The sequence below is a fragment of the Sander vitreus genome, chromosome 10 (assembly GCF_031162955.1).
Source record: "Sander vitreus isolate 19-12246 chromosome 10, sanVit1, whole genome shotgun sequence".
NCBI lineage: Eukaryota > Metazoa > Chordata > Actinopteri > Perciformes > Percidae > Sander > Sander vitreus.
In genome coordinates, this window is record NC_135864.1 from 22,042,229 (window position 1) to 22,184,383 (window position 142,155).

General features: G+C 41.8%; 9 protein-coding genes across 19 annotated transcripts; 4 read left to right on the forward strand and 5 right to left on the reverse strand.

Moving 5' to 3' along the window:
• Positions 1–12,591: 12,591 nt before the first annotated feature.
• On the reverse strand, positions 12,592–20,823 carry LOC144524646 (uncharacterized). The gene has a single exon (XM_078261043.1). It carries the CDS (start codon positions 20,821–20,823, stop codon positions 12,592–12,594), a length of 8,232 nt encoding a protein of 2,743 aa, XP_078117169.1.
• A 4,284-nt stretch (positions 20,824–25,107) lies between these two features.
• Positions 25,108–30,863, forward strand: rmnd5b (required for meiotic nuclear division 5 homolog B). Of its 2 annotated transcripts, none has more exons than XM_078260936.1 (10): positions 25,108–25,213; positions 26,785–26,961; positions 27,183–27,325; positions 27,405–27,542; positions 27,734–27,834; positions 28,276–28,442; positions 28,676–28,841; positions 29,088–29,190; positions 29,281–29,435; positions 29,902–30,863. In XM_078260936.1, exons 2-10 carry the CDS (start codon positions 26,823–26,825, stop codon positions 29,963–29,965), a joined length of 1,176 nt encoding a protein of 391 aa, XP_078117062.1. In that variant the 5' UTR covers positions 25,108–25,213; positions 26,785–26,822; the 3' UTR covers positions 29,966–30,863. The 2 variants fall into 2 exon arrangements, with proteins under 2 accessions (XP_078117062.1, XP_078117063.1); XM_078260937.1 differs by having other exon boundaries at positions 25,109–25,169.
• A 2,629-nt stretch (positions 30,864–33,492) lies between these two features.
• Positions 33,493–59,768, reverse strand: n4bp3 (NEDD4 binding protein 3). 3 transcript variants are annotated; one of them, XM_078260932.1, is made up of 10 exons: positions 59,556–59,768; positions 38,267–38,538; positions 37,959–38,130; positions 37,143–37,352; positions 36,681–36,802; positions 36,348–36,543; positions 36,156–36,248; positions 35,809–36,060; positions 35,362–35,620; positions 33,493–34,782 (listed from the first exon to the last, which is right to left on the reverse strand). In XM_078260932.1, the coding sequence occupies exons 2-10, from the start codon at positions 38,503–38,505 to the stop codon at positions 34,397–34,399; spliced, it is 1,929 nt and encodes a 642-aa protein (XP_078117058.1). In that variant the 5' UTR covers positions 38,506–38,538; positions 59,556–59,768; the 3' UTR covers positions 33,493–34,396. The 3 variants fall into 3 exon arrangements, with proteins under 3 accessions (XP_078117058.1, XP_078117060.1, XP_078117061.1); XM_078260934.1 differs by lacking the exon at positions 59,556–59,768 and adding an exon at positions 51,656–51,765; XM_078260935.1 differs by lacking the exon at positions 59,556–59,768 and adding an exon at positions 41,900–41,978.
• Positions 59,769–60,903: 1,135 nt separating this feature from the next.
• On the reverse strand, positions 60,904–64,471 carry LOC144525001 (platelet-derived growth factor receptor-like protein). Its single transcript, XM_078261502.1, has 7 exons — positions 64,109–64,471; positions 63,763–63,920; positions 63,514–63,656; positions 63,233–63,384; positions 62,828–63,121; positions 61,784–61,923; positions 60,904–61,515 (listed from the first exon to the last, which is right to left on the reverse strand). The coding sequence occupies exons 1-7, from the start codon at positions 64,188–64,190 to the stop codon at positions 61,309–61,311; spliced, it is 1,176 nt and encodes a 391-aa protein (XP_078117628.1). The 5' UTR covers positions 64,191–64,471; the 3' UTR covers positions 60,904–61,308.
• A 654-nt stretch (positions 64,472–65,125) lies between these two features.
• Positions 65,126–73,014, reverse strand: LOC144525002 (cationic amino acid transporter 2). Its single transcript, XM_078261503.1, has 11 exons — positions 72,600–73,014; positions 71,958–72,113; positions 71,709–71,874; positions 71,443–71,579; positions 69,924–70,146; positions 67,026–67,162; positions 66,830–66,932; positions 66,604–66,737; positions 66,299–66,465; positions 66,080–66,188; positions 65,126–65,988 (listed from the first exon to the last, which is right to left on the reverse strand). The coding sequence occupies exons 1-11, from the start codon at positions 72,967–72,969 to the stop codon at positions 65,858–65,860; spliced, it is 1,833 nt and encodes a 610-aa protein (XP_078117629.1). The 5' UTR covers positions 72,970–73,014; the 3' UTR covers positions 65,126–65,857.
• Positions 73,015–77,152: 4,138 nt separating this feature from the next.
• Positions 77,153–88,496, forward strand: anxa6 (annexin A6). 4 transcript variants are annotated; one of them, XM_078260945.1, is made up of 26 exons: positions 77,153–77,262; positions 78,233–78,287; positions 79,669–79,752; positions 79,886–79,970; positions 80,125–80,219; positions 80,355–80,468; positions 80,572–80,662; positions 80,754–80,833; positions 80,952–81,008; positions 81,837–81,930; positions 82,398–82,493; positions 82,591–82,649; positions 82,842–82,964; positions 83,064–83,122; positions 83,436–83,514; positions 84,130–84,211; positions 84,298–84,392; positions 84,617–84,730; positions 85,283–85,373; positions 85,455–85,534; positions 85,751–85,804; positions 85,897–85,990; positions 86,108–86,203; positions 86,328–86,386; positions 86,659–86,796; positions 88,003–88,493. In XM_078260945.1, the coding sequence occupies exons 4-26, from the start codon at positions 79,958–79,960 to the stop codon at positions 88,060–88,062; spliced, it is 1,923 nt and encodes a 640-aa protein (XP_078117071.1). In that variant the 5' UTR covers positions 77,153–77,262; positions 78,233–78,287; positions 79,669–79,752; positions 79,886–79,957; the 3' UTR covers positions 88,063–88,493. The 4 variants fall into 4 exon arrangements, with proteins under 4 accessions (XP_078117071.1, XP_078117070.1, XP_078117069.1 ...); XM_078260944.1 differs by lacking the exon at positions 79,669–79,752 and having other exon boundaries at positions 86,659–86,781; positions 88,003–88,496; XM_078260943.1 differs by lacking the exon at positions 79,669–79,752.
• A 1,290-nt stretch (positions 88,497–89,786) lies between these two features.
• Positions 89,787–110,771, forward strand: tnip1 (TNFAIP3 interacting protein 1). Of its 5 annotated transcripts, none has more exons than XM_078260939.1 (18): positions 89,787–89,895; positions 97,812–97,994; positions 98,628–98,771; positions 98,929–99,014; positions 99,231–99,290; positions 99,991–100,200; positions 101,551–101,645; positions 102,101–102,260; positions 102,520–102,612; positions 102,741–102,806; positions 104,235–104,366; positions 107,609–107,737; positions 107,825–107,959; positions 108,056–108,181; positions 108,323–108,406; positions 108,882–109,094; positions 109,349–109,433; positions 109,822–110,771. In XM_078260939.1, exons 2-18 carry the CDS (start codon positions 97,847–97,849, stop codon positions 109,920–109,922), a joined length of 2,067 nt encoding a protein of 688 aa, XP_078117065.1. In that variant the 5' UTR covers positions 89,787–89,895; positions 97,812–97,846; the 3' UTR covers positions 109,923–110,771. The 5 variants fall into 5 exon arrangements, with proteins under 5 accessions (XP_078117065.1, XP_078117064.1, XP_078117067.1 ...); XM_078260938.1 differs by lacking the exon at positions 89,787–89,895 and adding an exon at positions 96,515–96,622; XM_078260941.1 differs by lacking the exon at positions 89,787–89,895 and adding an exon at positions 96,515–96,622 and having other exon boundaries at positions 108,972–109,094.
• Positions 110,772–111,677: 906 nt separating this feature from the next.
• Positions 111,678–116,901, reverse strand: gpx3 (glutathione peroxidase 3). The gene is made up of 5 exons (XM_078260948.1): positions 116,697–116,901; positions 114,076–114,223; positions 113,862–113,979; positions 113,182–113,281; positions 111,678–112,218 (listed from the first exon to the last, which is right to left on the reverse strand). Exons 1-5 carry the CDS (start codon positions 116,769–116,771, stop codon positions 112,000–112,002), a joined length of 660 nt encoding a protein of 219 aa, XP_078117074.1. The 5' UTR covers positions 116,772–116,901; the 3' UTR covers positions 111,678–111,999.
• A 1,980-nt stretch (positions 116,902–118,881) lies between these two features.
• dctn4 (dynactin 4) lies at positions 118,882–132,805 on the forward strand. The gene is made up of 13 exons (XM_078260949.1): positions 118,882–119,073; positions 119,791–119,861; positions 120,011–120,189; positions 120,428–120,471; positions 121,168–121,275; positions 122,614–122,687; positions 125,146–125,258; positions 125,354–125,463; positions 125,566–125,639; positions 126,129–126,183; positions 129,126–129,233; positions 130,606–130,703; positions 131,354–132,805. The coding sequence occupies exons 1-13, from the start codon at positions 118,939–118,941 to the stop codon at positions 131,571–131,573; spliced, it is 1,389 nt and encodes a 462-aa protein (XP_078117075.1). The 5' UTR covers positions 118,882–118,938; the 3' UTR covers positions 131,574–132,805.
• The last annotated feature ends 9,350 nt before the right edge of the window (positions 132,806–142,155 follow it).

Here is a 142,155-nt window from a genome sequence, read left to right on the forward strand (position 1 = left end):
GTTGAGGTTGAATTCTGTTGAATTTGAAATATATTGTTCTCCTTTCTCTGTGTTGTAGTTATTTTTTATATTGATTAATTTCTTGGTATTTTTCTTATTCAACTATTATGCTCTGTAATTGGCGCAAAATGTATTAAAAAATCATGCAAAAAAGCCAACGTATGTATTAAATACATTTATATATGAGATCCATCATGCATCCTTGGAATTCTCCACACAATTACACTCATGCTTTGGGTCAAACACATAATGTGGGAATGCCAGTCTGTCTCAAAAAGTGATACAGCATGTTTGTACTCTGTCTGTCAGTCATTCCCTGACCTTGTGCCTGTCCGTCCGTCTGTCTGTCTGCTCTAATACTATCTGTCATTGCAGGCTGTCTGTCTGGCCATCTATTTGCAGTATCAGACAGTCTATCCCCGTTTGTTTTTGACAGTCGATGTGTTATTTTGTCTGTGCCACTGAGTGATGTCATTCAGGTGCAGTGTGCCAAGGCAGAAAGCCCAGGTGTCACCATCAGCTTTTTTTCCCCCTCTTGCCCTTTCTTCTGTCACATGATACCTTCCAGTCTGGGTTTCCTGGGGATGCATGCACATGTGCATGCCAAAAAAACATGCAATATGAGCATGACTACAAGTATGCACATGTGCATATTAGATGGGATGGTGTAAGGATACAGATGTTTAGTGCTGCTCTGTAAGTCCAGTAGTACAGCGTGACCTGTGGCACTGTCGTGGTCAAATTGTGAGGTGTTTTAAATAGGCAAGCCCTGGTATTGGACTGTGGTGACTGATGGGCCACACTTTCCCTTCCTCGCTCTCTGCCTGTCTGTGCTTTTGCGTTGCGATGATGGATGCCCAGCCCTCTGTAAATATAGCCCTGCCCCAGCTAGTTAGCATGGTTGGCATGATCTGGGCTAGTGGTCACAAGCTAAATATATATCCAAAATAAATACTTCCAGATTCAATTCTCAACTGTTGTTTAGACAGGCTGTAGCATATATCTCACATAGAATAAGAGTTAAAAAAACGTTTTGTAATAAAGCAATGACCATGGTGTAAACATTGCAGAATCAAAAAGACTAGAAACGATAGAGTGATACCTTTTTTAGAGACCAGTAGAGGAAAACACTGTGGTTCTGCAACTGTCTACAGAAGCTTTGCCCAGAGCTGTGGTGACTGTGGTGGCAAGTCACTGCTGTGGTAACAAGTCATTGCCATGGTTTCCATCCAAACTCTGATTTTGTGTTCAAATGCACTGATACTGTGGAATGGATGCTGTGGGTGGAGAAATGGAGTCAGCCAGCCAGTTAGTGACGCAAGTGGAGAGGCTATGGTGGGGAACTAAAAATTAATTCAGGTGTGATTATACCAAACAGCGGTGAACAACCACACCTGCTTCATGCAGTTGATACAGACAGAAGAACAATGTCACTTCCTACAGGTGAAATGTCAATACAGACGCTTTATCAGATCAAACAGGCATCAATGTACGCATTCACAAGTCCAGGACACTGTGCCAACCATCAAATCTGTGAGCTGTTGTCTGAAAACAGGCCACAGAGGTATTCAAAAGGGGGAAATAATTTTGATCTGGCAGAACAGGACAACAGAGTCTTTGAGAATGGTTCAGAAGAAGCTTATCAGAGTACTGCCACTGTGACCGCACTGGTAGGATGGAATCTGGCTGTGTGAGAGTTTCCATTCTGTCCACAACAATAGAAGGCCTTTTCCGCCCCTGCTGACTCGCTGCGCTACACCCAAAAATGTCTCTGGTTGTTCCCCTCCACTGCTGTTTAGACTTGCATCCTACATCATCACCTATTAAGGCCTATGCATGAGAAAGTATAGACGTGCCAACATTTAACTAAACTTTTAAGGTTTTCCTAAAAATTGATTGTACACACACGATATCACCTGGCTGCAATCATTCCCTGCAATAATGCATTACTATGTAGTATTTCTATCTATGCTTTGAGCATGACACTCTGAAAAATTGACATTTTAAAGGGGCACTGTGGAATTTTCTTGGAAATATTCTAAAACATTCAGTGTTACTAACCAAAAAGCATTGTATGTATCCTTGAGGTCTAATAAACACGCTATGAAACAATGCACAAAACATTTACCAAGCCGATTTAAAAAATAATAATACATTGTCTACATCCATGTTTACTAGCTAGTAGTCTCCTACTTAACTTCTTTTCTTCGTACATTGCCACTCTTTTTTTTGTGTGACTGCTGCCAACTGTCGATCAATAGCATGAAACAGACGTCAGGAATATGTATCGCGTCACTTTCAAGCTCCCGTGCATGCATGTGCGTCCTGGTACGCATGCATGATACAAAAGGGGAATCCGCTCATAAAAACATAGCTCCATAACGCCACTAGTGGTAGAAAACTCTACAGGGTATGGTAAAGTATTTGTACAATTTTCAAAATGCAGACTGCATACAGTCACCAAACGTTTTGGTGTGCTGTTGATGGTTTAATGAGGAACAGACACAGAAGAGCTCTTCACGTCTTAGATAAAATGAACCCATAGTGTTCATGGTGACAACGATGCAATGAATCTGTTGACAGCTCAAAACAAAAACAAAAAAACCTAATGTATCATGATATGGAGCTATATTGACATCCATTAGTGCAGGCTTTGCACTAAGATTATGTCATAGTATCTATTCAATGTATAGAGGCATTAGTGCACCATGAACATTTTCTAGGGGAATAACTTCTTGTAGTGCTGTGAAAATACAAACTCCACAAAGAATGTGCTGGGAACTGAACTTAGACATTTTGACTTGTTTAAGTACAGGTGTTTTCAATAACATTAACAATGGCTCCATTTATTCAAGTATCACAGTAAACCACGGCAGTGTGACAGAGAGACTACGGGCACAATACCAGGACCAAATTCAGCTATCATTAAAGCAGCACTGCTTAACATTTGATTTATTTTCGCAATTTGGCACCCCTACAGTTTCAAAGTTCTATTCACTTCTACACTGTGGTCGTAAATATAGACAGCTGAACACATGCATTTATTATGATACCCTTACTTATCGAAAACTAGCGAATCCACAGCTTTGCTAACACAGCCAAACATCAAGCAAGTGCAACCACACAAGACACAGCAAGCCAGCTAATATTACTTACTAATCCAACAGCAAGATGGCCAGCTCTCCGTCAGTCTTGCTATTTCGCTCCCTGCCAGTATTCCCTCCTGCACCGGGCCCTAAAAAACTACTCCTTCCAGTGGCCCAAAGCTCCTGTGCTAGCGGTGTAGCTAAACATCAACACTCCCCCAGTGCTCTGCGCTCCCAGTCTGCACGACTAACTGAGCTAATTAGCTAGCTGACGCCGGTAGCTACAGTTAGCAACAGTTAGCGGTTAGCCTTAGCACTAACCGCCAACCGCTTTAGCAACAAGTACACTCTCTCTCCATTAGGAAACTCCTTAATCACAGAGAGTCAAGGCAGAGCAGCCAGACATTAGAGGGAAAACCAGAAAAGAAATGTGATCCAGGTTCACCAAAATCAGTGATTGTGCCATAAAGTCCGGGAAGTTCAGGAATGACAAAGGCACCCCCATTCTCCTTATTACAAGTCAGTGTGGCATAAAATTATTTAAAGGACAATTCTGGCTTAAAATGAACCTGGGGTTAATAACATATGTGTACCGAGTCGACCGTTCTCTGGGACATGTTTTCATGCTAATCAAATGCGTCTCTAGCTTTTAACAAGCTACCGCAAAACCGGTGGTTACCTGCTAACGCTAGCTGTGTCACGAACGCTGTGTTTGAGCTATATACTGGTAACTGGTTGCACGGCATTCGTGGTTCAACTGCTCATGACGTTTTCCAAGATGGCGGCCGAATGTAAACACAAATAGCTACTGTCTTTATAATCTATCTTTTTAATAAACTTTCTGTACACTTACAAAGTTCTCAATGATTCGGTTTGCATGTTTGCTACCGTTTAAGTGTGGTGCTATTTTGAGCCTTGTTAGTGGTAGAAAATAGTGATTTACCAAGTTCCCCCAAAAGCTGGGGTTAGCAGATAACCACCGGTTTTACGGTAGCTTGTTAAAAGCCCGAGACGCATTCAATTAGCATGAAAACATGTCCCAGAGAACGGTAGACTCATGTCTACATATGTTATTAACCCCTAGGTTCATTTTGCGCTGGAATTGTCCTTTAAGGTAAAATAGTTACATAATGTTGCTTTCATTTTATTATCTAGACCTGGGCTTTTCCTGCTGTGACATGTCAATATGTTTTCAAGAAGGGCCCATTGTTAGTTGCTTATTTTTTCTGCAGGCAGTACATACCAACCTGCATAACATTTTCCAAAACAGCTTTTTGACTGATGTTTATTTTCTCTTGGTTGGCACTGCATGTCCTGTCAATGTAATATCAAAAATAAATGTTAAGCCATAGCAGTGACACTTAGTGCTGAAGGGAAAGTATGACAGAGAGCTCATTAACCTGTTATCACACTGTACCTCCACCCATCAACGCAATAACAAACTTGACACAAGGCTGACTTCAAGACCTGAAATGAGATGTTTTCCATTCTACCTTGTGGTTTCTGGGGAAAATCACAGTCACGTCTCAAATGGGAGATTATGGGGAACTTCTTAAGATTAAAAACAATAACAAACTGTGTTTTTGCTTTTCTTAACACTTTGCTAATATGTTGCATGTTGCCTGAAAAAACATTACTTTGGCTCAGGGGTGGACGAAAACACGCACAACACAGATCCAATACTGACCTCAAACAATCCCGGGGCGAAAATCTGCATGACAAATTATTCAGTCAGCAAAACTATTAAGTTGAGTTTCCTGCGCGTATTGTTCGTTGCCACACTGGCGGCTTGTCTTGGTAATGTGTTTCTGTGACCACTGGGATATCATTGGTTAGATCCCATCTAAAGGGTTCACCCCTGTAATTTATGTTCACTAGTCACTTAAAATTGGAATATGTCAGTGTGTCAGACCCCCCTCAGTTCTTTTTTTTTTTAAGATTATTTTTTGGGCATTTTAGGCCTTTATCCGTATAGGGCAGCTGAAGACATAAAGGGGGAGAGAAGGAACGACATGCAGCAAAGGGCCGCAGGACAGAGTCGAATCCGCAGCCACCTCGTCAAGGAGGACACCTCTACATATGGGCGCGCGCTCTACAAGGTTAGCTTCCCAGGTACCCAGACCCCCTCAGTTCTACAGAGCTTTTCAGTGTCCTTCAGCTCTTTTATAGTGGTTTTACTGTCCACAAGGTTCAGGCTCACTGCTGTCATCAGCCTCATTTGCAGCTGTTTCTAGCGAAAAAGATCTGATGAACACTATACACACTGCAAACAGCAGACAGACAAAGTTAGCAACTAGCTAGTGGACATATCATTCACCACGACCACACCATTTACAAAATACATTTAACAATGTATTAAAGTGAACGTATCATTAATAGTTGAGATTTGAGCTTGAAGAAGCGTGTTCGCTTTGCTTAATGCATTGGGGGAAGCTTTGATGGGAATCTACCCTAGCACTCGGGCACAACGAAATCCTCAGGATTCTATAAGAGGAAGAATTAGAAAAAAAGGGTTGGAAGGGGGTGATGCAGAATACAATGGCGGAACAGGACGGGTTGGTTAAACTGGTATTTATGGAAATGCGGGGAGTGACTAGGTTGAGGCATGGTCCTGCTCCTCAAGTTCTGCTAGGTATCTTAAATTAAGCTTAAGCTGAATATAGTTTCCCAGGAGTTGGTGGAGACCAAAACAGAGCTAAAAGAAAAGTGAATATTGAACTTAAATGCCATTTTGACACAAACACAACTCCAAATGAAGGCTAATGTTGTTGTTTTTTATCTGCTAGATACCTCCAAGTAACCAAAAGAATCTGTCAAAGCACGTTGAAGAATTTCTTATGGGTGTGACAAAGTGTATTTGACCATTTTATGCCCCTGTTACAGTTCTGAGTTGTATCACCATTTGCTGAGAAGGAGCATGACAAGTTCACACTCAAGCAGGCTTGACTACTGTATTTTCAACTAAATGTTCTCTACAACAGGGCAGTTAATGTCTAATATTAAAGGTCCCATGGCATGAAAATTTCACTTTATGAGGTTTTTTAACATTAATATGTGTTCCCCCAGCCTGCCTATGGTCCCCCAGTGGCTAGAAATGGTGATATGTGTAAACTGAGCCCTGGGTATCCTGCTCTCCTTTGAGAAAATGAAAGCTCAGATGGGCCGATGAGAGACATCATGGCTTTCAAACGAGCAAAGTGGCAGTTGGTCAAGGTCACACCCCCACTCTCCACCTTGCCCCCCCCCCCTTCTCTCCTCCTCAACAGCTACAGACACAGAAATGGCACATCCTAAGGAAAGCTCATTGTGGGATTGGCTCTAGTGGCTGTAATTCTGCACCAAGGCTGAATTTCGGGAAAGAGACTTCAGATACAGTATTAGGGGACCACTAAGGCCTATATAAAAGAGACTTCAGATACAGTATTAGGGGACCACTAAGATCTATATAAAAGCATCCAAAGAGCACCATGTCATGGGACCTTTAATAACACCAGATAACACTGATGGGGAACTGTTTCAGGAATGATTTATTCTTTCCAAAATGTCTCCAATCCATTATTTCTACTATTCTAGTAAAACTGTGGGATCATAAATTAGTTGCTGACTTCTTCTGTGCTGGTTTCCCTGTTTATTTTTGGACTGAACTTAGATATTTCACAAAATTAGATTCATGAAGAACTTCTACTTGTCAATTTTTACCCACTTAATAAATGAATATTAGACTTGATGAACAGTGCAAGCGTGCCACCTCTTTGCCTGGTCACCTCTATGACTGATCATTTGGCACCCTCTATCTAGCTTGCACCCACCTCTCTACCAACTGTTTGGCACCGTGGTGTTAACTTGTGGTAAAACTGCATAGTTTCATGCATATTGTTCTTAAGTCCTCTAAAGCATTCCATGGAGATTCTTAAGTGAGAGAAGGAACACACACACACACACACACACACACACACACATATATATATATATATATATACATTACTGTTATTGGTTTCTGCTCTAATGTCTAATAGTTGCATTATTATATGTCTATGGCCGGGGCCACCCTTGAATGACTCATTACTTTTACCTCATGCTCGAGGAATCCAGTGACCCACACACACCAGCCAATAACGGACCTGACCACTGAACGAGACCAAAGGCTGATTCCCAGGAGATTCCCTCACGTTAATAACAAGCCAGACCTCTCTGCAGTTGGCTGCAGCCCATGTGGGCTGACATCGCTGTCCAACTCAATATGCAGAGCTTTAAGAAACAGTGTAGCAAATAGCTGACATGTCATAAGCTCTGAGTGATACAGGAAGGAGGCAGCAAACAGCTTGTTTCTGTCAATAACTCACCTCTCTCTCTCACCAGCCACTTACACACACATGCCCCCAGTCTCTCTCTTCTCATTCCTTCCATTCCTTATTGATCTGCCATCCAGGTCCTGGGAGGAAGAGGAGGAGGAGGACGGGTAAAGTGATCAGGCTATTACATCATTTTTTGGCTACCTCATCCTCAACAAGTGTGATCACGCGTATGGTGTGTGAATGTGTGAGTGTGCCCCAGTCTCGGAGACGAGGCTAGACTCATACTATAAGCAACAATTTCCTCCCTAGACATGAAGGGTCCTGGGACACCAAAGAGACTAGACTAGTCTAGACTAATGAATTCCACTATAAAGGAAAACATTCTTACAGAGTCCGTTATTAGTTATCTGTTGCAGATCATATAACAGTAATCTCAGGCTAGAGCTTCTCTGTGTATGTTAGCACTTGGCCAAAATCAATAATTAGAAACAAATGTTGTAGTTATCGTACAGGTGAGTCATGTAAAGCTTAAGAATTTCTGGCTGATTAATATTATTACAGGAGTTTGAGCTGAAGCAATCACAGGACATGACGTGAAATCAGACAGGTAGGCACCCCACCTGGTGGAGAGAGAGGGACGTCTTTATGACACACAACACAGAGTCATCATTATTATGCTCTGTGGTTGTTAGGCAACAAGGTGAATGCCGGAAGGCATGGTTTCAGGTGTTCTCACATAATGGCCCTCCTTTCTCTTATCTCCGGTCTTCTTGCTTCACTCACCTTCTGTCACAATCAGCACATGCTCATGCATGAACACGCTGCCCGTAACCCCTCCCACTTCCTACTAGAAAAAGCCTTTCATGGGCATTGACCCGGGCGTAGCCTGCAGGTAAGGCAACCTTTGAGATAAAGAGTAGTGAATTGTCTTTGCTCTTTCTTGTTAAATGGCATTTCTCAAAGAGTTCTACTTTTTATGGACTGTCATAATCAATTAGTTTGCCTTTGTGACACAGCAGTGCCAGGCAATGAAAGGTTCCCAATATAGAGCTGACGTTAAACTGGTATTGCTGGTAGACATCAAACAAGGAGAGGAAAGCTGTACACTCATAACTCAGATGCAGTCTTTTTATTTAAACTTCTCAGATCAACATTTCAGCACATTTTAGCTTCTTCAGGATAAAAGTCAGTCATTCTGACTTTTCTTTTTTCTTGTTTTATCTTGTGAAATAGTTTTAGTATAGTTATAGTTTTTGTTTTACAAGTATTCAAATGAAACAATGTGAGACGCTGAAAGGGGAAAATTGCTCTCAGGTGGAATGCTTACAACTCATAGACGCATACAACCTGTGACACAAGTGGACTGCTTCATTTTGACAGGTTACAAATTAAGAAGACTGTACAGGACTGGTGTTTCAAATCAGGTGTTTAAAACCAAAAAGTGCAAATACTAATATTGGGCTTTTTTTTTTTTTTTAGCTAGGATTGACCTCTCTATGTTCACACTAAAGGTTTCCAGCCAGACACAGGTTACTAATATCAACGTCTGACAGAGACCAGACATTCACATCATCATCTGGTTTCCTCCCTTTGATCAATACATCACACATACAGACAGTCATCAACAGACTGACTGACACACAAAACGCCCCTTTATTGCTCTCTGACTTTTTATAAACTATTGACATCTTATCTCTGGCCACACAAGCAGAGGGCACCTGCTGGAAAATGTCAGGAAGCACTTTGCAGATTTTATTCCAAACAACTTACTTATCATCACTTAAAACTCTACTTGTTATCTAGCTGCCTGCCCATGCCACCCACTCTTTTCTACATTCCTGATACCAGAAAGACAATGTAGAGAAGACTTTTCCAATGACCAATCAGCCCCCCAGTCAGGCCACATCAATCGGGCTCCGGAGTCAAACCCACCCACCCACCCACTCACTCCTGGGTGCGGCATGGATGATGGGACTCTTAGACAGTTTGTGTGTGTGTGTGTGTCCTCACATTGTGGGGTAGGAAAGTGGTCACAGAACCATAACAATAACAGACGCACTGGAAAGAGCCCAGAGCCCTCCAAATTATGTCATGGTGTCTGTTTAGTGTGTATGTATGATTGGAATTCACTGTAGTCACACACACACACACACACACACACACACACACACACACACACACACACACACACACACACACACACACACACACACACACACACACACACACACACACACACACACACACACACACACACACCCACACACACACACACACACACACACACACACACACACACACACAAGATGGGGAGGATGTGTCTGGAAAAATGTTGATTATTGTTAAATGATTATTAGGATGAAGCTACATTATTCAAATAATTTGTTTTTTTCCCAATTTAAAGCAAAAACCCTTGTTATAGCCACTTGTTATAGCCTTGTTATAGTGGTTATAGCACAACTAAGTTAAAGCAATGCTGTCATCATTGTCCTGAGGGTCTCACGTAGTCTCTCTTTATTGACGGAGACTGCCTTTACAGTACATAAAATAAAGCCACACTGTGCTGGGATCTGTTTTAAGAAGCAGGTTTGCTGAATTATCTAAAAAATGTTGCAGAACAGGTCTTTTTACATCAGATTTGTGCGGGTTCTGGGTTTTACTCAGAAAAGCTGCCTGCCTCTTGGAACAGGCCCAAGGTGTGTGAAAGTGTGTGTATTTGTCTGGAAGTGATTTAGAGTAGGTGTGCCAGTACTATAGGTTTATACAGATAAGTGTGTGTTCATAAGGTGTGTCTCTAATTGTTTTCCAGGTTGTGACAATAGAGGATCAAGGCAATAAATGTGACTAGCTAAACATTGCATTCCATTGACCAGGAGGAAGTTAAAGGGAGATGGATTGACGTTTATTTTCTACAAACTTTTAATAAACATGGGGCAATTTTGATTTTGAGATTATGTTTAACCTGTGCGCTATTGCTAGTGTTTGTATTTTGTGTTTGTTTTGTATTTACATGCTGTTGCTGTGCAATGATTACTTTTTAACTGATTAACTTGGTGGCCACCTCTCTTCTCAGTAATATGACCTTCCATAAATAATTACACGGGTCCAGTATCCTCCTTAGTAACACGTTGGCTGTTGTGGGGATTCAGTCTCTTTCTAATCAGTAGGACGTCAATCTGTATTCTGATTCAGTAGGCATTCCTAATGATAAAGAGTTGTGGATAGGTCTCCAGGACTGAAAATTACCCACATACAGACACCACACATTTTGCCAGGTGCTGTCAGTGTTATATCCCCATTCAGATGTGTTCCTGTGGGGCTTTGAGTTGCTTCTTTCAGATGAAACTGTTTTGCTCAATCATACACACAGTCACACAACCACACACATAAGGCCCTCTCAGCTTCTGGTCAGGCCTCTCATTAATTTTACTGCCATCCACATCAAAGAAAGGGGATACCCATTTTGTCCCTCTGGACTAACAAATTGGGCTCTGGTTTCAGTTAACAAGGCCAGGTTTTAATTAGGAAATCATTAAACTGTGTTTTACAGTGACTGGGTCTTCTCACGAGAGGTTGGTAGATTTAGACGTACCTTTAGGATGGGACTGCCCTGTGCTGCTCTGGTGGTCTGTGGCACCCTCCAGTGGTCACGGTAGTACAATGTGCTGCTACAAATTAACAACAGCATGTAGGGGACACCTCACTATACTAAATATGAATGCTTTCTCTGTCTTACAAAAGTCCTGGGGAGTTATAATTGTTTTTTCAATAACATCCATGTCCTATGACCTAGTGATTCCAAATCAGGACCAAAACCACTGGTTGATAAATTAATATTATAAACAGAGGTTCATTTCTGCTTTTGGTTTGTTGCTGTAATAGTGACAGTGCCCTAAAGGCAAAACAAGAAAGAGCTCAGAGGCACTTTCTTCTTCTTCTTCTTCTTCTTCTTCTTCTTCTTCTTCTTCTTCTTCTTCTTCTTCTTCTTCTTCTTCTTCTTCTTCTTTCGTTCTGCTTCTTTTTGCAGAGCTGGTTTCAAAGCAGCAGCCAGGCAACATTTGATGCATTATAGTGGACATGTCTGGCAATAACTTCCTTTTACACACTTTATCAGCAAAGTCTCTGTATATTTTGTTGTAATTGGATGTCAGACTGTTTAATGGATTATTAAAACTAATATTTGGTTTAATATACCCCACATTGTAGCCTTTTTTATATTGTATTTATGTATACATTTGGTGCATTAATTTAGTTTGCCAATACCAGTGTCTATTATGCACACGCTCCATGTGAAACCTGCTTAAAAACAGTCACTTAAAATGAAGTCTTTACATTCACTCCCTGTTTTTATTGTCCATTCTAGACAGATCTCCGACTGCTTGGTTTAACATTTGATTAATAAAACCACTGACTTTATAATATTTGACAAAGCATTACACTATTTTCCTGAAAACATGCATTAGACTGTGCATAGTTTATTTCTGAAATCAATGCATCTCTAATGAAGTTACTGATTAAACTAACATTTTATAGGAGGGTCTTGCAAGATATTAGCTTGAAAGCTGCAGTATGTATCACCTTACATGACCTGGCTAGTAAATAAATGCAGAGATAGTGAACTATTGAAATAATATGTAGAAAAATAAATGAAGGCCTGACAGAGCAGAGCAACCCAATATATGACATATTTTATTGGCATTGTAGTTGCAGACATCATGTGCACAAAATCACTCATCCAATAATAGAGAAACACAATCATAAAATAAATATGAGGTTCTTTCAAAACAGAATTTTCAAGTCTTTTTGGAGATATTTGTTGTTGAAGTACACACATCAGTACATCAGTAAACCTATTGATTTGTAGTGCCTGTGCATTACTGGTGATCTTACAGTATGATGTAAAGTGACAAAAGTTGTAATAGATCATGTTAGATTTAAGTAATAATCTTAAGAACACCTCATAAAAAAGCCTTACTGTCTTGTGTTTTCAAAACTATTAACTCAAGAATCATATACTGTATATATTGTGCTTTTAAAGCAACCTATAGCACAGAACAAGCAGCAGCAAATAAACAACAACCAAAGAATTGCTCTCTTCAGTTGCAATGTGAAAACTCAAATAACATTACAGGCTAACATTAGACACCCCCTTCAGACACTGTGTATTTAAAACCCAACAGGCTCCAGGAAGGCGGACTCTGTCCTCTATTTCAGGACCTTTTCCCTCCTGTTGGGGGTAGGTTGGGGAGATGTTTGTGGTAATAGTCTGGTGGGGTGGGATTGGGGCTCGCATTCATCCCTGTAGGGACATAATACATACTCTCCAGGTAGCTCTGGTCCAGTGGTGGATGGTTCTGGGGCTCTGGCTTGGACCCCTGACCAGAGGTATTCCTGTAGCTGACCCCAGGCCCACCTGGGTGCATTGTTGCTGCAGCAGAGGCCTCGGGATATCGGGGTGGCTGAGCCTGGGGGTGGGCTTGTGGAGGAGGAGCTGCATAGGGCATGTACTGTGGAGCAGGAGCGTACATGTTGGGATTGTGGAGAGATGTGTAGGGGGCTGCTGAAGGAGGATACAGGCCTGAATGTGACATTGCTTGCTGTGGGATGAGCACTTCCACATATTGCCCAGTCTCTGGGTCAAACAACATTTTCCTCAGTGGCTGTACAGGCACCTCAATGTAAAAATACTTCCCTGTCTCAGGATCCAGGAGCACTCTGCGAGGTGTCTGTCCATAGCTACTCTCTGAGTACAAACTGGAGCTGTCACCCCCATATTCAGAGCCATAGGATGGCCCCAGGCTTTGAGGGCCACACAGGTACTGGGGATCCATAGGAGGAAGGCCAGGAGAGTGGCCGTGGCCAGGATCGCTGTAAGGAGCCCCAGCCATGCCTAGCGGCTGATGCTGAGGAGATCTGTGGGCAGGGGGTCGTCGAGGGTCAATATGCTGAGGTAGCTGCAATTGGCGGTCAGCAGGGCAGACCTGCATTAGTGAGGGGTGGGGAGGGCAGGGAGGAGGCTGGTGGAGAGGCTGGTACATGGCCGGTGGCTGGCTTGGACCAAGAGGACTTGATTTGGGTGAGCCAGGCTGGTAGCTCATTGGCTGAGGGTCAGGTCTGCACTGGTGGGGACGGAGAGGGGGGGGCTGGGCCACTGGGTAAGGTAGTGCCTGGCCTGGAGAGTGTGGAGGGACAGGAGGGGTGATGTTATGGGGGCTGTGGTGATGGTGAGGAGGGGTGAGACCAGGGTGGGAAGGGCAGCTAGCTGTGCAGGAGCAGGGAGGAGGGCGGGAGGAGGGTTGATAACGATTTGACCTCCTGGAAGTCAGATCTGGGAGCATGAGGGGACTGAAGCTCTCTCTTTCATCGTAGCTCGGAGGGTCATCTGAGGCATAAAAACGCAGGTCCTCTGTCCTTTGGGCGCGCTCGCTGGAGAGTGATCTGCAATATGGTTGGTGTGTGTATCCTGGCACTTGTGTTGTGGAAACAGCTGCAGGTTGTTTTGCATTGTTTGACGTTACCGGCATTGCTTGTTCATGATGGTGTGCCGTCCTGGGATACTGTGGTTGGCTGTCTGGATCCATAACAGCTGGCAGGCTTGGCTGGTTGGCTCCAGCTGATTTAGGTCCAGGGACAGGCTTTGCTTTTGGGTCAGACACTGGACCTGGAGCTGAGGTTGAACCTGGCCCAGTAGCTGATATTGGAGCTGTAGCTAAGGTTCTGGGTCTTTGTGTATATCTAGAGCTCTGAGGCGAGGCCCCTGGCCTTTGCTGCTGACCTCTGTCATGAGATGCCTCTATCTCTGATGGCGCTGTTGACTGGTTTGACAGATTGGAGATGGTGGTTGCTGTTGTTTTACAAGGTGGAGGTTTGAGACTGGATACTGCAGACACAGCTAGTTTTCTTGTATAGTTTGATGTTGATGTGGACTCATTGGAGATCTTTCTATAGATTGTCGGTGAGGACACTACAATTGTTTGAGGCCTTTCCTCACCTTGTGGGTTTACAGTCGATGTTATTGCTGATGGTCTCTGCGCTTCATTTGGCATTGCTCCTAAATCTGCAGGTTTAAATTTGCAGCTTGGTTTTGGAGGCACCACTGGTTTTTGAGAATTTTTAGCTATAGATTTGACTTCAATGGTTTGGGGCCTGCTGTTTCCTGTAGAGTTTGTGGGCGTCTCTTGTTTTTGTGTTTCTTTAGACAGTGACTTAACCTCAATTGGCTGTGGTCTGAATCTCCTTACTGCGGGGGACTTTGGGGGGAAAGTTGGATCCTGTCTTTTCATTGCTTCGAAATCTCCAAGTTCTTTCTGTTTGGTGAGAGGTGGTGTTTGCTCCTGCGTATTCCTTAGCGGAGAGTCACTTTTTTGCTTTGCTGTGTCCTTTACTGTAGGCTTACTGCTAAGTCCATCATCTTCTCTGGTCTTTGTAAGAGTGTCTGTGTTGTCAGATGCCGCTGAGGGGCCAGACGTGGTGGATGAGGAGGAGAATGTCCTCTCTCTATGAGACTCAATCCGAACTCCATCTGAAGGAGTGGTTGTCTGCAGTGGGATCTCTAGGCAGTTCACATGCTTCCGGGGTACACCTTTACCTCCAGCTGCATTCTGGTTGGCCCCCACCACTGCTCCAATGTCAGCTTGGTAACCCTTTTCCTTTAATAACATGGAAACTGAGTGGCCACTGCTACCACAGGTACCGCCAGGGATAGTGGGCCCAGGTGAAGGTGAAGCCGCTGGGTCTTGGAGTGGGGTGGGAATCTCTTCCTGGGCTGGAGATGCAGATGTCTTGGTCTTGCTTGATCCATCCCTTATTAACACTACAGCAGTGGACACCTCTCTTTCCTTATTGGGCAGTTTGGGGAAGCTCCCGAGCATCGGAGGTTTTCGGTCTGTTCTCACCACCTCAGGTTTGTCCTCATTGTCTGACACTTTATGCGTTTCTGTCATAGTCTCTTGTGTTTCTGCTGCCATGTTTAGATCATGTTTACATGGCTTTGCAATTGCATTGTCTCCTGTTGTGTAATTCAGTGTGTTTGCATTCAGTGGTGATTCTCTGCCTACCTGTTTGAAGAGCTTTGGAGAGGCCTGGTGTTTGTCACCTGGGTTTTCTAAGTCTTTCTTGCTGCATGACATTTTATTTTTGTCTTCTTTCCAGCAAACAGCCTTGTATTCTATTTGCATTGGCTGTGGACGAGATAGAGGACTTCCTTTGCTCTGAAGACGTGGAGAAAAATGTAGCAGCTTTGAGTCTTTTACCTCCTCTTTCCCCTCCCCCCTTCGCTCCTCTCTCCTCTCCCCCCTCCTTATCTCTTGCCTTGCCTCCCTCTCCTCCTGTGCTATGACCTCTTCCCTCCTTTCCTCTTTTATTTCTTCCCTCCTTCCCTTATTAATAATGTCCATCCTTTCTTCATCCACATGTGATGGCATTACAGCACTAGTTGCCTTGAAGGACAGATTATATGTATTTTTCACAAGCCGCCTCACATCTCTAACTTTGTGAATGGGGACCTTCATTTTATTATTCCAATTTCCTTCTTCTTCCTCTGTTTTCTCATCTACACCGGCCTCTAGCCTTTCCTCCTTTGTATCTGGCGAAGAAGCCTCAGGTTTGTTTTCTGCTTCAGGTGTGAGGCAGACATTTAGAGAGGCTTTCTTTTTCTCCACGGCTTTAAGTGTAATCTCCTGTGTTTGTAACATGAAGGCGCCCTTGGCACCCTGTTGCAATTGGTTATGGTCCTTTGTGTTTTCACATTCCTGGTCTCTGTTTGTCACCCAGGCCTGCGTGCTGCTGGCTTTAGGGGCAGAAGAAGCTCCAGTGTTCCCTGCAGTGGCATTTGCTGAGTCACCACCTTCCCCTCCGTCCCATGTTTCACTGTCATCTGGTCGTCGTACTCCAGTTCTTGACTGTTTACTATCAAATGGCACTTTCAATTCTGATCTCATTTCAGATCTTGATGAGGTTGCATTCCTGCTCTGAGAATCAGCCTCTTCACTCTCAGTCTGTGAAAAGTTAACACTTCGGCTGCTGCTGGATGAACTTGGCCTGTTACTGGATCTCACTCCAAAGCTTTTTGGTGGTTTGGCTTCATCCTTTGTGCTTGGTTCTGCTCTCACAGGGAGACCCTCAGATGAAACACTATAATCTGACTGTAGACTGGAACTGAGGTTATATGGGTCAGGTTTTGGGGACTCTTTCAGTGGTGCCGCTGCACTCATTGTTGGTGGGCTGTTTTCCTCCAAAGTGGCACTTTCTTCTTCTCCTGCATGCTCAACAGGTTGTTTATCAACACTCTGCATCTTCTTGGACAACACACTCTTGATGAGACAAGTGGCCATCTTGGTTTTAGTGCTTGTTTCATCCAGAGAAGCAGATTTCTGGAGTTTAGATTTTCTTTCATTTTGTTGACTGGGCTCAGGGCTGCGCTCAGAAGGGTAGCATTCTTGCATTGCTGCTGGTGTACTGTGTTGTCTAATGAATGTCTCTCTGGAGTGACTCTCTAGAGACGGGCTTTCCACCATCCCAGGACTACTATTTTCACTGCTTTCATCCTGCTTCCTTTCAGCATCACTCTTTCTTTTCAGCTGGATCTGTCTCTTTGGCACTCCTCTTCTCACTCTCCTGGAGTCCTCTCTTTCCACGGCTACATCTACACACTCAAAGCTGCCCATCTCATGGCGCCTTGATGGATCTAGGCCATCTGAGTAGTATGCAGATGGTTGCTGGAAGGAGAGTTCATCATTGTCCAGCTTTGGAGCAGAACCCCTGAAGTCAGCATAGGCCGGCCAGGCGGCACTGACCCCAGCTGGGCTCTCCTGGGTAGATGGTTGAGAAATGTTGGTGGATGAACGGTGGCTGGAGTTGTACATGTCAAGGTAATCTACCTCAGGGCTTGACAGGCTGCGGAAAGCAAAGTCTGTAAACCACTTCACCTCATCGTCTGCTTCATCAAGCTCACTTCCCATGCTGGAGCTGGAACTCCGGCAGGGCCTGTTTGCAGCCACACGTCCAGGAACACTGTTCTTGTTGTGGGGTGCAGGAGGTTGAAGCCGTCTGCCAGGACCACCACCCCTGGTGTCTTGTTGGGAAGCAAGTCTAAGCAGACTATGTTGTTGATGTCTGGTCGCAAGCAAGCTCTCTGAATAGGAATGCACTGTTGGCAGTCCCTGACGGGTCTCTCTGCTTGTGGGAGCTGTACTGCGACTCGCAGGCCCTTTTCTATTCCTGGCATTGAATGACAGCTCAACCTGTTCCCCTCTGTAACTGACATCCCCCTGCCAACCCTTCCCCTTTTCAGAAACCCGCTCCTCCCTCTTTCTCTCTCTCTCCATCTCCCTTTGCCTCTCCCTTCCTGCCTCCCTATCCTCCTCCAGCTGTATTTCTCTGTCCATCTCGAATTGCCTTCCTTGCTTGACCCAGTGGTCCTGGCTATTATTGTCAACATAAGCAACATTGGGACTTTCCCTATTTGTCACCGCTTTCTTAAAATGACCACTCGGTGGGGCCGCTACAACCTGAGAGGGACTACGGCTTCTGTTCTGCCACTGTCTGTATGGTTTCTCAGGGGCTATGATGTGGACAGGTGTAAACCTGGTGAGTGGCGGAGAGGGAGTCCGCCTCCTGTTTACATGGTGGGCCATGTCCTCTGTTATATTCTCTCTGTTTCCACGTTTAACTTTGGTAGACAGCTGTCTTCTCGCAGGCTCAGGTGTACAAGCTGAGCTTTTAGATTTTAACGAGCTGCTGCTTTCAGAAGTAAGGGGATAAATAGTGAACTGAGGCTGTGGGTTTTCCAGTCTCTGCACAGGTGAGTTAGATGTAGCCCTGTGGACAGGTGAAATGTTTGAACTCCTGTCTTTAGAGACAAGGAGATTAGGGGAGGGAGACTTGGTTTCAATGGGGGGATTATTATAAGTGTCTTCTTTCTGAACAAAAGTGGGCCTAATGGTTTGTTTTTCCTCTGGGAGGGAGTCTAAACTCAAGTTATCTTGAAGGTTAGCTTCCTTTGGTGTTGCGTCTCTCTCTGTGCGTTGTTGTTTTAGTGAGCTCGCTACCTTTTCCTCAGCTAAGAAAGGTGAAGTAGATACAGGTGACTGAACTGCCACCACTGGTGAACTGCTTTTGATTTCAGCTACAACAGATTTTTCTGCCCTGTCTAATTCAAATGAGGGTGACACACTCTCTTCTGCCAAATGTGTGGGGTATTGTGTTTCTGTAATATCAACTGAAGTGGAATCCTGCTCAACCTCAGGTGTATTTCTTAAAGAAGGAGTGGGCTGTTTATACTGAGGGTTGTACTCAGTGGAGAGGGTTGCTGGTGAATGCTGCTGATACCTCTGCTCAGGAGATGGGGCCAATGGTGATGGCTCTCTACTTCTTTGCTGAGGTGATGGACTTTGATATTTGTCCGATGAAGGGGTTTGATACCTTGGCTCAGGTGAGGGAGTGTGATGCTTTGGCTGAGGTGAAGGTGTTTGATATATATCTTGGTGCGACAGAGTTATTTCAGGCTGCAGGACAGAGCTTGTGAAGCCTGATATATAAGGTGAGTCTCTTGGTGAACCAGTGGACTCCGCTATACTGCTCTGTATACTGTCCCTGCTTGGGGTAGGGCTCCTTGCTTCAGGGGACACACGTGTCCTATCAGTCTCAGGGGTGGAGAGACGAGAGAGCTCAGGAAATGGGGGAGTGTCCCTGTCCTCGGGCTGAACAATGGAGTAAGAAATCCCTGTGATGTGAGGGGACGAAGTGAGGCTTCTTGATGAGACAGGGTCAGAGTCAGGGTGAAGCTCTAGGAAAGGAGACACTGATGTTGTCTCCACTTCAGAAGACCACTCTCGCCTACTGACCACAGGTGAGGATGCTGTAATCCGGATTTCAGGTGAGGGAGCAGTATGTCTGTGCTCTATGGGAGAGCTGTTGTTCGTAACTTCAGGCGATGGAGATAAACTGTAACTTACCACAGGTGAAGACACCTGGGTCCTGCTTTCAGAAGGTGTTGAAATGTGTCTTATTTTATGTGAGGGGCTGGGAGAGGGAGTTCTTGTCCCAGTCTTAGCCGGAGAAGAAGCGCTGAGCAGGCCAGGTGAAGGAGCTGTGTGTCTTAATTCAGGGGAGGCACTACTCTCCACAAGCTTAGGAGATGATGCTATTGAAATGACAGGTGAGGGGGGGGTGTATCGTGGGGCAGGTGTAGACCCAGTACTGACAGGTTCAGCTGATAACCTTGTATCTTGGCTCTCAGGAGTAGTCGTGGTGTCTTTTCCTGCAGTGGAAGGATCAGAAATCAGCTCAGAGGTGTGGGTACAATCTTTGATATCAGGTGTGGAGCCTCTGCTGAGGAGATCAGGCATGGAAACCCTCTCTCTTTGCTCAGAAAAAGGAGATGATGCTTGAGAATTAGGAGAGTAGGGCCTATTCTTCAGCTCAGGGAAGGCCAGCGTTTCTCTCGACTGGGATGATGACTCTCTACTACTGTGTGAAGGTAAAGGAGATGAAAGGGTGGATCTGGATTCAAAGCTGGATTCTGTTAAATCGAGAGAAAAATCTTTGGATGTGGCCTTAGGTGAGGGACTGCTGTGTGGATTTAAGTAGCTACTCTCTGGCTTAGGCGAGCTGAACTCAGGTAACGATTGGGTGTTCACTAATTCAGAGGAGGAGGAGCAGAAACAGTTCCTAGGCTCAGGGGAGGGACTTGGAGATAAAGACTGATGCGACGGGCTGTAATGTCTAACTTTGAAAGTGGGAGTGCTTCTCCTTGGTTCAGTGTCTGAATGAGCTTGTCTAGGACTAGTTGAGGATGGAGAACATCTTTTTTCAACTGAGGAAGAAGACAAGGATGACGCCCTTCCCTCTGTGCTGAGGGTATAGGGGCTGTTATATCCAGGAGAGGGGGTGCTCTCACCAGTGTTAAGGACTTCAGATGATGGGCTAGCTGTACAAAGCTGAGGTACTGGTGATTTGCTTTTTGTCTCTAAATTTGGGCTACTGTCCTCAGAAACCTCTGGATGTCCTGAGCTCAGTCCCTTGCCCTCTGTCTGCCTCCTCTCTGAAGACTCACTCTGCAACAGGGGGCTGTGAAGCCTTTCTCTTGAATCTTCAAAGCCCTCCTCTCCTTCACTGGAGCCTGGTGCAGTGTGGTAAGAGCCCGAGTCGTTCAGATCATCCACCAGAGGTGATGCAGCAGCTGTCCCGTCCACCTCCCTCTGGGAAGGGAGAAAAGCCACTACAGCAGGGCTGCTTGAGAGCGAGGGCGACTCGCAATCGTCTCCAAAAATGTCACACAGGCAGGTGGTCTCGGAAATGGCACTGCGCTGACTAGGGACGTTGATGATGTCGAAGATTTCAACGTGGTTGGGGGTGCCGTCACGATGGCACAGGGAATAGGTGTGGCGGGGTGCACTGCGCAGGAAGGAGTAGCTGTCCCCCTGGAGAGTCCAGCTGTCCATCGCTCGTCCACAAGCTCCAAATGTTCACTGCGGCCAGTCCAGTCTCCCCCTCTACTCTGCTCTGGGCTCTGTTCCTGGACTGGAAATCAGATATGGTCATCTGGAAGATGTGTAGCTTATTCATTTATATCACCAGTAACACCAATGAATATCATTGAGAGGCAAAAGCTTATTAATAGCAAATATAGATTCTAAACTGTGCATTGTTTCTGTTTTGTTAGCTTGCCAACAGCAAATTTAGCCCTCAAATGTTCTGAAAATACCAGCAGTAGGCTACACAGAGATATTGTAAACTTCCAAAAGGGGTTTAGAATGTAAATATAACTGTCACTATGCCCTTAAGAGCAAGAAAAAAGCGGTAGCAAGCAACATGAAATTAACACAACACAATACAAAAGTTGAAACCATAAATTAAAGCTCACAATATTTCATGTAGACATTATAACATTTTTTGAATTACAAAGACTCAGATTTATTCATCTTACATATGGAAACTGACAATGGTTAAATTAGCTCTGCCAAATACATGCCCTTTATCTAAACCTTCCACATTGCCTTGGTGTAGGACTGACTATAGAGAGCCTGCTCCTCGTGCAAGCAGAGAAAGACAGATTGATTGATACTGTACCTTTGGCCAATGATGAGGCTTTCCCAAGTGCATGGAGTTCCTCTGTGTTGCAATATCTGCCCCTCATTCACCAAACTGTCTCTCAAAATCCACAGCACATTCCTCGTTTACAAGACCTCTGCGAATTTGTCGATCCAGGACTGAGCAGATCTGCACAGTCTGGCAGAGCCACACTGGCTAGACAACTTCAGGATGTAAAAGGCACTGCAATGTTAGACTTGAATAGAAAAAGCAATGAGGGGCATCTCACTCAGACCCATTACATCCTCCAATGCTTCCATCTCTATTTCTGCCCCTCCCGTCCATGCTGGCCTGAGGGAAACTGCTTACAGAGTAACCTAGATCTTCTTTCTTCTCCAGACTGGGGTTTGGTTGGACATTGGCTTTCCTGTGTGAGCTGGGCTAGGGGGCGGCGCTGGGCGTGAGTGGGTTTATAGTTAGCAGCAGGTGCTGATTCGGCCAGGGCAGATGAGTGTGCCTGGAATCTGACACTTAGAGCCAGATCAGTCACAGGGCCCCTCTATATATAGACCAATACTGTCAGGGCCAGATAGCCATAGCTTTAGCTGTTTGCCTGGGAATGCTTGTGTGGAAAGAAAGGGGAAATACAAAGCTTGAAGTACAGCCCACATTGTCCACTTAACCTCTACATATGAGGTTATACTTAACATGAAGGATGTGGTTAATGCTTATATGTGTGTGTGTGTGTGTGTGTGTGTGTGTGTGTGTGTGTGTGTGTGTATGTACGCGTGTATATGTGTGTGTGTGTGTGTGTGTGTGTGTGTGTGTGTGTGTGTGTGTGTGTGTGTGTGTGTGTGTGTGTGTGTGTGTGTGTGTGTGTGAATGCTACTGTAAAGTGTATCTGTGGTACAACAGGTCAAAGGTTAACATAGACAACCCAACTTTGACAGCTCACATGCAGAACTCCTGCACTGCATGGTAACTGACTTACCAACACTTGGTAAGTTTCTCTCACATCTTTTAGGTCAAGTTTTTCCTTTTCTTGTCTGGATATTTTACGTTTCAGGATCACCACAGCCAATTATTATTTTTTGTTTCAAATTCACATTTGAGCTTTCCTGTCAACACATGCCAGACGTTTGATCAAAAGGGATTATGGTATTTTACTGTACTTATTATTGTTGCTACAATAGCAGTACCCTTTGAGCCACATTGTTGCTGTCTGAGCATGTTTAATGGTAGGGAGCTTGTATAAGCCCTCTGTCCCTAACCTAATACCTCATGAGATTACCATTCATTCTCAGTCATTAAGTCACTCAGGTCAAGCCAATGGAAAATCTTTGATTGCAGCCCGACTGACGGTTGCATAAAGCTGAGGGTATATTATATCTGTTATATCAAGCTCTTAACACTGAAAAGTCAACTATCCATTATATGTATGGCATCATACATATGTAATTTGGCCCCCCTTTTCTGTCTGAAGTATCATTGCCTCAAGTGCACACATTATAGGTGTGGCTAGCCAAAATGGGAACTGATGCAATGACCTTGGTGGATGGCTCTATTCACAGAGCTATAACATTAATAGCATTATTTTTACATAATGAACTCTGTTTAATCACATTATTGTTTATAGACCTTTCAGATATATCTTGTAAATGGTTTCATATTTCACTAGTGGCTCTAACGGCATGACAAACATACATTATCATCCCTCTGAACTCTTATGAGGCAATAAAGAGAGGATGGATGATATGATTATAACTCATACAGTAAACTGGCATACAGTATTTCATTATGTGTTATAAATAAACACAGAGATCACTTGAAAAACAGAGTGAAAGTGTAAAACATAAAGTTTTAAAGGTTGGAAAAGACAACATGCATGTGTGTGCTGGATATAAGATAGTGTGAACTAAAGTGCATTGACATGCTGATAAATTTGAACCTATGTGGCTATGGCAGCACAGTAGACTGGAGGAGGAGTCATAGGGAAATAATGATGAGCAGCTCAGCAATGGGGAGCTTTAGTCTACATCACTGATAGATTAGTCACCCCAGCTTGCTCAAGTCCAAAGACCTCACCCACCCTCAGCAATGCAACACATACCATTAAGCTGTGCATAAACAATATGCTGTGTGGGCATCTATAAGCGGTCAAACAACCTTCTAAATCAAGGGGCTTGGCAGAGAGGATGATACTCAGCATCCACATGTGGAGCAAATGCACTGTTATCCCAAATTAGTTGACTTTACTAGAAATGTGCGTGGAAGTTTTTACAAAAGGGGAAACTTATCAGGTCAAGTTGTATTAACCCAGAGTGGTAAATTGATGCAGTAGACAAATCAAGTTTACATTAGTAGTCATTACTAAAAATCATTAGTAAACATAAATATTTTTTTCTGGAGTCATGTTGTCTAAAATAAGCATGTTAAGTTAAAGCTTTAGTGCATAACTTTTTAATGTCACAAAAAGTTACATTACATTCAAGTCATTGGCGAATGAGTTGATACAAAGCTAATTAAGCTAACAGCTCCACAAAACTCTCTCTGTATTTCTCAGTATGGCTATGTTCAGAAACTGGTGTCGTCCGGCAAATCGCGGGCAGAAAATCAAGTGAAGATAATGACCTCTTCTGAAGAGTTCATCATGTTTTATCGATCCTCCATGTCCTCCTTGGCTACTAGCAACTGCGTGGAGGAGGGGTGTGGATGGTGCGCGGTCACGGAAGGCTTGTATCAGGTGGATGCGCCGACAGTTTTGTTGTCATTACTAGAATTCCTCATGGTGGGGAGCACTACAGCTTTAAACAAATATAAAACATTAGGATACTTATCACTACTAACAAATTCATTCGTTTATATTAATATTGTTCACTTTCCTTTATGACAGTATGACTTCAAGAACAATGTATTCAATACATGTATTCTTTATTCATATTGAAAATAACCATTATTGTTAGCCCTATTAAAAAAATATCAGCTCCATCTCAACCAACTACAAGAATAAAATGCTGCTTAAACATGAATGCATGAGTAATAATAATCTAATGCTATATAATAGTACTTATTATTATACTATTATTATCTATACATATTTTATTTAATATATTATATTATGGTATGACATTAATACTATATACACTCACAGAGGCAATTTAATCCTTTTGATCCTTTAAGCACATTTTCCTGAGAATATGTTTTCTTGAGTGACATTTTCAATGCAGGCTTTTTACTTTATGGAGTATTTCTACTTAAGTAAATGATCTGAATACTTCCTCCACCACTGCTAATATTAGCAATATTTATATATTTATGCTATATTTTCAGTCCACTACATTTCATAATCAAACATGTATCGTTTACTACACTAAATAGAGTTGACTGCTATTACTATGACTTTACATACATTTATATGATTGGCTTAAAAAATATAATGCATTTAGAGATGGAACTACCCAATACCATATAAAATAGTTACAATTGGCTCTACATTGACCATAACATTAAAATGTTGTTTACATGGTGACGCAAGTATCCTTTCTCTGCCAACCTTAAACGTATACGTTGTGACAGCTTCAAAACGCCTGTGTGCAAGAGAGAAATCTGATTCAAGTGAAAATCATAATGTATGCTAAGAGGTGTAATTGTTTGATGTCGCAGAGAAAATTACTTTTATTATGAAATGTCCAGTTAAGGCAGAATGCGACACAGGAAGATCCGCATTACGACTGCTGGTGAAGTGTTGCCATAACAGGCAAGTGGCTAACGCTAATGTTTGCTAACTAATTAGCAGGATAGGTGAGTGGCGTTTATTCAAACATATCTTATAATTCAGTTAAGGGGCGATAGATGTTATAAGTGTTGGGGTAATGCAAAAATAATGTAGACAAGCGGGTTGTCATTCTCTCCTGAAATTATTCCGGCCATGTCAGTCAGCAGCTGGCTAACATCAACTAGCTAGCTAAGTAGCTGCTAGCAATAGCGAGCTTCTGTAGCTAGCCAGCCACTGTGATACCGTTTGTTTATGTTAGCTGTGCGACACCTTGATTTTCTAAATTACCGCATCGAATCAAAATAGTAGTTAGTAGTTTTAGACACTTCGTATTTATCATTGTTCGTAAGTGATAAAAATACGAAATGTGGTATTTCACTATTGGAATATAAATGTAGCTTGCGTTTATGTTAGTTAACGTTAGCTGTACTGCGGTAACGTTAACTGCTAGGTGGACATTTTCTATATCCAGCTTATAAGCAGTGAGTTACAGCAAAGCTATGCCTATCAATAATTTGATGTTGTTCTAACAAGAAAGTAATACTATCTGAATGCAGACCAGCTGCTCAAACATAATCCCAGATCCACATTTTCTTTCGTTGCCTGATTCTTAAATTATACCTTCGTATTGTTGAGACTCTAGTCGCGATTAACGTTAGCTAGTAAACACCAGGCCGCAGAGTGCACTGTGCGCCTACGTTTAACGTTGTTAAGGCCTTGCTAGTTGTTGGCAGTGTTAACACCAGGCCAAACTTTTAATCAGGGCAGTACAGTGACGGTTTGCCTTTTTCTTCTCTTGATTTAAAAAAAAAAAATGACTGTCTTGTCTACCAGCTGTCAAAGGTCCTTTTAAAACACAGCGCTTGTGCTGTCAGCTGTGTGACAATCATGGGGCTGTCAGTATGATATCAGTTTTGTCAAATGCTGCAGGTATGTGATCCTACATCTTACTATAGCTAGGTTCACAATCCAAATTTGTAGGATTTTTTCCACTACAGCAAACTACAAAGAAAACAAAAACATGAATTGTGTGAGACTCACTAATACATCACCTGGGCTAATATATCACTATTGGCATGCCCGTTGGCCGGTTGCTAGTTTAGAAACAGTCTTGCCATTACATTGCACTGACAAGTTTATTTTTCAACATTTAAGGGGGTCCCGTCTAGTACATTTCAAAACTAATTTAAAGGGATTGTTATAAAAAAGTATATGCTTTTGTATTTAGGTAAAAAAGAACTTAATCGATTAGTTGATTGACATAACCTAGTTACAGCTTCTCAGATGTGAGGACTTGCTGTTTTGTCTGTGTTTTTTTGTAATCGTAAACTGCATATCTTTGGGTTTTGAGCTGCTGGTCGGACAAGAAATGCAAAAAAAAGCCATAACCTTGGGCTTTAGGAAATTGAGATTTTTTCAACATTCTTTGATCTTTGATGAAACGACTAATTAAGAAAATAATTGGCACATTAATCTGCAGTGAAAATATGTTAGCTTCAGCCCTACATTTTTTTTTCAAAATAACGTGTTTTATTGTTATATTACTCGTTCACTGACTTTGACTTGTATCTTTCTCTGTTTTTATTCTTAAATCTAGGTGTTGTTGTTTTGTGTGTGAGTGTTCCAGTCCGAACCATGGAACAGTGCGCGTGTGTTGAACGGGAGCTGGAGAAAGTGCTTCATCGCTTTGTAATGTACGGCCACCAGTCTGAGGAGAGGCTAGACGAGCTCCTGCACAGTGTCTGTGAGATACGAGGACAGCTAGTTGCTTTTGGTAAGAAAAAACACAAAGACTGAACACTATGAAGACAGAATATGCATTATAATATTAAGTGAATTGGATTTCATGTTCATAGCCATTTTTTAATTTCTTTGTATTTTAATTAAAATGATGCTTTGTTAGTTTGCTTTATCCATGCTGTATCATAATTGATCATCAGGCACATATTATTGTAGACATGCAGAGTGAAGGCTTTTTCTTTTTGCCTCTTGCAGGAGTACAAGATGCAGACTTATCAGTCCTATCCCAGACTATGGCACAGTGTTGTAAGAATATCAAAGAAACAGTTCAGATGCTAGCCTCCCGACATAAGGACATCCACGGCAGTGTGTCAAAAGTGGGCAAAGCCATTGACAGGGTGAGGACAGGTGGCAATGTTCTTCAACATTTTGTCATTTGGCCTACATATACTTAACCTCCGATATGCTTCTCTGCAGAATTTTGATGCAGAGATCAGTGCCGTGGTGGCAGAGACGGTGTGGGACACCCCAGAGAGACAGAAATACCTGAGTGAGACCATTGTGGAACACCTGTACAGACAAGGGATGCTCAGTGTAGCAGAGGATCTTTGTCAGGTAAGTAACCGTGAAGCCTTCAAAATGTTTTTGGTGTGAACACAACCTAACCTTAACCTAGAGATCCCTTTCTGAAATGTAGCAATGCTACATTATGGGACTTTACATCTAGCGTAATCCTTGTTTTTTTTTGTCAGGACAATTAATGTAAGACCTCTTGATAACTTAAACCACCTGTGTCTGTTTTCTAGGAGTCTGGTGTAGTCATAGATATGAGTATGAAGCAGCCTTTCCTGGAGCTGAACAGAATCCTTGAAGCTCTGAGGATGCAGGACCTCAGGCCGGCACTAGAGTATGTAGACCATCTTTGTAAAGAGAAGGAAATGACTATTTTCACACACAGAGATTGACATTTTAGCTTTACATTAAAATTCACTACAAGAAGTACAAAAACCTTTATCAATACAACGTAGCACGGGAAACATGAGCATACACGAGAAAGTTGTTTCGTAGTTGCAAAAATACTTTAGCTACTTTACTTTTCCCATCTGGCTGACTCCTCAAACTTTGGGGAACTCTCTGGACACTTAGTAGAAGTTACCACTTTTTATGAAGCCCAAATATGCTGAAAAATGTCTATTTCTATCGGGATTAGGTTTACTTTGGTTTAACATGTCACTTTTGAAAACATAATGATGATTGAAAAAAAAAAAAACTCCCTCTAGGGTGTTGTTTGCTATATTATAAGCGTCAACATAGGTGTCTGTACTTATTCATGTCTGTGCCTTCTTAGGTGGGCTGTGACGAATCGGCAGCGCCTTTTGGACCTGAACAGCAGTCTAGAGTTCAAGTTGCACCGCTTGTACTTCATCAGCCTGCTCAGTGGGGGAATCGGCAACCAAATGGAGGCCCTGCAGTATGCCAGGCACTTCCAGCCCTTCGCCTCTCAGCACCAGAGAGGTAGACACTACACAGTAGCATCCTTGTGACATTCCTGACACAAATACACAAAGATGCTAAACTTGGGCTGTGTTTCACTGTTTTTCTTTAAATTTGGAAGAATTTGAGGCTCTCGCAACAATTTGGGAATTGTATAATAGCAACCAAGAAGGAATGAAAGTGTTCTTAAGGCAAATACTACGTGGTTATTCTGAGGCTTACCTGTTCCACACCTGTACTTTTTGTCCCTGCAGATATTCAGATTCTGATGGGTAGTCTGGTGTACCTGCGTCATGGCATTGATAACTCTCCGTACCGCAGTCTGCTGGAGACAAATCAGTGGGCCGAGATCTGTAACATCTTCACCAGGGACGCCTGCGCTTTACTGGGTCTCTCTGTAGAGTCTCCACTCAGTGTTAGGTTAGAAAACCACGGACAACACACAAAACATCTTCTCGGAGTTCCTTTTAAAATTCTTTACATTTATAGCACAGTTAAGACTAAAGTTAAAACAATGTATCAGTATATTTGTTTTTCAGTTCAGGATAAAGTTTAAACTGTGCCATTGCATTGTCATCACCTTGTTGTCTTATTTAGGCCTGTATGCTTAAAAGATTTCAACTACAGTCAAACTCGATCAATGCTGCCATGTCTATTTCTCTGTAGTTTTGCATCAGGCTGTATGGCCTTGCCAGTGCTGATGAACATCAAGCAGGTGATTGAGCAGAGACAGTGCAGCGGAGTCTGGACGCACAAAGATGAGCTGCCTGTAAGTCCCTCTGAATTTCCAGACGACGTCTATCGCTCCTTTCCATTCTTATTCTCCATGTCATGATTTCCATCATGTCTGTTCCTGTAGATTGAAATCGACCTCGGGAAAAAGTGCTGGTACCACTCTGTGTTCGCCTGCCCGATCCTCAGGCAGCAGACCTCAGAGAGCAATCCTCCCATGAAGCTCATCTGTGGCCACGTCATCTCCAGAGATGCCCTCAACAAACTGACTAATGCTGGGAAGTAAGTCAGCAATACAGGCCAGTTGACTGCTAGAGATGTGCAGGATAAGGTTGTGCATATTGTTAGAAAATCACACTTATAGGAGGGCTAGCAAAACATGGACGACGTGAAACGATTACTGGTGGTTTCTTGCATTAAAAAAATGTAATTCAGCAGAGCGACTTCACAGTTTCTAGGAAGGGACACTTTTCAAAATAGTCCCACAGCGATAATACAATTTTCGGCGGAAAAGGCAAGCACGTTTTTAAGCCTGCATTAATGTGGTGAAATGAATGGAAACCAGTGGCTTTCTATACATTAGGAAGTCAATCCAAAAATTAATCGTTCTTTTTAGAAAATGGGCAGCTGTATAAAGCGTGCAAGATTTATCAGCCAAAATAACTGATATGGTCTATTAATACTAACAAACCACACAGTGTAACATCCTGTTCCTGCTCTCCTCTCCTCCCCTCTGTCTCGTCCTCAGGTTGAAATGTCCGTACTGCCCCATGGAGCAGAATCCGTCACATGCCAAGCAGATCTACTTTTGATACCGCACACTTTCTTCACGAGTAAGGATGAAGTTCCCTGGAGCTCTTTGCATTTCCAGGACCATTTGCTCTGGCCCTTTTCCTCTGTCCCTGGCCTCTTGGCCTGTTATTGTAAGCATTAAGGTTTTATCCCAGTGCTCCTTTGGACAGCCTTGGCCATCCCGTAACCCACCTCGGACCCTCCAACTTTGCGTAGTATACAGAGTCCAGCGAGGATGGTCCAACTACAGCCTGTAGTAGAGTGAGGAGTCTGTCAGTAATGAGAACATCCTCACGAAGAAGCACCTCTTAAAAAGGTTCATTCATTGAAACTCATTTGCAAATGCCTGCAGAGTTATAGGCGTATCTTTTTAAAGTAAGTAATACTTTATAGTGTTTGTTTTTCTCTGCTTTATCGACTGTTTGAGTTGGATGACTGCTTCTTTTTTTTTTTTTCCTCCTTTTTTTTTTTTGTGACTGAAGCAGTTGAACAATTATGGATGGGTGACTGTGGGTAAATGGTATAGATAGGCAGTTTCTGATTTCAGAATGGTAATAAACTTCTATTATACATGAGAAAAACCACAGAAAAACAAACTGTGTTGAAGGTTTATTATTTGCTGGTGAAGGGAACTGTGGAGGTCTCTCTTGATTGTGACCCATTGCTCCTCCATAATGTAATAAAGGCCTCACGTAGCTTGAAAGTCACTGTTGGCTGATGTATCTGTTTGATCAGTAAAACAATTAACTCACAATGGTGGAACAGCATTTTTATTTCCTTTTTTTATTTTATTCTTTTTGTGACTGACTGCACCAGCAAGATTTTCCTCATTGTAGAAGCCATTTGTCTTGTTCTATGTATGTATTTAACAAACAGTGACAAAAAGGAAACAAAAAATATATACTACTGTGAAATGTGCTTTGTTTCTATTTTTTATTGCAACTGCCACAACGGCTCATGTAAAATAGTAAATTTAACTGAACAGCAACATGCATAATCAACACTACTGCGTAACTAACAGAACTATCGACTCAACAGTTCACATCACATCACGGTGGTGCCATTGCCACACTCTGCCCTGCATTGTGTATCCTAAGCTTGCAAGCCATGTGATTTGGAGATGTAAAGTGGTGTGATGGTAGCCGTATGGTCTGACTTGCAGTGACTAGGCTTGTGATTCAGCTTTAATCGTCGTGGGTGGGGACGTCCTCTCTGATCATTGTGGCTGTTGTTTAATATATACTGAAGAAAAATGCCTCCGCTGCATAGCTTTTATTTGAGATGGAGTCAGAACAGAAACATTAAAAACCATACATTTCCTCAGGGCTCATTGTAACAGTTCATACCACACTTTGCAGTTAGTATTAAAGTTGTACATTTATATAAGGAGTCTTGAACAGAGATATTTCACTGGTGAGGCTGATAGTTTGGGTGTGATTAAAGTTTGTATGTATTGTTAAGCTGGTGATGTGTAAGCATCCTCCAGAGGGAAAGCGTGTCACGATGTCCAAGGCGTTTGGATGTACAGTACAGTATGTTTAGATGATTAATACTATTAGTGCAAGATCCCGATGTCCTCTTGAAAATGGTGATGTCACCTCACACTCTAGTGAGGCTAATTTGTTCAGCAAGCACCGCACCAGCAGAGCTCACACTGACAATGCAACATTACACATAGTTTTAAGTCGGAGTTTAAGATGCACATTTTTTTTCAAATCTTGGTTTTATTTTGGAAATGGGTTAAAGCACTTTTTGTGTGGACTTTCACTGAATTTCCTCTGTTTTTCTTTCTTTGACAATCATTCATTGCTTCTTTGAGTGATCCTTCAGATAGACTGCTAGCGCTCTGTACTCCTGTCGTAATGTTTCTGTTGAATGTTTGCATTTCCTGCTTTCTGTGTTATGCAACTTTTATTGTAAATATTTATCCTCTAACATGTTTCATATACTTGCATCTGAAATGAAAATAAAAATTTATACTCCAAGTCAGTTTTGGAGGCGTGTGATGGCGTTCGGTGGTGGCCTGCTCCTACCATAACTCACTGACCATTTTTCTTCATGGTTTTACAGCTGCTCGACTCTCCTTTCATCACCACTTGGTGGCGCTATTGCTGTAATAGCCACACTCTGGACTAAATAGCCTTCAAATCTATTAGATCTCAGGCTACAGGTTTTAATTTGAAATGAGTTTCACACAAGGATCCAGTTGTCCCCTACGTGAATTATACACTGTTTAATAATCATGGGAACTCATCAGATAAACAGTACTGATGGTATTCAGCACTGCAATCCTCCTACAGAGTGGTAACGTGAGGTAAGAATCCTTTCTCATCCCACTACAGTACACCACTCCTGACCCATGCAGTTATATTCAGCCCCAGTTTATATAATGTTTAAATGCCAAGGTAAGGGCTTTGTGAGTCAGCCACAGCTCATAGCTATTCAGATTATGATCGTGTGTACAAAATAAACCTACGTTATGGACTTGCATGTGCTATCCCTCACTTTTCACACTCTTTTATAGATATGCTTTTACTCATGCATAGCCATTAACATAACGCAGGTAATTTTAAAAAGAGCCAAGTGTTAAGCTCTCATCTCGGCCATGATATCCTTGGCACCCCGTTCTAGTTTGGTGGTTTCCATATTAAGTGCTTATTTTCTTGGGCAAACGGGGATCGTCCTGTGTTTCCATCAACAGCTGACCTTCCAGCTCCCCACTGTCTGTATTGCAGGAAATGGTATGTGAGGACTGGCTGGGGTAGAGCAGGAGGGCCTAAGGGAGAGGCTGAGATAAGGATTCAAGGCTCAACCTCTAAAAGCCACATTAGTCCCAAAAGCCTCTACCGCTCGGTTGTTCATTCTGTCATAAATATCCTGTCCTTGGGTTTTATTGGCACGCTCTGTGGAGATTTTAAGCCCCTTCAGAGCAGACAGGCGTCTGAGCCCTCGGGTGAATGTCATCAGTTACACCACTAAAATTTCGACAAGTGATTTCTGGGGAGTTTAATTCAGACAACTGTGGACAGAATAGCCTATTATAAAGCATTTTGCAGCCTTGATTTACACCAGAAAATGGCATCAGGGTAAGCACCAACAGCTTTTAAACCGCTTCATAAGGTTTATTATGAATCCAAAACAAACATATATATTTATACTGTACAGTTTTAATTCCAGTAAATAGACAAGAGTCACAGTATGTTGAAATGTTGGTTGAGAGCTGGCTTCTGAATGTTCATATATTACTAATAAACAATACAAGAGAACAACTTCACCTATGTCATGCATTGAATTGCTGTTGGCTGGGTATGTGCACCAATAAGCAGGGAAGTTATGTTCACTATCCTAATCTGCTGATTGCTTCCACTGCAATCAAAAGATGTGGAAATATGCCCATTTAAGACAACAGTGTGCTTGAAATACAATGACAAAAGGCCAATCAAATCAAAATGACATTATGTACAAAATATATTGATATCACCTGACAGGAGCTGGAAGAAAGTCCAACATTTCCAGTTTCTTAAGTATGGTACACAGTTTTCAAGAAATAGCATTTGTACCTTGGCACCAGATCGCTTTAATCCCCGATAACTGTACTTAACCCAGAGATGCAGCTTTCCTCACAGAACCCAGGTGAACCCTGAATCCACAGAACCACAGACTGAACAGGTGCTGAGATGTTACTGGGCCACACTAAATCCCTTTGAATCCTTTGGTTACTGTCAAGCAGTCCAAACCATAAAGTAACTACCAAATGAACACAAAATAGTAACAACCAGGATATCAATTGTCTCGGTGTTTGGCTGTATTTTTTACAGAGTTGACTCGATTCTTCTGCCAAGGACAGATGAGGCTCAGACAGTATTTCTTAGTGTGTTCTGTAGGGGTTGTTGGTCCTGTATTTGCAGGATCAGGGCATTAAACAATCAACAAGGGTGCAAGGGCAGAGAATGGCAAACGGACAGGAAACTATGGAAGCCCATGTTTTTGCCGGCAGAAGAAGAAAAATAGATGAAAAGTTATGCATGATTAAAATACGAATACTCATCAAAGTCGAAATGATGAGATAATTATTAGTCAAACTTTTGAGATGATGATCTCAATCTTGACTTAATGTCTCATCATTTTGACTGAGTATGTCATCATTTTCACATAGCAGATCAAAATTTTGACTCAGGACTTCATCATTTTGTTTAAGAAATGTGTTCAATAAAGCATTTTGACTTAGTAACTGAAAATGTAAATGATTTAGTCATAATAACTAACGTGGTATCTTTAACCATTTCTGACTTAGGTCAAAACTTAGTTCTTAAAATGTTTAGCAAGTCTTAGTTAGTAAAAATGTTTACTTATCTCATCATTTTAACTTAGTCTATTTTTGGACTTCCATAGAAAACATGTTTCCTGGATAAAACCGTTTGCCTTGCAAATGCCGGTTAAGTCTGTCACATTCAAATTTCAGATGATTCTATTCTCTCTATCCACGGCAAACCAGAAGAAGGTCTGTCCTGTTGTTTTTCACCCGCTCTCTCACTCCTCAGCTCTGGTACTTCTCCTTCCAATGTCCCATTTCTGCTGCCGCTGCCTCCACCTCCTCCTCCTCCTCCTCTCTCTCTGCCTGCCCTCAGCTGGTGCAGTTCCCTCTCCAGCGCTTCATTGCGGTGATACATCTCTAAGTAGCTGGCCTGCAGCTCCTTCTGGTAGCGAATAACCTTGTCCTTTTCTGCCTGCCATGTCTGCCTCTCTTCCTCGAAAGCCGTGGCCTGGGCCTCGCTCTGGCGTCGCTCCAGCAGGAGCTCTGCGCGCAGGCGCTCCTCCGTAGTGCCCCCGCACCCTCCTGCAACACAAAGGTTCACATGGCTTCAACTACAGTCCAGCAGAGCCGCAGGGGACACATAATGAAAGACATTGGCTGCTTTGAAATGTGCACAGCACTCTGCTCTTGACCTGGTTAGTCAAATAACCTGATTTTGGGTCCAAGCATATCGTAACTCAAAATAACCCAGACAAGATCCAGCTGCGTTGATAAGAAAAACAGTTTGGATGCCTCACTTGCTGGAATAGTAAACAGACATCTGTGGCGTATAATTATCTTGCTTTTTAAAAACTTTTCCCCCTCATGTACAGTATGTCAGCTTGGCATTTGCAGGCTTAAATATGTTTGAAATACTTATGTTATTTTTTTTTGGTGGTTGAATGTTGATCAGTTAGATCTAGTTACTTTTATGTAGAGTCCTTTGAGACTTGTTTTTGGTAAAGTGCTGCGTCAACAAATGAGCTTCAACTCTTATCTGCATTTGTGTCGCCTCAGCATGACTTAAGTAAGGCGTATTCCTTTTAACCATCAAAGCACGTAGTTTAAACACCGCCAGTGGCAATATGTACACACAGGTAAGAGACAGAGACATAAATCTACCTGTTGCCCCAGCTGAAGGACTCTCTTCTGCTCCTTTTCCATCCTCATGTGCAGTCTGAGAGGGGCACCTGCGACGCTGTGTCCCCTGCACGACTAGCTTCAGTGCATCTATCTGGCCTTCCCTGTTGCGCAGATCTGTGCGGGTCTCCCTGAGCTGCGTCTTCAGCTGGAAGATCTCACTTAGCTTCTGGGTCACCTCCGCCTGGGAGTCCCTCAGCTGCTGCTTCAACAAGGAGATCTCCCCTGACTTCTGGCAAACCTGAGAGGAAAATAAGGGATAGGAGCAGAAGAAACATTTTTACTGACTCTACGGACCTTGTTGTGATCATTTTAACAGGACAAATGAGAAAGGAATTCAGTTATCTCCACTGTCCCCCTGTAATTACTACTTTCTACGTGCTTCTCCCTGCCATACAGTGCCCCCCCCACATCTTCCCAAGGCCATACCTCCCACTGCGTCTCCTCCAGAGTGGGACTGGTTCGCTTTGCCATGGCTTCAGCCTCCTGACTCCTTTCCCTACTCAGGCTGTTGAGCTCCTCTTGCAGTCGGTTCTTCTCCTGCTGGGACTTGAACAGCTGCAACTGCAGGCTGCGCTGGGAGCGCTGGGCATGCTGGGAAACCTGACGCAGCTTGGCGGCATACAGGAGTTTCAGCTCCTCCACCTCCTTCTCCCACAGACGCTGTTTCCCTTCAAACACCTACGTGTGGCGAGCAGATGGGGGGTCAAACTTCAAAAGAAAGGCAGTTAGGTGGATGCATAGATTGATGGTGAAGAACAGACAATGAGATTCACCTGAGCGATGGCGCCCTCACTCTCATCCAGGTTTCTTTTCATCTGTTTCAGCTCATGTTCTTTCTCCACCAGGCGCTCCTCCAGATCCCTGACCTGGAAAAGACAACATGAATGACTTACCAGTCTGAAAATCATTCTGACCGGCTCATTCATTCATTCATTCATTCATCCATCCATCCATCTAGTGCTCACCACTTCCTCAACAGACAGGGAGAGTGTCCATTCATAAGGAGGTGGAGCCTCCCCTCCACATGGAGCCAGACGGCTCAGGGTTGCCATGCTCCGACACGCCATCTCCCCTATGGCCCCGCCCCCTGGCCCTACAGCCTTCGGGCCCAGAGCGGTGCGGTCAAGGGAGCCGATGGTGTTGATGTGGCCCATAGATGCACTAGGGTAAAAAAAAGAAACCCCCATGGCCATTAAAGTCTCTTCTATTATCAACACCCACACAGTCATTATGTCTAAAAAAAAAAAAAAAAAATCAATTATAGCAACACTCTTGAATAAAAAGTAGACAATAATGACCTGATGTGAGACAGGTGTGGGCGGAAGGGAGGCCGGTATGGCGGCAGGCTGCTCATGGAGTTATGGCCCGAGTCTGACAGGTTATCATCCTCCTGGCTCATCCCACGCACCGAGGAGAGGGCCTACACAGTCATAATTATACAGTTATTCATCACTGTAACATTAATAGGTTGAGAAAAGATTAATTTTAGTCCCAAATAATGGCTGAATAAAGTGACAAATCATGGGAAGTTAATTGTTTTTGCTTCTGTAATCAATGCACAAAAACTGGATCCTCGCTATAAACCTAATTCACTTGTTCACTGGCCCACAGCTCAATTTAAGTCTATAAAAAAGCTTTTGATAAGTAAACAGCCAGATAAATAGACTAGCCACCTCCTTTGCAGAGGCAATAACTGGGCATGGACAGCGATTCACGGGAACTGGATCAAGGCTTAAAGTTACGATCGTGTGTTAAGATACCTTGTTACCACTGGATGTCGGTACTCCATGACGGGAGGGTGTGGAAGAGGAGGAAGAGGTGGAGACAGCTTTGGGAACGTGGGCGTAGGCTCTGTGCAGCCCGTTGGAAAGGCCATGTTCCACATCCTCCGACTTGGAAGATGGATAGAGGTTTTGCATGGAGCTGAAATTTTTGGGGGTGACTGGCTTGAAGGCAGACCTTAAACGAGCCTGGGGAAAAAGAACCAAGAGTTGGCAAAGTTCAGGGCACTTTTAGAGGATGAGAGATGAGAGAGAGACCTTACAGCAACCGGGGCTGAGCTAAGGAACAATAAATCACAATGTTTCTATTAAATCAATGCTGTCCCACCCTCTGTGTTCTGAGAGTTGATCAATTTTAGCAAAAAACGGTGAGATTTGATTGCTGCAATAAATTCAGCAACACAGCAAGTGGCAGATTCTCAATCTATGCTGGTGAGCACGAAGTGATTTAAGGTTGATTTATGCTGGTATCAGGCTATGTTGCACCACGCTGCCAGAGATGTATAAATGTGATACTTATCAATCTAACACAGCCCCAGCAGCCACTCGCTGGCTCTATATCATTCATAAAAAGAACACAATGGATGCAGCATTCAGCTGTGCCTGAATTGGTGAATAATACTCAGCCCTTCTCATACATACTGCTTTAGAGGATGCTTTGTAGTACCTTTAAAATGTAATACTTTCAAGATTGCCCAGATTCATTTAAGTTATCTATTTTACTCAAATGATAATATAATTTGATAATCTAACAAAATCATGTTTCTTTGACAAAACATCAGATTTAATCATCACCTTTTCATACTTGCCCCCACTTGGCAGTGAGTTCTTTGTCAAATCTACTTCAGTGCCGTCTTTATGGTAGACCTTGGCGTATAGGTTTTCCTCCTCGCGGCCACTGGCAGAGCTGAGGCCAGGGATAACGTCCTTCTTACCGTCCCTGCTTGCGTTTGCTTTAGGCTCTTTTCTGTTTGGAAGCACAGTAGGTCAACTGGGGTCAAGTCCTGTCACGTTTTATAGTACCTTGCAGAATACTTTGCCTTCAAAGTTGCAGTATGTGAAATGTTGTACGAAAGCATCTGCTTCTTTAGAGCAGCACTCACCTGGTGATGTTGAGGTAGTTGAGTAGCTCTCTTTGGGTGAAGCCTTTCTTCAGGAGGCCGTTGGTCTGTTTGGGTCTCACCTGGGGCACTGCACGGCTGCCTTTAGTCGGAGACACATCTGGCCTCTCCACCAGACTGCCTACACTTCCCATGCCGCAACGGGACGAGAGGGGCAACGGGTTACGGAAGTTTTTGTTGGGGCCACGGGTCAGAGGAAGAGTCTGGACTGAGGTTGCCATTAGTTACAGGGCTCTGTGTGGGGGTAAGGTGCTCTGTGAAAAAAGAGAAAAAGTCATGTAGACCTGTTTAGTAAATAATAAGCTAATGACCAAGATGACCATGCTCTGGTCAACGTATCATTATAGGCTTACTGTTTAAGATATTCCCTGTCTAGCATATTTAACATTTTAAATGTCAGCTAACTGTTCATTCTGGGCTTTTTAGGGCTGCAAATTATGTTCATTATGGATTAATCTGGTAATTATTTTCTCAATTAATTGATTAGTTGTTTGTCTCTTAAATGTCAGGAAATGGTAAATAAAATGCCCATCACAAATTCTCAACACCCAAGGTGACATCTTCAAATGGCCTGTTTTGTCCGACCAACAGTCCAAAACCCAAAGACCTTCAGTCTACTGTCATAACGTGCAGTATAGTAGCCGCAGCCGATCTGTCGACCGTCAGTGTGACTTCATGGGAGCGCTGTAACTGTTTATACTCCCGCGTGGTGGTCGCGACACTAGTTGCAGTTTTCTCCTGAACAGAGGTGGCGCTAATGAGGAAAGGCTATTTCTACGGACTAGAAGAAGAAGAAAAAGGTAAACAACGGCAGAACTGGCAGCAGCATTAACTTCAATGCTTCGATTTGATTCGATGACCTACTTCGTCGGATCAAGCCTTTCATTCACCATAAAAGAACTCATCTTAACCCAGTAAGTTTACAAGAGAGACTTGCAGTCACTCTGAGAGTCTTGGCATCCGGTTACCCTTGAGCTCGTTCAGGCTTCCTGTTTCCGCTTTGTCGCGTGCTGCTGAAAAAATAGAGTGGACGCACACTCAAAATCCTGGCATGTCAGCGAGATCTACGTCATTTTGACGTCACATTGGCGCGTGCAAGCTCTGATGCGGTGACTGTAAAACAGCCTTAAGGAAGCCAGAAAATATACACATTTGAGAGAACCCAGATCATTTTGGCATTCTTTCTTTAAAAAATGACTCAAAACCATGAATCGATTATCAAAATAGTTGCCGATTAATTTTCTGTGGATCAACTGATCGACTAATCGTTGCAGCTCTAGGGCTTTAAACACAATCCCTTTAACTTTAACAAGACTAAGAGTCTACAGCCATGCTAGCTGCTCTGTGAGGTTGTTCTTAGGCACAGTGGTGCTTTGAGCTAAATGCTAATATCATATCATAACATTTTAGCACATATATTGTTTAACATGTTACTATGTTATTTTAGTGTGTTAGCATGCATTTACATAGCAGGAGTTGTTAATTAGGACTAAACAGAACAAAAGCCACAATCTGTAGGATGCTTCTGAAATACCTGCACTTCACTTTATGGATATTCTGGGTCTTTGTCTTTGTAAATTATAGAGTGTCTTTGTAAATGATAGTGTGGTCTAGACCTACTCTATCTGTAAAGTGTCTTGATTATGATTTGATACTATAAATAAAATTGAATTTAATTCACTAAAAACACAAAATGTCAACCACACAGTGGCGCTAGATGAAAAGTCAAGGGATCAACAAAGTCGTTATACTTTAACCTCTAGGGACCATGGATATTTGTACAATCCATCGTAGTTGGAATAGTTGTTGAGCTATTTCGGTCTGGACCTAAGTGAAGCTCTGTGTCTTTCCTCCTTTACTGAAATAAACTCCACCTCTTGCCCCATTACGACCCTGGGTTGATGTTGATCTCTGGAGGAAGAGCATGAAGTGACGGACGTTTCATCAGCTGTGTTTCTCTGTACAGACAGCTGTCTCAGAGCACAGCTAGAACAATCTCAGCTTCTCACAACATCACAGCGTAGCATTTCACTATGAAACAAACACACAACCTGACCTGCACCAAAACCCTATTATATGAGAACAATGAATGTAAAAGGATGTCTTTACAAAGAGGATAACTCCCAAATGAAAATGTCTATTTCATAATGCAGTTACTTACAGCATATGTTGTGTCTCTCAGAAGCTCATGTTACCTTGTAACAGGCAGGCACATCAAAAGACTACAGTGTCATGTGAATCAGGGAGGTGTTTTTTCTGCGGTAGGGCAGCATCACATCACAATCCTGCTACGAAACTTATTTGGTTTGCAAATGTTCTTGTCTCTCATGAAAAGCATGTATGTACCAATCATACAATGTGTCTTCATATGTCTAGCATGGCCTGATTATGTTTCCCAGAGATATGATGGCTGTCTGTGTGAGATTTAGTTTCCTGTCAGTCACCGCAGTCAACATATTGTAGAGAAAAGAAACAATACAATGACATTTCTCAACATTTCTCTTGACTTTGACAGAGCTAAACCAGTTGCCAAGCTACCTCAACACCTACCTTAGAGACACTACTGTTTTGTCAATTTGAGTTTGAGCCTCTTCAGCTCTACACCACAAATCTTTTCTCAACATTGTCTGTCAAATCACCCACATATCCCCTTCCTTCCTTGTTTTCAGACAACTTCATTAAGACTCACTATTGATTTCACCCTTTGACCCTCTCTCTTTTCCGTGCATAAACACCCCCAGCCATAAAACATTCTCCAGACCATAAAACACACAAACATGCCACAGTCCCTCTGACTATAAACAGGACCAGAGGGAGGCAATCTAATCGTTTGTGCTCAGCCAGCTCATGTAGTATTGGACATTTACTTGTTTCTTGCCCATTAACTACCAATCTTGAATACTTAAAGCACCCATATTATGCTCATTTTCAGGTTCATAATTGTATTTTAAGGTTGTACCAGAATAGGTTTACATGGTTTAATTTTCAAAAAACACCATATTTTTGTTGTACTGCACAGCTCTCTCTCACTGCTGCAGATCCTCTTTTCAGCTGGTCTCTGTTTTAGCTACAGAGTGAGACCTCTTTTCTTCTTCTGTACTAGCTTTGATTGCACTCGCACATGCGCAGTAGCTCAGATGTAGATCATGTCAGCTAGCTAGCTCCATAGACAGTAAAAGAAAGGCTGTTTCTCCAACTTCGGTCAGTTACAAGGCAGGATTAGCTGGGAGACTTCTAAATGAGGGCGCACATGTAAGTAGTTCTTTTGTAGATTATGGTGAACTTGTGTGTGTTGTAGCAGTGCTTTGCTATTGAGAACGAGGTAGCAAGCTAGCGTTAGCATGCTACCTAGCTACGAGCTAACGGTTGCAGTTAGCCAGCCGATTTTGAACAGCTCACCCGGAGACTGAAGGCAGGACACATTCAGAAACCGTATCTCACTCAAAACAGCATGGATGGATTTTTTTCAAAGTTTAGATGTGTGTGGAAGCACCAGAGACACAAAAGAACACCCCAAATCCCAGAAAAAGTGTTTTTTTCATAATATGGGCACTTTAACATTACTGCTAACCATTTTTCAAACCACACAACAAATATTAGGATTCATTTCCTTACTTGTAGCTCCTAACTTTCCTTCCTTTGTCCATTCAAAGACATCTGATATTTGAGATATGGCTGCCAAAAGCTACTCTACTGTAAAGGTATGTTGTCACAAGATCCAACCTGAAGGATCACCAATAAGCAAAATGAATGCTGTTTTTGTTCTTGCATAAGAAAGGGTGCTGTTTGACAGGTGACTCTTAAGCCTCAGATATCAGAGCTGGCATCTGCATTTAATATGAAGCAATAACAGAACTTAACAGAAAAATAAAGCAGGACATGGTGGATTGGTGATGGATTGATCACATATCTCAAGCAAGTTTCAGGTCGCTGCAAATTAGTTTTAAAAAATATATAAAATAGTGAAAGTAGTTGATCCAAGTGCCTATAAATTAAGAAATCAAGCTTTGGAAACTTGTTTTACGTAAAATGTTTATTATCAACAGGATTTTTTTTAATGAAACATGCACATACAGTATGGTGGTTGCTCTACAGTGCTTTGGCAGGGGGCATGGCTGCTTGGGGGATCAAACCTAGGCTCATCCAGATTAATGACTGGGCTATCATGCTGCCTGACCATCAGTTCTCACTCAGTACACAGTCATGACACACTCATATATCTTAAAGCAATTTTTCTTTCTCGCTGTCACACAGAAATATACTATGTATGAGCACATAGACCGGCGGTGACACTCTGGGATCTCCTCTTGCTTCTAATACAATCCACATTCATCAAGTGCTTTGCATAGTTCTAACAATTATGCAAATGGTTAAAATAGGCAGAGAAAGCTGTGCAACGGCAGCTCCAGCCCACTCCACTCAGGGCTCTCAGCCAGTCCCAGATCAAAGCAGCCCAAGCTGCTCATGTTTATATTCATGAGGTACAATTTTTCCCAATGTAAAACTTTCCACTAAAGCATCCAGCTGCTAATTAGCCAATATAATAATACATGCTGAACTCAAGCTGAGGAAAGGAACCTGATAATCAATTATGATGAATATAATCAAGTATAATGTGACAACTAGGTACTTCTCTGGTGCTGTCCAACCAGGAAGTCTTTCTGTGTCTCGGGTCAGAGTAAGACATGATGGATTTGAGTCGTTGCAGGTCATGCTGAGTGTGTATGTGTCTGACACCATTATGAATAAATCATGAGTGTGCCAAACCTAATGGCCACTAGCCAAGGTCTGACACAGTATTTTTAGGTATGGTATTTTACTCTGTTTGTGTCTTGTATCTGCCAAAGACATGAGAGGCCAATCGATGCTTGACGGGAAGCTGGGGGATGAGGTGAGGAAAAGCAATTCCTTTAGGATAGATAGGAAGGTAAAAATCCTTTTAGGCTGCAACCACAAATCTGGCAGGACTGAAGATATCTTGCATCCAGTTGTTTTTCATAATTGCCTTCTAGTTTATGGGCCCGAGTAAGAGACACAGCAAGATTTACAGCCCAGGCCCAACTAACCATGGGGCCCAGAAATGCAACACACATCTTTAAATTACACACACACACACACACACACACACACACACACACACACACACACACACACACACACACACACACACACACACACACACACACACACACACACACACACACACACACACACACACACACACACACACACAGGTCAAAGCAGTGCTTCCTGACAGCCTTGAACAGTTATGGTCTAATTGAAAAGTACTCTGTTCTTGATTCAAAGCAGTGACAGGCTTTTTCAAAAGCTGCAAACTTTGATCAAAAGCTATATCAATGTATCAAAGTGCTGTGTAGGTAACAGATGAGGCTCTTTATTCCTCTGATGCTGCTCACCTTTACCTGCTGCTGCTGCTGCGCTTGTTTCTAGTGGCCTCCTTCAAAAAATTAAATGCTGTAAACTGGAGCTCTAAAGTAAAATTAGTACATGAATGAAACTCATTTACTGACTATATCTGGTCAGCACACATTGTCAGCCTGCTGAATGTAGCTGAGCATTAGTATAATTACTATGTGGGACTGCACAGTTTATCTTGAAACAGGGAAAGGGTGATACTGAATACTGCAATTCGCTGAGGTATACAATCACATTATTTTTGTCGATACTGGACAGTCCTTGTGATATAGAGCAGTGCATACTAAAGAGGAAAGATGTGAGCATGCTGCTGAGAGGTGTGAGTCTCTAATGCCTTTCAGTGAGGTTTTGGCTTAAGTTTTCTCAGGGTGATACCCTAACTCTTTAAGAAAACCATACAACTGCCACTTCACTATAATCACAAAGAAAACAAAACATGCAGCCTTCAAGAGCAGGGTTTCAAGGACACTCTCCTAAAATATTGTAATCAGGTGTCCTGAGGGGAAAACAAAGCTTGCATTGAAATGCTTGAGCGTGAAGAGGGGACATTTCAAACCCTGAGAGACACAGCAGCCGGGAGGGTCAGCACCGGGACTGAGACAGAGAAGAGAAGGACGAGGAAGCCAAATTCCAAAAATGCTTTACACAACACAAGCTCGGGCTCGTCAGCTTTTGATGCACAAAGTGCTCACTCCCACGGACGCTCACTCACACATTTGTGTGTGTGCAGGTCACTCAACACAGCCCCGAAAAAAGCATATGCACGGCTCGCAGCTCCAGATCCTCTGCCCTCTTCCCTCAGCAATCTCTCTCCCCTGATCTATGATCAAAGTTTGTTTACCTTTGTGGGGTAACTTTGCAGGTTACATGTAAAACTCCCACACAGCGCACACTGTTACATTATATAAGCTCTATTAAAGCTGTGCTTGTTAGTTTTCACAGCTGTTGGTTGTGTAAAACACAATAGAGTGATTACCAAATCAGCCACTGGCCTTATTTCAGTGTTATATTTAACTCCTACTCTGCCATGAGGATATCATGGTGGTTTATTGCAGTGTTAAAGGTTTGATGTATCATGCTAAGAGAGATGCTTCTGCCACATTTGAAGATATATTTTGCCGTTTAAAATCTAGCTCTGTGTCATCTTTGTGTGGGCAGTGTGTTTAGATAAACGGTGTTTGGCTTTACGCGTGTTGCGTCATCTGGCAGATCTCGGCAGACCGCCACTGTTCTGCTCTGCTGGGATCTCTGTGCACTGGCGCCAAGTAGGGAAGCAAAACACCATTCATCTAAACACACTGCCCACACAAAGATGACACAGAGCTGGTTTAAAATTGGCAAAGTATGCCTTTCACAACCAAGACAGGCTAATTATGCACATTACCTGCCGAGTGATCTCTGGGCATCTGTGGGAACAGTGGCACAAAGAAGCCAGAGGAGTAACTTTTTCATACTAAACATGTTGCCAAAATCAAACAAGTTAACACAAGTTCTTACAATCAAAGCCAACCAGTGCAACTTTTCTACATGTTTGGAGAAAAACAAGGATCTCATCAATTACCCCCCAAAAAATGGATATTCTGGATGACCCGTTTCTACCACTGAGAGCACAAAATGAAATTCATGTAAATTCTAGTGTGACTTATATCTGTTTCAACTTTCTAAATCTGTCAGCCAGCAGCAGCAGGGTGAACTATCCTACACGTGAAGCAAAGGAGTGCTTCACACTCTGATTGACTATAACATGTAGGGCTGCACAATTGATCGAATTTTAATCACGATCACAATTTTGGCTTCCCACGATCACGATCAAATTCACGTGATCGAGCGATATTTAAAATGCTTCATTCCGTTCATAGAACGCTCTGTATCAAAGTTTTTTTTTTTCCAAAGCTCCACTCTCTGATCACGTGCCTCCATGAGCCAATCAGAGTTGTTCCCTGCACCGCGCAGCTTAGTTTAGATGTAGACAGTCACAGAGGACAGAGTAACGTGAGGAAAATTCCACAACAGATAGCAGTTTATCAGTAAACGCAACATTTTGTCCCGTCTGTGTTGTTTTTCAGACAACAGCAGTGACCAGTGCTAGTTTGAGTCTTTTAGGTCATAGCTTTAGCGGCAGACTGTTGTACATCCCGTTGTTGGAATCCTCTACAGTGAAATACAGTCACACCACCGTTTAACTGTCAGCATTTTAGCCGTGTTTAATCCAGTTAATACTGTAGCTAATGGTAGGTTAACGTTAGCTGCTGTGTAACGTGTTATTAGTGTTAACTAGCGTGACATGCAGCATCAGAGTGCAACGCAGACATTTAAGTGGCACCGTAATCCGCGTTGCTATTTCACCCGGTAGATACCGGGCACCGCTGCCATATTGGCACCGGATTTTAACATGCGCCGTTACAGAAAATGCGTTGCTTGTATCTTTTCACGGTAAATGCGCATGTTTGGAAAGCGGTCGCACAACAGCTGAAATGGCATACTCCTTCATAGTATCCTTCAACAAAGGAGGAATGTAGCACAATATGGATGTATTGGCAGGAATGTAGCACAATATGGATGTGAAAGCAGTAATGATTAGCCTATGTGACAATAAAATTAGTTTTGGTTAAAATAAACAAATAATCATGATAATTAATCGTGATCAATATATTGATCAAAAATAATTGTGATTATCATTTTGGCCATAATCGTGCAGCCCTAATTACATGCTAGCGTGTAATGAGTGAGTGTGAGAGTGTCTCTGGCTCTGGGGCATGACAGCAGAGGAGTGCTCAGCAGTAGCCTCTAATTGTTAGCAGGTTATTCATTATCGATGGGAGACAATCATGCAGACAGAGCTCGTTCCTGTCCCCAGACCCTCAGGCCTTTTAGGGGAGCCAAGATGTTGAAAAGCAGGGTCGTGCAATGTTCCTTCTTCTGTGCGTCTGAAGGCAGTTTGTATGTCATGTAGTGTCATACATCTGTAAAATCTGGCAAGCTACACACATTCATAGAAATGGAGTCAAATACCTCAAACTAAACTGCCTTGAGGTGATTCTTGTCTTCGGTTTTCTGAATGAGAGGGCAGACAGAACTTTGAGTAAAATGTCGACTTTCATTTCATGACACTCATGATGATGAGCAGTCTCTGTGAAACATGGGACATAATTCACTGGTGGTTAGACGTGGTGGTGCTTAAGCTGAAGGCCCAGTGTTCAGTCTCACACTGTCTCTATTGATGAGCCACACTTGAGTCTTTACATAGGTCAACGGGTCGTATTTGGTCATGGCTGTAGATACAAGGCGCTATTGAGCACACAGACAGTTCAGAGCAGACGTTTTATTCTGAGTTCTGACAGGGGAGAACTGACACATTTAAGGGAACACTGGAGCAGCTTGTATACCATACTACACCACCAAACTATTTTTCTGGCAGCGTGTGTTGCACTGATATGTTTTTTTAAGCAATATTATAATCACACAATTTAATAAGAGTCTTAGTACAAACGCAGTTGCTAAACAACCTTACATACATGTGCATATAATCTTAAATTTAACACAGTGTCTACAAAACAACAACAAAAAACGGAAAAAAGACTTGAAGTGTAAAAATAAACTGTGGGTCATAGTTATGAGTGAAAAGTGAGGCATAGACAGCTGGATTGATTAAAACACTGTTCTTGTCCAATATTGACAGTTGCGGACATTTTGATACTTTTTCTAAATGCTTTATGATCAATACTGTAATAGTAATCCATTTTAGAACACCTTTTTTATGGTTTTGGCATTTTAAACACCATTTCCGAAATCACATAAGGCCGTGCTCATGTGATTTCGGAGCAACCTCTGAGTTTCATGTTGCACATTTTCATTGTGCCTTAGTCTCTAGTTCACTTTAATTTTGTGGACAAATCTTAACATTTATCCCTAAATATGACTGAAAATGTAAAGGTAGTCTGTCCAATAAGTATATTGGACCAATTGAAAGATACATCCTTTCTCATCCGTCTTATTATTTCAACATACTATCTATATTTAACATTTTAGTGGTTTAATGGATCTGAGCTGGCTCCCTCTTCAAATCACCCTCTGTGCCGAGTAGATAGATGAAACAAAATGCTATCAAACTCTCATTAATAATTTCCCCAGCAGCCTCTATTATTACTGATCCAGAAGAGAAAACCCTGAACACTTAAAATTTGGGACAAATTGGGAAAACAATGGCTTCCTGAGAGGATTTGCAGTTACACTATTTATATGAGCTCCACAACTCTGTTTAAAAGTCTCACCATCCTGATCATGACTGGCTGGCTTTGACCTGGACTCACTCGATGAAACCAGCTGTCAGGACCTCCTCTGAGGCGGACCAGCTGAGGTGGGTAGCTTGCTTTGCATCTATAAGCGTAGTGATGGCGGTCTGCCATGCGTTGGCCTTTACTGCCTCTGCTGACTTTACAGTATTGTTGTTTCTGCCCAGAATTCAAATACTGGCTCTGACTACTCTATCATTGTTAGGGTTATCTAGGGTGACTGGTTGGACTGGTGTTTCATGGAACCTTTTTGATCTGGATCTGACAGATATTACATAATGCTGCTTCAGTGTGAGGAGATGGCACCTGAGGGAGTGTGCTCACACAGGACCACCTTTTACCTCCAAATGCATTATTAGTGTAATGTATGGGGACTTTATTTATTCAACAACAACAACAATTTTCTGGTTCTCTTCCAACAGTACAAAGAGTCTCTTTTGTTAAAATATCAAAGAGTCTTCAATAGTAGTGTGAAAAAGGCTTGGTTGCATAATCCCTTATTTTGTTTAGATGAATGCCTGTGTTGATCTCCCCAGTGAGGTTACAAGTTCAACCTCTATTGATGAGTGTGTGTGTGTGTGTGTGTGTGTGTGTGTGTGTGTGTGTGTTAAAGAGAGATTAGTACTAGAAGCATAAGGATAAGTACCTGACCTCAGTGTAGTTTTAAGTGACATCCACTTGCCCTTCACTCACACACACACACACACACACACACACACACACACACACACACACACACACACAACTAATCTATCAATCACCTTGAGTGGTAAAAACAACATGCTGACCAAATCAATACATACATAATACAACACATACAATACATCTGATACTAGAGGTAAATCTGATAAAGGCAAATATCATACTGTGTTCCTTCACTAAAATAGAGTTTCTAATTTTATATGTATCCAGCAGCAGCTGCATGTCTCACATTATCCACCTGCTCCACCATCACAAGAAATAGTGAGTCATGCATTAGTTACTGTTGTTGCTAGCCCGAACTTATCTAGACATTCCAGCTTCCTAGTACAAAGTCTGTGTAATGTCCGTTTGAGCCCATGTGTGAATAGAGCAGGTCATTATCCGGAGAATTCACAGCGAGCGAGTGAGCATGTTGATGTTTCTATCATGCCGGTCACAGGAAACCAGGTGAAAACAAACATCTGACGGTAAAGAGGAAAGGTTCATTTACACAAAGACGCCAGAAACAGCAAGAGACTCAGTTGTTTTTGATCAAATTAAGCATATGTGACAGCGAGAAATCTGCGTCATGTCCTGGGTATCGTTAAAACATTTGCGATACCAATGCTGTGACTGACATGATACCTGTTCTTGAACGATACTTTTTTTCAATACCAATTTCATAAATTCATTTTAACAAAAAGAAGTAACATTACATTACGGCACAAATCTTTTTATTTATTTTTAAGTTCCTACTAAGTGAGCCCCGCCTATATGGAGTTTTTCCTGCATGCATACGATGTGTGACGTTAGACAGCTTATCACAGCATTTGTAGATCTTGGTAGAAACACGCTGCATGCTCACTGGCTCAGTGACGCTGCTGAGATTTACTCCTTAGGTATTGAAATTTGGTATTGAATGACAAGGCTTTTTTTCGATACTAGCCTTATAGCTAACTAACTGGACTAAACACAGATTTCCAGTCTTTCCATGATGTCATCAAGGAGGTCAACAACTATATATATATATATATATAAAAAACAGCACCATACAGAAATATTTCCTCACTAACTTCATTGGAATTTGTGAGAAAGCAAACAACAGAGGCATGCTATTTATTTCCCCTTATCTTCAATCCAGTACAAGTTCTCTGGTTTCTGTTCAGCTTGTTAACAAGCAAAGCCTGTACAGTGTTTGCCAACTGCTGCTATCAGCAGTGTGTTCACCACATAGCTCAAGTTCAGAGTGAAGAATGTAAAGGGAGAGAGCCATGTGAGGAAACAAACATTCCTTACATTTCTCACCAGGTAATTATTAATGTGCCCTCACATCAGCACTGAAATGGGGTATGTAGACAGAGGCCTGTTTCTCTGCTTGGGGCACTCAAGTGTTAATAAAATGTCTATTATCCAAAGCACCTTAGTTCCCATGAGAGTTAAGTTGGTAATATCAGACATTTAATGACTGATAATTCTACCACATAATCAGAGCGGGGGAGCTATACAGTGTTAAATTGAGCTGATAGAGACAAAAGCATGAGAGATAGCTTCTTATTAAATTCATTAGAGTGAGGATTGGGGGGGGGGGACATGAGCAGAGACTCTCTTTCTCTTTTCTCTCTGTGGCTTCTTTGTTTCCTGGAGCGGTTCATGTAGGAGTCACCGTTCTGTGATTACAGAGATAGATATCGAGTGGTTCCCACATCGACCCACACCTGAACCAGTTCCACTTAACAGCCGTAGCGACCGTGTGTGCATCCATCCACACACACACCCTCAATGTTAGACCACACACTCAGCACAAACACAAACAGGGAGATGTGTAGACTGCACCTGAAAATTCGATTCAGAGGAATACACAGATATGGATTTACCCATAGTATGACTGCTTTAATGTTAATGCTTTGCAATCCAAGCCTAAATAAACCACAAACATAAAAAGCTGATAATGTCCCTGCAAACTTTTTCTTTGATCCATCTGCATTTAACACCAGAGGACGAGCCGAGCAGGCTGCGTGTCAGTTAGTAAACACTGATGCTGACGCATGCTGATGCAGAGTCAGAGGATCAGCACTTTTTCCTCCTCTGTCGTTTGTTAGTGGTGAGAAGCAGCACAATGGGAACTACTAAAAATCCACTTGTTAAGCCAACGCGGGACACAACTTTACTGTTAACAATGACAACAAAGCAACAGGAAACATGAGGAGAATTTTACCTTTGACATAATAATAATAATACAAGTCAGCCCGATGCAATCTTGTTACACAGCTTGGGTACACCATTGAGACATGAATATTCCTCAGGGGGAATTCCAGGGACACAAATAGACCATCACACCGACAATCATCAAAAACACACACAGAAAAAGTACGTAATGGAAAGAGGTTTTACTGAAGTAATCAAGGTGCACAGCTCAGCGGAGCAGATAATCCTATATATTGTTCTTTCAGCACCATGTTGCTCCATTTTGGGACGTTCAATAATTAACAGTTAATTAGCATATTTGTTCTGTGCTGGAAGTGAATGGGGAGGCTGAGGCTGCTGCTCAGTGTGACGTCATTCACCCAGGAGAAAAGATTTAGTTAAAAAGTTAGCTAATTCCAATTCAACTCTGCTGCAAACAAGCATGCCTCGAGGGATGACTAATTAACAATCAGGCTGCTTTCCTCTTTTCTCTGCAGCTTACTCTGTTCTTCTGTCAATGCAGCCTTAAATCACAGTGAATTCAGAGCATGTTGAGCCTGCTGGCATGTAAATATGTCCAACTTTCCCAGAAGGAAGCTCAGGATTGTATAAATATATATACACACAGGTTAGGCGAGTTCTTGCTGTTATCTGAAACTTAGTATGACACAGTTTGGAGTTACGATACTTTCAGTATTAGAAGACTGACTTTTGTAAGCATACAAAAACCCATAGTAGAGATAAAAAGAAAAGGTAGGAAAAAAAGTCACCTATTTACCTTGTCTGTTTGTCCACCTGAAACTTCACTTCTCTGCTCCTGATAAAATGCTCACTCTATTTCTGTCTCTTTCTGTCTCATGCTCGCGCTACTGATTATCTCGCCACATGACTTCCTGTTTCTAGTCAGTGATGGCATTTGGGAGGTGTGCGGATGGGAGGGAGCTGCCTGGACCTAACCACTGACCTGCAGGCCACGACAAGATGACTTTGCTCTAATCTAAATAAAAGACTAAGCTGATCTTAGGCTGTACGTGAGGGTAGGTTCAATATAGATAGCAGCATCACTGGAGATATACCTGTGTATGTGTAGGGTTGGGCATCGAGAACCGATTCCTACTTGGAATCGTTTCAAAAATTACGATTCCAGTAGAATCGTTTCTTTATTGGAATCGTTTAGAGGATTTGGTTTCAAATCTGATCATTGCTTCCCAATTTAACATGCGCAAGTTTTGGTTTCCGAAGCGGCCAGGCGCTTGTTGTGTTGCAGCCTTGGAGCGCAGTAAGCAGCGCTCTAGTGTGGCTTTATTTTACATTGAAAAAGCCCTGTAAAAGTGCAAACCATCATTGACTCAAAATCAAACTTTCCTCTTATTTGTGAAAATAGGCACGTGACCCGTTTCAACTCCACCCCTAAAAGAATCGGAATCGAGAATCGATAAGAACCGGAATCGAAAGGAAGAATCGGAATTGGAATCAGAATCGTTAAAATCCAAACGATGCCCAACCCTATGTATGTGTGTGTTTTATATAGGAAACTGGGAGTAATCACTAGGTCGACCTCTACAGCAGCTATAAGTCAGTTTCGACTCACCTGAGAGAACCTGGTACTTTTCTGCTCACCCTACACCCTCTCCCTTTTCCCTCCTCTTACCCTCCTCACCTGCTCATCTCTTTGTGCTCTTACAGCCCTCTCAGATGCCGGTGGGGTTGGACTTGTTCTCCCAGTTTCACAAACAAAACCCTGTATTGACATTCAAGAGCCAGCTTCACCAGACAAATACCAACAGTACAATGTTTCTTGTTTGCTCACAGATAACAAGACAATATTGAGGGATTGGACTTGCGTTAAGAGACACAAGACAGCAGGAACATAGAGAAAGAAGGATGAGGGTCGGAAAAAAAATAAGACTGTGTAGATGAGGAAGGAATGGAAAATGAGAGCATGCAGGGGTTGTCTCAGCGTGGACTGTCTGAACAATAGTCTGAGTGTAAGTCCCCCTTACTAATGCTGGGTTGCTGGACGGTTTCTGCATCATATCAAGTTACATAACTCAAACTGGAGACGCTCACATCTGAGGGAGGGGGAAAAAGAGGACATTGTTCACTGCTCCTTTACCAGGAGAGATCCACTCCTTTCTTCGCCATGTGATGCAGGCCGCAAAGCTGAGGGGAGTGAAGGAGGTATCTGGACTTCCTAAAGCTGGCACCAATAGGTGGGCACACAGGAATCCCAGCTAATAAAGCACCTTGCCAACCAGAGATGCACAATATAGCGATTGGCGCGCTATTAAGGGCATTCCAAAGCAAGAATGTGATGTTTTGTGGTGTCCGTTGGCCTGCTAAAAGCAATTTGAAGAAAATCTGCTGGAAAATGAAAGGAGGGGATAACCCCATCAAAGCTAGTCAGCCCAGTCTAACACTTGAGCAGGTGCCGCTGGCTTTAGCCCTGTCATTACCTCTGTGCCCCACAGGCATATCCAGTCTCAGATTCCACAGATTCTCAGTTTTAAGTCTCTGAGCTGGCCAGCAGAGCAGGGCCAACAAGAATGATCTGGGAACCTGGAGGAGGTGTAAAGGTGGTGCATGCGTGTGTGTGTGTGTGTGTGTGTGTGTGTGTGTGTGTGTGTGTGTGTGTGTGTGTGTGTGTGTGTGTGTGTGTGTGTGTGTGTGTGTGTGTGTGTGTATGGATGGATGGATGGATGGAAAAATGGCTGCAGCAGCAAAAGGGGAGGACAGGGCAAAAACGAGAATAGGAATGTGGAGGTCCATAGATGGAAACACAAGCAGAAACAACAAAGAGGGACGAGTCAGGGCCTGCTTGCTATACTGTACCTGTCTGACCAGTCAACTAGACGAGACAACAACCCAAGCTAGACTCATTTCCTATGCCTAAGCTCTCTGGACAATAACATTACAGGAATCAGCTATGGGAGGCATGCGGGATGTCTGGCTCTTGAGAAATAACATAATCCTTGGTAAGACACGCCCGTGAGCTTGGTGTGTCCATCAATTCTTTTAGAAAGACATGACATGACATTTTCAAATTCTGTCAGTTGGGATTTCAAGAAGATAGCAGGACTATCTTTATTCACAGAGACATATTTTACATAAAATAAACAAAAATTAATAATTTAAGAATAGTTCTTCATTCTTAAAGGAACAGTTTTACATTTGGAGTAAGTTAGATGAGAACACTGATGCCACTCTCAGGTCTGTATGGTAAATCTAAAGCTAGAACCAGCATATGTTTAGCTTAGCGCAAATACTGGAAACATAATGAAACAGCTGACCTGGCTCTAAGCTGTAAGTAAAAAAAATCCACCTACCAGCACCTCTAAAGCTCATTAACAACAAAAACGTTGTTTTTGTAGTAAAAACCAAAGTTAAAAAAGACAAGGCATATTTTGTTGCCGTTGGACACAGCCAGGCTACCTGTTTCCCCCTGTTTCCAGTCTTTGTGATAAGCTAAGCTAACCAGCTGCTGGCTGTATATTCATACTTACGGAACAAATATTACAAAGCGATATATCAGTGTTGTCATCTAACTCTCAGCAAGAAAACAAATACATGTATTTTTACAAAATGTCAAACTATTTCTTTAAAATAAACCGAAAACAAGACAGGTAAAATTACAATGCCAGTGAGTCCACTGTTGCACTTTACTCCCTGTGTGACCTGAGTGCGGTGCAGGTCACGGTAACCGAATGTAACCTTTAAATCCACCGTATTGATTTCATGTAAAAGAACAGGATGTGACAGCAAACTGAAATGCTGTCGAAGAGAACAGAGCTGTGGCTGCCTTGACGACTGCTACATGTACACGCAGCTATAAATAAACAACAATGCCCACTTGCAGAGGAGGGCTTCGACTTTATGGCCTTTTGTTCTGCAACGCTACAACTCTTCAGACTAAATAAAAGAGACAAGGGCCAAGTATTCTGCATGCACACAATTCATCCCAACACACACACACACACACACACACACACACACACACACACACGGTAACCATTGCTGCCGATCTCTGTAGAAGGCAGGTGAGCACGGGCACTTCTCCTCACTGGGAGATAAGCCCGATCAATAAAAACGCAAGGAAATGATAAGGCTGGCCTGACTCACAGGGAATAGAGGCTACATTTGTTAACAAGACAATAGCCCCATGATGAGATGCTGCCACAGTTAGCGGCTATTTCCGTGTGCCCTCGGAGTTGGTGACATTTATAGACAAAGGCCACAGCATGGGGTCTGTCCACCCTCCTACACTCTCAGACCTCTCACCTCTGTAGGTCAGGGGGTCCCGCTTGTCCCATGAGAATTAAACTATTGTTCAGCAGTCAGGTGGCGGGTCAACCAACCACGCAGTCAGTAATAACCCAGGAAATACAGGACACAGAGTACTTTGCCATGCTTACATTTTAAAATTTATGCCAGGTTCATCTGGCAGCAGAATAGATTTTGATTGACAGAAATAAGCATGTGGGCCACCAAGCAAGCTCCTCATTATGCCAAATCCACCCATGCATACTCACACTTACACTTATATCTCATCAATCTGTGATGTTCTGTGCTTTCTTTAAGTGTTGTGAAAAGTTTTTTTGGCAGATAATGTGGCTTCATCTAAAAATGAATGTAGAAATCAAAGGTATGGCTACACAATCACAATGCTTATCTAATTGATATAGACAGCAGGTATGATGGTTGCAGAAAGTGGACAGAGGCTTTATATTTAACCTGCCTTATCTACTGCTTATTTAGACATTGACACCCATAGAACTTGACAATATCTATATTTACCCACAGGTATTAAAAATTCCCCACCAAATGTATGCTTACTTGTTTAGAAATAGAATTTATTTTGGCCACTTGGGGCCATCGGAACAAGCTGCAAACACAAACACTAACATATTATCACCAGATAAAGTTGTTATGGCTAAGGTGTTAGCAAACATTTCAGTATCCACTCTCACTTTGGCTCTGGTTTGGTCTCCTTCAACTTCTGAGGGAAAGAAATGCTAAATGCTGCACTAATGTGCTAGTCGCTAACTTTGTGTCTGGCATTGGCTGGGCAGGTATAGAGTACAGTGGCTGTTTTGATGAAAACGCTGCCTGCCAAAACCAAAGCTGTAAAGTTGCAGACTGTAAAACCAAAACAGTGAGCTGAAAGATGCTTAAAAGCTCTGTAGAGCTGAAGAGAACTGCAGAGCTGGGTGATAATTCTCAGTCGGTAGTTTTTCGGTGTCTTTTTGGTGTCTCTAGGACAAGTAGTTGTAGTTTTATTATATTTTAGTTTTAAATCTGTCAAGAGGAAATGTCAGGAATGGCAACATACGTATCAATCTTCAGCTGAAAGGAAACACCTGCCACTTGGGTATAATGATTAGCTTGGGTGTGTGCTCTGTATTTGCACTTGAAAAATAATCATTTAGTGCAGGATTACATAAGAAGTATATTTTCTGACAGTCCCTAACACAGACAAACACTTTCTTTTGATTATACTGAAATGAATGCTATGCAAACTATTACAATTTACTGTGATAGCTTTGAGCTAAACAGCCTTATATCCAACAGTGGCAGAATCTAGACAGGCAGCTTTTCACACCCTGGCCAAGCTCCACAGTGATTTTCTTAACCCGGCTAGGCTTTAATCGCAGCGACAGACGGCCCAGAGAGCGGATCAGGCTAGCCACAGGCAGTGGGATGACCAAGGAGTGAAAGCTCTAAGTGTAAGAGCATAACACTTTCTCTTCAGAGCGATCAGGCATGGCCTTGTCTATAAAGAGTCTATGAGATGTGGGCAGACAGGAGGGACAGAATAGGGTAATAGGATGAGCCCAAGATTAAGAGCAAACAATAAGAAAATGGGGAGCAAGGGGGAGGAGAATCTGAGAAAAACTGAGTTGAGGAGGGGAGACAGACCGAACACAGTGTGTAGAAGAAGGGCTGATTAGTGTTTGATTAGCAGGCTGGCCTGAGGGGAAATCTCTGTCAACCAACATAGTGCCATTATGGCTAAGCTCTCCCTGCTACACCATCTGCTAGACTGTAGTATGCATGACTGACCTTCTATGCACTTACACGCTACACAACGAGTAAAAGCCTAGCAGTGTATTGTACTGTAGTTCACAGTGTGGATGTTGGGTTTATTGGGCTCTGACTTGACAAGTATTTAGCTCCACCCTTTATTTAAGCTTTATATCAGGACTAACATCATACTGTGGGAAGACAGAGTTTATTCAAACTTCATGTGCTTGATGGAGAGGAGTTTGTATCCTCCTCTCTTTGGGTTAGGCAACAAGAAGCAAATGGTCAGCAGGCATCTGACCGTTCAGCAGAATTAGTGCTTCATCAGCTGCCAGTACTTTAAGGAGACACATGCACACGCACGCACACACACACACGCACGCACGCACGCACGCATGCGCACACACACACACACACACACACACACACACACACACACACACACACACACACACACACACACACACACACACACACACACACACACACACACAGGGGAGTGTCGGCCCCCTGGGAGCTCAAACAGCTGAACGAAGACATCACATCAGCTGTCTGGCTGATTCTACTGAGAGAAGAGCAGCAGAGAGACAGACTGTGCTAATAGGTTGTCATCAAAAATCTCCAGATGAGCTTTTAGCTAACAGATGGGCTTTGCAATATTGATCAAATCAAGCATCATGCTACTTTTGATCGAATATCCCAATGTTACTAATGTGGCAATAATCATTGTCACCTCTTTTTTTTTTTTTAAAGATTAAAAAAATATTTAGATTTTTTTTTTAAAGCTACAGTTGGTAACTTTCATAAAAAATAATATTTGCTAAAATGGTCACTATAGTCTGACAGACAGTAGTTCATGAATCAGATCATCTGTGAAAAAAATCACGTTCCTCAGCCTCCTCTTGGTGCTCCTAATGGCATAAGGAAAACAACCAATCAGAGCCGAGGAGTCTCTATCGCAGTGTCGATGACTGCTCGTGAACTCCGATCAAATTGTCAAACTATGCTGCGCTGATCAAATATGAATCAAGATTCTGTTACTGCATTGCCTATTTTGTGTTTTCAGAAGCATATTTTAGTGTTCTGTTTAGCTGTAAAATGACACGTTTTGCTTACGGCCAGTTGGCCAGTGGGCGTTGCATGGTTTTGGCTTGACTTATCGCTGTATTTGCTTGATAAATTACCTAAACAATCAACTGATGATCAAAATGATCAGAAATTAGTTTTCTGTAGATTCACTGATTGAGTTAAGCAGGTAGATGCCAAAACTGCTACAACACTTTATTTTAATGCAGCCTTTAAGGGCCAGTTCACCCAAATCACAGAAACAACTACATTCAGTCACATAACTGTAGTGTTATCTAGCCATGAGTAGTTTTTGCTGTTGAGTCAAATGTCAATTTCTTTAGCAGCACAAATTGAATTCTACTTATCTCTATTTTCTTGGGTTAGTGGCAGAAGTTCCAGACACTAGTAACTCAAAACTTCTGCTCAAAAAAACCTAAAGCTATCTGCGTGGATAGATACCACTGAGGTAAAAACAAACTGTGTGGGATTTGGGAGAACTGACCCTCAAAACTGTAATCTCGCAGTTAATCCTGACCTCACACAACTCTAGCTAACACTGCACTGTTTTTGCAGTTGATGATAATGGAGAACTGATTGCAAAATCTCATCCCTCAGTCAGCTCTGTGTCATAAAGAAGGGGGCTGGTTGAGATGGAGAAATGCATTTTTGGGCGATGACTTGAACCCTAAACAATACTTAAGCTGTCTCAGTGATTGTCATGCAGGGATCAGTCATTCACACCAGTAGAGACAGCAGTTTATCACCCACTATCACCTCTTTGAATTATCCTATAATCCATTCCTTAATGACAGGAATGGTTTCCACGTAGTCTCCAACAACAGATCACACATCTATTGTCTCTCTATTGTCAGACCTGCTCCTTCACTTACGTCAGGACGCACCCACAGCCACCACACTCAAAGGACTCTTCCTGCAACGCTCCATGAGTCCTCAGGTCAGAGGTCACCTGTGGCCTCTGGTCTCCACGACAACAGCCTGGCAGTCCCTTAGACTGGGCCGGTGTCTCCCCCTCCACCCACACACGCTCACTCAGTCACTCACTCAGGCTCTCTCACACACAGAAACAGCTTTTGTCCCCAAACTCCTGTGCATCAAAGGAGACTCTGGGACTGTGAGCTTCAACCCAAACATTTATAGCGTGCAGGCCAAACACTATTCAATTGCATTGCAGTGGAGACCACCATAGCTGCAAAGTGACAGGAAATAAAAAAAAAAATCATTGTTCATACATCAGTCTCCTTCTCCTCTTTTGTCTCTCACACACGGACACAAATACACTGCCAGTTGCCAGTCAACAGTGAAAACAAACTGTACGGATTAACCCTGATTTAGGGACTAAAACTCTATGAGAGCAGCACTGTGTCTATACTTTACAGGCTTTAATGTACAGTCAAGCATATCTTCAAGTTGATTTATTCAAGTATGGGCAGGAGAAAGTTGTACACATGCCATCACAATGGACCACAACAAACCATGCCCTAATACTGACAAAGATTCGGGCTGCAGTGCTGCATGTGCTGGGGGGCGAGGGGGCTGATAACGAAAAGATTAGAAAAATTGGCGCTCACCATATTCTGCTTGCAGGACATCTCCTGGACCAGCACTGGAACTCTGCTGCAGTTTTGTCTCTCGCTGGTTATATAATGAAAGAAACGGCGTTTACGTGGCTCCGCAGGATATTTTCCAGGACTTAATGCGGAGCAGCAGACAGCGATCAGCCTGCTGGAGAGAGGAGCGCAGACTGGGACTGTCTCTGTTTCCCTCTCGGAGGTTTGAACAGAGTGAGAGGAAACATGAGAGGCAGAGAAACATGTGCCTGATGGCTGGACACAGACACACTTCGAGCTGTGAAAGGAGGGCGACGCCCTCTAGCGACCAGGCAAGTAGGTACATGTGCCACATAAACAAACAAAAAGAACAGGAGCACCTAAAGAGAAACACCCAGCTCATTTGTCGATTGGTTTTGGTTATTTTATTGACCACGTACAATAATTTACGGAAAGGGCAACGTGAAAATGTTATTTGAGTTTTAAATTTAATCTCAGAATTCTGAGATTATTTCTTAAAAAAATTATTAAAAAATCCCCCAAAAAAATCTCAGAATTCTAACTTTAAACTCAGAACTCAAGTACATTTTTCACATGTGGCCCTAATCCTCCTCCCGTAAATATCAACTAAGGCAGGTCCTGCATTATTAGCTAATGTTGTCAGCCTGTCTTCGAGAGGGGCCCTGTGTCAAAATGTTTTAAGACTAGTTCATATTCTGCTCATATGGGGCAAATTGCTAAATAATGCCACAAACTAATTGAGATAATAATGAAGCTGCCTGTAGTGTAGACTACTACCCTACTAACCCTAACAGACTAATACAGCCATTTACCAGGAAAACATCATTATCTTGTGTAACTAACTAACTAACTAACTAAATATTATTTTCAATCTTGATTCATTTTTTTCATTTTAGTCACAAAATAGTGAAAAATGTACACCACAATTTCCTAAAGCTCAACGTGACATCAAATGTCTTGTTTTGTTTGACCAACAGTGAGAACCCCAAAGATATTCAAATTACAAAAATGGAAAGAGGAAATGTTTTACATTTTTGCTTAAAAATTACAAAGGATTAGTTAATATTTAAAATAATTAATATTGTTTCAGGTAATTTTTTGTTGTTGATTTAGGCCACTAGCTGACCTGCATTTTTGTAAAGATCAAAACTATTGTTGCTTTGTTTCTTTGTATAACATCATTTCTCTTTTATTGTAATTGTCAAAAGTCTGAATTTTCTGAATTCTTTAGATTAATAATGATGGTTATTATGGAAAAGAATTATATATATATATATATATATTATAAAAAGAATTATCAATATAATCATTACTTAATATATCACAATATTGAGACATTACATTTCAAGCTATGCATTTATTGATACAATACCTCACTCAAAGAAAAATAAAACAATTTTCTTTTATTATAATAATAATAGCATCACAACAGTTTATTTTATTTTCTATGCCCTCATGTTAGGGGGGGGCATGCACAATAAGAAATAAGTAGAAAAAGGCAGGCAACAACAAAGCTTTGAATACACAAATCTAATGCACAACAATTATTACACATACATTCATCTAAACAACATCATCTCTGTTATCATTGTGCTGCTGCAGTGTGTTTCCACTACTCATAGCTACAGAAGAAGATCTGTTGTTATTTTTATATATTCATATGTGACTGATAAAATACTGTTTAATACTGTGACGGAGCAGAGTGTTGCACCTGATCTCCACCACTCCAGTGATATCATCCAGTTTTGATGATTCATGGTTTCTTAGGTTTGGCTTTGGGGACCACTGTAACAGTGGTGGACACAGATTTTTCTCCTAGCAGGTTGTGGGCGGTGCAGGTGTATGTTCCCTGGTCCACATCCCTCACCTCTTCCACCAGGAGGACAGACTGAGACTGCTGTCGAGCCGCTCCTCCACCGACTGGAGTGATACTCTCCTGTGTGTTCAGAGGCCTCCCAATCTGCAACCAGTACAGGCGCTCAGTTCAGTTTGCATTAAACACATACAGCACGGGAGAAAGGGACCCCTTTATAATAAGTTAATATGTTAATAAATCATTAATATATGGTTATAGGTCTGGATGCTCTGCAGTCCATAGGTTAGATGCCTCGTAACTAATAGCAAGCTAAAAAGACATATCCTTCACTTTTTTTGTCTCACAACCAACCTCAAATGTGTAGTTTAGTAGTACTTTAGTAAGTATGCCATATTGTCCTTGAGTGTCTCACCCGCTGTCCTGGGTATTCCCAGTTGAACTCTACGAGCACGTCCTGTTCCCCCACCACAGAGCAGCTGACACGCAGATCCCCCCCCACAGTCAACGAGCCTGACGAGGCCTGGATCACTGGAGCAGGAGGAGCCATGGGGTCTGATGGCAAATGTTTCAGAATTTCAGTGACTGTTTAAGTGATAAGTAAGCAAAAAAATAATTTAACAGTGACTTGCATTAGTCAGCATAATGAAACTTTGTCTGTGACCAGCAATTTTTTGCGTGGAGTTTGCATGTTATGCCTGTTTAGTCTGGTTTTGTCCTGCAATCTTAAAAATGCACATAGATATGGAGGTCTACAATGCCCTCCTCGAGCAGTAACAAGAGTACTAATACATATATTCACTTCTAGTGCTGCAATTAAGGATTTCTGAGGAACATTTGCTGCTGAAAGTTTGCTACTGAAAAGTTAAAATACTGAAACAGCAAAGTTGATGAAGTTGAATTATCCGTTTTGAAATCTAAGTGCTTAATGAAATTCAAGTTTCAATTGGAGTTGAATGCTGAAATGAAAATGCAGAAAAGAGTTGAAATGTCAGTGGAAGTGTAAAAAAATTGGCCTGGAAGTGTCAGTTGAAGTGAAACTGATGTCGGCGTGAAGTGAAGGGAAAGCACTGAAAGTAGTTGAAGTAAATTGAGAATGGGCAGTGGACGGTGTGGGAGTCAGAGGATCTGGAGAAAATACTTTTTTTTTGTAGTTGTTCAAAATGTGAAGATCTGAGACCTGAAAGAGTTTGTCAGTCGATGTGGAAGGTTTTGAAAGGATTTGAAATGTCGGTGTTGGTTGTTTTGACCAGTCAACAGTCAAAACCCCAAAGTACATAAAGTATACAAAACAAAAAAAAAGAACATTTGTCAGCCCTGTGCTGATTTGTCTACTTGTACATAGTATTTATCTGTCCTCCTGTTTGATGCATGCTGGGAGACACTTTGTCCCTGATCAGTAATAGGCAACAGATTCATTTGCGATTAAAGGAAAGGATGACTTAGTGGCAGCACTCACAGTTAACATAGATGAGCATGTACTTGGTGGAGCTCTGCCTCAGGTTGCCCAGGCTGGCGACACAGTACCAAGCTCCAGCATGATAAGGCCGGGGTCGATGAATGGTGAAGCCCCTCTCGACGTTAAAGGAGATCTCAGTCCCGTCCACCGCCACCTCCGCTGGTGGAAACTCGCGGTGCAGAGTCACTTTAGCCTCAGGCGACGTCACCTGGCAGGGGAGGAGCGTCGGCCAGTTGGTTCTCAGCTGAATCGCCTCGTAGTAGTCAGACGACGGAACAAATAGCTCCTGTGGGTCTGATTGGTACAGTGAGAAGATATGGCAAGACTGACTATAAGATAACGTGAGTATGAAAAAGGCTTCTGAGAAGTGCACATGTAAGCATCAATAAAGTTGATTCACTGCACCGGGAAAGAAGACGAAGACTTTTACAGCTTTGTCATACTCCTTCCTGCAGTCTGTGTCTTCACAGTACATAGGATAACAGCTGTATTCCCCTGTGTCCGCACCAGTAGTGTTGACTAATGTCAGAACGCCATAGCGCTCATGTTGCACAGTCCTGCAGAGCCAAAACAGGAAACAGCCAAAGAACACACTGACTCTTCAACAGATTGTATGATTCTATATTTAGAAGAATAAATTGTACATCATGCATAATAAAGATGTATCGACAGCTTATAGAGCTTACCTGAGCCTTCCATCATCATCCTCCTCCAGGTACGTGGGGACGCTCCACTGCACAGGTTTGCCCCTGCACCTCAGCTCCAGAGTGTCTCCTGTCTGCACACTTATAGTTTCTCCCACCTTCTTAAACTTCCCTTTGTTAAACACCTGTATGTGTCAGATATAAAATCACACAGTTATTCACTGATGCAGTCATTGTTCTGTGCTTAATGAATGTTCCTTGAACAAACTTCTTGTGTCCTAGATGAAATACCTGTGTGAGGAAGGTCCGTGCAGATGTAGCTTTGATTTTGGGTTTGGCTGTTACAGCTCTGGGCCCTTTATTTGTTGATTTCCCAAGTTTGGGTTTGCTTGGCTTGGGCTTCCTCCCTGGAGTAGTCCTCTGTTCTTGGGCGTCTTTTTGACAATGAGCTACACAGCATAAAGAGCACATGATGCATTAATAGTTAATAGTTGACTAATAAGTAGTTAATAACTAAGACAAAGTTGGTCATGGTTTCATGGTAAGCAGCATCCTGCTTTAAGCGAACAGAAATCTCCCCTCTTTAGTGATTCACATATTCACAGAACTGCTCAGTAAGTGAATAAAAGTCACTTACCTAACTCGAAGATTACAGCACAAAAAAGGAGAGTGCTAAGCACAAGCCTCCCCTTTGATCCAAACAAGTTCACCAAAGGCATGATTGATCAGTGGAATAAAATTAAAGTCTGTGCATTGTTAGTTCATGCAGTTGAACACAGAGAAGGTACTGCAGGAACTAGAGAGAAGAGGAGGAGGGCAGAGCCTGCAAAGTGAGCGGTCAGCTGTTTACCAGAATCACACAAATTCCTCCTCCTGAGAGTGGCATTAGTACCCCAAATTCCTTCTGACTGACTCAATGGAGGCTTTCAAGCCTGTCCGGACCAATGAGGGTCCAGAGACAGAGGCCCCTCCGTGTGGAATCACACAGCCTGTTTGCTTAGCTGCTGGACTGGAAGTGTCTGGCCCTCCGAAACACACCACACAGCCCAGACGAACACTGTTTGGCAAGGGTATTAAAAAGCATTTGGCACCCAATAAACCTTTTGCACAACATTCACTGATTGTCTTTGCAGTGGTAAAACAAATCACAGGCTTGGCCAGCTTTAGACCCATATAAAATGCACAAAATCTAATTTTTTCTTATTTTATAAGTTGAGATTTATCATTTTTACATCTATTTATCTGTTGCTTTTAATGTGATAGTATGTTGGTGTAATGCATACTGTTTTTATTGTATAAATATTTTATTGTGAAAATCCATCAACTTAAATCAATAACCTGCAGCGCAGATTGTAATGCCCTCTGAGAAGAACTTGAGATTTTAGGCTTTAAAAATAAAAATTGAAATATTGATACTATTTATATACTCAATCATTCTCATCTGTGAAAGTACGTTTCTAAACAGGAAAATAAATTCAGGTTTTGTACATTTGATTAAATCCATAGCATGCTGAACCCAGTGAGAACAATGTAAACCCTTCCTTTTCAGTGACTAGCTAAGCCACCATCTTGACCGTGACACACAGGTAAGCTTCTGTGAAAGGTTCTTTTGTTCTCAGTGAACTCTGGTTAGTGAGCCGGCTCTGGTGCTCTATTAAAGATTACGAGTGGAACTGGACTTTTTATTAACATACCCTGCAGAAAATGAACTCCAGATTGTAGTCGTCTTAAAAACTGGATTCTTTCTTTTTAATTTAGGAATACATTTTCAATATATAATTATAAAACATGTACAGTTTCTGTATTTACAACAACAAACAATTAATAAAGTGAAACTTTAAACAGGCTAAGAGCAAAACATGATTTTCTGTATCTACATTGTACTTACTTTTGTACAGTCTTACTCCATATTTTAATATGTAAAAAACAATTCTCTTGTTATTCATAATCATAATTAGAATTGTATAAAATTAAAATACATTTCTACATTTCACAATTGATATGAAACGTGTAAAGTTGTTATTTAAGTGTAATAAAATAGAAATTAACAACAGAAAATAGCTTGAGGCCTTTTTTCTTTATAAACACAGGTGTCCAGGACACAGCTCTGACATTAATACAGGCAACATATACAGGTCCAAAAATACGTCAGTTTGAGGTTGGCATCGAGAATATTTAGATATACTACAAACTCCATCATAATGTGGAATAAAGTTAACAAGTCTGCCCACTTGTCTGCATTTTAACACTAAACACCTGTTCCACTCTCAGATGTTAGACGTCGCAGGAACAGATCAGCAACGGTCAGTGCATGTAAAACAGTAGTTACACACTTGCAGTTCCTCAGTGTAACATCTCAATCTATGTCGCTCCGCTCAAGCAGAGCTCAGAACCTTTCTTCTTTAACGATGTCCTTGTCTATTTTGTTGCTGACGGTTTCAATCTGTATCTGGTTGGCCATGAGACGCTTCCTCTGAACACTGTGACGGACACCGTAGATAAAGTAGATGGATAACCCTGAAGAGAGAAGAGGGGGGGGGTCATTACAGTTCAGCAACTAACTCGATAAAAGCCCTGCAAACCTTTCAAGTAGAAAAAAAGTTCTTACCCACTAGCATCCAAATAGCATATCGCACCCATGTTTCCCCACCTAACTGGACCATTAGGTAGATGTTGATGAATGTACTCAGTAACGGTAGAGCAGGGAGTAAGGGCACCTGTGAATAAACAATAGAAGATGTGAAAAGATTTTCTTGTTGATGTTTATGAGAACATACACACAAAATGTGGCTCTACTTTCTCAGAAACACCATTGAAACATTCTCACCATGAAAGATGCCTTGGTGCTGTTTTGTGGGTGCCTCCAGATGAGGAACGTGTTGAGCAGCACAATGAAGGCGAGGATGGAGACAACTGCCAGACTCCATGCTTCCATACGGGACAGAGCATCTATGGCTTGACTCAGGGTGACACACAGTGCGACTACAAATGCAACTGCAGAAAAAGAAAAGATGTATGAGAGAGGTCAGTTTGTGGACCAGAGAGACAAAGAAATGTGTGGTCAACAAATGGTACTAGAGTGCTTGAGAAATAAAAAGCCACAAGTGCTTCAGTTATGTTTGCCTTGCGTACCAGTGATTATAGTCAAGGTTGTGACTCTTCTTGAGGTGGATGAATTGGGAGATGATGGAGGCTTCAGGAAGCCAAACTTGGTGTTTGGTTCTCTGATCTGTAGGTCTGTGTCTTTAGATGGACTTTCTTGGTACCTTGATTGAAAAAAAAGTGTGTCACATACATTGAGTTTTGCACAGCATTCTAGGTAAAGCACACTGGGAGAGGAAACATGAAATAAATATACCTCAGTATTAAGATGCATATGGCCACAAGTGTGTAAGCAAACAGAGTGCCGATGGACATCATTTCCACCAAGGCTTCCAGGTCAAACAGTAGAGCCATGATGGCTAAAGATACAACAAGGGAATACAGAGTTACTTTAAGTCCATAAACCTCACCACATGTACATAGAAGCTGATGAACAGCTGGAACATCTTTACCTGACACAGTTCCAGACGATATGGTAGCTATAGCAGGACTGCCCTTTGAGGTGACTTTGGTCAGGGGTTTGAAAAGCAGGCCGTCTCTTGCCATGGCGAAGAGCACACGGGGCATTGGGAACATTGAACCCAGCAGGCTGGAGAAACAAAACGCAAACAGGGTCAGTCAACAACCAGTATACCTTCTCTTTAATGTAGAATAACAGATTTTTCCCTTCAACATTTCTATGCAGATTTGTTAATCCTACCCCGAAATTTCTTTGTTGGCATTCTGTCTCAATGACATGACGACGTTTAGGAAAGTGTTTGCTAATGTAAGGTTATATAAGGCCCTACCCGTTCCTGATTAATGAATCTGTGCGTCTGTGCCGCTACGCACGGTTGCTTCTCCCTATGTCTTTTCCGCACACCATGTGAGTTATGATTGATTACTTTTGATTCTTTGTTGCAGCATATGAGCTGGGTTGCGATCCCTTGACAGACGAGGAAACAAAACTTCTGGCAGCCATGCTGGTGCTACACGCTCCAATTGTTAGAAACAAATGCTACAGTCGTTGCCAACAGAAACTTTCGTTGGTATCAGTCTAATCTGAGAAAACAGTAAAAACTCTGACCATGACAGAGTTAGTTTTAAATAAGCTGGGTGACAGCATATGTATAGTTTATCAGTTCTTAGTTAACAATAAACATTTTTCATTGAACTCACAAACTTTCTTTTACATTCTGTCAGACACGTTTTATAAGAATCATAGCTGACCATATTAGTCTTGGGCTACGCTAAGTTAGCAATCAAGTGACCTGGTGGCTCTGCACACCATGTAGCAGCCTTGAATGCTTTTCAGACTATGTGTGAAGTTGATTTTCTGGGTAAATTGTGCTGCAGAGCACACTTTGTTATTTCAGTAGAGTACATTGTAGTAGAGTATTACAGAAAGATTTTTTTTTTTAATGGAGTCAGATTTTCCACTGAAATGCATGGAATAAACAGCATTGGCTTTGTATTAGTTTCATTAAGCAAAATCAGTGGCAGGTTTTTGCATTCTTTATATGTATGAGTAAAGGCTCTGACACACCAACCCGACGGCTGACCGTCGGCAAAAAAGGCAGTCAGACTTATCATTTGGCTCCCGTCGGTCCAAAAAGGGCCTCGGAACACACCGAAGTGACGCCGACTTGAGCGTACGTTCTGCGCATGCACGAGACATAATATCTCCATAACAGCAGGCGGCGCTAATCTGTATTGTCGCTCAAAAAATGAAAACCGAAAATGACGAATGCGTCACGTGGGTCTGGCTTCTCCCAAATTTCAAAGCCAGACCATAATGGCGGCTTGTTCGGAAGGCGATCTCGTATTTTACGAAAATAGTTCACCGAAACGTGTTTCTGAAAACATTTTAAGCGAGAAATAGGCCATACAGTTGCTGAATCTGTCTGTTTTTTTGATCGACAAAGGTCAGTAATCCCAGTCTCCTGGGTGAAATTCCTGTGTTTTTCCCATCCACCAACCTAACCTTAGCCTGGTCCTACCAGACTCTCGTACATTTCATTTGTACAGAATCGGGCCTCTCTCTATTGACAAGTGTTAACTTCCTTGAAGGCGGGTACTTTGTTGAAGTTTAAAACTATTGGATATGCCCAGAGCCACTCTGGATTTGCAATAACCAATCGCTAACATTTGGTCGTGACGTATGTCATGTGCAACAAGAGGGGAGACCGTCAAGGCTATTAGCATTAGCACCGCTAGAGTTAGCCTTAGCCTTCTTCCTCCTTCACCACTAACAGAGCGAGCTGGAAAATCAAACTTTTCCCAAACCCCGTGGGGAGGAGGGCCACAACATCATGGCCACCAACAAAACTCAGCAAAGATTGTTCTTGCTCAGGCTTTGTGGGTCGGAGCCCCGAGGGCAGAAGGAGCCTCGAGGAGATGCTACTTTCAAATCTTGCTAGCTTGTTACCAACCCTGGCTTTAAGTCTTAAACTGAACTGAATTGAAATTTTGATCTGATGACATGACATCATTCATCCTGAATGGAAAAGAATGTTTATCACATTTTATGGCAATCTATTCTATCTATAGTTCTGGAGACATTTCACTCAAAACCACAAATGTCCAAAAGAGTCGATTAACAAAGTCATTACGATATGTCCTCTGCTGACCATGAATGTCTGTACTAAAGTTAATGGCAATCCATCCAATAGTTGTTGAGATATTTCACTCTGGACCAAGGTGTTGAAACGACCAAATGACCCTGCTGCTATGCAAAGACTTTGAAAGAGTCATACATGCAGTTATTACGTCTCGATTAGACTACTGTAACTCTTTATATGTTGGACTGGATCAGTCATCCCTTCGTCAGTTACAGTTAGTCCAGAACGCAGCAGCTCGACTTTTAACAAAAAAGCCTGACCTGTCAAGGCACTGAGGTCTTCCAATCAGATGCTCCTCGATGTGCCCAGATCCAGGTTAAAAAATAAAGGTGACCGAGCCGTTGCAGTGGCTGCTCCAAACCTCTGGAATAGTTTACCTATTCATATAGAACATCTTGGACCGTTGAAACATTCAAGTCCTTTCTTAAGACCCACTACTATTCATTGACTTTCAATTCAAGTTGAGCTTTGACACCTTTGCCATTTTCTTTTTCTTTTCTTTTTGTTCTACTGTTGGTTATTTTGCATTGTATATTGTGTGTATATATTATCATTATTTTTTTTATTTTTTTTGAGCTTGTTAAGCACTTTGGTCAATTTGGTTTTTAAACGTGCTATATAAATAGAATTGAACTGAACGGAACTGAACTGCTGCTAGCGTGGCTAAAAGTTAAATATCTATAGCCCACATGTTTTCTCCAATGACAGTCACATCCCATGACCACAACTGTACTACCAGTGGTTTCTTACCTGGTGGACAGGGCACACAGTGATCCCACAGCCACAACATATTTGGCAGGACCCCAGCCGATGTAATCAAAGGCTACTGGCAGGGGGCTTTTTTTATTGAGCAAGTAGTAGGGCATCATCAGGGTGAGAGCAGCAGAAACCGCAAAGTAGGCCAGGAAACAGATAAGTAGTGAAGCCACAATGCCCAAAGGGATGGCCTTCTGGGGGTTCTTCACCTCCTCACCTAATGAAGAAACAAAACAAAAGTCAGAGACACTTTTAATGATATTCTTCTTTCAGCTGTTTGGGGTTACATGAAATGAAAGAGGAATATCACACAAATATGACAAAACCTGTAATAATTTGATAACCAGCTTCGAGACTGTCGTGTACATAGCAGTTTGACAAACAAAATTCAAAGGTCCACTTATTGGAAAATGTCCAGTACCCGGTTGCATAAAACCACTTTGAATACGGCTGCCCTTAAATTTCCATCTATGGATCCCTTAGAAAGAAATGAGTTGCGTAAAATCACCATAAGGATTTCCTTAGGATGTTGTAAGGGAAAAAAATAACCTTTTGATCTTAAGTGTTTGCCCCAATACTTACAGTAAGTATTCCTATATGCGTTGCTAGAAGGTCCTTAGTAACTATTTTCCTGAGAATTTTTTTAAGGGACCCATACCAGTCTCTTAAAAGTGAAAAAAATTGTGAAACATAAGACAATTGCTGAATTTATGGTTATTGAAGAGGAGGAGGAGGTCAACACGCATTTTACATTCTACAGGAAAAACCCACTGGACACTGAGCGATGCACAACTTTTTCTAGAGAATAGATTTGACCATCAGTCTATCTTCAAAATCTCTACAACATTTGAATCAGCCCTTAAGTTAAATTTACTTTGGATTATGTGCTTGTGCCTACCATATTTTTGGAGTAGACCAACATTCTCATATCCAGTTCAGTTGTAGCTAGCCAACACTGACAGTAATGCTGTCAAGTAACATAAAAGGATGATGATGTAATTGAAGCTAAACCATGGTAACTGAAGTGCAGACAGTAACGCCTTTATGCAATGCTACTAAATTAACCCCTGAGTTTAGGTAAATATTTAGCATAAGGGACAAATTCAGGTTTGGAATTTAAGGCAATTGATGCAACTGGCACTTTTAGCCATATCTCATTCAAAAAGCTGATTGGGTAACATTTTACTGCGTTACTGTCAAATAAGAATTGATTGATTGATAACCGTCATCAGATGGAATTTGTCACATAGATGCTTCAGTTGTTATCAGGTCACATAATAACAGCTGAACCATCTCCGAGATAAGTGAGCAAACTCCATCAGATGAAGGCCACAAGATATGGATCAAAGCTCTAGAAAAGGAATCATAAAATCTTTACAATTGTAGCATATTTTAGCAATAATACAGCAAACCTATTGAAATCTGTTGCTACACTGCAACGTTTGGCACATATTTCTGCTTTGTCACTGTACATGCAGTATTACAATGTGACATTTGTATTTGACCCTCTTGCCTGTTGTAGCGATGCAGTCAAATCCAACAAAAGCGTAGAAACATGTTGCAGCTCCGGCCACCGTCCCACTTAAGCCATAAGGGAAAAATCCACCCACTCCATACACACTCGTCACATTGGCAGTAGAGCTCAAGTTTCTGCAGTGGGGAGAGAGCATTATTTTGTGTTTATTTACAGTGAGATAACCAGGAGAACAATGCTACTGTATTTACAGGATCCTGCACACACCCAAACACAGACAGGCTTATATTGCTCTTTAACATTACTGGAATTCTGCTGTGGCGTTTATCAGAGCCTCTTCACTGATTTTCCAGTTGGAAATGTCCCCCATGATAAATCCAGAGATGGCCACAAACAGCAGCACCACGATATTGACTGCTGTGAAGATCTTGTTGATTGTTGTTGACTCTTTCACTCCAAATGCCAGCACACCTTAATGGGAAACATGGTGAATGTTATTTTTGTTTGTATGCATTACTGCCGCCAGCAAAACAACACCAGTTTCATCATTTTACCTGACAGTATCATGACGAGAGCAGCAGCAAAGACATCTGGGTAAGGTGCCAGGCCAGGGAGGCCTATGGCTGCGTGTTTTTCTAAGTATTTAGATATGTGGCCCCCTATAAGGTCATCAAATGTCCCACTCCATGCCAGTGCAACACTAGATGTCCCTGAGCAGATAATGGGAGAAAGATGCAATAAATTAATTTAGCCACAATCTAACTGTAGTCATAAACAGAAAAGTTCCCCTCTGCGTCTTTTACACTTCATGACTCAGTTATTTCAAGCCATAATGCTGGTTTATGGCCATATTGAAAAGCAAGCAATGAATTTCACAAGTGGTGTAAAAAAGTAAGAAAAGCCAGTGGAGCATGTGAAAGGTCACAGAATGTTTAAGAGTCTCATGTTGATGGTTGATCATTTATGGGTTCCCAGTGAGCCAAACATGTTTCATAAGAGGGAAATATCTGTTTAGGAGAGGAAAAATCACAAATTTGACCCAGAGATTAATAGAAAGGCAGAGATTAAATTATAATTCTGGTATTTTCTGTACATGGTTGGCAACCTTTTCAAAAAAACCTACATCACTGAATAATATACATGATCATATATTGTAATTGATAATGTATGAAACAAATCCTGTGTATCACACTTGCCTATGATGTAGGAGAGTAATAGATTCCAGCCAGTGATAAAAGCCAGCAGCTCTCCAACAGTGACATAGCTGTAGAGGTATGCTGAGCCTGTTTTGGGAACTCGCGACCCAAACTCTGCATAGCACAGCCCGGCGAATATGGATGCCATGGCGGCGATGAAGAAGGAGATGATGATGCTGGGTCCAGCAGTGTCTCTGGCCACTTCTCCGGAGAGGACGTAGACCCCTGCCCCCAGGGTGCTGCCCACACCAAGGGCCACCAGGTCCAGAGTGGTCAGGCATCGGTTAAACGTGGACTGCTCCCCCTCTGGCTCCAGGGGCTTCCTCTGAGATAGGCTCACCAGAAAGGACTTCACCACACCGCACGGCATGCTTCTATGGGTTTGGATCAGGATGGAAAGATGTGGGAATGATAAAGGAACAGACAGGTGGGAGTGCAGTTTGATGTGGTGGAGAAAGAGGGAGGAGAGAGGAGAGGGGGAGAAAAGAGTGAACTTTTCAGTAAATAATTGTCAGGTCAGCCTCACAGTAGAACATTTCCTTTTCAAAGAAACATTATTATCTTATCTATTGTTAATGTAACAGTGTCAAAAGGAACTATTTATTAAGGCATCAAAGAAGACCAATAGCTACAGACACTTCGACATATTCCAATTTTTATTAAAGCTTAATTGTGATTACATGATAAAATGTAACTCAAATGCTCAATTAATATTTTACTGAATTCATATTAAGGACAAAAAAAGACTGAATTCACTCACCTCTCCTGTGTAATCCCTTGCCTCACAGGTGTGCTTAGGAGAGTCAATTACATTAATAGGATCTGTCATTCCTCTAAATCACATTATTCTTTTATACATGCCCTTCTTTATCACTGCCCTGATAATGATAGTGCTGATGCCTGGAGTTTTCATTGCCGCCCACACTACAAAAGCACCTCCCTTTTACTCAACCTTCAATTACTTACACAATTACTTCCTTGAACTTTTCATGTTCTTCCCCTGGCAATAAAAAAAAAATGATTTTCTAATTTGCAAAGTGTGTTCTCACCTCACCAGAGTAGTATCATAGATACTCAGAGATAATCCCTCCTCTCCGTGTTTACATTACCTGTGTTGTCATGCTTGTTTTGCATGAAAAAAAGCCTTTTTTAAATTTTCTTTACTTATTATATATGATTACACCTGCTGGACAGTTTGTAAAGTAATAAAAAACTGTTTTTATAACTGCTTTTAAGCATCTAAACCAGAAGTAATTTGATTATTTAACCCATATTTACAATATCTGACGCAAAAATAAATGAAAAGAAGGAAAAGAACAACCTCTAAGAAAATGAAACAGGGACAGTGTTACGTTTGTCTGTTTTGTTTCTTGCGTGTTCTTTTTGCTTCTTGTGCTTGTAATGTAAGAGAGAGAGCTGTGGCTTTGTTAATCTTTTCATGATTATGCTTTCAAGATAATGCAAGGCATTAGGGTACACATTCGTCTATGACTTTGGATTTTGTCCTTCGCAAACAAGAACCAATAAAAAAAAAAAGAAACAGCTGAATGTGGCCACAGTAAAAACTGAGTAAAACTTGATCTAAATTTCCAGTTTCTGGCACTCATCAATAAAACACGGTTATTTATTATAGATGTATGCAGTGTTGTTGCTTTTCAGATGGTAGGCCACGTCATCGCCTATAAAACTACACTGTATGTTCTCAAAGTGTGTTTACATGCACGTGTTGCGTAGAAACAGCCTGTGACCGTATCACTGTAGCTATGTTGGACATTTACTGCTTATATGAGCCGTGTTCCCATCTGTACCTGGAGGTGTGAGCTGGCCAGACTAACGGCCCTGAGAGTTAATGAAACAGAGGAGGACAAAGCAGCTTTCATGGCTTATGCATGCAGCAGGCAGGCTACACACTTACTCTTTGAAAGGTAGCTTTCGCCTTCTCATCTCCCATCAGGGGATTTCAGATCACCTAATCCCTCCTGGCATCCACTTCAGCAGGCAGGAAGTGAGTAGGAAAGCAGCCTGTGTGGACGGTCAAAGTACCTTATGACCAAACTTAAAGCTCAGGCTTCCTATCTGCAGATCTCACAGGTTGAGATACGGTTTCCAGAAGGACAATGTGGTAATGCTTAACTAAATAACTGCTACTATGCACGTGATGTGCAGCTTTATGTTGATGTGGACCTCAGTGAAGCTCAATTAATGATCATCAAAATGTTATTTATGGCTGTCTACTGTGCATTTAAAAAAAAACATATTGAGATACAGTGTTACAGACAAATATTGCAGTCCAGCATTCAAATTCACAGAAGTTAAAGCAGAGGTCAGGGATTAAAATCGGAATGGTCACTTTATTCAGTAGATACACAAGTTGTTTACCTTGTCTTCAGTCCCACGAGGAGTGACTGGTGACTGTGTGGTGAAAACAGCGCAGTGAAGCAAAAATATCCGTGCTGTTGACTTGGATGAAGGAAGCATGATTTTTTACTGCGATATATACAAGACTGGCCTGCGTGACCCTCCCACTCAATGGAATTACTTACAAAGTAGCCTTTCTCACTCCCGTCCAGTTTGGATCATAATGTGCTCATTATTGCATGGAAGGCACAGGGTGAGAATTGTGAACAGCAAATCCCATTCAGAATGTCAAAAATGCTTTTGTGCTCACTTCATTTGTTGTTTTGTTTTCACAAGTGTTTATTCCATTTTTTTATTTTTTTATTTGTGAATTTGGGGTGATGGATAAATAGATTTTTGTTATTGACACAATTAACAACTGTTACTTTGGGTAAACATATCTAAAAGGGAAGAAAAGACTACATAGATTGTGAAATCATGGGTGTGCAATGAATCATAAAATATTTCAAAAGTTTAAATACATAAAACACACATTTTCTGTACATTATAACAACCTTATGAACCTTAGTTAGTGTCCCGATGTTATTGAGTCCAATTGTTGTCTGTACTAGATTGCATTTGGGCTGGCAAGTTCTTCTAGCTCTGTCTGAGTTACGGTCAGGTTCTCATGTAATACATTTTCAAAGCAGAAGAGGTCAGTATACAACAATTACATTTCATCACTGGTGCCTTCCACCTCCATCTGTGTTTACCTTATATGGGCCCCTCTCCCTCTGAACACCGGGAGAGAGAAATTTAAAGAAGCTCCAGGATAATATGATATGATAAAATAAAGGAAAGCAAGTCAGAAACAACCATATGTTTTCCTGATAGGCTGTGTACAACAGGACCTGTTCAAGTAAAGGCATGAATGAAAAAGTGTCCTTCATGTTTATACAGTAAGCTGAGGTCAGGTGGTGTCAGGAAAAAATAAAATAGTAACCACAAAGCCAATGACACTGATATTGACTTCCAGTCAGCCACTGGACTGTCTGTAAGCCTGTGGGCTTCCTGGGAGTCACCTCTCCTCCCTCATCTCTTTTGCCAAACTCCATACAATTCTTACCAATAATTAAAGCAGTAGATACAAAACTTTGCATAAAACATAACATAAGTTACACACACACACACACACACACACACACACACACACACACACACACACACACACACACACACACACACACACACACACACACACATAGGACATACACTGCTTGGGTATCTTACATATCTTTTTAACGACAGATAATTTTTACTGCACCAGGTCCTACAACTATTTGGTCCTTAAAAATCATTATGTTTATACTGAGATTGGGAAATTGGCTCATATTATAAATAATATAAAAAATAAACACTACACTATTCTGCAGATTGTTCAACTTGTGTGTGTGCTATTATTGTTTCGTAGGCTACTGTAATCAGGTCCCACAGCTTGCTCAAAATGGCCTTTTCTGTTTAAATACATGTTTCAATTAAATATGGTGGCTATAAATATATCAACGTCTGTGCCCCATAACCCATAACCACTGAGACTGACACTGAAACTGTGCTATTTGTTTCAAGTTATCATTTTCTGTACTCCACAGTGCTGACATGGCCTCTCTCCCTTGATTCCCCCCGGTGTATCTCTACCCCTTTTACTGGAACAGACGCCTGACAGGACAGAAATAGAGCAGGCAAGCTCTCCACTCCCCTCTGTTAAAATCACATTTGAACTCTGCAGTCATGAGACAAAGTTCAGAAATTATGACAAACGCGTTTAAAGTGAAAACTGTCTTGTTCCAAGCACAACAGGAATGTTTGCGTGTTACCGACGCTTGAAGTATTTAAATAGCTTTTACGTGTTTTTAAAAAGAGGTACACGTTTTTGCAGCAAAATAAATAGGAGAATGCGGAAAAAAGATGTGCGGAAAATTGCGTAGCCTTCGTGCGTTAGGTTCCAGTTAGGTCTGGATGTAACCCCTTCACGTGTGTTTTAAATAGTATTCTTTACTGTAAGACATTGCCCCGCTACATTCAGACTCTCTCTCTCTCTCTCTCTCTCTCTCTCTCTCTCTCTCTCTCTCTCTCTCACACACACACACACACACACACACACACACACACACACACACACACACACACACACTTCTAATATAAGAAGCTGCGCGAAAAAGCGACGCAGTCGTTGCGTCACATAGGACACGTAACTGGACTGCTTGACCGGAGGCACAGAGCAGAAACTGCAGGACCAGGACCACTGCATACTTCATGCACACAGAAGGTAAGCCATTATTATTGTTATTTGGAAACCTCTTAAGTCTTAAGCCAAACTGTTTTCTCGAAAGATTTGCTCTCGTTATTTAATATGTCCGAATTGCAGTAGACAGCAAGATTTCCCTGAAAGAATTTCATTTAGTGAATTAGTGGATATAAAAGCGATATCATATACAACTACAACGTCTTTGTATTGTTGCAGAGAAAAGTCTTAAGTTAGAGAGACCCATATTAATAAAAAAGCCTCCAACGTTTATTTAATAGTGGGGTACAGAGAAGGGTGTGGCTCTGTATAGAGGCCCACTCTCATACTCCACAGACCTTCATTCTGACATTAAGTTAAACTGTGCATGCTATTTTGGGAGAGCTTCACTTCTGTCTTAAACAAACAGCAGCATTTAAATCCCTCTTTCTCAGTAGAAAAGCTAAACAGGTATTAGTTTACATTTGTCCTTTCTTTAGTTTGATCTTAGCTGTAGAAATGTATTGTAATTTAGCACTGTGATTCTAAATATAGTCAGTCAAGAAAAGTTAGCAGTAGTTTTTCTATAGCAGCTGCCTCCATATGCTATACTGAATGGCTGCATTATTTGTTGGAGTATGGCAGCACGGAAAATGTGACTAAATAATTTCCCTGCCAATTGACTTAATGCAAATTCCATCCGCCAATGTGTCATTTAAGTGAATGTGAGGTCTTATAGAAACATGATAGAAACTCGTCTTCCTGTTCTGTTCCTTGTGCTGTTCAGCTGTGCTCTTGCTCACAATGACTGCATGTGGTGATCACTTGTAACCAGGCAGACCACCTCATTAGATGTACTCAGGAAAAAGAGGAATCATCATCATGCATAACATGTCTTTGCAACACAATTTCTTGCACATTAGAGGGTAATGACACAGTTTCTTTTGCAATGCTGCTATCCAGCCCTACATCAGCATTTCTCTCTCTCTCTCTCTCTCTCTCTCTCTCCCTCTAGCCTGAAACAATTGATTACTGCACAGTGTTGACACAGAAGACCAAATATAGAGATGGTAAGTGGACCGGACCTTTCTCATCTTGCATTATTTACGTATAATGTGGAATTTATCATACTGCTGAGCAGATCTTGTGTCAGTGGAACACAGATGGTTTTGTCTACCATTGAATGAGGTGTGGGCAGAGTGAGGTCATTTTTCTGCCATCATGCAAGTCCTCCCCATCAGAAAGGCAGCAGTGTAGGGTCGGGTGTCAGTGCTACCTGTGGCGCCTGCACATCTGAGTTGTCAGCATCTTTTCAAAGGCTTTGTCATTCAACTTTATTGTCCGAGCTGTAAGTCAGTGTCCTGTCATTCTGACCTTGAAACACACACTTCCTCTTAATTATACTCTGCACAGTTGGGGTCTTGGCAACCCAGCACCCAGTGAGGATGGAAGGGGAAGACTTTTAGCTTTTAATCACATTAGGACTATTTCCACATAAGATCCATCATAAGAAATGTGATTAGTTTAGTTAAAGGCCTGTTGCTAGGGGCTGATATTTGTGGACCTGTTGCTATGTGGGTGAAGCTCTCCAGCTGTCGTGAAGAGTGATGGTCGCCGTAGTGAAGCAGACGATCAGAGCATGTGCAGTGGCCCCTTACCAGTGTGGATAGCATATTTTGGCTGACTGCCTCAATGCAGCAGTAATCTCTATTGCAGCAGCTGCAGTTTGAGCTTTCAAAATGCAGGCCCAGCTTTCTTATTTCCCACAGTGAATAAACATCACAACTTCACATGGCCAAAATGATAGAGAAATGATTATTTTCAAGTGTGCGCTGTAGCTTTCATTTTAAAAACAATGTCCCAGATCTTTATATTTTCCTTGCATGCCCAGTGGAGTTTGTATGCATACTCTGACATTTTGAGCTGCTGTATGATAGACCCCTTCAAAGAGAGCTACTTTGCATGCAACCTGACTCCCTGCTGGTGCTACAAGGCCACTGTCCCACCCCCACACGCATGCACCGGCCACACACACACACACACACACACACACACACACACACACACACACACACACACACACTTATATACAGTCCACTACTCACACCCTGCAAGTATGTGTTGGTCAAGCCAGTGCACTGTTAAAAGAGATGTGTAAAAGAGATATGCAGAGCAAACCATTTATACAGATTTATACCTTTAAGCGGACAATGTTGTTTCCCCGGCTGTACTGTTTTTGGTTTCTCCTCCCATCAGGGCTCAAAATTACCTTTACCAGCCAAATGGCTAATGAATGTTCACATTTTACCAGCCACTCAATAGACTGCCATCGCTATTTTGGCTAGTGAGTGAAGCAAATCTACCAGCCACTTGCATATTTTACCACCATTTGGCTGCTAAATTGTGCTAATTTTAAACCCTGCCTGCCATTATTGTTGCTATGAATTTTAGACTTTCCTAAGCAGTGGCTAGTAGCCTCGACTCAATAGCCACAACCCAGCTGGTCGCTGTCAACTCCAATATGACACACCCACAGTTAAGACTCATTCCCAAACATCATTACATATCCTCCTGTTACACATACACAGTAGTATTTACACTTTGTTTTTGAATCATCACAAATAAAAATATCTCACTTCTGAAATCAAGTTGAACTTTTTTTCCCCAGGTGTTCAGAGGCACAATAACAGATGCTCCGGACTTTGATCCCACCACTGACGCCGAGGCCCTTTACAATGCTATGAAAGGCATCGGTGAGTGCCTCACTCCTCTGTGTTTTTTGGTCGCGGAGGAGGAAAGGTCATCTTTCATCTTCTCCACTTGTTAGAAATGATCTCCCAAAGAATTTCACACAGCAGTCATGACAATGATGCAGTCAAAAAGAAAATGTTTCCTTGTGTTCCTCAGGCAGTGATAAAGAGGCCATATTGGAACTGGTCACCTCAAGAAGCAATGCACAGAGGCAGGAAGTCGTTGCAGCATATAAATGCAGCTTTGGACAGGTCATCTCATCTCTGATTTTTCTTTGCTAAAATAGAAGAAAAAAAATTCAGAGATAAAAAAAAAGTACATACTGTACATATACAGTACATTTAGACAGTAGTTAAAACTTCATTATGTTTTTGTTGTTTCGACAGGATCTGATTGCGGATCTGAAGTATGAGCTGACGGGCAAATTTGAGCGTCTTATTGTCAGTCTGATGAAAACCTCAGCCTACCATGATGCCAAAGAAATCCATGATGCACTCAAAGTAAGACATTTACCTCATAGTTAGATTCTTTATAATACTTCAGTCACATCTAATATAGCAGAAGCTACTTCATATTTAACTTAACTTAATGCTCTTTTTCAAGGGAGTAGGAACAAACGAGAGATGCCTCATTGAAATCCTGGCATCTAGAAACAACAGACAGATTCTTGAGATGGTTGCAGCATACAAGGACGGTAAGGCCTGTTAAAAAAATATGTCATTTTAAATCAACATATTATTTGCTTAGCATCTCTCAACATTTGACATTTATGTCTGTGTCTCCAGCCTATGGCAGAGACATGGAAGAGGATGTAATCGCAGACACATCAGGTCACTTTAAGAAAATGCTGGTTGTTTTACTTCAGGTCAGTTCACTGAGGAGTTGATGTAATCACCAGGGAAGTATCCAGTCAACCATACACTTACTGTCTTAGCCAAAGTAGCTTTAACCGCTGACAGATTGTTTTGGTGTGATGGTTCCAGGGGACCAGAGATGAGTCAGGAGTGGTGGACGCAGACCTGGTGGAGCAGGATGCGCAAGTGAGAATTTGAACACTTTATGATTAGTAGAGAAATGCAGCATGTTTGGTTTATTTACTTTATTCAAAAAGTAATTGCATTTTTTTTTTTTTACCTTTGCGTGTATAATTGTCTTAAAAATCTTTTAAAGTAGCATGACAGTTGAATGGCCTCATTATAACACATTGTCACTTTGTACCAAACGATTGTGCCTATTATTCAACAAATTGTTTAAACATAATGTATATATCAACAAGACTAAGAGTCTACAGACTACTGGATGCCAATTGTAGCATTTGACTAAGACCCTGCAGCCATGCTACTGTAGCATCTCTGTAAGGCTGTTCTTCGATACTGGTGCTGGGTGCTTTGAGCTAAATGCTAACAGCAGCATGCTAACATGCTGACAATGACAATGCTAGCAGTTGTTATGTTGACCCATCTTAGTTTAGCATGTTAACATGCTAACATTTGTTAATTAGCACGAAACCCAAAAGTACGGTTGGGGAATTGCATTGATTTTGAGACATTTTGACCTGATGATGATGCTAAATGAAAAGTCAGGGGATTGTGAAAGTCAGTAGATTGCATCCTCTAGGGACCATGACTGTCTGCATCCATCTAACAGTGGGTGAGATATTTTAGTTAAATCCAGGTTGTGGGCCGACCAACCAACCAACTGACCAACATTCCAATGCCTAAAGCCTATGTTGTAGCTAAAAAACCACCAAATGAACCAAATTAGTACCCATTTATGATGTTAATTTGCAATGTACGATTAGGTAACTATTTTGTTTCTTTCTTTTTTTCTTTTACATTATCATTCTTTGCTTTCTTACCTCTGCGTAGGATCTGTATGCAGCTGGAGAAGAGCAGTGGGGAACTGACGAGGCCAAATTCATCATGATCCTGGGAAGCCGCAGTGTGACCCACCTCCGCATGGGTAAGCACAGCTCTCAGGAGAACTAACACCACAGTGAGGCATCCACACATTCCCACTGTGACCACAAATCTCTTTAAGAGTTAATGGCACTTTAAACATTGTTGTCCTTTACCACTGTCTAATGCCAAGACAGCTGTCTGAGGCCTGCTGTTCAGAACTGAAATTAAAACACGTGCATCACAGAGATGAGGTCATGAAAGATAAAGAAGAAATATGGCAGAAGTGGAAGCCAATTGTAGCATCTGTTCATAGTAAAGAGGCTGAACTAGGCACAGTGGTGCTTTAAGCTAACATCAGCATGCTAATATGCTCACAATGATAATGCTATCATGCTGATGTTTAGAAAATAATATTAACCAGGCTCACCATCTTAGTGGAACCATGGTATCATTATTCTCAGAACATTAAGATAACTCAATTAGCATGAGATAAATAACATTATAAAATGTTGTCTTCTGTTTGTTTAGTTTTCGATGCATACGAGAAGATTGCAGAGATGTCCATAGAGGACAGCATAAAGAATGAGTTGTCTGGGGACTTTGAGAGGCTGATGCTGGCTGTTGGTAAGAAATACTGAAAGTTACACTTTTTGACATGCGGGGTGTCAAGTTGTCAATTTAACACAGTGTTCTCTCTCTCTCTTCTTGGTTTTTCTCACAGTCCAGTGCATAAGGAATGTCCCCATGTTCTTTGCCAAGCGCCTTTACAAGTCAATGAAGGTAAACAAAAAGTAAAGTAGCCATTCAGTCTAGTTCCAAACTATTTGTAGACAGATATGCCTTGGTAACACAGTCACACACATTTGTCTTCTCAGTGGCAGATATTTTGATATGATATTAACGTTGATCAGGACTGCTTATAGTTGCCTTAGTGTCCTGACCCTGAACACTTGTCCTTTCCTTCATTCCCAGGGTCTCGGTACAGCTGACAACACCCTGATCAGGATCATGATTTCTCGCTCTGAAATAGACATGTTGGACATTCGAGAGTGTTTCCGTTTAGCATATGAGAAGTCACTTTATAACATGATAAAGGTTGGTTAAACATTAAAACTGTATTTTTTAAATTGAATGAAATAGCATCAGAAGATCGTACACCTATATCCTGATTCTGTGTATGTTTAAACCTCTCAGGATGACACATCGGGGGATTACAAGAGGACTCTCCTTAATCTGTGTGGAGGAGATGACGAGTAAGTTACAGTATGGCTGCAGGCAACAGCAGCAACCAGATGGGGGTGATAGAGCATCACTTTTCAGGAATTATTGTTTTCTGAGGGGAGTATAACTACGTTTATTGACATGTGGGAGAAGATTGGAACAGTGAAGACACGTGAGAACTACATGCTGAAGTTGATATCCAAAGATTGTCTGAAAGTAAAGCAGCAGTGAAGCAGCAGTGTATTTAATAATAGATCCCTGTCCCCAGAAAATGCACCCACTCTGTACCACTTGAAGTTTTGGCTTTGCTGACCGTGTTGTCTTGTGTCAAACTGATCATTGCAGTTTAGCTGGAGAGTTCTTCCCTGAAGCTGCTCAGATAGCCTACAAGATGTGGGAAACAAGTGCCATGACCAAAGTCCAGGTTTGGGCCCCATCTGCACCCACTTTAGATGTGTCATTGCATGTTTAGCTTGGCAGTGGCATGCATCCTAATTACCTGCTGGCTCTGCAATGACCTGCTTCTTGCAGTGCAGTGCAGTGCAGTGTAGTGTTGAGAGTTGTGTTGTTCTGCACGAACTTTCTGCCATGTCGACACAGCGAAGGCTTTGTGTAACTGTGGATAAGATCAGAATGCTGTTTACTCAAATACAAATCGATTTTGTTATAATGCGCTCTCCAAACCACTGTTTGCATCGCTTTGTCCTTGGAGTGAATGTCAAATAGATCTCAGCATTTTGCAACAAAAGCTCGTCTCACTAACACTCTATAAAACGTAGATGTTTTTCAGCCTACCCACCTTTTCATTGTCGGTGGTGTCATGGCTTCTAACCTCGAGAGGGCACACTCCCCCTCAACAAACTCTTTTTTCTTTTGCACATGTTTTGCAAGTGCTTTAAACTTACACAGCTGGGGTATTTGCCATATTTAATTGAATATGAATGTATCAAGTGAAACTGTCTCACTTTGCAACTCCACATTATGTATGGATGTAATGATTGAATCTCACACTTCTAATCGTGTCATCCCACTACCTTAGCTGAGGCCAACAGTCCGCCCTGCACCCAGTTTTGACCCTGCTGCTGACGCACAAGCTCTGAGGAAAGCTATGAAGGGATTCGGTATGCAATCCTGAAAGGCACATTTACACCGCTACAACTTCTACAAAACAAGTTTTACAATTGTTACTGCCTATTACTTCCTACAGGAACAGACGAAGATGCGATCATTGACATTGTTGCACAGAGAAGCAATGCCCAGAGGCAAGAGATCAGACAGGCCTTCAAATCCCTACTGGGAAGGGTGAGAGAAATGAACTGTTGAAAATCAAAACTTGATGAAACAAAAAAATTGATGTAATCAAGCTGGAACATATGTCTTACCTCTTCATTTTACATGGACCACTGGATGTTTTAAACTCAACATCTCAAATTCAACCCAATCTCATTGGTTATTTGCTTTAAGCTGTTTCCTGCACATTAGTGCAGGAAACAGTACCTTAGTGTGTTTTGATGTTTTGTCCTCAGGATCTGATGAAGGATCTGAAGTCTGAGCTCTCAAAGAACTTAGAGAGGCTGATCATTGGACTCATGTTGACACCTGCAGAGTTTGATGCCAAAATGATGAGGAAGGCAATGGAGGTACAGTTGATCCAAGTCACCTAATGATTTTTTTTATTGTTGATTTACAGTACAGTAAAAAGAGAAGCTTGTGGGTGGAATTTACACCTTCATAAATATACTGTTAATTATTTTCCAAGTCTGTGATGGTTGATGTCAGGCCCAGAGAGGTATAGTTGATGCTTGGATGGCATGACATTTACACAGAATGTATTTGGAAGTCAAATAACTTTGCTTTTTAGGCATTTATAACTTCAAACACTGACTGAATTGCCTTGTTTAGAAACCTGGCTCATCATTTACTCTGAACATATAGGAAAATATGAAGCAATATGAGGACTAAATATATATCAACAGTTTCAGGAAGATCTGGATGAAATGGAACAAAAATAGCTAAACATGGATTTTGTCATTAGATACGAAGAGGCACAGTTCACACGCACTCTCTTCCTTAGCAGTGTGGTGTGGTTCTTGTTTATGTGGTTAGGGTTAGGATACGTTTTTTTTGTTTTGTTGCATTTGTGAAACTCCCCTGCCTTTTTATGTTCTTAATACTCTTAATATTTTGAACAGGGGGCTGGGACAGATGAACATTCTCTGATTGAGATCCTGGTCACCAGGAGCAATGAGGAAATACTTGCCATGAATGCTGCTTATAAGAATGGTGAGTTTGATACCAAAAAAAGACATTCACATCAGTTTCTTGTTCTGGAAACTTTTTACATGCAAACCTCTTACATCACAGCCTACAAGAAGTCTATGGAAGAAGCCCTTCATTCAGACACATCAGGCTTCTTCTGCCGTATCCTTATTTCTCTCGTGCAGGTATGCTCATCATCATGAGAACTCAGACTGTGTTTTGTTTCCACGCCCACTCACTGGTTGCAGTCTGTCTGCTGACTATAGCAAACGAACAATTTAAACACAGTTTTCTTTCACACGGTCTTCTGTTACATATTAAAGGAAAACCATATGTTCTCAGTGAACCACTGATATGTATTAGATCAAAGTTGAGCATTTAACTGTCTTTACTCTATTCAGGGTGCAAGGGAGGAGGGCCCTGCAGATGAGGAAAGAGCTAGTGCAGATGCTCAGGTGATTTACTGTATGAATTTATAACATTTTACTGTGCTAAAATATGAAATTAAAGAATGGGATTACATTTTTGTTCTTCCTGAACTCATCAGGAACTTGCTGATGCATGCAATGCCGAATCTGATGAAATGGAGCTGAAGTTCATGAGTATTCTGTGCACCAGAAGCTTCCCCCATCTTAGGAAAGGTAAAGGTCAAGACAGATAGATCACAGATCACAAATCTAAATGTGTGTGTTTCTCTAAACAAAAAAATATAATCGATCCAGGTCATGATAACTGATCATACTCCTTGCTATTCACAGTATTCCAGGAGTTTGTGAGATGCTCCAACAAGGACATTGAACAGGTTATCAGGAATGAGATGTCAGGAGATGTAAAAAATGCCTTTTGTGCCATAGGTAATCTTTGACTTTATTTTACTTTTGTGTGTGTCACAGTGTATGTACTGCTGACAACTGTCACTACTGACAACAATTCTGTGACTCCTCCTCAGCCCTTTTTTGCTCTCTCTTTTCTTTACAGTTCGCAGTGTAAAGAACCAGCCCTCTTACTTTGCAGACCGTCTGTACAAAGCTATGAAGGTATTTATTCACAATAATATGGCAGATTAATATGCAGTTGTATAATTCTAACTGCAGGTCTGCAACTCACCATAAGGGCCTTGGATGCCAGATAGTGATAAGGTCATATTTGTTAATGAATGTAATATATTTAGGTTTTGGGTCTTTTTCTTCATACTTTCTTGGTAATAATGCTGCTGAGTGCACCCAGACTGTAGCACTTACTGTAACTGAATCAGAATAAACAGTACATAGAACATAGATACATAAGTATTTATTGATCTCCGCTGCAGGGCCTTGGTACAGACGACAGAGCGCTTATCCGCATCATGGTATCCCGTAGCGAGGTCGACCTTTTCAACATTCGCAAAGAATTCAAGGATACACATGATGTCTCCCTCCATGAATTCATCCAGGTAGAAACTATGATCGTAAGTCGGAGTCCTTGTCAACTAACACTCCTGTTTGGTGTGTTGTTGTGTTCTCATCCCATCTTTGTGTGAGTGTGTGTGTTGCACATCCTTCTTCTGCTGCTGAGTGTGTGTGTGTGTGTGTGTGTGTGTGTGTGTGTGTGTGTGTGTGTGTGTGTGTGTGGGGGGGGGGTTAATCTATAGCTTCCTGTGGTGGACTATGGGTCTGTGGCTATTGCACAGCTGTTTAGGAATTTCCCTTGTATGCTTAACTTCCTCTATATCCGCTGTATGATTGGCTGACAGACGCAGAGACAGGAAGTACCCAGATGCAGTTCTATAATAACATACAGATGAAATCTGCGTGACACCAATAAGCAAATAGGGTGCCCTGGATTGGCTTTGTCAGAAATATTATCAGATTATGCAACAGCAAGGGTTGCTATATATTGTTTATTCTAAAGTGTGTATTTAGTGAACAAAAATTACAATCTTTTGTAAATGATTTTTTTTTTTTGAGATGTGCAGAACAGAAAGGGTTGTGTCACTGACATCCCAGTGCAAGCAGGTGCATTTGAAAAAAATGGGATATTTTATGCTTATTCGCTTTCTTGCTGAGACCGAGATGAGGAGATCCATACAAATCGATCTAGTAAAGCTATCTACCAGCAGCTCTAAAGCTACCAGCTCCAACTTTAGAAGTGCTGGTAGGTGGATTGTGTTGATATAGAGCCAGGCTAGCAGTTTATCCTTGTTTCCAATCTCTGTGCTAAGCTAAGCTAACTGGCTGCTGACTGTAGCTTAACATTCGCCATACAGACGTGAGAGTGGTATCAAACTTTTCATTGAACTCTTTGCAAGAAATCCAATGACCTTAGTTCCCAAAATGAGGAGCTAGTCCTTTAAAAAGATGTAGTCTTAATAATTGTGAGGATGAGTATAAAGATATAAATCTGTATACATGAGTGTCAACTGATATAAAGGGTAATTCCACTTTTAACTCCCTTGTTGATTTGAGTTGATTTCATGACTTGTGGCTTGTGAGTTCTCTTTGTCCCCATGACTCACATTCATTCAACATTAGTGAAAGATAAACAGTGTGTTGCTTTCTTTTTGTTAGACCCTGCTTTCCATTTTCAGCTCTGTGATGACCAAATGGCAGCAAACAAAAACAGTATTCCCCATTCAATCAAGCTCCTTTTGTGTGTGTTCTCCACCATTGTTCAGGGTGATACCTCAGGAGACTACCGTAAAACCCTGCTGGTGCTCTGTGGAGGGGAAGATTAAACTTGTCAAGTCTCTGCAGCTCCGTTCACAGACAAACAACCATGAAAAACCACGAGACTCAGCCTGATCACACGGTGAAACTGCGGTGGTTAATGTCAGTATCTGTTGTCACTGTCCCTAAACTGCTGCCACTCCTCAGCCAAACCAAGTGACCTATGACCTCCCAGGCTTCCAAGCCAGTTCTCTGCTCTCATGTCTGATTGTCCTGTCCGTCAGGATGATGTCTTTCTTTTCTTTTTTTACACAGTCATATGTAACATGAAGATGTTCACGTCCGTGTAGTAAGGTGCTTCACATGAACATCAGATTGGAAATTAGCCAGTTGAATAGTGCCTTCAGATTGCAGGCCGTCCAATGATTACTGTGATTTTAAGGTATCATGTAGAATAAAATGATTAAAAATACAAAGAAATGTGTGTTTATCGCTCTTCTTCTTGGAAAACATTTGAATACATTTTATTGTATGAATAAGATTCATAAATGTAAATCATGCTAACTCAAACTCATTGCCCTTTTTTACAGTATGTTTTCAGGGTGGGGTGCCCTGGTTTGTGTTTGGCAGGGCAGTTTGATGATTAGCTGTGTTGATACTGGCAACAGCAATGGGCTGAGCAGAATGAGAACTAGAATATTTAACATCAGGATACTCCCACTCTAATTCAATGCCTCTTCTGCTTAACAAACTCAAAAATACCCATATGTTATTGTTGTTCATAAAGGTTAACTATGTGAAATAAAGGGTGGTATTTACAGAATAATAATTCATTCAAACTGATATTCTGATAGCAGCTAAAGTTGATAGGCCTAATTCTGAACAAATCAGGCTCTTGTTAGCCCTTTCAAACACACTGTAGAAGTATAGCGTGACTTCCTTGGCTACCTGACTACACATTTAAATGAGCAAAAGAAAAAAAGTAGTTTACACTCAACACTTCATTTCATGTGTCTCAGTTGGACTTGTTTACTTGAAAGTGCAGTAAACTAAAAGTACAAGACAGTTGTCTCTGTTCTTGTCAATGTCTCAGTTCATTGCGTATGTGTGAGTGCAGCTGCTGTCAGGCCATCTTTGAGTTAAAAGAGGAAAGAAGAAAAAAGACGTATGTGGCGAGGAAATCCCCTGCAGTACGCCAAAAAAACCAAGGCAACAAATAGAGTCTGCAGCAGTAATTCACACTCTGGTTTTAATGGCACACCCAACCTGAAATTGCTCTATTTGATGATAATTAGTGAGATTAAAAGATCACTTCAATAGCACATTGTTAAATGCAGCCAATGTCAAAATATACAATTTTGAATTTCCCTTTTGACAGCTGGGGGAAGTTTGTACTGTGGTGTTGTTCAGAACAGCTTGCACAGCAGGTAGATTGAAATTTACATATTTCAAAGCTGTTACATCTTCTAAGAGAGTTTTGGTTTGTTGCTTTGGGCTTGGACTTTTTTTTATCTACAGTCTCCAAGATTATAGTGGCATCATGATGTGATGTGTTTGTGGCCTTGTCTATTCATTCAGTTTTGTTGACATGCATTAATGAATGTATGCAGCATGGCGTACGTGCAGCAAGCACCTGTACAAAGATTCATTAAATGCATTCAGTTTGTGTGTGTGTGTGTGTGTGTGTGTGTGTGTGTGTGTGTGTGTGTGTGTGTGTGTGTTACTGAATAAAGGCGGGCCACACAGTTGGACAAACACCAGGTTGTGTTCAGGCTTTTAGCTACAGCATCAGGCCATTTTACTGGGTTATGGGAATTCCCCAAGTCTCACTGAAATTGCTTCCCCCCCATTCACCAGTTTCCTTAAAAAGTGCCTCTCTCTGACACAAGCTGAATGTGTGGGTGAGTTGTTGTTTATTTGTTTTAACATTTTAGGTGCAGTAACGGAGCATATTAGATATATAATCATTTTTTGTCATTTGTCATCATTGTTTATTCAGGGCAGGTTGAATAACTTTATGTTGTCACTGAAACAAGTGGTGTTGTTCTGTGTTAGAACATTACATGGGAGTAAAACGTTATATAATGAAAAGATTGATTTCTGCCCTACATGCCAGAAAAAAATGCCATAAGCTATATTTGTATGGTATTTTCTGTCTTAGGGGGTACTGTATTGCTTGCCTAAGCAAATACTCTAAAATGTGGTAAATGTGATTTTGAAAATGAACTACAACATAAATATGGACATGTTGCTAAATCCATGTTAAGAATAAAGTAAAATAAAAAATCTAGCTTAAAAATAATAATGATAATGAATACATTTTATTTTTATTTATACATAAGCCTGAGAGAAATGTATTTGGCAATCTGTCACACTGTTTTTTTTGTTAAAGTCTAGAGTTACTGTAAAATAGAAAGTGATATGAAGAGCCTGTTAGAGTTAACATTGAGGCATATCTAAATGTTGTCCACATTTTTGGCATAGTGATAGAGACTCTTCAGCGAGGATGTCCCTGGTTCAAGGCCTCGAGAGGACAGCGTTAGTCACTAGTCGGCTAACAAAAGGACATTTTGTATTAAGCAGCACAGAGCTAATGACTATCAGCTGCTGATTTCTGCTGTAAGGAGATGGGAGACTGGACTGTCCTTGTGTCTCAGCAGGGTGGGGTGCATACTCTGTACTTGTGACACTGTGGACTTCAATCTGATGATTACCCCTTCTCACATGTCATCTGTGCACTCTTCTGTCTTTGTGCAATAAAGAAAATGCTTTAAAATAGTTTGGAAAAAGTAGATGGGAGGAGGAAACAAAGTCTGTTACCCAGGAGGACTAAATGATATGGGACATTGATTTCCTATATCCTCTGGCTTTTGTTTTTGTGCTGGCAGGCCTGTTTATTATTTCAGCAGCCTGAGATTGGAACATTGTGCACCTATAAACAAGGATAAGGTGTTTGGTTTGTTGGCACGCTGTGTGAACCGAATGTTTTGTTTTTTCCTGTTGCGAGCTGATAACTCTTTTGGGAACACATTATCACATGATAGCAGTGTTGTCACTGCTGTTCTACATACTATATGGTCTACAATGTGGTTTTAATTGCACGCAGGGGAATCTTCAATTGAATCTAAAGCAGTTTAAGCTGCATTGTTATTTATGAAAAGGAATTCATAAATGTTATTAAAGCACACACATTACAGCATACACACATTACAGGCTGTCGACCCACTTTCTTGTATTCTCACTAATTCACTTATACTCTTTATTTACAATTTTAGTGAGCACAGTAGTAGTATATTAAATCCTATTTTAAATGATTAACTGTGGAAGGTAACATAAGCTATTTCATTTAATTATATAAGCTATTTCTCTATCACAGGAGTTTTAACATTAGCTGTACCTCAGTTTTAGTACTTTTTTGCCCTACAGAAAGTAATAAGGGTGGGCAAATAAAGAGAAAAACAAGGGTGTGATTCAGATTAGTTTAGATTAATTCATCATAAATCATGTCATGTTTAGTGTAACATAATTTGGAAACTGGGTGTTTCCTGTCTACACAGCATTCTTCCCGATAAGACCTTCAATGCTGATGCTTTGAAATCCTTATGGAGGGTGTTTATCCTAATTGTCTTTGTGGACACGTAGCAGTATGTTTTTACTTGTGATTCATTCATTCAAGACTTTTTGGTAGTTAAATTAATAAATTTGACCCATTAGAGAGCTTTAAAAACATGCACTACTGAGTTGGAATTACTAAGTACCCTTGTATGGATTAGTCTAATTGTGTGCAGTCATTAGATTAATCGCATCAGAAATAGTTTGTGCATCCAGTTAAGAATAATGATCTTTGTAAATATGACCGCAGATTACCTGTTTGTTTATTCCCACAAGATGTCACCATTGCTCTAAATCATTCATGTTTGGTCAGTCAGGAGCCTGAAACTAAGTTCTGACAACTGTGGCACTGTGGCACAGGGCCCCTCAACAAACGTGTCCTAACCTGAGACTAACCTGTGACTGACAAAAAATATTACATTTGACTTCAAGACCAGGAAAATGAGACATTTGAACTTAATTGTGTTTTTAAGATTTTTTGGGGGGCATTGTAGGCCTTTATTTATATAGGACAGCTGAAGACATGAAAGGGGAGAGAGAGGAGGTATGAGATGCAGCAAAGGGTGGAGTCAAACCCGCGGTCACTGTGTCGAGGAGTAAATCTCTATTTATGGGCACCTGCTCTACCAGGTGAGCTAGCCAGGCACCCATTGTGGTTTATTTTAAAGTAACCAAAATCCCATGTAATATTAACGTATCACAGTCAATATGGGAACCATCACCTTATCGTGGTGGAGAGGTTTGTGTGTCCCTATGAACCTGAGGGCTGTGTTGTCTGGAGCTTTGTGCTCCTGGTAGGGTCTCCCAAGGCAAAGTGGTCTCAGGTGAGGGGCCAGACAAAGAATGGTTCAAAAATCCTATGAAAAATCGAAGAAGGGATGAAGTGACCCTGCCCGGAGGAAGCCCGGGGCCCCCGTCTGGAGCCAGGCCCAGATGGAGGGCTCATCAGCGAGCATCTGGTGGCCGGGTTTGCCACGGAGCCCGGTCGGGCACAGCCTGAAAAAGCTACGTGGCGGACATCCCTCCATCCCATGGGCCCACCACCTGTGGGAGGAACCGCTGGGGTCGGGTGCGCTGCCACATGGGTGGCAGTGAAGGTCAGGGGCCTCGGGCCTTGTGCGGGGAGGTGGAGCGCTACCGGTTAGATCTGGTGGGGCTTTCCTCTACGCACAGTCTTGGTTCTGGAACCATACTCCTGGATAGGGGTTGGACTCTTTTCTTCTCCGGAGTTGCCCAGGGTGTGAGGCGCCGGGCGGGTGTGGGGATACTCACAAGCCCCCGGCTGAGCTCCGCTACGTTGGAGTTTAACCCGGTGGGACGAGAGGGTCGCCTCCCTACGCCTGCGGGTTGTGGGGGGGAAAACTCTGACTGTTGTTTGTGCATATGCGCCAAACAAGAGTTCCGAGTATTCGGCCTTCTTGGAGGCCTTGAGTGGAGTCCTGCATGGGGCTGCAGTCGGGGACTCCATAGTTCTGCTGGGGGGGACTTCAACGCGCACGTGGGTAATGATGGAGACACATGGAGAGCGTGATTGGGAGGAACGGCCTCCCTGATCTAAACCAGAGTGGTTGTTTGTTGTTGGACTTCTGTGCTAGTCATGGATTGTCTATAACTGAACACCATGTTCGAACATAGGGATGCTCATAAGTGTACTTGGTACCAGAGCACCCTAGGCCAAAGGTCAATGATCGATTTTATAATCGTTTCATCTGATCTGAGGCCATATGTTTTGGACACTCGGGTGAAGAGAGGGCGGAGCTGTCAACCGATCACCATCTGGTGGTGAGTTGGGTCAGGGGGTGGGGGAAGACTCTGGACAGACCTGGTAAGCCCAAACGGGTAGTGCGGGGTAAATTGGGAACGTCTGGAGGAGGCCCCTGTCCGACAGACTTTCAACTCACACCTCCGGCGGAGCTTTTTCATGCATCCCTGTGGAGGCTGGGGGCATTGAACCCGAGTGGACAATGTTCAAAGTTTCCATTGCTGAAGCTGCGGTGAGGAGCTGTGGTCTTAGGGTCTTGGGTGCCTCAAGGGGCGGTAACCCACAAACACCGTGGTGGACACTGGTGGTCAGGGAAGCCGTCCGACTGAAGAAGGAGTCTTTCCGGGATATGTTATCCCAGACGACTCTGGAGGCAGTTGTAAGGTACCGAAGGTCCCGAAGGGCTGCAGCCTCTGCCGTGAAAGAGGCAAAGCAGCGTGTGTGGGAGAAGTTAGGAGAAGACATGGAGAAGGACTTTCGGTCGGCACCAAGGTACTTCTGGAAAACCGTTCGCCACCTCAGGAGGGGGGAAGCGGGGAACCATCCAAGCTGTGTACAGTAAGGATGGGACGCTGTTGACCTCAACTGAGGAGGTAATAGGGAGCGGTGGAAGGAGCACTTTGAGGAACTCCTAAATCCGACTAATACGCCCTCTATGGTAGAGGCAGAGCTGGAGGATGAGGGGGGATTGGCATCAATTTCCCTGGTGGAGGCTGCTGAGGTAGTTAAACAACTCCACAGTGGCAAAGCCCCAGGAATTGATGAGATCCGTCCAGAAATGCTTAAAGCTCTGGGTGTGGAGGGGTTGTCTTGGTTGACACGCCTCTTCAACATTGCGTGGAAGTCTGGGGACGGTGCCTAAGGAGTGGCAGACCGGGGTGGTGGTTCCCCTTTTTAAAAAGGGGGACCAGAGGGTGTGTGCCAATTACAGGGGTATCACACTTCTCAGCCTCCCGGTAAAGTCTACTCCAAGGTGCTGGAAAGGAGGGTTCGGTCGATAGTCGAATCTCAGGTTGAAGAGGAACAATGTGGATTCCGTCCTGGTCGTGGAACAACGGACCAGATCTTTACTCTCGCAAGGATCCTGGAGGGAGCCTGGGAGTATGCCCAACCAGTCTACATGTGTTTTGTGGATCTGGAGAAGGCGTATGACCGGGTGCCCCGGGGAGATACTGTGGGAGGTGCTGCGGGAGTACGGGGTGAGGGTCCCTTCTCAGGGCCATCCAATCTCTGTACGACCAAAGCGAGAGCTGTGTCCGGGTTCTCGGCAGTAAGTCGGACTCGTTTCAGGTGAGAGTTGGCCTCCGCCAGGGCTGCCGCTTTGTCACCAATCCTGTTTGTAGTATTTATGGACAGGATATCGAGGCGTAGTCGGGGTGGAGAGGGGTTGCAGTTCGGTGGTCTGGGGATCTCATTGCTGCTTTTTGCAGATGATGTGGTCCTGATGGCATCATCGGCCTGTGACCTTCAGCACTCACTGGATCGGTTCGCAGCCGAGTGTGAAGCGGCTGGGATGAGGATCAGCACCTCTAAATCGGAGGCCATGGTTCTCAGCAGGAAACCGATGGAGTGCCTTCTCCAGGTAGGGAATGAGTCCTTACCCCAAGTGAAGGAGTTCAAGTACCTTGGGGTCTTGTTCGCGAGTGAGGGGACAATGGAGCGGGAGATTGGTCGGAGAATCGGCACAGCAGGTGCGGTATTACATTCAATTTATCGCACCGTTGTGACGAAAAGAGAGCTGAGCCAGAAGGCAAAGCTCTCAATCTACCGGTCAGTTTTTGTTCCTACCCTCACCTATGGTCATGAAGGCTGGTCATGACCGAAAGAACAAGATCCAGGGTACAAGCGGCCGAAATGGGTTTCCTCAGGAGGGTAGCTGGCGTCTCCCTTAGAGATAGGGTGAGAAGCTCAGTTATCCGTGAGGAGCTCGGAGTAGAGCCGCTGCTCCTTTGCGTCGAAAGGAGCCAGTTGAGGTGGTTCGGGCATCTGGTAAGGATGCCCCCTGGGCGCCTCCCTAGGGAGGTGTTCCAGGCACGTCCAGCTGGGAGGAAGCCTTGGGGGAGACCCAGGACTAGGTGGAGGGATTATATCTCTAACCTGGCCTGGGAACGCCTCGGGATCCCCCAGTCGGAGCTGGTTAATGTGGCCCGGGAAAGGGAAGTTTGGGGTCCCCTGCTGGAGCTGCTACCCCCGCGACCCGACCCCAGATAAGCGGATGAAGATGGATGGATGGATGGATGGAGTCAAAGCTGAAATGATTAGTTAATTAATCAATTAGTCGATTGACGGAAAACTAATAAGTAACTATTTTGATAATGGATTAATTGTTTAGCATCATTTTTTAATCCTTAAATATGAATATTTAGTGTATTGCTGTGTATAGTGTATTATTGTTTTGATAGTAATCGGAGTGCCTTTAGGTTTCAGACTTTTTTGGACAAAGCATTCAGTTTAAAAACGTCAATTTTAGCTTCATGGTCATTTTTTTTAAATTTAAATTTTTTTTTTTACTGTTTTTGTTTTATATGTTATAGACTGAACAATTAATTGATCAAGAAAAATAATCATCAGATTAATCAATAATGAAAATAATAATGTGTTGCCCAAATCACAATATGGACATTACTGTATAAATCTCACAGCATCTTTCATACCAAATATTTCTTGTGTGGACTTAAACTAAGTGTAACTTGAAGTAGGCCTACTAGTTCAGAGGAAATGTGTGATGCAATCACAGAAACCCCCACCAGCCCCTTCTCTAAATTTATCAATGAAGAAAAAAGTTATTCTGTGAAAATGGTCGGGTTTGTCCCTGCACCATGGGGGTGTAGGGGTGAGTTTCCAGAAGTAAAAAGAAGAGTAAGAAGTTGTTTTATTAAAATCATTACGACTCAAGAGAAACATCAGGCTTGTTTTGATGATCAGTTTTACTCACGCTCGTGCCATATGAACCGTTCTTGCTATATATGAATAGTCATTTACATATTTAAAAGTGCATTCTGTGTTATTCTAGTAAAATCTCTACCGTGAAATATGATTATGTGAAGCATTTTGCTCCATTGTTTACATTACGGTCAATGGTTCCTGTTGGTGCCCCGCTGACAGAGAACTGTGCCCTGATTGGTCTGCCGGGCTGTCAATCAATCGCTGTTTACATCAAACGAGGTGGAAATTCCCGGGTTACAGCATAGACCAGTAGACCACTTCCGCAATAGATGTCTGGGCAGAGAGACGAGGCCACTGCGAGCTGAAAGGTATCCAGACAAAAGACACCTCTTTGTTCTTTTGTTTGTCATTAAACTCCGCTTTCCGACTGACTTACTGCATCGATAAAATCTGTAGTGGGTAAAAAAAAGAAGAGCTAGCGGCTTCCTGTCCCGCACTGTCATCTAGTGTTAGCTAGCCGAGAGCTAACGAAGATGTTGCTAGCAATTTGCATGACAACAGCGAAAACTAATATTAGCCTTCTTCAGCCAATCAAGGTAGCTATCATTTGCTAGATTGTGCTGTAGTTCACTCTCGTCTATTGTGTATATGTTTGTTAGCGGAATTTACGTAACATTTAGTATATTTTTCTCTGCTTTTGTCCTTTTTACTTTCGGATATGAAGGTTGTAGTTGTCATATTTAGCTATTACTAACATTAGCACATTCTTGCCATATGTTTCACTCTGGCAGGGTTAGATCTAACGTCACGGGTGTATTGTTGCTGCTTTTGTCCTCTCTGCTGTCGGTTGGTCTTTTATTTCTTCACCAGGCTTCCCCGATAGTTTATTCGTCCTGCTATAACATTAAATTATAAACTGACACAAGGGCAGCAAAGATTTTTTATTTTCTAGCTGGGTAACTCACAGTAACGTTACGTTACATACAGTAGCATGTCTGAGTGGGTGGTATTTATTTAATTTGCGATCAAAAGTAAAGGGCACATAATTTGTTATGGTGTAATTTGTTATTGTTGGTTGTAATATTGCTACACCATAAATTGTGGTTTAAGGGGATTTTTTATTGTAACGTTAGGACTATGAGAACCAAGAGGTAACTTAATGTTTAGGTTATTTTCTCTCCTACTGTAACGTTACAGCTTATGTTTCAGTTCAACTGGTTCCTTCCTCAGCATAAACAGTTGGGTGTCGACATTTGCTGTTTGCTCTCATGCTGTACCTACTATACTTTCAAATGGCCTCTATAAGCAGTACACGTTTAACTTAGGATTCAAATGTGATTTGTTTTCAATGCTAAAGTTGCTTCTCTTATTACAAAGGGTGGAGGACCACAAGTCCTCAGTCCTCTATATTTAAAGGTGTTACTATCAGCACTTTTCCCCACTTTTTTTGTCAGCTACCCTTGCATTTAAAAAAAATCTGTTATCTTCCGCTGAGTAGTTTCTGGCGCTTTGTTTTTAATTAAGCTCAAAATAACAGTTTTTCTCTTCTTTCCACAGTTCAGAGGACCATGTCTAGGAAGTGAGCGACGGCAATGGAAGGGAAAGGCCCATATCGCATTTATGATCCAGGTGGGAGTGAGGTCAGGGCCAGGGAGGAGGCCGGAGGGGGAAGCAGCTATCGACAGTTACTGGAGGAGAACAGTATACTGCGGGAGCGAATGAAGGGACTTAAGAGTTTAGGTAGGTTCCTAAAGCTGTGGATGGAGGGCTGCATGGGGCACTATCCATGGGCAGCCCCCTAGCTCTGACATCTCTTCATTTAATGCATGTGTATAGAGTGAAATAATTGAATTTCCCCTCAGGGATCAATAAAGTAGTATAATATAAAGTGTGTGTGTATATGTGGCATTCAATTTTTGATTGTAACTTAAGTATATAACAGAAACAGTGTCTAGCTTGCATTTTGTAGCAGCACTAAATTAATCGTGATTTTGAATTTAACTTGATACACCCACAAAGACGCCTTCCATAACAGATTACATGACTGAATTTCCAGTCAAAATTTGCAAATGCAGGAGGGAAACTGCCGTGCCCCAAATGATGTGGAATGTAGTTCAACCTGATGATCTTCATTGGTAGTTTGTTGAAAAGCTTGCATGCGAGGTGAACGGCCTGATAGCTCCTTTTGTGACTCACCAAAGGAGTGCTGTTGCACGTAATTTCTCACTATACTTCTACCATATCACATTTGATGACTGCTCATGCTGATAGATCTAGTCTTGGCTAGTGTTTGTTGAAAGAATTAAGTTTAGATCAAGTGGAATTCAAAGAGAGAGCTGCTGGACAGAGACAAGATCTCTCTGAAACTTGCAGGTGATTTGCTGGAAGAGTCTCAATCAGAGGCATCAAGGCTTCGGCAGCGAGTGGAGGAACTTGTGAGAGACAACGAGGCCCTTAAGTCCTCCAGCTTTGCCGCCAGTCTGTGTATGGGAGGACACATTCATGCTGAAACACAAAGTAGGTCTCACATACTCAATGGTAATTGTGAATTAAACTTGTAGACATATTTTCATATTTGTGGATTATTGCTCTGGACAGTGTTGCAATCAAACGGCATGCTGTTGTTCTTTACTGAAACTTGCATTAACCTTGGTTTTGGTATGGCTTATTTCAGGTAGACCCTGTTTACACCCCACTGCAGAGCAGAAGGAGGAGCAAACAAGCTGTTTAGGGAAGACCCTCCAGCCTGAGAAGCCCAATGTAAGTCATTTGTACTTCAAGTGAGAGCTTTTGGTACAGGCAGGAACAACTTTATGATGATTGCAGAATTGTAAATAACATTAGATGCAGACGTTATAAGAGACTATGACACCTGGCAGCTCTCAACTGGAGGATGTTTACGTTATTTATATACAAGTTCATTGATGCCATTACAGTCACTGTGTGTACTATGATGCTACTTTTTGGTCTTAACAGGAGGCGTCAGCAGAGTTTGAGGTCGTGAATGTAGATGGGAAGACTTCAGAAGCCTTGACTGTACGTACAAGACTTTTTGTGACGCAAATGATGATTTTTTTTGTAGTTCCAAAGAATCTTTAATTTGACCAAACATTTTGATATGTTATCTGTTATGTTGAGATATCGCAATGCTCTTGATGCTGACTCCAAACAGGAATTATTTTTGCGTTATTCATTTAGGATAAATTCAACCTTGCTTTTTATAATATATATCCATTTCCTTAATATTAGGAACATATCCTTGGGGTGGTGACTCACAAACGAAGTCAATACTGGTAGCTCCAGACTGAGTCAGCCAGGGGAAAGTCCAGGATTATTACTGACTAGAATTACACTGCTGATTCATTCACACACTACATCCTAGAGGATGTGTTAATGGGACACTATGCCAGTATATTTGAAGCACACGTTGCCAAAACTGTTATTGGCTAGCGTGTCGTGTGGTAAAATTCTATAGCTTTACTTCGGCACAGTATCACACCGGAACAGAATATCTTTGGTCAAAGTGTTACCACAGGCAACCATATTCTATGAGATCTAAATTTAGATCCAACAGGATAAACTGGTTTGACTTTAGATAAATTAGCTGTTGCATTTCATAGAAATAGTATCACGATGACTCTTGCAGGGGTTTTGATCTTTCAGTCTTGTGCTGGTTGAAATACTTCTTAACTGAGTTGGCTTGAGCGGGAGGACTGACCTGTGTGGTTATCTCCAGGCCGCGTCGGTGGCAGCCGTAATCCCTGTCCTGCCTCAGGAGAACATCGAGCTAGCCAGCCAGCTGAAGAGACTAGAGAGCTCCTTCAGCATATTCGCAGAGGAGTCCAACCCGAACCAGCTGTTGGCTCACCTCGGTCGCATGGCTGTGGAGTTTCACCATCTTTCCTCTAAGGTCCAAAAGAATGAGCAGAGGACTTCCCTCCTACAGGTACACAGCGCCACACGACGACTGTATGACAGAAATAAATCACGCTCCTTAGATTTAAGCTAGTTCTCCAACATGGCTTTATAGGCACTTAAGAGTTGTTGTTTAATTAGCATTATACAGTGGGGAAACATGTATACAGAATGATTTATCATGTTTAATTGAATTTAATGTATTAACTGCAAACCATTTCCAGGCTGATTTACATGAAATGCTACACATTGACTTTAATGACATTACGGATTCATAGATATGTATATGTGTATGATTATATGATCATTTTAAGGGCTACTTTTTATAGTAAAATGTACTTAATCTCTGCAAACTGTAACAGATGTGAGCTGTGTTTCAGGAAAGGAGTCTTTTGCTGGTAGATTTTATTTGTAGCTAGAGGACAAAAGTATTTTGTTTTTAATGTAATGACATATACAAAATTATATTCTTTTCTGACAAATGTTATTTTCCCACTGCAAACGTAGTTTTGGTGTCTTACACAGTCCGTGTGGGCTTGGCATTTAATAATCGACTACAACTACTACTGGCACACAACACAAGCTTTCTTTAGTTGAACAAATTGTCGTTTTAACTGTAATAACTTAATTGCTATAGCACATTTCTAAACAATTTTACAAAGTGCTTTACAACATAAGCAGAGTAACAGTATGACATGAAGAAAAACACTTTCAATATCCATCTTGTTACATAGATGTTTGCATAAAGAGGAGATTGTGGATTCGTAGCCAGTACCAGTGGAAGTGCATCACCACTTGGTGCTTCTGAAACGCATTACGGCCTAATTTTAATATACAAAAAGTAAAGCAGTATTTGTAGGGATTTGGTCTATATAGAAAAGTCATGGTTTTCACTGAAATATAGGACCATATTAAGGCTGGGCAATATATTGATATTATATTGATATCATGATACGAGACTGGATATCGTTTTAGATTTTGGATATCGTGATATGACACAAGTGTTATCTGTCCCTGGTTTTAATGGCTGGTAAATTAAAAAATGACATCACTTTACTGTAATCCAGACTGTTCTAGCTTTTCTATTAACTGCCTTTACCCACTTAGTTATTATATACACATTGATGATTATTTATCAAAAATCAAATTCTGTAAATATTTTTTTGTAAGCACCAGTTGTCAACCCTACAATATTGCCGCAATATTGATATTGAGGTATTTGGTCAACAATATCGTGATATTACATTTTTTCCATATTGCCCCGCTCTAGACCATATGTCTAAAAAGAATATCTTGTGCCTTTAGAGGTGGGAGGTATTTCCTTACGAATCTGCTTCTGTGTGGGCATACAGATGTAAAATAATTTTTTTTGGTTTTATAGACTCTATGTGAGCAGCTCAGACAGGAGAACAATGAGCTTCGAAAGAAAATGGAAGAGGATCATCATATCAGGAATCGAGATTTGGAACAGCTGAGGTAATGTTTCCTTCTCCTTTACATTTGACTGGGCTTTGTTGCGTCTGCTGGAGCAGAAAATATATATATATATATATATATATGTATGTGTGTGTATATATATGTATATATGAATGATATCTCCTTCAGATAATACAAACACCTCATTTTATTTTTCAACTGTGGGACAATTTAGTTTCTCATGACCTTTTGAATGCAACTGGAATCAACCCGCCATTAATGTTTTGGATGACAAAACCCTACACTACTTTGACTTTGTCCTGGATGTTGACCGGTGACAATGCTTTCACTTTTGATGGGGAATTATTGCACTGCTTTCTGTTGGCGTCATTGCGCCCAGCGGGTATCGTAGGTTCTTCCCAAATGACACCCTGAAGCTGTGTGAAAACTTCAACAAACTCTGGGAAGGGACATTGCTCACAAACGCTATCATTTTCATTTTCTTGCCGATTCAGACAGGAGAATCAGAAACTTAAGGAGCTGGTCACGGGAGGAGCAGCATCAGCATCGTCTGCAGCGCCATCTGACACCGAAGCTCCGGAGGCCAAAGAGGAGCCTGTGAAGGAGGAATCGGCCGCTGTAAGACCCAAGATGGAGGCCACCACACCGCAGAAGGTAGTTTTTAAATTCAATTACATAGTAAATAATTATTTTTTTTGTTATGTACAGACACACTTTGCCTCCACATTAATACATCTGTGACATTTACATAACGAATACATTTTTATTTTAACCATTTTCTCTTTTTAGCAATGCAGGGTTCTTGTCAATGAACTTGAGTGATTTAAAAGTCCTCTGCTCATTAACTCGTACCATGTGGGATTAGAGTAATGGAGGAAGGTTGTGGATTAGGAAATGTGTTGTGTGCCCCCAGAGTGGAAAAGCTGCAGAGAAAACCCCAACTAAACCTTGTGATGTAGAGGTGTATGAGAAGAAAATCAAGCTTTTGGAGAAGCAGAGAAAGGATGTGAGTCTTTTTTTTCTTCTTTTTTCTAGCTCTTACTGCTCATCCTCTTTTGCCATAGGGGAAAGTCTGTGTATTTAGTTTCCTATATGTTCAGTGTCATTTGTTTCACTTTCTGTCGCTGCTTACAGGTACTGGAGGTGAACAAGCAGTGGGACATTCAGTGGAACTCCATGAAGTCACAGTTTGAACAGAAGGTACAGTAATGACTTTCCAGCTGTTGTGAAGGATGTGGGAAGACATCAGTGTGTCCTCGACTGATGTAGAGCTGCTGAAGGAGAACTAATACTTAATTTTCTCCAAATTCTTCTGAAAAACATTTACATTTTTGTCATTTCAAAATCTCACCTCAAACATTTATTTTTATGAAATCGCATCATTTAAATGGTTTCATTTTTAGGACCTTTGGCATGCCACGGTTCTTATTAGATTCAAAGCACTTATAAATTGTACAGAAATCCATCTACATGAACAGTACAAAAAGTACATGGGAGTATTTATTCTGCGTTTTCCATGAAACTGTCCTCGCACAATATAATTAATGTATGTCACAGTTCTTTATCTGTTGCCATAGGTTGAAAATAGGGTTGCAACAGTAGGATAAGAAAATGTTGCGCTATACTGTACTTATTATTATTATTATTATTATGATCAGTTACAATGATCCTTAAAGGAATGAAAACAGAAGGGCTTTGTGGCATGCACTTTTTTATAATTAAAACCATTTTTGAAAGGAAGTATGTGTAAAAAGTCTGCCTTTTGGAAATAAAAAAAAAAAAATGTTCTGTACCTGTAGATAAGCAAATGTACATGGTATGATAACTGTACATTTTCTTACCACGGTATACTGTGAAACTGGTGTACCGCTGCAACCCTAGTTAAAAAAGAACTCTAACACATTTTGCATTATGCCAGTGGAATAATGCATAATTATCTTTCTTTTACCATTCATGTTTTATTTTTTTAAGAAGTGAAATGACAGAAAGCAGGGATTTAGTAATTTGGGAATATCTTTAAAGAACCGAGGACTCTGATGTTAGTGTGCATCAGTTGGTGGTGAAGCAGCTGCGTGTGTGTTTTCTATATTCTTGTCCAGTGGAAAGGTTCAATCTTGCAATAGCTCGCTATCTGAGCATACTTACCACAAGGCCTGTCACACCTCAGTAAGAATTCCCCTCACCTCTCTGGTACCCGCTGACATCCTCCTGTAGTGCAGTCAGAGGGCAACAGAGACAGACGTTCACAGTCGTACTCTCACACCTCTGCGTGTGCACACCCGCAATCATGAACAGACCTACATTCACACTTTATTGAGACGGGGACACCATGCAGCCTTGGGTTTAGACCACAGAACCCTAGATATATCCATTTGCGTCACTAGGTTTGTTCATATTTTACACAAAAACGGAACTGCGTGTGTTTGCAAATGTGTCCTTGTTGCTGTGGTTTAGTTTATAATTTCACAACTGGCATATCTAAGGCCGTATCCTAACACATGCAACAGCTGATGTTTATCTTAACCAGAGAGTGTGTGTGTGTGTGTGTGTGTGTGTGGTCTCTTAGAACTATGGTTAGTGGACTCTGTGAATGCTGTCCTTAACTAAATGGTTTACGTTGTCCTTCAGATCACAGACCTCAGACAACGGCTAGCTGAGTCCCAGAAAACTGTGCTTGAGCTGGAGGCAGAGCGAGAGCAGAGGCAGCGCGACTACGACAAGAAGCTGCTGCTGGCCAAGTCCAAGATTGAAAATGTACAGGTGAGAGTGCAAGGACACAAAGCCCAGGTGAAATTGGTCTAACATTTTAAAGGTGACATATTGCATAGCATTTTCAGGTTCATACTTGTATTTTGTGTTTTGTACTAGAACATGTTTACATGCTTTAATGTTCAAAAACACTTTATTTTTCTTATACTGCCCTTGGCTAGTGCTACTGTATTCACCCTCTGTCTGAGACGCTCTGTTGGAGCGTCTGTCTCTTTAAGCCCCCCTCCTGAAAAAGCCCAGTCTGCTCTGATTGGTCAGCGGGTTTACGCATCTCTGAGACTACGTTTACACGTGGCCGGCTATTTTCATAAACGGACATTTCACCCTCTCGTGTTTCAAAAATATCATCATGCACACCTGTCAGTTTTCAGAAAAGTGTTTGTTTACACAAACCCGTGTATATATGCCGTCAAGAGCATGCCAAACCTGTAGGTGGCAGTGTAACGAGAAGCTCAAGCCCACATTAGCCAATCAGAATCCCGAAAATAGCATAGACGGTATATAAACTGGACCAACAGATTCCGTTGCTCTGGACCGAGACCAGTGAAGGATATTAGAAGCACTTTTCCGGTGAGCGCTGAGCGTTACTGCGCAGCCTCAAACTGAGCTCGAAAAAATGTGATGTGAGCAACCTGTCTGTAAGTTGTAAGTCTTCTGGTAGCTGTGCCAAGAGAAATCTCAATCATTCCCAATCTTGCAGAGAGGGAGAGCGTAGGTATATGTAAGGAGATAACCTAGGCACAGGCTAATTATTGCTAACTAAAATGCTAGTTAACATTAGTAATTCAACTTAAACAGCTACTGCCTGCGAGCTTCTCCTGTACTATACGATTATTCCTCTATGCGACAGTAAGTCACGTGGTTATGACATAATCTTTAGCCTATTTTTACAAAAACGCCATAACGTGAGTACAAGGTAATGGAGCCTTTTATACATTGTCGTGTTTCTTTAGAAATAAACATTGGACAAATAAAGTCTTTAAACACTTCAGATATAAAGTTATTCGCTGTCAAAGTGGCGTCAAAATGAATGGCAGTCAATGGAATGCTAACGGCGGGTGATGGCTTGGTAGCATCAAAATGGCGCCATAGGAGCTACGCGTTCTGGGGAGAGGCTTACCCCCTTGAAAAATAGCAACAACAGCAACGAATCACTTCCTCTTTCTCTTTTGAACAAAGATGGAGCCAGGATCATCATTCGTATGGACTGACCAGGCGGTAGAGCTCCTGTTAAATACTGTGACGTCGGCTGCCTAAACCTCCGTTTGTCTCAGTTTACATGAAAACGTTTTCCAAAATCTCTACTCTGGCCGGAGTTTTTAGACCGAGGCGAATTCTCCGTTTTGCGTGTAAACGAAGGGAAATGTCTCAGTTTTTCTAAATAACCATGTACGTGTAAACGGGGTATGAGTCTCCTGGAATCTCCACCGTCTTTGCACTCCTTGCAGCTGGAGACTAACTGCAGCAGAGCATATAGCAGGACTTTGTACCATGAGAAATCACCGATAAAGGCTTCTAAACAAAATACTACGCAAGCGGACATGTACCAGCAGAAATGTGACCCAAAATTGGGGGGGAAATTACCAACATTGGCCACCAAGATTACAGCTATCTGCCGTCAGCATGCAGCTAATTAATAGTTAGCAGTAGGCTAACGTTAGTTTGTAATGGAATGGAGCAGCACTTTCTACCATCAAAAAGTAATAAGGCTTCTGAACCAAATACTACCCAACCGGACATGTTTAGAAAGTAATGTGACCCGAAGTTAGGGAGAATTTAACAACATTGGGAGCCAAGGTTTCCCTGGCGTTAGCATGCAGCTACCATAGTTAGCAGTGGGCAGTAATAGAATATAGCAGCACTATCTACCATCAAAAAAAGAGGCTTCTGAACCAAATACTACATAATGGGAAATGTTTCCAGAGTAATGTGACCTGGAATTGGGGAGAATTTAACATTGGTAGCCAAGATTACATCTTTTACTACCGTTGGCATGTAGCTACATGCAACAAAGTTAATGCCGCACTAGCTTTAAAAAAAGGCCAACTAGGTATTGGCCACGTTTAACATGAAAATCTGACATTAGAACTGTAGCAGCTGTGCTGCTGCAGACCTCTGTTGAGACACACACACACACACGCGCACACACACACACACACACACACGGAGAGGAATATTTTCCACAGCTCTTTATTTATTGACCGTATCAGCAGTGTATTGTCCCACAGTTCATCTGGAGCTCCCTCGCTCCCACCTGGCCCGAGGATCTCGGTTGCGAGGGTAAGAATTCACTCTGTCCAGCTTATCACACAGTGTCCACGTCTTTTCTCTCCCAGTCGGCCATAAAGTTACTTTTGCTCCGGCTCGCTACTGCTTTTAAAAGGGAGAGCATGATTAGACAACTCGGTACAGCTGTGACAATCAAACCCTCCCTGCCTGCGCCATCACCTCCTCTCCACACTCTCTCTCCCCACACTTCCACATACCCCCACCGCCAGCCACAGGCCAGGGCCAGCCGGCCTGACCTACTCCCCCCGCGAGCGGGAAAGGAAGTCTGCCACAACCATCCGTGACCCCGGTCTGCGGACCACCTTAAATTTAAATGGCTGTAACGCCAGGTACCACCGGGTGATCCTGGCGTTTTGTGTTCTTCATGCGGTGGAGCCACTGGGGCGTGATCCGAACAGAGGGTGAAGGAGCGTCCCAGCAGGTAGTAACGCAGGGCCTCGACCGCCCACCGTATCGCCAGACGCTCCTTCTCTACCGTGCTGTACCGTGCCGCCCGCTCGGACAGCTTGCAGCTAATGCAGAGGATCGGGCTGTCAACGCCCCGCACCTGCTGGGTCAGTACACCTCTCACCCCTCTGTCCGATGCGTCTGTCTGTAAAACAAAGGGGAGAGAAAAGTCAGGGGTGTGGAGGAGCGGCCCCCCACAGAGGGTCTGCTTCACCCTCTCAAACGCCTGTTGACACGGCCCCGTCCACTGAACCGGCTCTGAGGCACCTTTTCGGGTGAGGTCGGTCAGGGGGCTGGTCAAGTCAGCAAAGTCGGGTATGAAGCGCCTATAGTAACCAGCCAGCCCCAAAAACCGCCACATCATAGATATGACCGAAAATACGGAAAGCATAATATGTCGCCTTTAAAACCAAGGACACAGAATCATGGGGGACAAAGACAGCTTCGGGATACTTTTATGCAAGGCGTTTTCAATGTTTTGGGTGTGTATATGTCAGGGGGAGAAGGAGTGCCTCAACTCTGAGACCACTGAGCTGAAGCAGAAGATTCGCTACCTGCAAGATCAGCTGCTGCCCCTCAGCAAACAGAGGGAGTACCAGGAAAAGGAGATCCAACGCCTCAACAGAGTGAGTGTACTTCATCTCTCTCTCTCTTTCTGCAGCTCTTCCACCGCTACATTACCTCTGTGTAATACTGGTTTTGTCTTACTTCAGGCTTTAGAGGAAGCCTTAAACCTGCACACCCCTTCGTCCTCCCAACAACCACCTGGTCAGGGTAACTTTGCCGATGCAGCCAATAACCTGAAGAAACAGGAACTGCTCACTCAAATTGCTGTACTAAAGGAACAGGTCAGACAAGCAACAAAACATAATTGCATTCTGTATTCTACACATGCAATTATAAAAATATTCCCTCAACTGCTTTTTAATTGTTTTGTACTTCAGGTAAAGATCTTTGAAGAGGACTTCAGAAAAGAGAGGAGTGACAGGGAGCGAATGAATGAGGAAAAAGAGGACTTGAGGCGGCAAGTTGAGAGACTCCAGGGTCAGATTACTAATTTGACCAATCAGGTAAGCTGTGTTTACGGCATACTCTCCTGTATATGTGGCATGATTATGCTTTAGTTTTTGTTTCTTGCATTGAATTACAAATATAACTGAAGTGCTCTCTAATGTGGGATTTGTTTTTGTTATTGTGTGTTTGTTATTCAGCTTCATCAGGCACAGAACGAGTGTCAGAGAGAACGTACGGAAAGATGTAAACTGGAGAGACTGCAGATGCAGCATCACAAACAGGTACTGGCTGCAGCTCAGCTCTGAGCCTGGTAGTGTTGCAGACAAATGTTAAATGAAATGGTGCCGTCAGCCTGCATAGGTGATACGGACATTTTGGCCATGCTTTCAAGTAATTGATTAGGGCCAAGGCATTCACTGAAAGTTGCTCTACAAGCCTTCGGGATGCATCTTGCAGTAGGATAAGTTATTGTAAATCTTGCAGACTAGCGCCCCCTAGTGACAGAATGCAGTCGTATAGATGGTGACTGTAATGAGTTCATACTGAACAAATAATACTCCAGCACAAGAGCCTCACCCCGGCTAGGTTGTTTGTCAGTGCATTCAGGATCAGCAGGTGGAACAGTCCCACTCCTCAGTGGGAGGCAGCTGCAGTAAGGTTAGCAGTGGCCCATGCCATGACAGGGCCACTGCGCTCGCTGAGAGTAGCAGCCGTGCACTGATTGGGGATCACGTGTGTACTTGTGATCCCTCGTAGGGGCAGCAGCAGGAAAGACGTACCTCAGACCCCACGTCAGGCTCAGTGAACGGCCCGCTGAGCCCTCCCTACTGTGGTCCCTTTGTGCAGGTGGGACCGCAGGGCCTTGAGGGCTGGCCCATACACTTCCCTCCCCGGATGCCCAATGCAGCAGGCGCCGCAGCCGCAGCCGCAGCACCGCCCCCTGTACGAGACTTCCAGCCTGTTACCCCGGTAAGGGTCCTCTAAGGCCCCTCTGTCTCTGTCTCTGGAGTGACTCTGGTTCACTGAGGAAACAAGGCTACTTTCTCTCTTACCTCTACTCCCCTTAACAAGCAGTTGTAATTGGGTCTACCTGTAGCTCAACCTAGCCACGCTTACATTCAATAACCATTGTTAGGTTAAGGCAAAGACTTTGAGGGCTGCTGTTTGTGGTGAATGGGTGTATTTAGTGATTTCAACTAAGGCGGTGCTTTCTCTTTGGTCAGGGTTTTCCTTGGCAGTCGTCATTCCCGCAGCCGAGAGGGGCCAGAGCAGTAGGAGAGAGTTCAAGACCACCACCAGAGAATGCAGGTATGGTACAGCCAGCAAAGTACATTTTGTTCTTAATGTTTGTTATAAATAACGGTTTTGTAAGGTTTCATTGCTAACTCTGTATTTTTCCTTATTGTAAAATGAAGAAAAGACCAGAACCAACAGTGTGTTTGTAGTAGTAGTAGTAGTAGTCCATCTCTCAATACTTTGAGTTCCCTGTCTGTGGCTACAAATTTTAAATTTATAGATAAGAAAAATGTAGAATATTGCCATCATTATCCTTTCTTGCAAACCCTCATTGACTCATGAGATTACACCACAAAATGGTTACATGTTTACTGTATTCATTTCACATGAAAGGTCGTGTGTAGCAGCAAAGTTTGTGACTTTGAAGATAATGCCCTCTTGTTTCTTTGTGCGTCTGCAGATCAGTCCGCAGCAGTGGCAGCGGCAGCAGCTGCAGCAGCAGCAGCAGCAGCAGGATTTGGAAAAAGGGACAGACAGAACATTGACCCTGGAAAGCACTAACGCATCACCGTACCCACCAAATGGAGTCTGAGTAGTAGCATGAAATCAGTTTGTTTTTGAGTTGACAAGGTGTGATTTGATCTATAATTTTCCTACTGAACTGTAGATATCCTATTGTAATGTTGTTTATACTTGCGTTTTATAAGGCTATTTGTGAAACACTTCGCTATTCTGAATATATGTACATGAAATATTATTTAGATTTTTTTTTTTTTTTTGTTGGTTTGTTTTTGTTTTTTTATCAGGAACTGAAGTCATTTGTTAAATGGGTTAGAATAATTAACATTGTTCATTTTTTTTTCTCCAGGAAATATACCTATGTGCTTGTATCTCTGCAAGTGTGTAACAACTTGACACTTACTTTACTTGTAGGGTTACAGGAAGCCATTCCCCAATATGACTAAGACAACATATACTCATTCCAACAACGAATGAATATATAGTGCATTGAATCTTAGAATTTACAATGTGAATGTTGATTGATTTATGAAGATTGCTTCCGTACCATCAATGTTCTAGAAATGTCCCATACGTGTAACTGTTCAAAAGTGGTTGTTGGAAAAACAAAAAATTTGGGAAATGGATTTTGATGGTTTCATACCAAAAACATGATTGTGATTATTGATAATTTATTTATAACCTGCTGTTTTGATAGTTGCATTGACTAAGTGTAAATCATTGTCTTTAGTAATGCTGTTCTTTCTATGTTGTTAGTGTAATCCCAATATATTGGAGCTATTGACATTGTATGTTTGTATCCGACACAATACACAATGCACAGTACATACACAACCTTTTTTCCCCCATGATGATGGACCTAATCTCATTAAACACAACACTTCTACTTGACCACAATTGATTTGATGATTTTGACCACTCATTCATACGCATCTTACTGCATCCTGTACTATTGCCCACAGTTTAGCCCCAACATAGAGTATCCATAAGTTACAGCACCAAAACCTTTAGGCAGCAGCGATGAAGGTATTCCTCTTCATACATTCCATGTTTACTTATTGAGTTGTAATCCGTGCAACTAGTACGGCTCAAGCAACAGAAAGGGGAAGATTTGGAGGCCCTAGATCTAGTGTTGCAGCAGTACAGCCGCTCCTCAGAGAAAAACCTCTGCCAGGATATCTGGCTTTGCGCCACTTCAACAACCAGCAATCCATGCAGTCCCGTGTACTGCTGTAACATTAAGTCAAGAGCCCTGATAACAGACATAGGATCCACACCTCAAGATGTGTGTTGCCATTTTAAAAAGGAAGATCCAATCTCAAATCAAGCCATTGTTTTAACTGAATACCCATTAAATTTCCTTTAGTATAGTGTATGTCAGGTAGTCAGATGAAGGGCTTCAAAATGTGTGCAGATGAATTAGAAAAAGCTCCAGTTTATCAAACAGGTTACAGGGAACAAATTCCTGATGGGTGAGAGCTGAAACTAGAAGAATTGCACTTTGAAAGGTATGCTGTAATTACTGGCAGTTGTATTTTCTTGGTTTGTAGCCCTTTTTCTTTTTTGCTGTAGGCAAAAGCACATGTGAGACTTTTTGTATTTGACTGGCTTAATAAATCTATTCTAAATGTCTATAAGCATCTTACCCTGCTTATTCATGTTCAGTTTATTTTCTATTTTTATTGCACAATAGAAATGTCGTGCCACAAATTTGCTACATCATGTTCACCTTTCCATGACGTGACAGCCAGATTATATCTGTTTCTCGTTTTAAAAAAAGGAAAAAAAGGTCGGGTCATCAGTGTGTTCTCTATGATTTATTCGAAGCAAATAACATTTAGGCTGTAATGACTAACAGGTCCTGGGATGAGAAGACGACATAATGCTGTGGGATTTCAGGGTAGCCCGAATGCACTAAAGAGCTGGCCTGAACCCCAGACTCCGACGAGGCACCACAGAGTTCCTGTTTTCAAGCCTCCTCTTCATTCAACATGCCATCTTCGTGTATCAGAATCTGTTAACATTTGCTCTTTTACATTCTACACTAGCTCTACTTATCCTGTGTATATCATTGCAGGTACTTCATTAGAGGGACAATACCATATGTTGAATCAGAGCTCTAATTAAACACCTCCTGTGTGTATAGTTGGAGCAGGTATTTGCGAATGTCAGCTTGGACCTCAGAAATGTTGACACTTGGATGCCACCTCATTGCTGGCTTTCCGTCTGGTCCCACCAGAAACTTTTCAAAGTTCCACTTGATGTCACTGAGCTTCACAGGGTCCCAGAACATTCTGGAGGGGTTACCCAAGACGTCTCCAACTGGAGGGCAGGAGTTCTGCATGGCATAAAGCACAAGATTATAATGAAAGAGCAGCAAAGTCTGCACTGTCAAGTGACCAACCACCTTACAGAGCTGTATGGGCCCAGACATGACTTGGATTTGCAAATTACATCTATTTTGTTAAGTAAATTAATAATTTTCATGATGCTATAATAACTCCTTGCTCTTCATCCATTACAGGAAACCTAGTGGGAATGTTTTCCAGTGGATCATACATCAAAATCCAAGACCTAGTCATATCTGTTAATAGCTAGTAGTAATGAGATGTTTGTCTGGAGAGTTAGTGCACAGCTGGAGTACTGTATAGCATTAGCAGTGGTGGAAGAAGTATTCAGATCTTTAGTAGAAAGTAAAGTAGTAATACCACAGTATAAAAATACTCTGTTACAAGTCCTGCAGTCAAAATTATAAACAAGAAAAAGTACAAAAGTATTAACACCAAAATATACTTAAAGTACCAGAAGTAAAAGTACACATTATGCAGAATGGATCATTTCAAAAATAATATATATCATATTACTGAATTATAATTAGTGATGCTGAAGCTGGTAAAGGCAGGGCTCATTTCAACTACTTTATATACTGACGGGTAGCTTAATAATGTGATATCATAATTTATTAGTTTATATTTTGAATATGTAAAGTAACGAGTAACTAATGTTAAATAAATAAAAAAGAGTAAAAAGTACAACATTGGCCTTCAAAATGGAGTGAAAGTATGAAATAGCATAAAAAGGGAAATACTCAAGTAAAGTACCTCATAATTGTACTAAAGTACGGTACTTGAGTAAAGTACACTCCACCTCTGAGCATTCGTAATACACAAATATATGCGGATATAAACGGGCTACCTCCATTACAGTATACATTAAAGTTTTTATTCACACACACACACACACACACACACACACACACACACACACACACACACACACACACACACACACCATAACGTACCTTCAGGAAAGTGAAAACCTCTTGCTCGTCTTTTCCATTTACATCACCCTTCTCGAACAGCAGGAAGTTTGGAACAAATCCATTGCCCGGTCTAACATGCCTGGAATCCAGAAAGAGGGCAGCTTATCAGTGGATGGGCCTCTGAGCACTTTATGGCTTGGCAGCTGCCCTAGATTCATACAAGCTGAGAAAACTCCACACAAGTCTATTGCAATGGCTTTGCTATGGATAGAAGAGGACTTATGGAACCTGAGACATACATTCTAAGCGTGTTAGAGAGGCCTCTAACAGAAACTGATCTTATTGCCAAAGAATGTCTTACCTGATTAAATGAAGCTTTGCTGATTGACAGAGGATTTACAAATATTGCAAATTCCTCTCTACATCCAGCTTTGAAGGTTTTATGTTACAGAACATTACAATATATATACTGTTGTGTGAGAAGCTTACGATTCAAATTTAGGGGATTCTCATGTTTTAACATTTTTTACTTCTACAAGCTGAAAAACATTCCAGTATAAAAAGGCCTTTTAAGTTTCCAACAAGCTGATATTTTCTTTTACCTAACTGAAATGATATATGGCTTTAACCTACTTGTTTTGTTATGCTTATAGTGTTTTCATTCAGTGAGTTGTGATTGATCTGATATTCATTTGCATTTAAAGAGAAACATTTCTCACTTTAAACCTGGCAGAATTTCACGGTTCGTCCCTGGTTCCTGTTTCCCAAATTGGTTGCAAGGGAAGCCAAGAATGGTGAGTCCAAGAGGTTTCATCTCCTCGTGTAGTGCATTCAGTTCTGATAATAAAAAGTTAAACGTATTCAGGTAGAGAAGCTTGTTTTTTTTTCCATACTGCAAAACAAAATAATGATGTCAGTCGTGCCGTTTCTTACCCACATACTGGAAGGTGTATCCTCAGTACGTGGCCACGTTGATGAAGAGGACACTCTTGCCCGTGTAGTCACTGAAGTTCACAGTGCGACTCTGGTTTAGAGTCTTTGCCTGGTATTTGTAAATGGTGCCATGTGTGGATTCACACCGCTGGAAGTACATACACAGGTCAACGCAGGTTATGTATTTGTTTTAACTGGCCAACAGCTAACACAATCATCCATCAGTATTTCTTCAGTGTAGAATTTTTGCTTATAAAAGATGCTTTCTGTATGTATGCATTTCTTGCATATGGACTGTGTAGAGTATTTTACCAACTCCTACATTAGGCCAATGAGGTGGGACCAGGGAAGAACTTGCTTGGACATGTGTGTGCATGCCAATAATCAATAGCCGCAATCTGTCTGCATTTCGGTGCTGTGACCCATTTATTTTCCTGACGGCCTGCTCACCGTAGCACAAGCAATACAGTCCATTTCATTTCATTTCTGGTTTAGTTCCATTCATTTTCTTTTGCAAATCAAACAATGACATGCAATCCTGACACCGTAAAAAAGCTGTCTGCTTTTCCCCCTAGCCACACGCCTGTGTATCCCTGGCTGTGACCTATATGCCTTCCCAAAGGCAATGCTCCCCCCAGTGCTCAAACAAAAAACTGCAGATTAATTAGCATAACCAACGTGGTATATAAACAAAACAAAGTTGTGTAATGGCTCCAACAGACTGGATGATATGTCCATTATTTGTCTTAGTTTATTATTATCTACAACGCCCATTTTTTAGCCAATAGTAGGCCTTGATCTCTCTCACTTAATACAAATGTTTGATTATGGGTGGTGTGCTGTGGTAACATTTATCAATCGCCTACTCCTTTTAATTACTTTTTCTTTCACCTGAGTCAATTTCATTGAACTTTTAAAACAACAAAAAAAATAATATATAAAGTTAGATGCAGCCCTACATGTGTCCCAAATATATTTATATATATCTTATATTGAAAACAAAATCATATTTGTAATGCACAAACTGTTCCACTGTTGACAGTGACCTGTTGCAATGCAAACATCAGGGGCTTATTTACCAAATGGATCCCAATGCCACCAAATAAGTCACATCAGTAACAGCTGCTACACTTTGACCTTCTTCCTCCTACTACCTCAGTTGTTATGTGGGCTAGGCTACTGACATCTGCCAAACTGCAAAACACAAGCCCATGGAGCCCATGGGGGGGGGCATGCTCCCCTGTAAGAAAAGTTTGTGTATTTTAATGTTTAAATGCATCAATCTGGTGCACTTTGAAAAGAAATTCAGAGGTTAGACTTGATTATTTATATATCTATGGATGGGAATATTTCACTTCAGAATTTTAACCATGCACACACAGGTGGAATAGTTTTTTCTTCATATTTTTGCATTAATATCACTAGGAAGCATACCAGTAGATATATATATTTATATTTGTAAGTGGGATATATAGATAAGTAAGTCGGATTGTCTGGACTCTGGCAATATAATAACCATTATGGGGGAATACACTAGCTAAGCAATTTACAAAAAATATCTGTGCTGACATAAATAGTTTACATGAGAATACATTATAAAGTTGTAGACCATGTAGAAATTTTGTTGCAATTTCAAAACCGGATTACTCAGGGACCACTTGTTGTACTGATGCATGTGTTGAGTAAAGAGTTTGTGAGATATTTCACAGAGAGTAATGGGTGTGCAGAGATTTATGCAGAATGCAAATATGATAACATTTCATATAAATTCATGTGTTAATTGTCTTGCAATATGTCACAGCAATGGGGTTAACACTTTTGCATGCGCCATATCCGTGTCACATTCTCATTAGGGGCTGAGCCCCCCTAAAGGTCTGATCCTAGAATCGCCCCTGTTGCTACTTCATACTTACCTCAGAGGGAAATGTTGTAATGTTTACTGCACTACATTTATCTGACAGCTTTTGCTTTATTGCTTCACGCTGGGCTTGTTTCTGCAACAGCTCATTGAGTATCGGATACAATTAAAACTATTGAGGAAATATTTTCCTTTGACATTGGTTCAGTATTAAACGAGATCGCTGCAGTCGGAAACGGCGAAACAAGCTACAATGTAAGTTAATAGGACGTCAATTGTACAGCTTGTTTTTACGTTCATAAAAGTGCTCGTTTTGCCACTGACAGGCTCAGATTAATATTCTAAGTGTCTGACAACATTATGGAAAGGATTTCTAAAGGAGCTCGACCTTTCTGTTAAAGAGTAAGATCCTTTTTTTAAAACATAAAAAGTCCGCGAAATTGCGTTCGCTGAACCCACCAGACTCCATGTAAATAAACAGTAATTTTAGCATCGTAAAATGGGCATTCTAAAACATCTCTGAGCTCTGAGCAGTGCTTGCTCTGGCTGTCTTGAGCCTGTGCGTGTAGGGTGCACGACTATTTCATTCCAATTTCGGGTCTGTCAGTCACAGTGAAAACCGGGGACATTTCCGGGGACAGCTCCAGCCGGGGACAGGTCACCGAAACCGGGGACGTCTGGTCACCCTAGTCTAGCCTATATCTATCTGGATTGATAAAATGAAATTGCCGTGCGTGTCTGTGGATATCAGCAGGTAGCCTACCTGTGTTAACGTTGCTTCGGCGTAGCACGGTCGCAGCAGACCGAGGAACAGCAGCGGTAAGAAGTGTCGCATCATGCCCTCCTTCCCCGAGACTCTACTGCTCACTGACCGCTTCTCCCTCAGGATAAATAACGCCTCTGGAAGGGGGCGAAGGTGGCGCACAGCTGGCTAAGATGACGCCCCCTGCCGACGTAACGTGTACCATGCAAAAGGCCCAATAAATGCACCTAGTTTCTTTAACTGTCTATGGGTAGGCTAGGCGGAAAGTTAGGGTTAGTAGTAGTAGATAGATAACTCTTCTGGTTTCATAGCATTCACATGAGGAGGAGCCACTGTTTGAGAGCTCTCATGGGGCAATCGATATCGCTATTATTTAGTAGCCCAATGATTATTTAACTGAATGAAGTTCTCCCTTCCCATAATTAACTGAATCTGCCAAAAACAAAGCACACTTAATCAACTAGGTCTCTGTGTGTGAGCTGCCCATAAAAAGCATTCATATACACTAACGGTCAAAAGTTTGGGGTCACTTAGAAATTTCCATTCCACTCCATTACAGACAGAATACCAGCTGAGATCAGTTGCATTGCTTTTTTTAACCAGGGCAGCAGTTTTTAGATTACATTATGTGCTTACATAATTGCAAAAGGGTTTTCCAATGTTTTCTCAGTTAGCCTTTTAAAATGATATCAGATTCGTAAACAGAATGTGCCTTTGGAACATTGGATGAATGGTTGTTGATAATAGGCAATGTAGATACTGCATTAAAGATCAGCCACTTCTTTCTACAACAGTCGAGAACCCTTTTGCAATTATGTAAGCACATGATGTAATCTGAAAACTGCTGCTCTGATTAAAAAAAACAATGCAACTGATCTCAGCTGGTATTCTGTCTGGAATAGACTGGAATGGAAATTTCTAAGTGACCCCAAACTTTTGACTGGTAGTGTACAAAAAAAATTTAATTATATAAGATACAAATGAATAAAAGAGTCTATTGGAGAGGCAAGTTGAACTGAATCTTATAATGAATAGTATACAAGATTATAAGCATCACCTTTCCTGAAAAAAGGAGAACTACTGCAGTTTGATTTTTATTCAGGGATAATTTCTTCTCTGTAGGGTTTAGCTGTTGCCATGGTGAGCTACTTATGCCCTGTGAGTGGCTGACAGACCTTTTACACAGGGTTCAGTTTAGATAAGGCCACACGCATTCAATTTCTAGCAGGGCAACATAAAGCCATAATACATTTGTGAATTTGTCCAGTCTCTTTGAGGGATTTAAAAATATATATTTCACATAGGCCTATGTTATGATCCCAGAGTGACGGACCCTGGAGCTGCTAGCTAACGTTAGACAGCGGACACTATTACAGCAGTGATTATTTTTAATGAAATATAGGCATACAGGTAGGTTACATTGTAGGCTATGACTCAGAACTAAGACCTAGCTAGGCCTATGTCCAAATTTGACTAGCCTATCTTTTACAGTTAAAATTTTATTTAATTGGACTGGCAAAATGATTAAATAAAAAAAATATGTTGATGTTTTCATGCAAAATGTTGGGAATATCCATGTGTCCCTAAAAAGGGTACCAAAACCTGACTCCAATTGCTCTTCCCTGTGTATTCTTAAATTGGTTTTACACCGATCCTACACAAGAATCAATGAGATGATAGTACTATTTTGAACGAGTATGTTTTAATTAGTCAAGCATGAGAGTTACAGACACAGATCTGTGGGATCACAAAGCAGAGACTAAGTTTCCCTAGCAACAGACAAATAGCTGGAGCCTGTCCACGTATCTCTTCAGCCGAGTGAGCCCCTGTTCTATTCTTTCCCTAAATTCTTATATCCAACACCTCTATGACTGCACGCAACTCTGTTGCAATGAGTACAAAACACTATCAATTCATAATCTCTAATGGAGATTTTGGTCTATTTATTTCTGTATCATACCTATAACTTTTTAGCATATAATAATCTACAAAAACTAGTCTGGTGTGAGCAAGAATGGCTGAGCTGTTGGTTGAAAGCTGAAACCATAGGCTACACAGCTATGCGTCCATTCTGTATTAGTTCATCTCTTCCTGGGTGTGGGGCTGGCAGTTTCAATATTGACCACATGAGGTCAACATTGAGCACACTGTTTCTGTTTCCTCAAGGGCCAGACAACTAGCGGTGACATCAATACTAGCAGTGCAGACAGTGAGCCCACGGACTCGGCTGTGCTGTTCAGAGATGGCGTCCCTTCTGCAGCCAGATAGAGTTGTCTATCTGGTTCGTGGAGAGAAAAGGATTAGAGCCCCTTTATCTCAACTTTATTTCTGTCGCTACTGTAGTGAGCTACGGTCTCTGGAATGTGTGTCTCACGAGGTACGTTAACGTTTTCCCCTCACTATGCTCAAGCTAGCCGTTAGCTTAATTTAGTCAGCAGCTACTTTGTTGTTAGCCGGCTTGCTAGTAGCTTTGAGGTAGGTGGGCTTAGTCTAACCAACTCGCGCATTGTATGGCTAAGCCGCATGTCAATCAAGTTTTTTCCCAACAGTCTACTCCTCTCATTGGCTGCAAGCGACGGTTTAACTTCCGTGGGTCTTAGCGTTATGTTGAGCACAGCATAAATGAGCGAACAACTTGCCATTTTTTAGCTCAACGTTCAAGTGTTCGCTTAGCTCATACACAAAGACTATGTCCGACAAGTACATCTATTTGTTAACAACATTAGTCCACCCTAGCTACCGTCCTCGCTATCAAAATCCATCTTGTTAACGTGGCTCACAGTTATGGACACCACACCCAGAGTGCTTTAGATTTGGCACCTATTGCAACTTCAGATCACATCAGTGACTTTTCTTTGTAAACATGGGATTGCTTAACGTAACAGAGAATACAAAAAACGCCAAGCTTGCCTCCTGAAAACAATATTCAGCTCCCATCTTCGTCATTGTACCACACTGCCCTAATACATGCTAACGATGTTTGATGGCAGTCTTTGATGATCCTAGTTAGGAAGCCACTGTGTAACAATAACTTTAATATGTGGCTGCACAGTTTGACTGACTCATTTCTTGTACCCCTGTTTTTGGTGATCAGGTGGACTCCCACTATTGTCCAAGCTGCCTGGAGAACATGCCATCTGCAGAGGCTAAGCTTAAAAAGAACAGGTGAGACTGACATGCACAAACATAAAAAAAAAAAGTTACATACATACAGCACTCGTGCAGGTCACTGTTGACCTGACTGGTCTCCATACTTTATATGTATGTCATTAATGCCCTTTCACTCATTCCTGATTATCTGTGCTCTGCTGTAGGTGTGCAAATTGTTTCGACTGCCCGAGTTGCATGCACACACTGTCTACGCGAGCCACAAACATCCCAGCTCCTCTGCCTGATGATCCTACCAAGACGGCCATGAAAAAGGCCTATTACCTGGCCTGCGGCTTCTGTCGCTGGACCTCCAGGGACGTGGGAATGGCTGACAAATCAGTTGGTGGGTGCTGATATAATGTAGACACATGCATGTGGTCATAGTTACAGTATTTCCACAATTTTAACTTCAAATACCAGTAAGAAGCATCAGCATTACAATAATACCACCATGTGTCCAAGTCCTGCTATACGTCTACATTTGCTCATTAACTCAGCTCATGAAGAAAGCTGTTATCCGTTGGATTTGTTTGTTATTGCTGTCTTAAGTCTCATTCTTTGGTTAATTCTGTTCACTGCAGCCAGCGGTGGATGGCAGGAGCCAGAGAACCCTCATACTCAGCGGGTACGTTTTCGCCTGTAGTCATTTAAATTCTCACAAGTTTCTCACATGTTTCCTGATCATGCATTACTTGTTTTTGAATAGATATGTCTCTGAATAAGTGACACAAAGTCGGCCAGAGGCAAAAGCAAACTAAGTGGTTGCTTAGTTGCTGTGGCCACAAATGCCCCACAAATAACAAACCATTAATGCCCCCTTCTCAATTTTAATAATTCAAGTGGTTATCTAGAAAAGCAAATGATCTAGTAAATTAGTGCATTTATTTTAGTTTATACACCTTCAATTGTACAAAATAATTTTTTGTGTTTTAGTGATTGTAATAGGAGTTGATCATTATTCTGCACCACATTTTACAAGTTAAATTACACGATACCTCCTGGATTTTTTTGTGACATAATAACGCAGATGGAAAATCCTGGTGTGCTGTATTTTACAGTTAGAATAGAAAACACTTTATTGTCCCCGAGGGGAAATTTGTATTGGGCATAGTGCTACAATTGGTTGCTTCATAACACAAACATGTAACAGAGGCGTCTATTGTACAGGTGGTCAACATGTGTTCCCTTTTTTAAATTTATATTTACTTACCTCAAACCCTGCAAACTGTTGTGTAACTGGACAATATGTAGTGCTAGGTAAAAATAAATACATTGATGCATTGATGACCACTCTCTGTATGAAAATATTTGTTTCCAACAGATCAACAAGCTGATCGAGTATTACCAGCAGCTGGCCCACAGAGAGAAGCAGGAGAGGGATAGGAAGAAGCTGGCCAGGAGACGACAGTGCATGCCTCTGGCGTTCTCGGTACTCTACTCCGTCTCAGCCCAGTTCAGCCTTTTCACAAATTCCATACCTTCCTCCTAACCTTTTTAAATGTCAAACAGCTGTTGTCTCACTGTAATCTCTTACAATGTGTGCAGGTACTGTCGGAGCAGAATTTATATCAACTATTATATGCATTTAAGGGATTTATTTGATACAGAGGTTATACCGTAATCTCAATAACATTACCAAAGTTATACTCAAAGTATGTGCCATTGAGAATTATATGACTATTATATGACTATCTCACCTTTAATCAAAGCACGATCTATATCAGCAGCTGTAGTGCTTGGTTGGAGTGCCAGATTTACACCATGTCTGTAGTAAGGCGGATACGTATGAAACAACGTCAACATTTTTGGGTTGCTTTCATAAAGTTCTCCATCCACATTGAAATTCTAAAACAGCAGCAAAAAGTCAGCTTAGTCCGTCTACTGGGCAAAGGAATGTAGTTGCCCTGGTGTGGACATGGTCTTGAGCTTGTTGGCTCATGGTTTTACACCCCCTGCATTCTGCTTCTACAATAATTCACATTCAATAATGCAAACCCGTCTTTCCTATTGTGTAATGGAACCATTTGAAACACTTAACGCTGTGATGTCCCGCAGTTGTTTTCCATCACTGATGCATTTCTGTTGCTGTTGCATGTCACCAAATGCCACTAATGTTTGCTAAACTGCTTTGGTTTCACCTTGTTCTTTATTCTCTCTTTTTTTCTTTGCTAATGCGCTCTGACATTTTGATTTTTGCTCCCCAGCAACACACTATTCATGTGGTGGTGAGTTGTATTTTTCACAACTTGGATAGTCTTCTTTAGAGTAGCACTGTCTTCTCTTTTACCTCTTTTGTGTCTAATCCCTTACTGAGTAAGGTCACATGACTGTCTCCTTGGGTAAATGAGACTGAGATCCGCACAATGGGAGCCTTTCTAGTGGTTAGAGGGAGAGAAGAAATAGACTTTGTTGAAGTCTGTGTAACCAGATCAAAAATATTTGTTATACTAATTAAGTCCTGCATCCTCAGTCTGTCAGTCTCTCCCACTATCCTGGGCAGAAAGGCTCTTGTTTGGTCTTTTACCACAAGACAAATGGAATAGTTTTTGGCTTATTTGTTTATTTTAATGACAAATACCATTTCTTTCCATTTTAGTTTTTTAAAGCAAAGTAAAAATTCCCCTTTGGGGGGTCAAGACTTTGTGTTAGAAGTAGTCATGTAGAAAAATGGTTATGTAATTTCATAAATTGTCTTGAGTTATCCTTTCTTTTCAACGGGGAAAATGCCTGATCTTGTTTCCCCCCCCCACACCTTAATTCACTCCAGGAAAAATATGGCCTTGGAACCAGACTGCAGAGGCAGAGGCCTGGAGCTCCCATATCAAGCCTGTCTGGCCTTTCGTGAGTTGTCTTTTGTCTTATACAGGGAATTACTGCTGCTTTTGACTCCACACGCATTTATTTTCATAGTATAGTACATGCATATTATTGGGGGGTGGCAGTAGCTCAGTCTGTAGGGAGTTGGGTCGCTGGTTCAAGTCCCCGTATGGACCGAAATACGGAGGTGGACTGGTAGCTGGAGAGGTGCCAGTTCACCTCCTGGGCACTGCCAAGGTGCCCTTGAGCAAGGCACCGAACCCCCCCCAAACTGTTCAGGGCGCCTGTTCAGCAGTCACAGCCCACTCACTCTGACATCTCTCGTGTGTGTGTGTGTGTGTGTGTGTGTGTGTGTGTGTGTGTGTGTGTGTGTGTGTGTGTGTGTGTGTGTGTGTGTGTGTGTGTGTGTGTGTGTGTGTGTGTGTGTGTGTGTGTGTGTGTGTCAGGCCTGTGTGTAATAACAGAGTGTAAATTATAATTTCCCTATTGGGGATCAATAAAGAGTATAAATTATTAAAAATTATTATTGGTGACTTAGATGAATTGATTTCTTACCATCCAGCAGCCATTGTTTTATTAATTTTAGTTAATTTAATTTGTAGAGCTTTGAAAGAAACTTGGACTGAGATTCATAGGTAATCCATCACAGTGAACAGTTCGTCACCCTTATTTTTTTTCAAAGTTACGTCATCACCAATACAGTTGTGAGTGATCACCATCTTTATATTCCACCACCGGGATGCATTCTAAGGACCCTGCTTAACGTCTGGAAATTAATAATTGGCTGACAAAAGGCACTTTATTGACAAAGTTTGCTGTCAGATCCAGGAGACGCGTAAAACATGAAAGTAATTAAGTGACGTTGGTCTCTGGTCTGAAAAGGTTGCCGTTCAGTAGCCAAGTGTAAAAAGTCAAAGTGCCCCTAGCAGGTAGGGGTGGTACGGTTCGGTTCGTATCACGGTTTTAGGGTCACGGTTTTCGGTTCTGTACGGTTCTTGTTATTTTTTCTTTTAATCTTTAACACTCCAGAAATATACTTCAGCATATGATATATAGCTTAATTATCCACAATGTAGGATACAGTATTAAATAATGATATAGTTATATCATGTAACCATGCACAAACTGAATTTGACTTGATTTTAAGCACATTATTGGGACCATCTCTGAGGAAAGCTAGGTGAGATTTTGATACAGCAAGAGGGAAGACATTGATGATTTCAACATGTTTTTCATTTATTTGGCAAAAAAAGGAGAATGTGTATTGCCATCTACAGGAACTTATGTTCCTTTTTAGCACTTGAAGATTGAAATATTACAGAATATCAATTGAAATAACTTGCATTTATCAAACTGCCAACTTCAGTGTATCTCTTACAAAAATGTATCCTTTAAAAGAAAATGAGAGGAACTCTTAAAGCTCCGTCAGAATACGTTAAACGTAAACAGTTAACATTGTTAGTTAATTTCCTATCCTGGCCTGGGCTTGGACACACAGTCATACGGTTTGATAAAGTAGCCTACTTATTGGACTTATTGCACTTACAATAACGAGCGTAGCTGTCAGGTCCTCCTGTATACGTCTCATCTGTGTGTGTGTGTGTGTGTGTGTGTGTACACGTGTCAGTCGCGGGGAGAACTGAGCAGCCCCACCCGCTGCAGAGACCCGACAGGATCTAAACTGCAGCCGCTTCAGCGACTTGAGAGTGAAAAATCGTTACAGTACATTGATGTTAAAATGTATACAGGTTGGCAGGACGGTCTGAAATGTTTTGCACGGTCTTTAGCTGTACGTTTTGTTGGTAACTTGTCCACACCTCTTCTTTCGCGTGAAAGGGAAACACACTGTCTGAGGTCACATACGGGCACCAGAGCCATAGAGATAAAGATGTCTTTCTCTATCACTCTGATGGGCACCTGATGGGCACCTGACGGGCAGGAGGCTACATTGCGCATGCGTCGAACACACGCTCCGAACCGAGACAAGCGGACCGAGCGGTTCGGATATTTTTTCATGAACCGTACCACCCCTACTAGCAGGCACCAACGCTGAATTCTCAAAAGTCTCTTTTCTCAACTGCATAACCATGCAATTTTAATTTAAACATGACTAAAAAATAGCTGCTGGACTGCTAACTGCATAACCTACCTCACATATTGGGTCAAGTCTTTGCAAGTTGTTAAACCAGTGGCTACCAAGAAAGTACAAAATAAGTCTAAAGCCTTACTTTATGCTGGGAAAGTACTCAGTGGCAATTTAAGATAAACATAGGTTATTAGTAGTTAATGTGCTAAACTTAAAAAAAAAAAAACACCTACACTGTTAGTACATTTGTTGTAACGTGTATGTGGTCTGATTGGTGTGAACATTAGAAAATCTCACTATGGTTTATATCTTTCAGTTTACATTAAATTGCCATCTTATAATAAATCTATTAGATACAACAGAATGTTGATAGCAGTATTTGTGTAACTTCACCAGCCTTAAAGAGGGTGAGGACCAGAAGGAGATCACCATTGAACCTGCCCAGGCCCTTGATGAAGTGGAACCCCTGCCTGAAGACTGTTATACCAGGCCCATCAGCTTACCGGAGGGTAAGCGTTTGTTTGGGGCTCATTAAACAACACTGATAGTTTGCGTCTCTCTATTTGCAGTAGAGTTGAGTCTAAGTTGTGTTGTGTCCTTCCAGTGACCACGCTGCGCCAGCGGCTTCTGCAGCCAGACTTCCAGCCTGCAGTGGCGTCTCAGCTCCACCCCAGACACAAACACCTCCTGATGAAGCGCTCACTGCGCTGCAGGGTCGGTACCACTTCTGTGTTTTACTCTCCTGTAATCAATGGCTGTTGTTGTTATGTAGATCCTATTTAGATAACATTTTGTTTTCTTAATTTCCTCCTCCAGAAATGTGAGCACAACTTGAGCAAGCCAGAGTTTAATCCTACTTCAATCAAGTTTAAAATCCAGCTGGTGGCTGTGTGAGTACTGGTCGTCAGATTCTGTCCTAAACACGTGTCTTCATGATGATTTTTCTTTTTTATTAAAAAATATAAATCAGCCTGAAGCCTGATGTAGTTTAATTAGATTGAGGTCCTAAAGTTACATTGTAGCCAAGATCAACTATAATCAGCTGTTCAGGAAATTATCCATGAAAAAGTAGCTCCATCTTAAAACACATTTTGTTATTGTTAAAGGGAAAATAACCAAAAATGATACATGATCCAAAATGGTGTCATGGAAAATAAATCCAATTGACTGATTTGGGGTAATCCATATGGCACAAATAGCATGTTGTCGTTCTCAGGTTCACGTTGTTTGTGAATGGTCGCGTTTTAGCTGATAGCACCAACGATCAATTCTCAGCTTTTAGTGAGTCTGGCTGAATGCTGTGTTGAACAAGGCCAGTGTGTTTGAGTGTAGCTGTGATTGATTGGCTATTGATTAGCCTTGTGTGCTTCCTCCCACAGGAGTTACCTCCCTGAAGTGAGAATTATGTCCATTCCAAATCTCCGAAACCTGAAGGTCAGTGTGTGTACTGGTTCTGGCACGTTGAATATATATTTTTAATGTCATATTCCTTCTGTTCATAATCTTAAAGGGGCATTTCTGTATTTTTCAACCTGGGCCCTAATTTCCCATGTATTTGTGTCTAAGTGACTAATGGGAACAACAATTTCTTTAAATTGGTCCAGTATTGGAGAGCCATGCAGTCAACAGCTGCGAAACAGGTTGCAATGTAATCCTATGGGGCAATTACGAACTATTAATGTACTGTACGTCCACTGAAAGTGCTTGTTTTGCCACTGACAGGCTCAGATTGTTATTACAAGTGTCTGAAAACATTATGGAAAGATGGTGAAGTCTTGATCGGAAATCTTGCGAGGTGACTTGTTGCCGGAAGACAGCGGTGTGGAACGTGAGTGAGAGAGTTGGAGAGAGCAGTGCTGGGTAGAGTGTGTGCTGTTTGGGCGGAGTGATTAGCGCAACACCTGAAAAAGCACGGTTACTCTCTGCTCCTCACCATGGCACTTCTCAGGTGCTGCATGCAAATCACTCCGCCCAAGTAGCAGAAGTAGCAGTGCTTCGCCTTCTGAGAATATAGTTCCCAGTTTATATACGGTTAGAAGATGGCAGTGTCTCATGTGACCTTGATATTTGTACACGCTGTGACTATACAAATCACAACAGGTAAATAGGAAAATGTTGGGGTTATTTTGTCACTTATTGGGAGCAGTAGGCTACAGGGAGCCGGTTACCTCCAGGATCTGGGCTAAGCTAGGCTACTGGTGGGTGCGTCAGACAGGGAGGGAGATGAGAAGGTTATGTATGGACTTATCTAACTCTGGGGGATACGGTGAATAAGCTAAAGTCCCAATAAGTCGGCGTGTTCCTTTAACGGAAACTTCACCATCTTTCCATAATGTAGTCAGACACTTACAATAACAATCTGAGCTTGTCATTGGCAAAAACAGGCACTTTCAGTGGACATACAATGACGGTCGCTGTTGCCCCATAGGGATTACATTGCAGCCTGGTTCACGGCTGCTGGCTGCAGTGTTGTTCCCATTAAAAAAAATTGGGAAAAATAGGGTGCAGGTTGAAAAAAATACCAAAATTCCCCTTAAACCTCAAGAAGTTGGGTCTGTAACATGCTGTACACTGCACGGGGCCTAAAGTTGTCAGGTACCATACCTGAGCAGTTTTACATTTATATAATACTTAATTTAATACATTGTTCACATGTCCTCCAGGGCAGCATTTCAGGGTCTACAAGTGATTTCTTGCTTTACCCCCTGTAGTCAGTCAGTCTCTATTTTTTATTGTCCTACAGGGAAATTTGCTTTGAAGTTCAGGTATAAAACTGTCACTCAGATCTATGAGTGCATACGTTGTTCAAAACAAATAAACGTTGCTTATAGCGCCCCCTAAAGGCCGATCTTCGCCAAATTTGGTACAGAGCATCATAGTGGGATGTTGAACAAGGATCTCAAGTTATTTGCTGATAACAAATAACCTTTGCCGAGATATGATATGTGTGTGGTAGCTAGCTAGGAAAATTTGTTTGGTCGTCAAATGAGCATACTTTAACGTAGCTAAATTCTTTGAGTAACTTTTGGTCAGGTCCATCTGGAGATGCTACGTACCAGGTTTCGTGCTGATCCGTCACACGGCCTAGGACGACAAAACAAAAGTTGGTTTTGTGCAATGTGCAAAATATTTTAAGCAGAAATGGGCGTGGCCTATATCATGTGTTTCAGCTTGATTCAAGGAACACGTGGATGTATGGTTTTCTAATGTGCGATGTGTAATGGAGGAGTTAAAGGCAAAAAACATTATAGCGCCACCTAGTGGTCCACTTGTAATTTTTGGTAGGTGTGGTCCATGACCCATTGTCCATCTACCCTGTAAATGTACCCTGTAGTCGGAGGTTTAGGCAGAGAAGAATAATAATCCTTAGAAAAACAATAGGGTTCCACAGCCCTGCTGTGCGAACGGCGTAGCTCTTGCTACCGCCGGTTCTTGCAGACTTGGGCTTGGACCCCTAAAAATACTATAATAAAGGACATTTAAACATTACTGAGGCTACTAGCAGAGTGTATGATGTAGGGGTTATATATATATATATATATATATATATAAAAAAGGAGCACAAAACGACAACACGATAACAATTGCTAAGGCCATATGGTCAAAATTAAATGATTGATTAATAATGTAATAACAATAACTTTTTTCACCAGTAAATTGCTGGTAAACGACAAAAACAAGCACCAGATGGGAAATGGGTTTTTTACAATAACTTTGAATGCACCACAAGGATGGCGAGTTTCAAGTGAACGCACCGGCTGTGTGTTGTTTTTCCGATAACGGCAGCTGTGGACTGTTACATCTCGGAATCCTCTACAGGGAAATACAGTCACACTTTACACCGCTTAACGTAAGCTGTCAGCATTTTAACCATTGTTTAACCATCCAGCTACTAGCTAACGGTAACGTAGCGTCCCATGCAGCGATGCTTCTGAGGAAAAAAAAGGGAAAAAAAGTCAGGCACCGAAATTTTCGTTCTTATTTGGTCTCGTTACTACTGTTTACATTGGAACCGGTGCCCTATTGGCACCGTGTTTCGGTACCCAACCCTAGTATGATGTAAGAGTGAGGTATTGTACTTTAGGACGGGGTTGTAACACTAAGGAGACACTGCATCTTTTAGTACTTGTCAAGCGTGATGCCCATAGATCGAAATACAAGAGTTGGTGAGAAAAGGCTGATATGCACCTTGCGTCCCTAAGAACCTGCTAGCTACAAGCATACCTGATCAGGACAAAACCTTGTCCTCAACAAGAATTCCTAGTTCTACATTTACTGAGTTAGATGGAAAAGAAGACCAGGCCTTATAAGTGAACTTAGCTTTGAAAGGTAATTTGGGTTCAACTTTTGTCTTTTTCCTCATCCTTTCTATTTAGGAGAGCCAAGTGCTGCTGACCCTGACCAACCCGGTGGAGAACATCACCCACGTCACATTGGCTGCCTGTGAGGACGACGATCAGGATGATATCAATAGCACTGCGAAGGTATGTAACTCTACGTTCTCCTTTTATTTGTTGAAACAAACTGTAGTCAAAGAAAGTATCAGAAAGTTTCAAGTAGTGAGAATTACTGTGAATACTAATTACCATGCCACTTTATGAGGCAATACTATGTCAGGGCTGTGTGTTTATCAGCTTGTTTGGGAGTACTTCTGCCCCACATGGTGGCCAAACACCAATAAATGGAGCTGGAAAGAGCATCATGGCTCAAATACAGAGTATAACAAAAGCGCAAAGTCACAGACTGTGGCAGTTGTTTACCACCTGCCTACTCTTAAATATTGCATATTCTATCAAATCCTGCAATCTTACCAGCCAGCTTCAGAGAACGTGGGGTGGTCTGCTCCTTCACACAGCCTGTTCCTTATGGAGTAGGTAGCCTTGTCATCATCTTATATGCAGAGCAGTTGGGTCCCATTTTTATTTCCATCTGTCAGCTGTCCCACACGGCTAAGTGTGCCGTGTTCCTGTGGTAAACGGTCTGCTGAGCGGCCAGCAGCTGCTGCGAGGCTCTCGGCGAGCTACAGGCTGTTTGTCTTGGCCACTTTAGCGATGAAGTCATGGGCCAGACTGGGTAAGGAGGATCTCCCGGCTAAAACGGAGCATCTCCATGACCTATTTCCATTTACATAGTGGCCAAACGGAGTGCAGTCCTGTCATTCGGCTTGATCTGATAGTCAAACACCTGGAGGGCAGCGTGAACCACAGCAAGCCATGCGTGGTTGATTTTTATCGACCAGCTTTTTCCCAGGCTGACTGCGCTCACCTCTTACAGACATTTGGGTCGGTATTATGACAGTAACCTGATTGTTTATTTTATGTTTGGGCAATTTGCCGTACATCTGCCCATTCCTGAATCCATCCATCTTTGTCCGCTTACCCAGGGTCGGCCATTCCTGAATAATTTCTTTAAAATATATATTATATTTAATATATTATTATTATAATATTTTTATATATATATATATATATATGTGTGTATATATATATATATGTGTGTGTATATATGTATATATATGTGTATATATATATATATATGTATGTGTGTGTGTGTGTGATATATATGTATGTATGTGTGTGTGTGTGTGTGTGTGTATATGTGTGTGTGTGTATATATGTATATATGTGTGTGTGTGTGTATATATGTGTGTGTGTGTGTGTATATATATATATATATATATATGGGCAGGTGCATTTGCTATTTAAACGCCGTGGGCGCTGGACGGAAATTGACAACTGCGTCGGTCTTAAACCAGTCCCTCCAGAAAACGATTAATTGACATTGGCTTGCTTCAAAATCTAGGTTGACTCATCCAATAGTCTGAAAATCACTGACTGTTGGAACTGTCTCTTCTAGGTTATGGTACCCAGTAAAGAACTGGTCTTGGCAGGAAAGGATGCTGCTGCTGAGTACGATGAACTGGCTGAACCTCAGGACTTCCAGGATGACCCTGAGTAAGAGAGAGAGAGACACACACACACACACACACACACACACACACACACACACACACACACTTTTTGTAATTTAAATTTTTAATTGCAAATATGACAAATAACAGCTCATGTGGTACAGTTTACAGAAGACAAATAAGACGGAAGAGGTCAGATAGTGAAATAACATTTCAGCCAAAGCATAGGATATCCTGGTCACAAGGAGTGTAAAAAATGAACAGTGGTATTAGTTAAATAAAACAATCAAACAAAATGTCAGTAAGTTAAATAGAGATGGCATAAAGATCCGGTTACAGTCCCATAATCAGGCTACTAGTTAAAAGGTCAGATGGACCATGAAGTAATCCCAAATTCCTAGAGTCTCAAGCTCTTTGCCCCTTATTCTAGCCAGCATAACCTTGTATGATGCTGTCTCACTCATGAGGAGTTTCCACTCCCGCATTGTTGGGTTTACGGGTATTTACAGTATCTCAATATAATTCTGGCAGCAGAGGCTATCCCAACCATCAGAACTGAATGTGTGCTTTTTGTCAGGGTTGGTGTTTCTGTTTTATCTCCCAGAAGGCATAGTCTTGGGAACATTGGCATGGTTACTCCTGCCCATGTCGCGCGAGGTAACTCTTAACCTGACCCCTTTGTTCTTTCCACAGTGTTGTTGCCTTCAGGAAATCCAACAAGATTGGTTTCTTCATCAAAGTGATCCCTCAGAAAGAAGAGGATGCGGACGTCACTGTTTCATTTAAGATCCGACACGACTTCCGCAACCTCGCAGCTCCCGTCAGGCAGAGCGAGGAGGGAGCCGAAACCACCGCTGAGGCCATTTGGCTCACGCACCACGTAGAGCTGAGGCTGGGACCACTCGCTCCCTGAACATGAATACTTGGTTTACTATCAAACAGTCCTACTGTTGAGTTCTTTTAACTAATTTCTGTAAACCTGTGGGATGAATTTAATTTACAAAAATGATTTCTGATTCTGCTTATTGATCTGTAAGAACTATTTATGATCTGCCTGACATAGTTGTTTCAGAGTTGTAGCTTAAGCTGCGTCACCAGATACATTGTAGAACATACAGTGATTGCATGATAGCCCAGTTTATAAAACTACAGGAAACCATGACTGACTGCAGACTGATAAGTGCATCACGTTTAACTTGACTTACTGATTCTTTTTGTTTTGTTTTGTTAGCCAAAAACATGGCAATATATAGTGTTTCACAACATCATCATTCGCCTCAGCTTAAATACTATAGCATCTATCGGTAAAAAGCACTTTTAGTGTGAGGTTAACTACAGGAAACAACCTTATATATACATAAAATGACTTGTTAAAACATGTTACGTTTTGTTTAGAAATTCCACTGATGTGCTTACTTTGCTTAGTACTACATACAGTATTTTCTTAAATGGCAAAGCAACTACAAAGTATGTCATTTTCAAAGTATTAGCTGTGGATTTTTGGAGTGAAATATTAGTCTTTATAGTTTGTAGAAAATAGCAGTTTATGCTCAAAGATGAGAGGTTATATGTTAATATAACGGCATCGAGATTATAGAAATTGTAGAGAATAAATGAGCAGAATCAGAAATCATAATTGAGAACAATCCAAACGATCCCCGACCGTGCAGCACACACTGCGATTTCAGCTTATGTATCCTCGTCAACATTCTTTTGTGCAGACAGTAATATCGTATTAACTCGCATGCTTCAACTATAGTAAATATCGCACACGGTAGACAAGTCATCACAGTTACTGATCCTGAGCAGAAAGGTTCTTTGGTTGAAGGTGAGACCTGCACATACTTTTACTTTTGTCTGAAGTTAAACAGTAACCATCACTAGCACTATGGAGAGGATGTATACCAAGCTCTATAAATTACATGAAGACAAAGTGTTCATTATTTAGATGTATTGAGACACTATCATTTTTTTTTCTGATTTTAAAAATGTATCCTGGTTTGTAGAACTCACTGACCTCTGTGGCAGTGAATATCGTAAGCTGCGGTTATTTTTGTTATTAAGTGTATTAGTAAAGCATAGCCTCACAACACAGTTAATCTTAATTCTGTATCGGCTAATAAAATAATGTGATACTGTAACAGACCTCTTGACTTTTTCTTTTTTTGAGGGCTGACATAACTTTTAAAGCAGGTGAAAGTTTTTTTTGTCATGAATTGTGGCTCTTTGGATCACACAATGCTTTGTGATAGTTGTTTTTAATTCTCACCACAGGATGGCACTGCAGGCAAACAGATTGATAGCAGCATGTCAGAGGGCTTTGGAAAGACTCAAGAGCATACAGGGACGTGTTCTTTAGTATGATCTTGAATTTCCCTACAAAATGAAACCGTATGTCTAATTATGATTGACTGAGAAGGTACCAGACACTGATCCAAATAGAAGCATTTGTGTAATCAAGCAAAGCTGGATGTTTCTTTTCAGGATGTGAGTCATGAGGATAAAATGTCTACTTGTCAACATTAGGGAGTAGATAATAATGGAATGTGTGTTCCAACAGATAACGTTTTCTATTTAACACATATCAGTCCTGTTCAGTAATGCTTTGCACAGTTTATTGCCTCTGAAAAGGCAGACCAGATATGTGCATGCAGGCCTGTTGCAGCTCTCCAATTGTGGCCTGTCTGCTGTGTAAACAGACCCACTCCGTCTGGGTAATAAAGCCATGATTTTCTTTTATCTTCGGCAGATCTAAACAGCTCAGAAGAGTGGCCTGTGTGAGAGCCATATATCACCACTGAAGATGAGGTAATAAAGCACGCATGGGGCGAGCCCATACCACTGAAACAGCCCAGAGTCCCACTTCAAACAGCTGATGATAGCAGTAGCTGACTTTCAGTGCACACAGCAGTGGTGTGCTGTACCTGCTGTATCACATGCTGGGAGGTCGCTTTCCTGCTAGAAATATATTGAAAAAGATGAAAGCCTGCTATGCTAAACTTATATATTCCGGTAGTCATGGCCTTAATTTAATTCAGATAAACAAAGAAGACAGTGATTGAAAGTTATTCGTATTGCATATGGCAGTGGAGATTTATTCGTTATGAACAGACCTTGAACATTTCCCCCAAAACTGTCATTTTGGATTCCTCTGGTCAGGATAATATTTTCCTGGATCAAGACTCCAATTATTTCATGCTCAGCATCAGCGTGTTCTTATTTGTAGAACCTCATACTGTAAACAGCACAGAAATCTGACCTGTGACCATGTTATGGGGATTAGAAATGAATATCCTAGTTCTCCAGCAGTGTTGAGTGTGTAAGTGGTTTAGTAAAGGGCTCATGTCTCTCCTTTGCTCTCCTCTAACTCTGTTTTTCGTCTTTTGAAGACTAACATCTTTATTTATAAAGACAGACCCGGCCAGCCTTGACCAGACGAGAAATTCCTCACTGAATTACAAGTTTGACTACACCCAGGACCTTTCCACAATTACGTCATCGCCCAAACCGCCAGTAACTCACCCGCAGAAGAAGCATGACACAAACAAGCGGAAGAAGAGAAAAACTATACCTCAACAGAGGCAGTAAATTCCCTCCATCTAATAAAAAGATGGCATATAGAAGCCTGCACGACTACCATTTCTCTTTGTATTACCCCTCTCACGGATCAACTGTACAGTGTGCACAATATGTATGAGTATATGATGTGCTTTCTTCATTAGATCTGTCAGGTGCATGGATATTGCTAATCCTCAAAGGAGTCTCTATTTTCCAAAAAAAATTTGGATATGTCCTGTCTCTGGGCATGAGGAGAAGAAGCACAAAAAGCCCAAGAGCTTTTTTCTCGATCATTTCCCCCTTTTTGTTGGGGTGAGCAGTAGGCCTAGAGGTGCTGTGAGTGATTAATCGCCTCCTTCATTTTCTGCTCACCAGACCATCATCTGGTTAATTAGAGGTAATGGATGATGTCTACCCAGACGAATAACTGTAGGCATGTGGGCTTCCAAAGCTTGGAAAGCAAAACCTGTGAAACATTAGCTTTTCAGGAGGAAAAAAAAACTCTCCACGATCCTTTTTTTTGTTATTTTCTCTCCATCTTCCTCCATTTCCTCTCGCTTTCATTCAGTCTGCATTCTGATGGCTGTAGGTTAGTTGGAATGTTGACTTTGGACGCCTGGTTGAAAAAGATCGCTCTGAGAAAGCAGCTGACCTTCGACACCCCCTCTGAGCCCCTGTCAGACTGCAGGCTCGCTCTTTGCTTTCTTTTATTATTTGCTCAATTGTTCACCGGGTGCATTACGTGTGTTAGGGCACAAGTGTGTCAGCACCCTGAGCTAAGGCCAGTGCCACAGATTGGGGCCCCCGGGGGAATCACAGATGCAACGGGAGGGCTGACAGTCTGCTGTTTGCTCCACATCTTCCCACTCAATGGAGAGATAATCAGACAATCAGGATTAGTCTAATTCAGTGAAGGAAATTAGATAGCTCCATTTTTTGGTCACACAGTGTTCTCTTTGCAAACGTTGTGAGCGAATGAGAATTCGAAAACGCCATTTTCTTTGACCTTCAAAGGTATTTTTGTGATCCCACAGATGTCTTCTGTCTGCCCGAAAAGATAAAATGGTTTCCCAGTTTTAAGCAAAAACATTTAAACACAATATTTCTACAGACTACAGCAGATTTAACATTCCAGAGTAAAGAACGGAGCGAAGCGGCGCAGTTTGTGGAAATGTTGAAGTTATCATTTTGGGCAAAAAGTATTCAAATCACAAAATAACCCTGGAAGATGTAATCTGTTGCTGGATAGAAAATAACATTTTGACTCATCGCCTAAGGTGTGTGAGCCGGCTGTGTGTGTGAGTTAAACGGCTGCTAGCTGTAGCTTCATGCTCTGCGTGCAGTTACGGTAGTGGTATCAATCTTCTCATGTAACTCTCTGTATGAAAGCAAAAAAAGTGCTTTTCCCAATTTGAGTAAGAGTTGATTTCCACTATAGTATGTCGCATACACTTATGTAGTACTTATGTGTTGACACCATAATCCTAGGCCCTTATTTCCCTAGAGACTTTGGGTCTCTTTTGCACGTCATTCTGGTCACAGGATATTTCACCCTGAAACACCAATGAGTCATTGACACTTATTTATTTGCCTATATTAGCAAACAGAGCAGAGCTTATGATCCTCTGACATTTATAGAAAAGAATCATGCATTTGCACCTGCCCAAGATCTTAATTCAATGATGCCAAGCACAAGATAATGCTCTGTAGTCTACCAGTATCCACCCAAACAAGGTTCAATAATTGCCAAAATGAACTACATGCCCCAAAGAAATACAGCCACACGTTAGCAATAATGCAAGTTCAATAAATAGAGGATTTCAATTAGGGCAACACTTGTAAGAAGCACTATTGTTGTCTCATTGTGGACGGTATAACCGGAGGTTTCTCAGGCAGCTTAGCCCCATTAAGTCTTGCTGAAAGTGTGTTGGCAGCTGAGAACTTGTGGATAGATACTGAAGACAAAGGAGGCTGGTTTCCGCTGTGCAGCAGCCCAGGGATATGCAGCCAAACCCACAGAAGCCCAGCCCATATATGACCCGCCACCACACCACAAATATTGTATATCCACATCCAGTATATACACACACAAGTTCTCATCACTGAGCAGTGCCGTATTTCACCCAGGAGAGGCTAAGTTAAATCAATATAGGGAATCAATGAGAGCTTCATTGGATTTACTGTGCAGGGATATGAAATATCAAAGTGTAGATGTGGTTTGTTGTAGACTCTATCAGTGGCATATTTCGCAGGCTGAAGAGGCCCTAAAAATCCACTGTAGTTGGACTTGAGGAGTAAACATCAACAGATTTTAAAGCTTTTACTGTATATCCACATACAGTATTCGTGTCATGTCCCGTTTTGCTCTAAGTTTATGTTTTCATTGGTTCTTGTCATTTATTATTTGTTTCCTGTTTTACTTTGAAATACTCACCTCCTTCTCATTTCAGATACCTTGCTTCCTACCTGTTCATCAACCCTGCCGTCACTTGTCCCGAGCTCGTTATCACCTTTTCCTGTATTAAGTCCTTGTGCGCCCCTTATCTTTTGTCAGTTCTGCATTAGTCACTTGCTTGTGTTCCTTGCGGGGTTGTACTGGGTAGGGAAAGGGAACTGAGTACCCAAAAAGATGCTAAAATGAATAGCTGTAGATGCGGGCAGGGGACCATAGAGAATGCCTTTCTATAGGGGCCCAGAAGTTTTGTCCTATGTCCTTGGTTCCTTGTTGGATTTCCTCCCTGGGTTCATCGTGCCAGGTTTGTTCTCAGTTTAGTTTTTGTGTTTTTCCTTTGTACTTTACTTCAGTCTGTGCCTTCAGTTTTGTTGCCAGTTGTTTACATTTAAGATTGCTTTTTGTTCAGTCATCCTACCTGCCTGGTGTTCTGCTTTTGGGTCCTCTTTTTGAACTGAAAGGTGTCAATTAGTGTGTTTTTACTTGCATCATTAAAGCTTATACTTTGTTTTCTAAATGAGAGATGTATAATATATGAGATGTATTGAGAAGTTCCCAACCTTTGGCTTGGGACCCCTCAAAGTATCCCAAGATAAAACCTCCTTCTGGAATACTGGATACTTTCAGCTTTTCAAGTTTTTGAACAATACATCAAAGGAAGGAAGAAAATCACTACTCCCATCCCACGACTACATGCCATAACCTGTGATGACAGGTCACAAGTAGTGCACAAACCAAAAGGTTGAGAACCACTAATTAGAACCGTAAAACTGTATTTTAGTGGCATATACACTGTATACTGTCACCAACAGTTAGTGGATGGAGGACCAGTTGAATACCCTGCAGTCAAAGGGGGGGTAGCTGCAGCTTATTCCCCAGGCAAGATAAAGACACGGATGAAAAAATTGCTGCTGGCCAGTTCTCCATCGTATACGGATTACCAGAAACATTCGTTGGCAACTATAGAAACAGAGCCATCCTGCAAATGCCAACGTTCTGAAGCGGGACCGATTGGTGGGGATTGCTGTGGACACATGGCGATACACTGGTAAGAGCAAATTAAGTTTAACTATGTATCTGGCTAGTTTAAATGGCTAACATTACTGTATTGTGTGAACAGTAACTTCAGTTAATGTTGTATGTGGTGTTTTCTTTTGCGGGGAATTATCCATTACAGAGCTTGCCTACATGCAAATGTTCCTTCTACTATTTTGAAGAGGCACTGTAGTTGCTTCCAGAGCTTAGCGCCCCCTAAGATGATTGTGATTGGTTTAAAGAAATGCAAACAAGCCACAAGGTTGTTTTTTTTCTCCTATCCCCAAATTTGTGTTTGGGGTAGCTTGACCTTAATCCCCAGCGTTGTGGAGATCAAGGGGGTACGCGTCTGTCAACAACCCGTAGCTGCTAACAAGCACTCACCCGCCGTTAGCGTTCCATTGACTGCCATTCGTTTTGACGTCACTTTGACAGCGAAAAACTTTACATCTGAAGCGTTTAAAGACTTTATTTGTCCATTGTTTATTTCTAAAGAAACACAACAATGTATAAAAGGCTCAATTACCTTGTATCTCACGTTATGGCTCCGTAGCAGACGTTTTTGTGTCATAACCATGCGGCTTACTGTCGCATAGTAGAGGAATTACCGTATAGTACAGGAGAAGCTCGCAGGCAGTTTCAACTTACATTAGCTGTTTAAGTTGAATTACTAATGTTAACTAGCATTTTAGTTAGCAATAACTAGCCTGTGCCTATGTTATCTCCTTACATATACCTACGCTCTCCGTCTCTGCAAGATTGGGAATGATTGAGATTTCTCTTGGCACAGCTACCAGAAGACTTACAACTTTCAGACAGGTTGCTCACATCACATTTACGTCGTCTCTCTCAGTTGGAGGCTGCGCAGTAACGCTCAGCGCTCACCAGAAAAGTGCTTCTAATATCCTTCACTGGTCCAGAGCAACGGGATCTGTTGGTCCATTCTATATACAGTCTATGTTGAAAACAAGCAAAGCATGGCAGTTGGTCAAAGCCACACCCCCACCCTCCACCTTGCCCCCCTCTCTCCTCCTCAATAGCATTTAAAGCTACAGACACAGAAATGGCACATCCTAAGGAAAGCTCATTGTGGGACTGGCTCTAGTGGCTGTAATTCTGCACCAAGGCTGAATTTCAGAAAAGAGACTTCAGATACAGTATTAGGGGACCACTAAGGTCTATATAAAAGAGACTTCAGATACAGTATTAGGGGACCACTAAGGCCTATATAAAAGAGACTTCAGATACAGTATTAGGGGACCACTAAGGCCTATATAAAAGAGACTTCAGATACAGTATTAGGGGACCACTAAGGTCTATATAAAAGAGACTTCAGATACAGTATTAGGGGACCACTAAGGCCTATATAAAAGAGACTTCAGATACAGTATTAGGGGGACCACTAAGGCCTATATAAAAGAGACTTCAGATACAGTATTAGGGGACCACTAAGGCCTATATAAAAGAGACTTCAGATACAGTATTAGGGGACCACTAAGGCCTATATAAAAGAGACTTCAGATACAGTATTAGGGGACCACTAAGGCCTATATAAAAGAGACTTCAGATACAGTATTAGGGGACCACTAAGGTCTATATAAAAGAGACTTCAGATACAGTATTAGGGGACCACTAAGGTCTATATAAAGAGACTTCAGATACAGTATTAGGGGACCACTAAGGTCTATATAAAAGAGACTTCAGATACAGTATTAGGAGACCACTAAGGCCTATATAAAAGAGACTTCAGATACAGTATTAGGGGACCACTAAGGCCTATATAAAAGAGACTTCAGATACAGTATTAGGGGACCACTAAGGCCTATATAAAAGCATCCAAAAAGCAGCATGTCATAGGACCTTTAATAGATAAATTACTGTGTTTTTCTTCCTGTGAGAACTTAATATTTGTTACTTCCTGGCATGAGGGACAATCCAATTAATGTTACACGTGTAACACCTTTTGTCGTTGTTTTTGTAGTAGGCTATCATCTTTCTCTGACTTGTAATCATTGATTTTGTTGTCTGTTTTGCTGTAAATTGCTTCCAGTGAAGACTTGAAAGTCCAGCTCCTTGTCTTCAGCCTTTATTGGAAGTGTGTTTACATGTGCAACTATACACATAGGGAGGGCAGAAGACGTGTTTCTGAACTACTATATACGAAACTACATGATATAATTGTAATATTGTAACATGGCCATAACCATGCAAGACAAAACCTACAAATACTGTGCGTTCATACATGAAGCATTTAATTGCACATTTACATGGGGACATATGGTATGATTCTTGTAGGTTTTGTTTGCCAAACTCATTTGGAGTGTAAGGTTTCATTACATTTCCTGCATAATGAATTATCTAGCAGATGATGATGATTTTGAATCAGTATTCTTTCTTTTTAAGTCCAAAGTGATCTTGTTTTCCACCTGCACACACTACTAACTCTTAACCTGCACCCACTAAATTAATGAGAGCATCATCAGTGAAAGAGATTATAGATACTCAAGCTCAGCTGTGGAAACAAAGTCAAAGTAAAGATCCCACAGGAACTATCGGCAAAGAACAGAAGGAATTTAAGACTAGATTATACTTTGCAATCCCCACTGAAACAATAACACTAGGAACATATATTGAGATCATCATGACACAGTTTGTGTGATAAGGGAAAGCTAATTGTAGTCAGAGAGGGTGTTTGAAAAGTAGAAAAAAATAAATCTAAGAGGCCGTATTAACCAAGCTTTTTTAAAAGCAGAAACAGAAATATAAATGAAATGAGCCCAGATAAGCCTGACGAGGACGTAGACTGCATTCACTAGTGTTTGAGGTACGTCCAAACATTTATTATTTACATAAGGATATCTGCTGTCTGAGTACTCTGGCTGCTGTTTATCTACAGATTGGACTGAGGAGTGTTCCACTGTCAGGACGTCCTCAACCATTGCCAGGCCTAGTCAGTGGTTGAAGTGGCTGCTGAGAGGATCTGGGTAGACCGGGGTTTGTTGGCTCTTGTCTAAACCATGTTGTTCTCTTTAATTTCCTGTTGATGGGGCTCACAGATCTGATTTCCTGCCTACGCGGGAAAGATAATCTTGCTGCCAATCCGCTGACTTTGGTGGGGGAGAATTTCCCCTCAGTAAACCACAGCGACTTTATCTAAGACCCTTCCCCCCCGCCTCACCGCCTTCACTGTTGGAAGATAGGCCTCGCTGTTATGTGTAATTTCATAATTTACTTTTGATCAGGCTTGGTGGGAGAGTGTGTATTGGAGAGAATGAAAATGGGAGAGAGCCAGTGTAGGTATATAGAGTATAATACATTATACTAGGGCTGCAACTAACGATTATTTTCACTGTCAATGAATCTGTCAATTATGCTCTTGAGTAATCGATTAGTTGTATGGTCTGTAAAATGGCGATCAGATGGACGTCCACAAATGTCTTTTGTCCACAACTGAAAGATATTCAGTTTAGTTTCATAGAGGAGTTAAGAAACTAGAAAACATTCACATTTAAGAAGCTGGAATCAGAGACTCTTAATGAAGATTGAGGATGGGGAGGGAGCGAGGAGTCCTGAGGGAAGAAAATATGTCTTCAAAGGAGGGGAATATTTTGGTCTGGGACCAATCTGAAGCATCTGTCACTCCTTTCCTGTGCAACATCCTCCATGATAATGGTTGAAACCTAGCAACAGTGACTCCTCATAGGATCTCACTTCTTCAGCCTTCTTGCACATGTGTTTCTGTAAACTATTATTTTTGTTTTGAAACAAGATCTACAATAATGTGATCATTAGCACGGCTACAAAATGGAAAGTGTGTGCACACAGCAGCTCACCCACAGCTACATGTATATGGGAATGCAGTGCAGGCTGTGCAGTAGTAATACATCCCTGACATTTTTTTCCATTTGCCAGGGGATGGATGAGCTTGACCCCTGAGTACTTGACCCTGTTCACCCTGAAGCAAGAGCAACACATTCCCCACTGTATCAACATCACTCTGTTCAGCATTAAAAAGCTTTCTGTTCGCTGCATGTTGAAAGAGGGACCACCTCTGAGGTGTGGTTTCATACAGATGAACATGTGTTGCTGCTGAGATATTCCTTTAAATGAGTAAAACAACATGTGGGTGTAAGCCTTAGGACTACAATGACTTCATATTTCTGGTGTAGCTTGCACACCATTGTTAGCAGGAACTTATGTCCAACATGATCTGTTATTTTCTTCCCCTTTACTTCACTGAGTTCATAAATAATTTTATTTTCTTGCTGAGGGTTAGCATAACATGACCTCATGAAAAGTGAAACAAAGCATTCCTTCTGCACACAATAGAAATCATTGACATCTCTCCCCATACATTTTCATTATCTCCCTTTTTTATTCACAGCTTTTATAGATGCCTTTACTTTCTTTTCCCTTTTCTTTGTTTCTCGGGCCATTTTTTGATTTGTCC

Bases quoted from the DNA above. Each gene is read 5' to 3' on its own strand.
- LOC144524646 (XM_078261043.1), bottom strand. From the start codon at position 20,823: ATGGACAGCTGGACTCTCCAGGGGGACAGCTACTCCTTCCTGCGCAGT.
- rmnd5b (XM_078260936.1), top strand. From the start codon at position 26,823: ATGGAACAGTGCGCGTGTGTTGAACGGGAGCTGGAGAAAGTGCTTCAT. The intron at 26,962-27,182 runs GTAAGAAAAAAC...TGCCTCTTGCAG, and splicing joins AGGACAGCTAGTTGCTTTTG to GAGTACAAGATGCAGACTTA. The intron at 28,842-29,087 runs GTTAGAAAACCA...ATTTCTCTGTAG, and splicing joins GAGTCTCCACTCAGTGTTAG to TTTTGCATCAGGCTGTATGG.
- n4bp3 (XM_078260932.1), bottom strand. From the start codon at position 38,505: ATGGCAACCTCAGTCCAGACTCTTCCTCTGACCCGTGGCCCCAACAAA. The intron at 36,061-36,155 runs GTGAATCTCATT...CGCCACACGTAG, and splicing joins GTGAGGGCGCCATCGCTCAG to GTGTTTGAAGGGAAACAGCG. The intron at 34,783-35,361 runs GTAGATTTATGT...TTTGTGTTGCAG, and splicing joins TCCTTCAGCTGGGGCAACAG to GAGGGTGCGGGGGCACTACG.
- LOC144525001 (XM_078261502.1), bottom strand. From the start codon at position 64,190: ATGCCTTTGGTGAACTTGTTTGGATCAAAGGGGAGGCTTGTGCTTAGC. The intron at 63,122-63,232 runs GTGCAGTGAATC...TGTACCAATCAG, and splicing joins AGTCTTCGTCTTCTTTCCCG to ACCCACAGGAGCTATTTGTT. The intron at 61,516-61,783 runs GTGAGACACTCA...TACTGGTTGCAG, and splicing joins GGGAATACCCAGGACAGCGG to ATTGGGAGGCCTCTGAACAC.
- LOC144525002 (XM_078261503.1), bottom strand. From the start codon at position 72,969: ATGCCGTGCGGTGTGGTGAAGTCCTTTCTGGTGAGCCTATCTCAGAGG. The intron at 66,466-66,603 runs GTACGCAAGGCA...CTTTTTCTGCAG, and splicing joins AACCTTGACTATAATCACTG to TTGCATTTGTAGTCGCACTG. The intron at 66,189-66,298 runs GTGAGAATGTTT...GTTTATTCACAG, and splicing joins GCACCAAGGCATCTTTCATG to GTGCCCTTACTCCCTGCTCT.
- anxa6 (XM_078260943.1), top strand. The intron at 85,805-85,896 runs GTGATTTACTGT...TGAACTCATCAG, and splicing joins GAGCTAGTGCAGATGCTCAG to GAACTTGCTGATGCATGCAA. The intron at 85,991-86,107 runs GTAAAGGTCAAG...TGCTATTCACAG, and splicing joins CTTCCCCCATCTTAGGAAAG to TATTCCAGGAGTTTGTGAGA.
- tnip1 (XM_078260939.1), top strand. From the start codon at position 97,847: ATGGAAGGGAAAGGCCCATATCGCATTTATGATCCAGGTGGGAGTGAG. The intron at 99,291-99,990 runs GTACGTACAAGA...GGTTATCTCCAG, and splicing joins AGACTTCAGAAGCCTTGACT to GCCGCGTCGGTGGCAGCCGT. The intron at 101,646-102,100 runs GTAATGTTTCCT...TTGCCGATTCAG, and splicing joins CGAGATTTGGAACAGCTGAG to ACAGGAGAATCAGAAACTTA.
- dctn4 (XM_078260949.1), top strand. From the start codon at position 118,939: ATGGCGTCCCTTCTGCAGCCAGATAGAGTTGTCTATCTGGTTCGTGGA. The intron at 119,074-119,790 runs GTACGTTAACGT...TTTGGTGATCAG, and splicing joins TGGAATGTGTGTCTCACGAG to GTGGACTCCCACTATTGTCC. The intron at 121,276-122,613 runs GTACTCTACTCC...AATTCACTCCAG, and splicing joins GCATGCCTCTGGCGTTCTCG to GAAAAATATGGCCTTGGAAC.